Source organism: Sorex araneus, chromosome 7, assembly GCF_027595985.1.
Source record: "Sorex araneus isolate mSorAra2 chromosome 7, mSorAra2.pri, whole genome shotgun sequence".
Classification (NCBI taxonomy): domain Eukaryota; kingdom Metazoa; phylum Chordata; class Mammalia; order Eulipotyphla; family Soricidae; genus Sorex; species Sorex araneus.
The window spans coordinates 6188488-6310383 of record NC_073308.1 but is presented as its reverse complement, the minus strand read 5'-3'; the positions used below and the strand labels follow the sequence as shown (position 1 = coordinate 6310383).

Genomic DNA, 121896 nt, shown 5'->3' with positions numbered 1-121896 from the left:
GTGTGAAAACACTTTTCTGGGTGGTGTGTGTGTGTGTGTGTGTATGCATGCTTCATACTCAGTAATACCCAAGGGATACTCCCAGTAGTGCTTGGGAAACTGTTTTGCAGGGGGTTGAACCCACACCTCCCACATGAAAACTATGTGTTTTAATCTATTGTTCTATTTTCCTGGGCCCTTAAAAGCACTTTTTGAAAGTTTTCAAGCTAAGGTCCATAAGCTTACTATGTGGAAAAATATTTAAGGGCACCTGAGTGCTTTATAGATGGAAGGGTTAAGATTCAAAAAAGGCTCAGAGGTGGGGATGGTCTAAAAATCCACGAGCCCATCCATCCTTAGAAAGACTGAGTGGCAACCTCTGCTTAGAAAACCAGAAATTCTCAGGCTCTAAGCAAAACTTTCATAAGACAGTATGACTTGTACTTGCCTATAAAATTACAAAAACACATGCAATAAAAAAACTACACCTGTCCTGTGAAGAAAAGGGCACTTGAGATCTGTTGTGTATAAAATCTGTTTACAAACTGCCTTCTGTGGCTGAGCTCTCATCTGGAGGACCAGTACCTTGCCCAGAGTGTGGCCCTCATTTGTGACCATTAGTGTTAGCTCCCTTCCCCACTTCCATCCCTTTCTTCCATTCCTCTTAAGTCTTCAGGTCATGCATAGACTGCTAAGGTAATGATGTGACTGAGATTCTGACTCTTACCAAGGGAAATCGTTCTTAGAAATATAGGGAGTTGAACTCTGAATGAAAGTAATACAACTACATGATCAGTTTAAACGGACCATAAATGATTAAAATAAAAATAAAATACAAATTAAAAACCTATCAACAGGCAATTCAGATTCACTGCAGTGTGTGCTTCTGGTAAGATAGTCACTGTCACAATGTAGTTTGACTAAAGTCTTGCAGACAACCTCGATATTATGTTTAAATTGACAGAGGCAGCAAGCTAGATGGCTGGGTAAGATCCTATGAATTAAACACAGAGAATTAAGTGCAGAGTAAAGGGGCTACTTTAAATTAGTAGAAGAGGCAGCCAAAGCCACTGTGTAGCTATTCAAAATGTTCCTGAGAACCAAGGATGAGGTGCTGCTCGAACTCGGTGGTGGTGGGAACCCAACTGGGAGGTGATGCATGCAAAGCATGTACCCGAACCCCTCTACTGTCACATTAGCCCTCAGGAAATGAGTTTTGTTTTTTGGTCATATCTGGTGGTGCTCAGGGGTTGCTCTTGGCTCTCAGCTCAGGGATGATTCCTTGCAGGCCTTGGAGAACGATAGACAGTGCCAAAGACTGAAAAGGGTTAGCCACATGCAAGGCAAATACATAACTCACTATCTTATCTCTCCAGCTCCCAGATAAAGATAAAAATGCCGTGGGGAAATCTGAAAGCACTTTTCCAGACTATAAAAAAACAGCGACTAGAGTAATAGTATAGTATAGCAGGTCTGGCATTTGCTTTGAACACGGTCAACCTGGGTTTGATATCCTGCATCCATGAGACACCAAAAGTGATTCTTGAGTATCTCAATTTAAAAATAATTTTAAAAAATAAAATTACACCTCAATTAAACATAGCTTAAGAAAAATAAACAAGCAGTTCAGAGTATGGTGCCACCAGCAGGTCAATCTATACCTTCGGGGTGAGTGCAGCAGCAGCCAGATGGACCCTTCTGGCTTCCTGATAACCCCAAATTGTCGATGTACCTGTGGCCGAACCCCAACAAATTAGGGCAAGTTTACCAAGAAACTAAATAGCCAAAAGTTTGGTATGTTGGAGCCACACCCACAAACCACCTCCGGCTCAGTTATACAAGCTCATTTACCGGCCATATTTCAGAGACCCATAAATCTCAAAAGAGATCAAAAGCTGCAGATAGGGTTGGTGGTGAGGAGCCCTACGGCCAAACGGGCATACTCTGCAGGGCATATGCCTATAGTTTCTTTCTCTGGAAAAGATAGAAACAAGGGCCACAATCCAGAGACACACAAAAGAATCTCTAAACCGAGCAGCTCTCTGCGAGATGCCTCCGGACTTTAAGCCAGGCCAACTTCACTGGGGAGCCTCAGGGGCAGGCATCATCCCTCCACCTGCCCCTTAAGAAACCCAGCAGCCACCAACTTCCAGAACCCAATGAGAAGTGCAGGTGCGCGGGTTCAGTGACAGCAAACTCCAGGCCTCAAGGGATAGGGGATGGGCTGTTCCCTCTCATGCCCCTGTCTACCCGTGGGAACCTGGAGGTCATGCCCACAAACTGCCTTCAACTGCCACTTAAGGTGCTTAATGATCATGATCCAGAGATACACAAAGAATCTCTGAACTGAGCAGCTCTCTGCAGAGATTTCTCCACACCCTAATTGTCTAAACTTTTAGAATTCCAGGAGCACACAGCCACTCTTGTGGCCGTATGACATCTTATACTATTCATAACAAGCAATGCAAAAGAGAGTATGGGGGAGATTGTCTGCCAGAGGCAGGGGGAGGGGTGGAACAAGGGAGGGATACTGGGGACATTGGTGGTGGAAGATGCGCACTGGTGGAGGGTTGGGTGTCCTATTATTGTATGACTGAAACTCAAACAGGGAAACTTTGTGACTGTATGTTACGGTAATTTAAAAAAATTTTAAAAATTAAATTAAATTAACATCCTGAATAAAAAATAATAATGTGGAGTTCATGCCAAATTGAATTAGCTTAATTAGTGGCTGAATAAATAGCAGTACTCCTACATTTAAAAATAGAGAGGAAACAAAAATGAAAAGCCTTAAAAAAGCGAAGTGAAAATAAATGTCAGAAAAATCAGCTTACAGTTTTTCCAATTCAAGAGTCATCATGAGGCTGTTTTGGACTGGTCCAAGTTACACTTGTGTTGCTCCCATGTCTCTGAGGGAGAAAGCACAAGCATGATGTGAATCCAAATACAGAAACTCTAGAGTTACATTGATGAGATTAAAGAGGAATAACTTTGATTCTGACTTTGCTGTAAAGCCAGGTCAACTGTTTACTCTAGACCATAATTCCAGAGAGCTCTTACTGATAAGAGATTTCTCTATCATCAAATTAATGACACTTTGTAGACTAAATAAATTTCCTCCCTCCCTCCCTCCCTGCTTTCCTACCTTCCTTCACTTGTCTGATTCTCATTCTAAATTGCATTTACTTATTTTAATGTTTCTTTTTCATATGACCTAGAGGTGGCCTTGGATTTTGGCCACATCTGGCAGTACTTGGGAGATATGCTGGGTGCTGTACTTGTGGGTTGCTCTGAGTAGAGTTCCGGGAAACACATAAGGTGCCAGAGATCGAATCCAGGCCTCTAGCATGCAGTGCATGGGCTCCAAACACTGACCTATCTGGTCCTCTTTTCTTTACTTTCTTTTTGAAATAGTGTTTACATTATTACTCGTTACTTTCTGGAATAAATAATACTTCTACACACATCTGTATGTTTCTTATCTATATGTACTCAACATTGCTCTTGTACTCTTTTGGCTATTACCCATGTACATTCTTTCTTAATCTTTTCCTTTGACAATAAATCTCATTTCAACAATCCAGTGTTAATATTAAAAATATAACTTTTAAATTCAATGCAAGACACTTAATCTTTGACAAAAATGGAGAAAAATAAAGACAGCAAATCATAGCAGAAACCATATGACCTACAAAACTATTAAAATACTTACAGATATTTTAATGCTGGCAATTGAAAAAGATATGAATCTTCAATAGTTGTTAGAGGATTATGACCGAGAATTCTAAAAAAATACAATAAAATGAAAATTATCTGCATAATCAGTAACTAGCATTAAAGTTTATATTTATTTATTGGCATTGAACTTGAAGATGAAAAACATTATTTTCTGTGATTATCTATAATCACACTTAGAATTCATAAAGCATCCTACCCCATTTTTTTTGTTTGTTTTTTGGGTCACACCGGTGATTTACAGAGGTTACTCCTGGCTCATGCACTCAGGAATTACTCCTGGTGGTGCTTGGGGGACCATATGGGATACTGGGAATTGAATCCGGGTCGGCTATGTGCCAGGCAACCGCCCTACCTGCTGTGCTATTGCTCCAGCGCTAAGCATTCTCCCTTTGGGAAACACCCAAGTCTCAAGATGATAAAGAGAAGGGGAACGTGGTGGGGGGGGGGTGAGGGGAAACAAAACAAATGTACAGCAAAATAATATATATATGCTAACAAATTTTCCCAAGTTGAAAACCCTAGGAGTAGGGGCCAAATAGTACAGCAAGTGGGGAACTTGCTTTGCATGCAGCCGACTTCTACCTTTCATTCCTGGAATCTTATATAGGCCCCAGAACACACCAGGAGCGATCCCTGAGCACAGACTCAGGAGTAAGCCCTGGGAACCACAGGGTGTGTCTTTCCATCACCCCCAAGAAGAAAGAAAACCCAAGGAGTGATGATGTCTGCAGGAAGTCCTTGCTCTGCAGCAAATATTATTTCTTTTTCTTTTTTAAAAAAAAAATTATAATGAGGACTGGAGCGATTGCATAGCGGGTAGGGTGTTTGCCTTGCACGCGGCCAACCTGGGTTTGAATCCCAGCATCCCCTATGGTCCCCTGAACACCGCCAGGAGTAATTCTGAGTGCAAAGCCAGGAGTAACCCTGTACATCACCGGGTGTGACCCACAAAGGGAAAAAAAATTTATAATGTAGGAGCACCGCTATTTATTCAGCCATTGATTAAGCTGATTAAATTGGGCATAACTCCACATTACATTTTTTTCTTAATTTTTTAATTTTATAAGTTAGTTCACAATGTTTGATTACACTCAACATTCAAACACCAATCCCACCACCATTACAACTTCCCTCCACCAGATTCAGGATGTTTCCATCCCAAGCCCCAAGCCCTGTCACAAAACACAACCGAAGTAATATATTTCGTATTGTCTGTTATGAAGAACTGCTGAACATGCTTACAAAAAAGTATTCATATAGGAAACAGTGTAAAGATTTTTCTATTTTGGCAGGAACCATTAGACATCTGTAGGATATCACTAACTTGCTATTGAAGTTTGGGTGGTGTGAACTTTGGTATATATATCTGAAAATATGTATATATGCATATATAAATATATACATTTCCCCCTATGATTTATTGCCTACTATCTGAACTCCATCAAATGTGGTGTGGTAATTATGGAGAATGGGTAGGAAGTGTTTTATGATGTGTTGCGAGGCCACTTTTGCTGCTGCACAATCCAGGAATATGTTTGCTCATAGGTGAGGCACAGCCCGAGTGCATGGGGCCCGGCCTTGAGTATGGCAGCAGTTAGGTTGTGGAGGTTTTTGGCTGCCAGAGCTGGGTCCCTTGGGGTTGGACGGGCTCTCACCCGCACCCCTCTGGGGTGCACTGTGTGAAACAGCCTGGTGCGGAGTCCGGTGGCATGGTTATGGGGGCCTCATGTTATGCTCCCTTTTAGGAGAAGCAGCCATGTCATCTGGACAGTGGCTGATGATGAGATTATCTGGCACCAGCAGGAGGTGGCTTATGGCATGACCCCTGGGTCACCGGAGACTTGGAAAAGTGGGCAGAAGATTTCCGCTCCTGGTCCCATTGAGCCCAGAGGCTCAGGTCACAAAGTTCTGCATTACCTCGGTCCTGTAGGACTTCACTCATGTGAGGCTCGGCCAGAGCGCGTGGGGAGCAGCCTTGAGCGTGGCATGGGTTCCCGCCTACCTCTGCACTATGGGCCCTAACTGTGTCTTTTGATCTCTTTTGAGATTTATGGGCCTCTGAAATAAGGCCAATAAATGAGCTTATAAAGCTGAGCCATATGTGGTTTGTGAGTGTGACTCCCACATACCTAACTTTTGGCTATTTAAGTTCTTGGTACTTGGCCCCAAGTTGTTGGGGTCTGGCCAAAGGCACAGCAGCAATTTTGGGGTAAATGGAAATCTGAAGGCACCATCAGGCTGTTGATACATTCGCCCCAGGTACAGGTTGACCTGCTGGCGGCATCATACCCCCACAGATATTTCTAACGGATGCCACTACAATTCAAAATGTTTCTTACACCCTGAGAAATTCAAACCATTTCATGGCTTAACACAACCAGCTAAAGATAAAAGTAGGGTCAATCCTTGGTTTTGGACAAAGAAGACAGGGTCACTCTAAGAGGAGCTGGTGGAGCTGTCTTCTCACCAGTCATTCCCCAGAGATCTCTGTGCCCTGACCTTTATCACACTGTATGTGATCACTGACTCACCTGTCAGTCTCCTGGATTTTCAGCTTCTTGAATGCCAGGGCCACCCGAGTGTCACTGGTCTGACAATATCGGGTAGCTACTAGATACTTCAGAGATAACATTATGGATATATTGGTCAAATGAACCAGTTCCTTCCCTCCCTCCCTCAGTTCCTCACTACTTTCTTTCTTTCTTTGGTTTGTGGTCCACACCCAGGAATGCTCAGGTATTACTCCTGATGGTGTTTAGGAGACCATACAGAATGCCAGGCATGAACCTGGGTCAGCCACCTGCAAAGCAAGCACCTTTCCTGCTATATTATCACTCCAGTCCCAGAAGCAGTTCATTTTTGTCAAAAAATTTTGTTCCAAGGGACTGGAGCAATAGCACAGCGGGTAGGGTATTTGCCTTGCATGCGGCCAACCTGAGTTTGATTCCTAGCATCCCATATGGTTCCCTGAGCACCGCCAGGGATTATTAGTGAGTACAGAGCCAGGAGTAACCCCTGTGCATTGCCGAGTGTGACCCAAAAAGCAAAAGCAAAATGAAAAGCTCTTTATCACTAATCATCAGAGAGATGCAGATCAAAACAGCTATAAGATACCACCTCACACCACAGAGACTGACACACATCCAAAAGAACAAAAGCAACCACTGTTGGCATGGATGTGTGGAGAAAGGGACTCTCCTACACTGCTGGTGGGAATGCTGACTAGTTCAGCCCTTTTGGAAAACAGTATGGACACTTCTCAAAAAATTAGACATTGAGCTCCCATTTGACCCAGCAATACCACTCCTGGGAATATATCCCGGAGAGGCAAAAAAGTGTCATCGAAATGACATCTGCACTCAAATGTTCATTGCAGCACTGCTCACAATAGCCAGAATCTGGAAAAAACCCGAGTGCCCGAGAACAGATCACTGGTTAAAGAAACTTTGGTACATCTACACAATGAAATACTATGCAGCTGTTAGGAAAAATGAAGTCATGAACTTTGCATAGAAGTGGATCACCATGCAAAGTATCATGCTAAGGGAAATGAGTCAAAAAGAGAGAGACAGACATAGAAAGATGGCACTCATCTGTTGAATATAAAGTAAGAGAATGGGAGATTAGCACCCAAGAACAATAGAGATAAGTACCAGGAGGCTGGCTCCACAGCTTGAAAGCTGGCCTCACATGCTAGAGGAAAAGGCAGCTCAGACAGAGAAGGGAACACTAGGTAAAGTGTGGTTCGAGGATCCACTGGGGATGGGAGATACACGTTGAAAGTAGATTGTAGATCAAACACTATGGCCACTCAATACCTCTATTGCAAACCACAACACCCAAAAGGAGAGATAGAAGAAAAGGGAATGCCCTGCCACAGAGGTGGGGTGGGGTGGAGGGATGGGATAAGATGTGGAAGGGATACTGGAATTATCGGTGGTGGAGAATGGGCACTAGTGGAGGGATGGGTACTTGAGCATTGTATGACTGAAACACAGGCACGAAAAGTTGTATGTCTGTAACTGTACCTCATGGTGATTCACTAATAAAAAATTTTAGAGGGATGTAAACGAAATGCAAATATGAAAGTTCATAAGTTTGTAACTGAACCTCACGGTGATTCACCAATAAAAATTAGAAAAAAAAATTTTTTTAAATGCGCTGGCAAATTCCTGGGAAACTGGACCATGAGACACAAAGTCTATGTGACTATAGAAAAAAAGACTACTGTCATTAATAAATGAATTCCACAAGATTGTAAGATACAGGAGCAATATGACAAATTTAGCCATATTTCAAGACACTAGCTAGAAGTAATTAAAGATGAACATTTTTTCAAGTTTCAGATATAGGGGCCAGAGCTATAGTACAGCAGGTATGGTGTTTGCCTTGCATGCAGCTGATCTGGGTGTGGTCCCTGGTATCCCATATGGTCCCCCCCCCCAAGACTTCAGCAGTGATCCTTGAGTGCAGAGCCAGGAAGAAGTCCTGAGTGTCACCCAGTGTGGCCCAAAAAACAAAATAATTTTAAAAAATTTTTAACGTTTTCAAATATAATGACATAAAAATGATAAACAGGAGAAGAGATGAACAGGAACTTCCTCAAAAAAGAATAGAAATGGTCAGGGACTGAGAGATAGCATAGTGGGTAAGGTGCTTGCTTGGATGCAGCAAACCTGGGTTCAATCCCCAGCATCCCATATGGTCCCCTAAGCAGCATAAAGAGTGATTACTAAGTGCAAAGCTGGGAGTAAGCCCTGAACATTGCCAAATATTGCCCAAATCCCAGCCCAAAAGAAATACAAATGACCAAAATGCATATGGAAAAAACCGTTCTATATCACTAATCATCAGGAAATGAAGATCAAAGCAACAGTGAGATATCATCTCATACCACAGAGACTGGTACTCATCAAAGAGAACAACAATAACTAGTATTGACGAGCATTTGGGGGAACAGGGCCCCTCATTCACTGCTGTGAGAATGCTAACTGACCCAGCCTTTCTGGGAAGACAATATGGACATTCCTCAAAACTCTAGGAATTAAACTTCCATATGACTGGCAGAGGAAACCAGGTGTGCGGGACCCGGGGCCTAGATTTCCATGGTTGCTCGGATTGGAACTGGGCCTCTTCCACCCAGATTCTCCATTTCGAGTAGCTAGGCAGTCACACCCAGAAATCTCCCCCAGCCCCACCCCTCCCCACACACAAATACCATGTAATCCCTTCAACGGTCAACATCCAAAGAATATAAAACCCAGCTCCTGGAAGCATGCAGACACTATCAAACAACATCTGATAGCCTAGATATCCCTTTTGGAAAACCTGGCAAGTTACCGAGAATTTACTGCCCACAGGAGAAAGCCTGGCAAGCTCCCCGTGGCGTATTCATATGCCAAATACAGTAACAATGATGGGTCTCATTCTTCTGACCCTGAATAGCCTCTAATGAGGCACCATTAGGAAGGACAAGTAAAGAGAGGCTGCTAAAATCTCAGGACTAGGATGAATGGAGACATTGCTGGGCCCGCTAGAGCAAATCGTTGATCAACAGGATGACAGTATATACATACCTCGCAGAAAGCCCGGCAAGCTACCGAGAGTATCCTGCCCGCTAGGGCAGAGCCTGGTAAGCTACCCGTGGCGTGTTCAATATGCCCCAAACAGTAACAATAGGTCTCATTCCCCTGACCCTGAAAGAGCCTCCAATCCTTGGGAAAGACAAATAAGAAGAGACTACTAAAATGTTAGGGCTGAGAGGAATAGAGACCTTACTGGTGCCTGCTCGAGTAAATCGATGAACAATGGGATGACAGTGATACAGTGATTCCACTGATACAGTGATACAGAAATTCCACTCTTGTGAATATATCCTAAGGGCCCAAAAGCACAATGCATAATAGATGTCTGCACTTCTAGGTTCATTGCAGCACTATATATAACAGCCAAAATATGGCAACAGTCCAAATACCCACAAACAGATGACTGGATAAAGAAACTATGGTATAGATACACAATAGAATATTACCCAGCTATAAGAGGAGATAAAGTCATGCAATTTGCTGCAATATGGATAGATCTGAAGAGTATCGTGTTGAGTGAAATCAGTCAGAGGAAAAGGAACAGACTCAGAACCATCTATCTCAAACTTTGTAGGGGACCCTCAAATGTCCAATGGCAATGGAAACAAAGAACTGAACTGGTCTTCAGTAGGAACTTGCCACTGGGATAGAGGTGGGAGAGAAGTTAGTGAGGGGAACAGTAGGACAATGAGATGGGTGGACAAAGTGCCTGCTACAGGGGCAGAGGGGGCAGGGAGTGGGGGGTACCAGGGGACATGAGTTGAGAGTAGTGGACACTGGTGAAGGGACTGGTGTTAGAACAATGTATGTCTGCACCTCAATCATAAATATCTTTGAAACTTTGTAATTCACAGGGATTCAAAATAATTTTTTTAAAGGTTATAGGGACTGGAGAGAGCATACAGGGGTTAAGGTGCTTGTCTTGCGTCCACTGACCCAGGGTTGAATCCCCTGCACCCAGATGGTTCCCACCTAGGGACACTACTGAGTACAGAGAGACAGGAATGGTCCTGGGTGCTGCTGGGTGTAGTCCTCAAACGAACAAAACCCAAAAACCACACAAATTTAAAAATACCTGGGAGACATTAAAAATGGAAATAAATGGAAAGACGCGTCCTGACCAGAACCCTATTGCTGATAGTATTCATCAAATTGAGCTGTGTTTTAGTATTATCTTCGTACAAATCCCAGCTTTATTATTATTATTATTATTATTATTATTTATTTATTTATTTTTGGAGGTCAGGGATACATCTAGCAGGATTCAGGGCTTATTCCTGGCTCTGTGTTCAAGGGTCTCTCCTGGAGGTGCTAAAGGACCATCTGGTACCAGGGATAAAAACGGATTGTCCACATGCAAGGCAAGTGCCTACCCGCTGTACTATCGCTCAGCTCCCAAAGTGGGTTTTAAAATGACTATTATAAGCAGGAGAAGATAGTTAATGTCTTGCCATTATCAGAACAAAAATCCAAGTCACAATCAGATACTACTTTATACTCAGCAAGATGGCTAAAAGCAGACAATATGTGCAACCAGGGTGATGGAGAAATTGAAATCCTTATGCACTGCTGGTGAAAATATAAAAAGAGACACTGCAGAAAAGCTTGATGGTTCCTCAAAAAAGTTAGGCATATTTACCAAAGACTCAGCAATTTAATACCTGGGTATGTGCCCAAGAAAAATGGAAACATGTCTATACAAAAGTGAGTATTCATAATCAAAAAATGGAAGGGGCACCTGAGCATGTGCTTTGCATGTCAGTACTTCCTCTGGCTGACTTCTTCTGCATTTTAAAATAAATGTATGCGCATGCCTAGCTCATTCATTGCCTCTTTTATATTCATGACCTTATCTTTATGCTTTATGGAGTAAACTGTGGCAAAAGGACTAAGTAATAAGGCTCAGAGGTAAAACACTTGTCTTGCAGGTATAAAATCTGAGGTTCTATCCCCAGCCCGGCAAATAAAGGAGCAACAGTTTTTATCAATCTCAGAGAGCATGACTGAGTTGGGGAGTTTGCTCAAAGTGGCAGAGCAGATGCCTGGCATTTGCGAGGGGCTGAACTTGACTCATGGTATAATGGGATCCGTGAGTACCACCATAATTGGTTCCTAGGTCCTTTGGACGTTATTGGAGAATCCTATTTAAAAATAAAGGAAAAGAGGGTTCAAACAAACAAACCAAAAAGGGCTGGGGTAAATGCCTTGCCCAAGGGGGTGGGGTGGGCAGGTTCATGGCACTACCTGGCCCCCTCAAACACCCCCTCAAGGCCCAGCACCCCATGAGCACGGAAGGGTATAGTCCAAAAACAGTAAAAAAGACTGATCTCTTTCAGTGACCAAAAACCTTTCTTTTGGTTACTGGGCCACACCCAGCTGTGCTCAGCGCTAACTCCTGGCTGTGCACTAAGGGATCAGCCCTGGTGGTGCTCTGGGGAGCACATTCAGTGCTGGGGATTACATATGGGTCAGTGACGTGCAAGGCAAGTGCCCTCCCAACTGTACCATCTCTCTGGCCCCAGGCAGTATTACTTCAAATGCCCTTTTGAAATAGATCTTATCTGGGGACTCCGGCTTGACCCCCTCACTGCAAGCATTCAGCCTGGAATTCAATCCCCCGTGTCACCACATTGGCTGAATGAGATTCCTGTCAGCTCTGGGGTCTGTCTTGCAGCTCTGCCATTCCTTGTCCCTGGCAACTGATTTCCAGTTGCACTGCAGTCAGTCAGGAGGACGTTAACATCACAACAAAAGAGGCCAAATCCCTGGCAGGCAACACTACTAAAAGGTGTGGAAACACAGTTGAGTATGCTACCTCAGGATAGAAAAACATTCAAAAGGACACATGAACACACATTCTTCGCAGCACTCAGTGCAATAGCTAAGATACGGAATCAACGTAGGTGTCCAACGACAGGTGACTGGTTTGTAAAGATGTGGAATAGATATGCAATGAGATACAATGTAGCTGCAAGAAACGATGAAATCGTGTAATTTGCTACAACCGACTTGGAAGCAGAAGACATCATATTGAGTGAAGTCAGATGAGGATACATACAGGATGATCTCACTTCTCAGTGGTAGATAAAGTAACTAGAAGAGGGAATGCATTGAAGTAGAAAGGATGACTAGATCAGTCTTGACCCCCAAGTATAGGGAGAATGAGAGAAAAGCAAACAAATCAACATGTGGTAGAAGATAAAGGGCGGGGACAAGGGTCAGGGCTTTATTTCTCCAATGATGCGTCAAAGTGGTATAGCTCTCTAAACAAAGCACAGGCTCAACACTGAAAACATAACATTTAAAAAAACCACCACTGGGCCAGAGCAACAGCCCAACGGGTAAGGTGCTTGCCTTGCACACGACTGACCTGGGTTCAATCTCCAGCAACCCAAATGGTCTCCTGAGCCTGTAAGGAGTGTTCCCTGAGTACAGAGCCAGGAGTAATCCCTGAGCACCATTGGGTGTGCTCCCCTGCCCCCCCAAAAAACAAACCCTACAACCACTGAACCTTGAAATGTGCCTGTCAATGTAGCAGATTGGGTGTAGGAACACTGGTGAAGGGAAGTGTAAGAACGCTGGTGGTGGGATTGGTGTCAAAATATTGTATGCCTAAAACCCAATAACCATGGTGGAAATGCTGACTGGTCAGCCTTTTTGAAAAACAATATGGGCATTCCTGAAAAAACTAGAAATTGAGTTTCCATCTGACACCACAATACCACTTCTGTGAATATATTCTGAGGGTACAAAAAGCACAGTAGAAATGACATCTGCACCTGTATGTTCATTGCAGCAGTGTTCACAATAGCCAGAATCTGGAAACAACCCAAGTGCCTGAGAACAGACAACTGGTTGTTAAGGTTGAAGAGACCTCGAGCAGATCTCTACCTGGGGAGGTGCGAAGAGAGGAAGGAGACCAAGGCAACTCTTTCTGCAAATGCATGGGGTTTATTCAAGCCAACATGCCAGTACCCTACAGCTACAGAGCCGAGGGTCCCGAACCCAAAAACCAAACAGTTTTTGTACCCTTTTGGAAGAAAAAAGGGGAAATCACACATATTGGATCACAGGGAATCACACATATTGGATCAAAGGAAATCACACCTATTGGATCAAAGGAAATCACACATATTCCCTCAAAGGGAATTGCACCTATTGGATCAAAAGGGAATTACACCTATGTCACTTAATTTGCTAATCTCAACATTTGTTGACTGTTAACTGTTTCCATGCAAATGTTTGCTTACAGTTCCTAGGGCAGTTTGTTGGCCCATTTGGTGACAGTTTCCTGCCCAGCGGTAGCTCTCGAAAACATCTTTCAAAGCAGCCAAGCAGTTACAAAGGGCAAATTCAGCGGTTAGCAGAAGTTTTTAACCCTTAACCTGCCCTCCAGTTTTTAACCCTTAATCTGCCCTCCTCTTCATGGTTAAAGAAACTTTGGTACATCTACGCAATGAAATACTATGCAGCTGTTAGGAAAAATGAAGTCATAAAGTTTGCTTATGAGTGGACGATCATGGAGAATATCATGCTAAGTGAAATAAGTCAGAAAGAGAGGGATAGACAGAATGACTGCGCTCATTTGTGGAGTATAAAATAACATAATATGAGACTGATACCCAAGTAGACTAGAGACAATGGCCAGGAATATTGCTCCATAGTTGAAAGCCTACCTCATGAGCTGGGGGAGAAGCAGCTGGAATAGAAAAGGGATCACTAAGTCAATGGTGGTTCAAGGGATTGTTCGGGATGGGAGATGTGTACTCAAAGTAGATAAAAAATCAAATTTGATGGTCTCTCAGTATCTATATTGCAAATCATAATGCCCCAAAGTATAGAGAGAATATGGGGGAACATTGTCTGCCATAGAGGCGGGAGGTGGGGTTGGGATTGTGAAGAGGGGAGATACTGGGGATATTGATGGTGGAGAAAGTGCACTGGTGGAGGGATGGGTGTTTGATCATTGTATGACTGAAAGTCAAACACGAAAGCTTTGGGACTGTAACTCACAGTGATTCAATGAAAAAACAAACAAACAAAACCCCAACTCTCAATAACTTTGTAAATCGTGGTTCTTTAAACATTTTTTTTAAAAAAAGAGATGTGCACACAGTGGACTTCATGTCTGTCCCCCAACCCCCAAGTTTACCTGAACGAACATGCATACTTAGTTGGGGACAGAGCCACACTGTCCTCTTCCTAGGTACACAGGTCTTGTAGTGGCTTCCTGCCTAGGCCACTGTGGCTGAGCAGATGGCTCTATGCCAATGGGCACGGGTGGAGTTCAGTCTCAGGAAAAGCAAGACCCCAAGAAGCACATGAATCCACCTCAAAATTCAGGCAACGAAGGTCTTTGCTGATCTTTGATATAAAAGAGAAATGGTGCACAAGAACCACGCCGAGAAGTGGTGCCTCTGACAAGCACAGGTATAAGCACGGGTCTTAGAAAGTTCTTATACACGAGTAGAACAGTGATACCTGTTGGTTGTGTGTGTGAGCCTCCCATCCCCCCCAAGCATTTAGCAAACATCAGCCCAAGGGGGAAAATGCCTGGCCCTGATGTAGGATTTCCAGTGTGTAAAAAACTAAGGCTCGCCGACGGGGCGTGTGTACTCGCGGACACTCCGAGTGGCTCTGTCTCACCGCCCACGTTCAGTGCTCTGGAACCGCTGTGTGTGCTGTTGGTCAAGGGCAGGCGATGGAAGGAAGGAAGAAGGCCAGACTGGTTGCTCGATCAGTTTATTTCATTCTCTCTGCTTCTCTCCCGGTTCTGCATCTCTCCCTCTGGGTCTCTGGATCTGGCCCCCCTATCCACTCTTCCAGCCTAGTTAAATCTCCCCAGCATGAGGGGTTTGGGGCATACACATAGGTGTGGTCACCATCAATAGGATTGAGGTTCCTTTCCCTCAGGAGCTGCTTCTCCTAGGACTTACTCCCTTTCAGCAGGAGTATCCACCCAAGGGTGGAGTCCCATGAGTGTGTTTCTCCTCTCCTCAGCCAGCAAACATATAAGAATTCATAATATTAATCATTTTGTATGGACACAATAAGAAATGCATTAAAGCTTATAGAATTGCTCTCCTGGGGCCATCTCAATCTCAGACTACAGTGCTCAGGCCAGATCAGTCTTTCCTATCCCTAGCAGGGTCCTAGTCTCATCATTACTTTTGGATCATGACAGCATTTGTCTATGATCAAGCTCTTAACTTATAGTTAAGAAATAGGCACTTAGGCCAGGCCCATCTCGATGCCAGATAGCACACAACTCACCGCTTGCCCTGGATCCATCCCGTCCTTTGTTGGGACCCTGCTTTTGGGGTGCTAGAAACTGAGGGCAACTGAGGCTTAAGTGGAGAAAGCAGATGCCTGGGAGGGAATAATATTTGAAGCCAGTTAAGTCCAAGTTACAAAAACATAATATTGTCTTCTTGTGTCTATACAAAAAAAAACATTGCTTTAAAGTAAATTATTCAAAAGGCATAAAGAGGGGAGAAAGGCAATGTTATAATATTCAGTGTCCTAGGAAGGTCTGACCTTACAAATTAGCAGAGTCAGATTAGAGGGAGGAGCTGATTAACTCTTTTTGGGGAAGAGAGCATAGAGAAGTGATTACAGTTAAACAAAGGGATGGGAGAGATTCTTGATGGGTGAGACTGGGGTAAGCCTAAACTTCAGGGAAAACCGGGACAAGCTACTTGTGGCAAGGGGGGAGAGGACAAAGTAATGTCATCCTACACCAGTGAGCACCGCAACTGAATATGGGAACATCACAGCCAGGTGTGTATGACCCTCAGACATCTCGCAACAAAAAGATGAGGAGGAAAGGTAAAACCTGTTTAGGAGTGTGGGGGAAGCAGGGAGACTAAAGGGAGCAGCTAGACCACATCTGGGTGGTGCTCAGGCGCTACAGTGCTCCAGCAGCAGTACTAAGTGGAAACAGAAGATATCTCCTTATATAGATGGGAAGGAAAAGACGCACTTGGGAGAACAGACTCTTTCAGTTGCTGAATGTGATCAACTCCTCAACTTTCCAGCTATAACAAAGAAACCACCCCTAAGCCATTTCAAGATCCTGAGCGGTCTTCATCTTTATGGTAGAAGCTTTTGAACGAGGAGAAGCTGCTGCCAGGATTTCAGTACACACCCCAAAGTGATAACAATGCCTTAGAGTAAGCTCTCGTGTGGACACTCATCTAAAGACAGGCCATTATGCTATGTGGCTGGGAGAGCGTGAGGGCTTCGCTGTGACCACAGCTCCGTCTGCCTTCACAGTGCAGCTCCCCACCTCACTGACAATCTCCACAGTGGGGTCAAGCGGTCAGTAGGAACAAGGCTTGGGTTTCCTTTGTTCTCTCTTAGTCCTTATGTCTTGGCAAAATACTTAAGTTCCACAAACAAGCCAGGGTGTCCACTGCTCTGTCTGAGTAAGGCATCGCCTTTCTACTTTGTCAAGTCTTTGGTTGCTACAATCATGGAACTTGTACCGATGAAATGACTAAAAAAGTTTTTTAAACAAATCATCAGTTTAGACCTGTGTAGGTGAATGAAGAAACACTCGAAAGTCAGAGGGAAAAAAAAGATACTTGGAGCTGGAGCAATCGTACAGCAGGTACAGCAGGTAGGGCATTTGCCTTGCACACGGCTGACCTGGGTCTAACTCCTGATATCACATATGGTTCCCCAAGCACCGACAGGAGTAACTCCTGAGAGGAGAGCCAGGAACAACCTCTGAGCATGGTGGTGTGGCTCCAAAACAAAAGATAAAAAAAGATACTGAACATTTAGGATTAGCAAACACTGTTGGATTTCCATAACATACTTCATTCCTGATTTCATCTGTAAGAGATGTGATTATCACCCTTTCAAAAACAATGGCATCTTATTAATATTTTGAAAATTTATGGAAAATCTATTAATTTACAGTTGCAAATTATTATGGCATATTGTAGGTGACCTATTTTTTATTTAACTGATATGTTCACCACTCAATGTCTATTAATATTATAGATGCTTCATTCAAGAAACTCACTGAGTGATAATTACCCAGAACCCAGGAAGAATTAAGGTTTTGTGGGCCCTGAATTTCATCTAGTTTATTAAAATCCTGTTTAACAAAATAAATGAAATGCAAAATTATGAATATAAAAATTTCTGGGATCTTCCCCGAGATCTTGCAAGTAAGGTTTGGAGTTCAGCTTCTTTTAATTCCTTATCAATTCACCTCAGATTTTGTTTTGTTTGTGCTTAGGTTTGGGTTACACCTGGCATGCCTCTGCCCACTGAGCTCTCTCTCTGGCTCTCACCTTGACCTTTCCTCAGCTATATTTAATGCAGGGAGTAAATTATGATCAACCCAGCCTCTAATCAGCCCAGTCATTTGTCAGATAGGTAATAAAATGACCTATCTTTGTTGCATACGTTTAAGTGGTTTGGAACTTTGCACATGAACAGAAACCAAAGTTAGGATTTAACTGGGAATTTAAAGCCTCATTCACAGTTCAGCGCATACCAGTGACAATGCTAACAGGTGCCTTTCTGTTAGTGCTCGCGCCAATAATCAATAATAGTGAAAGCAAAGCCTGCCATGCCCCATGCAGATCTCCTGGCCTCTTTGTTCCTTAGTTTCTTCATTTGAAAAAAAGGGATTGGATCTCAGGACATACTTGTTAGAGTTCACACTGGACTTATACCAGTGAGGTAATAATAACTGTGTGATGCTTTTATGCACAGTTTCAATATATATATATATATATATACATATATATTTATCTGCTTTTTCACTTACATCTTTTGTAAAAAAACACATTCCAGGACAGGACTGAAATGTTCCAAAGCTCAGTTCGGTGATTAAATTGCAACCAAGATCCTACCAAAGAAAAAAAGAACAAAAAGATAAAAGCACCAGCAGAAGAAAAAAGAAGAAAGAAGAAAAAGGAAGGAGAAAAAGAAGAAAGATGAATAAGGAAAAAAGAAGGAAGAAGAAGGAAGACTGAAGAAAGAAGATGGAAGAAGGAAGAAGAAAAACGAGGAATAAGAAGAAGGAAGAGGAAGAAGAAAGAAGGAAGAAGGAAGAAGAAAGCGAGGAGGAGGAGGAAGAGGATGAAGACAAAAATTAAGAAGAAGAAGAGGAAGAAGGAAGATGAAGAAGGAAAAGGGAGAAGGAAGAGGAAGAAGGAAGAAGGAAGAGAGGAGGAGGAAGAGGAAGAAGGAAGAAGAAAGAGAGGAGGAGGAGGAGGAGGAAGAAGAAGAAGAAGAAGAAGAAGAAGAAGGAAGAGGAGGAGGAGCAGAAGGAGGAAGAAGAAGGAAGAGGAAGAAGGAAGAAGAGGAAGAGGAGGAGGAAGAGGAAGAAGACAAAGAAGTGAAAGGAGATGAGGAAGAGGGAGAGGAAGAAGAAGAGGAAGAGGAAGAGAAAGATGAAGAGCTAGAAGAAGAAGAGGAAGAGGAGGAAGAGGGTGAGGAGGAAGAGGAAGAGGATGAAGAGGAGAAAGAGGAGGAGGAGGAAGAAGAGGAGGAAGAGGAGGAAGAGGAGTAAGAGGAAGAGGAGAAAGAGGAAGAGGAGGGAGAGGAGGAAAAGGAGGAAGAGGAAGAGGAGGAAGAAGAGGAGGAAGAGGAGGAAGAAGAAGAGGAAGAGAAGGAAGAGGAAGAAGAAATATTCTATTTTTTTTTGGATCACACTGGGCGTTACTTTTAATTCACATAATCACAACATTTCATGCACTAAACATCACTGTGAAAGACCTAAGCTTAAGGTTTATTCTTTGATGTTTATGATGCTGTGGGGGTATTAGACACAAAATAGCAAATGCTTAACAAATACTTCACTAATGAAGTTCTCTAGAACAGGGATTCATGACTTCAGCACTACTGCCACATGGGGGCTGGATAGTTATGGGGGGGGGGGCTGTCCAGTGCATTGTAGCTATTCAGCAGTGTATCTGGAGGCCTCTGCTCACTAGGTACCAACAGCATCATTATAGATCTGACCATTAAAACAATAAAAAAAAACCCTCAAGGCACTATCAAGGGTCATGTGGGTACAAAATCATCCTGGTTGAGGGCCACGGTTCTATTGTTCACATTGCTCTGACTAGTAATTCCCATAGTAATCCTTACTTACAGGCAAAACGGATTTGCTGTACAGTTTTAGTAGCTATTTATAATGTTCTAATAATATTCAAATGAATAACAAGATGACAATTAGGTGTTCTAAAAATTCCAAAAATAATGAAGCATATTTTTAACTTACACATACTGCAGATATGGTAGTGCTTCAAATGTATGCCTTTAATAAACTGTATTTCATTGCAGGATAAATCTCTAGGAAAAGGAAAAGGAAAATATTGCTCCGATTAAATACCAAATATCTAATTTTAGGAATAACCAGTAAAGTCAAAATAATATTGAATGAGTAGATTTGAATGTTCCGGAACTCCTAAACTTGCTTTCATTTCTCTCAACCACAAATCTTCATGAATAAAATGTATGACTACTTGGTTCTTGGACTTTAACTTTTCTCAGAGCAGAGAATTGATTAGGTGATTTTTATGTTCTCAGTGATAGATGGAGTTCAATTTTTTATCTTCATGTAAAATTACTATATTTAATATAATTATTTCAAAAATTCATATGAATAATCTCATGTTTATAGACCTTCCTATTTAGCTGTTTTCTAGGCTAATAAAATGACCCATTTTCATATAATATGAAATGAAGTTACTCCCTTCATTTACAGAATAGTGATTCTTACAGCATAGTGAAGGTGCTATTGATGTTGGGCCCTGGCACAGGCACTCTACGGAGCCTCTTCTCTGGACTGAGACCAGCACAGGAGAGGATATTCTCTGTGCAGGTACAGAGCTCACATATGTTGAAGATCATGGGTACATTCTGTTCCAGTTGCTCAGGGAAATATACATGTGCCTTTTCTGAAGTAGATTGTACAGAAGGCAGGGCTGAAGAGTGAGTCGGGGAAGAATGAGCTGTCCCTGATGTTTCTGGTTGTGGAGTTTTCTCCAAAGATACAGATGTGTGTTGACCCAGATCTGTGTGCTGATCCTGACACTGTTCTGACGGCAATCCCTGTGCGGGGGTTGTCGGAGTGGTACTTGTTCAAACTGTTACCTCAGCTTTCATTGGGGCCTTTGCAGGCTGAGCTGGAGTCTCTTGCAAGTTGTAGATGTAACTGAACTGCCTTCTTAGTGACAGTAACATCCTTGTTTATAGGTGCATATGTGACTTTAGTCAGGTTTGAATGAGGACTCAGTGTGATAGGTGAAACATTCGAGTGTTCTGTAGCACTGATACTTGTCAGGGTTGTCGAGGGTTTAGTATTCAGCGTGCATACTGGAGTTACAGTCAAATATTGATTTGACCCCCAGAATGGGTAGAGCCGAAACTTTAGTTGAGCCAGATTGAATGAGTCTGCACATGCCCTGATGGTTTTGTCACTGTGTGCTCTGTGGGAGTGGTAGTCTTCTTCAGGGTCGCAGAACCTTTGCTCTTCCTACTTGGTTCTGCCGTGATAGTCGTGACATGGGCTGATGATGGATGCTGAGTTGATGCTGAAACTGTTCGTTCCAGATGCTCTGGAGCCTGAGCCAAAACAATATCAGTTGGTAGCTCTGAAAGCTGAGTGAGGGTCTCCTGCATAGCTGAAGAAATGTCCATTTCCTCAGCAGGTTCCTTGTCTGGTGAAAGCTGAGTTTGAGTCTGTCCCAAATGTAGAACTACCCTCTCACTCTGGAACATCTGTGTTTCTGAAATTGTTGAAGATAAAATCTGCCTGCCAGAAAATTCCATGTTCGCAGAGAGGCCTGGAAATGAAGCCAAGACCTCCAGAGATGGAGATATTCATCCTCATGGGGAGATCCAGGAAACAGAGTTGGGTTCTCCTGGGAGCCTGGAGATTGCGCTTGGCTCTCTTGGGGGAACAGACTGTGATGCTATCATCTCATGGTGCTTTGTAGACTGAGCTGCATTTTCCTGTTGGGATAAAAATATTTGAGAATCATTCGAAGGCTCATCTGTAGTCAAGTCCTCCTGAGAGACTGAATGTTGAGGTGGGGTCTCTTTCTGGGTTACAGATCTGGTTGTTGCAGTAGTCGTTAGAGGATGAGATGAGACTGGATCCTGAGCAAATGGTTCAATCTCAGAGTGCTCTAGTGAGTTTTTTGGGATCTCCTGAGAGACTGTGTAAGTGTCCACCTCAGGAAGATCTGGAGTCAGAGCAATGGTCTCTTGTTGACCTGGCGTAGCTTCAATCTTTTCAAGGCTGACTGCAGGGTGATCAGAGTCTTCCTCATGGACTGGAAAAGGGCCAATTTCTGTGGTGGCCCCATACCTAGAGAAACTGTCATTTTAGATAACATTGGTTGCTGAGCTTCACCCAGACCTAGAGGTGAAGTGTGACATTCTGATGTACAGATTTAGCTACAGGATCCATAGTTAACTCTGTAGACAGATCTACACTTTGTGCACTTTGGAACCCTACTGTGGGCTTTGGAGTCTTAAATTGGCCCTCCTGCTGACTTTGAGAGATACCGAAGTCCTTCAGACTGCGTTGGGACTTCTCTGATTGACTGAAGAAAGTATGAAATGACTCCCTCATCATTTCAGAGGGAGTTGAATACAGATCTGGACCATCTGTTGCAGTGCCAAAATTTCCAGCTTTCCTGGGAAACCAGGGAGTTGGCTGGGGTCGCATGTTGGGGTGATGAAGTTGTGCTAACCCTCAGAGCCTCAGATTTAACTTTGGGCAATGTCAGAGGCAGAGGTTGATCCCAACTCACAATAGAATCTGTTGACACATCAGGTTCTAGAGGATGATTATTTCATTAGAGAGCCCTAGATTTTGATTTGTGGTTTCCTTCTTGGGTAGGTAGACGGGGGCCTCATTCGGGGTTAAAGGTTCCTATTTTATAATAGGAAATAAAGCCCCCCCTTTATAGGGGGGCTGAGTGAGTTGTAGTCTGCTGCCCACTCAGAGAATGCCCTGGTACTATACTGGGGTGTACTGTTCCGAACAACCACGTTGGCAGGTTCAATCACGACACTGGGGATGTGTGAAGGTGAAGCGTGAGGGGGACCTGGTGAAACTGTCATCTTCTGATTCTCCAGGTCTAGATTGGGAATGCTTCGTGAGTCTGGAGCCTTAGGAGAGGTGACTGGCTGAGCCGAAGAAATGACTACCTCAAGATACTCAGGAATCTTAAGCATGGCATCCTCCTGGGTTGTGGAAAATAAACCAGTTTTAGTGGTTTCAGACTTGTTACTTTTAGATTTCTTATGATGAATCTGATACTGCTTTGCAGTCTGAGATAGCAACTGATAACTTTTTGAAATTTTAGGTGTTGATAAAGAAAACTTGGATGACAGGAACCCAGTTCCAGAGGGTGGAGCAGATCCCCTTGAGTGGTTATGACATAATCATGAAGGTTCTCTATAGGCTGGGACAATTCTTGCTCCACAGCAGAAAAGCTTTTCTCTGGGTGGTCTGGTCCTTGTGTCTGCACTTCCTGCAGGACTAAAGATTCCCCGCCTGCCATGAGGTTGGTGGTTTCATATGATGAAAATGTAGTCTTTGTCCTGGCTCAAAACCTGGCTCAAAACCTGATGCCCATCAGTTACAGAACTCAGCTCCGCGTGTCCCATATGCGGGATAGCTTCTTTGTTCCCTGAAGGCTCACTTGTCAGTGAGCCTCTAGATGCTCCATGAGGAATGGAGTCAGGGATCAGAGACGCCTTTACCTGCACTGTCAGGGAATCCTCCAGACAACCGTGAAAACCTGATGTGCTGCTTCTAAGGTTCACTTGAACAAGCTCCCTTTCTACCCCAAGGCTCAAATCTTGTCCCTGTACACCAGAATTTAATCTGTGGGGACTCAGGGTGGGAGAAATGGTAACTACATGAGGGCAGGGAATATCCAAGGCAGCGCTCCTTGCCGTGGCCGGTTGCAGTGAATCCAATGACTGGAGCTCTGAAGCTCCACGTAGGGGAGGAGGGTTGCAGCTGGGAATGTCCCCTGAATTTGCGGGGCCTGGGGCTGGCCCCACTGCTAGTTTCCCGAATTGGGGTCACCAGCCACGCCAAGATGGAAGGGACAATCTCTGGCCCAGTGGTTTCCCTTATGCCATTTCCCTTATGTGGATGAGGTCCAGGTGGTGTTCTCACAGTGGAAGTGTTTGGAGGTGCCCTGCAGTCCTTACGGAAGTGGCCTGATCTCCCACAATTAAAACATTTGCCCTGATCTTGCCTCTGTCTGGCATAGGCCTCAACAGCATTCATAGGTGCCTATTGTTTGATAGAACCAACATTCCCACATGCCCTCAAGTACCCCATCATGTCCCCCTCCTCCTTAATGGGGCACAGCATGGCCTGGCAATCCTCATTAGCATTTTCAAAGGCCAATTGTTTGGACAAAAGCTCCTGAGTTTACTTACCCTTCACCTGCTTTCCTATGGTTTCCATCAACCTCCCTGTGAAGTCTGCATAGGGTTCTGAGACTCTCTGAATAATCTTAGTATAGCTTCCCTTCAATTCAGCATCTGCATCGATCTTCTCCCAGGCCTACAAGGCGGCGTCACGGACATGAGTAAAAACAGCACGAGGCAAGGTGTCTTGCTGTTTAGGGTCATGCCATTTCCCTTCACCTATTAACATGTCATAAGTAAATTTACTCCCTGACAATTTTCATTCAGCATGGCCTAGGCTCTGTAGTTTTATCTTGGCCTCATCACTGAACTACGACTCCATAGCATATACTGAGAAGGGCTTAAACAAGTCTTAGCAACCACATGAAAAGCTTGAGGTACCCAATGAGTCTTTGCTTTCAGCCTGTAAGATAGTCCTTACAGTATGGAGATGTAGATCCTTATGAGTCACAGGCCTTTTTGAAATTACTGAATGAGTCCATTCTTAACCCTTCCTAAGATGGAGACTGATTTTCCCCCATCTGGATGAGAAAAAAGAGATGGAGCTCATGGGGCCTGGGTGGGATTAACTATTTACGGTCGAGAGGTCTCAGCTGTCAGCTCCTATCGGGAGCATGTCCCGAGCTACCAGGAGGTCGCTTGGTTGAAGGGCAGCGGCTCCTGTGAGAAGCCTTCTCTACCATGCCACTCTCAGACTCAGAATCTGAGCAACTGGTAGCTGGCTCATCTTACCCATCACTTCCCTCTGATTCACTGGAAATGGAGTCACACAAGGGAGGTGGTGTTCTCTCTGGCCACCAGTAGGGAATTTTAACTCATGAGGGCAGAGAGATTTTTGCTCTGAGAATGTGTTTGCACTGGAAATGCCTTGAGCTGCTTTCGTGGCTTGGGTACGGGAGTAGCCAGGCACTGAGCATCAGGCTTCTTTCTAGGCTTGGGTATGGGAGAAGCTGAGGGTAAGGCTGTCTTCGTAGTAGTAACTTTCTTTACTTCATCCTTATACTTAAGGAACTAAGGGCAAGTGAAGCTTAAGTCGAGAAAAGAGATGCCCAGGAATGAATAATATTCAAAGCCAAGTAAATCCCAAGTTGTAAAATCATATTAAAAACTGTACATACATTTTGTACACACAAAAATGACATTGCTTTAAAGTAACCTATTCAAAAGATACAAGGGAGGAGAAAGTCAATTTTAACTTACTATGCAAGTTCAGTGTCCTAGAAATATATGACCTTACAAATTAACAGAGTCTGACTGGGGGAAAAAGCCGATCAACTGGTTGCGGAAAAGAGCATAGAGAAGTGGTTACAGACAGACAAAGGAATGGGAGTGACAGGGAGCACTTTGATGGGTGTGACCCGATAAACCTATGCTCCTTGTGGCAAGGGGAACAGGACATACCAATATTGTCTTAAAATGTTTAGAGATTATTACCAGATAAACCTAAACTCGTTGTGATAAAGGAGAAAGGACAAACCAATGGTATCCTATAATTACTGCCCTCATTAATTACAGTAATAGTTACAGCCATAGGTTTAGCAGAGACATCCGGCAAATTTAAGCTTAGAGCTTCATTCTGACTTGGAGATGGAACGTTTTCTTTTGAATGCAGAAATGGTTGAGCAATAGATTCCTCAGATGGCTCAGAAGACTGTTCCAGGGCCTCTTGTGCCACTGGAGAATTTTCAATCTCATTACTAATTTTTGAAAATATGAAAAATGTCACACTCAAAGGTTTAGCAGTGACATGGGGCAAGTTTAAGTGCGGAGTTTTATTCTGACTTGAAGATGGAGGGGAATGAGCTAGAGATTCCTGCTGGACTGAAGATTCAGTCACCTCAGGGATTTCTGGAGCTTGAGCCACTGCCTCCTGCGGTATGGCACAGTAACCCTTAGGGCTCTCTAGAGGCTGAAACTGGGCCTCCTCTTGGCCTAGAGATTGTTTATTCTCTTCAAGGCTCTCTGCAGTGTGAATTAGATTTAGGGTTTCTGGCTGGCTTGATGTTTCACCCTCATTGGTGACACTTGGAGTTCCAGTATTCTGCAGATAGGCAGGTTTGATGGTGACAGAAGATATATTTGAAAGATGGGTTTCTTTCTGGATTGGAGATAGTTCATTTTGCTGATGATGCAGTAAAGACTGCACTACAAGTTTCAGGCCTGACTCTGAAGGCTGAGCTTCCACCTCCTGAGGCTCTGAAGATCCCCCTTCCTCAGCAGCCAATGTAGGCTGAACTAGGGTTTCTGGCAGGACTGAAGCAGTATCACCCTCTTCAGGGGTACTGGGCAGCAAATCTGAGTCCTGAGCTAAAGAAGATTTAGATTCTGGGAGATCCTGGAAGTGCAGCTGGGGTCTGTTGTGTGCTTGCTGAAACTTCAGCTTCCAGGGCCTTAAAGCGAAGCTGTCTATCTTCTCAGAGGGTTCTGGATGCTGGGACTGGGGTGAAAAGGATTCAATCTTGTGAGGGATCTGTGGATGTTGCTCTGAATCTCCCAGTACATCCAAAGGTTCACTCTCCTCGGGATAAAATATATCCATACCGGAATCTAAGTCATCATCCTGCATCTGCTGTGGCAGACAATGATTTCTCTTAGCTTTTCTGGGAGTTCCAACAATTTTAGCAGCATGGTGATGGCCAACTAGAACCTCCCTCCTGTTTCCACGAGAAATAATGAAGTTTAGTACTTTTGGAATCTGTCCATTAGAGGTTGAGCAGGCATTTCAGATGTCTGATCTTCAGGTTGATCTAGACCTATAGTTGGAATTGTACTTGTCCCTCTAGGAGACAAAACTAGAAGTGGACTCTGACCCTGCGTCCATCCTATTGTTGGACCAACTGGGAGCCTCTGATGTGTTGCCGACTTGTCATTCAAACCCTGGTGTGGAAGGGCAAATCGATGGGATGCAGAGGGCAACCCTTTTCCTGAATCTTCATCCAGGATGGGAATGAAACCTTTAAACTTCTGCGGCGGTAACACCATCTGGCGAACAGTCGAGGTGAAATGTTGATGAAAAAACCCAGACTTGGCCCGGGGTTGAAGGGCACAAGGCGATTCAGGTGTAAGAACACAGGAAGGTGAAATCCAGAGCTTGGGGATGGAGGGGCCAGGGATCAGCGGGACTGGGTGCAAAATCTGCTTCAGGATCGGAGCTCCCAGCAGCCATATTGGTCGCCACATGAGTACACATAAGACATATAGGAGACAAAGCTAGAGGTGGACTCTGATCTTGAGTCCATCGTATCATTGGATCAGCTGGGAGCCTCTGATGTGTTGCTGGCTTGTCACTCAAACCCTGGTGTGGAAGGGCAAATCGAGGGGACCCAGAGGGCAACTCTTTACCTGAATCCTCATCGAGGGCGGGAACCAAAGTGTTAGGGAGTTTCTGAGGTGGGATCAACAACCGGGCATCAGTCCAGGTATGCAGGTGATGGAAGTCCCCTGGCTCGGCCCAGGGTTGAAGGGCATGAGGCGAATCAGGTGGAAGATCAGGGGAATGTGAAACGCAGGGCTTGGGAGGCCCTGGGGTAAGAGAAGGCCCCTGGATTGGGTGCAGGACCCATTCGGATGGCTGAGCTCCCTGCACCAGCAGCCACATTGGTCGCCACGTGAGGAGACATAGGGCCCAGAGTAGCAGCCAAGAAGTGACATGCAGAGGCTCCGAGGTGCTGCAATTCAGGCCAGTAGGGTGTGGGCACCCCCAGCCCTTATGGTAGCACGTTTATTGCAGCCAGAGCGCCCCTCCCCTGCAGCACGTTTATGCCACCTTTAAGTCGCCTTTATTGTGTCTGAGTCAGCTAAACATAACCAGCAGGACCAGGCTTTCCTTCTTCCCTCAAAGGCACCTAAGATATACAATCAGGTCCTCTTCCCCCCTCCTGCGCCCCCAGACTCTCCTCCCAGCCCTGCCAGCCAAACAGCACTGGGACTGCCTACTACTGTGGGCCAAGTCTTGGGGAAGGGGGGAAGACCAGTGTGTCCCCGGGTTGGCACACCAAATACAACAGTACTAGTCCAATTGTGGTGGTCTTAGTGCTTCCTCCTCACTACTGAAATCCGAGACACATTCTTCCTCCCCTGGGCCATCCTGCTTCCAAGAAAGCAAGCTGACCTGCAAAAGGAGCACTACTTAGGGTGGATGGGGGTTCCCAAATGTTCTCATTTCCTTTAAACTCTCAGTATCTCTGATTATTTATCAGTCTCTGAGAGGGGATAGCATAGAATCAGTGACCCAAAATCTTCTGAAGGAGGGCTCTGGGGCCATGAACAGTTTATTCTGGGAGACTGATCTTAAACTGAATGAACAGTCATATACACTCCTTTACACCGGCCTGGGGCAAAACCCACTTTTTTGCATGGAGCTCAATATTAATTCATACAGAAAAAGTAGCAAGCCTTTTTCTAAAGGGCTGCCTGCCTTTCTAGCACTCCTGGAGAGACCACTGAAGACCTTAACATCAGAATGTAACAAGGCTCTCTTGCAGTACTTTGACTAGCACCCAATTTACTTTCTTCACAGTCCTTCTCATCAATTTCAATTCTCATTATCTCACACTTCTAGACTATAAATTCAGTGAGAAGGGGCTTCCTCCCAGTGTCTAGTTGAGTAGAGAGCTTTAAATGGAGTTGGTTCCAAGAGTGTCCTCATTTAGGGATGGATGTTGGTTTTCTGAATTCTTTGGCATTAGTACTTAATGTCTTCTCACGTTTCATAGTAAGGTGGAGGTTTTCTGTTTGTTTGGGGGCCACACCTGGAGGTGTTTGAGGTTGCACCTGGTAGTGCTCAGGAGCCCATGCAATGGCAGATATCAAACCCAGGTTTCCCTCACGCACAGTCCATGCTCCAGCCTGATGAACTTTGTCTCAGGCCCCTAAGTTAGTCTTGTTAAGACCCCATTGTAGGTGTTTGAAGTTTTCTTGGTGGGTTTAACTATTTTAAAAATTATTTTTCAAAACTAGGTCAATAGTTCAAACAATTGAGCCCTTCAGTAAGCTCCTCAAAAGGCCTATCTTCCACAGCTTCTTGACTACTTTGTGAAATAGAGTTAACAAGGATCAATTCAAAATAATTGTCTAAAATGACCTTTCTTTGAAGGTAGTACTCAATGATATTAGGTGTGTTCTTCCTTTATACATCCAATAATTTTATTTATTTTATTAATTTTTTCTTTTTGGTCACACCCAGAGATGCACAGGGGTTGTCCTGTCTCATGCACTCAGGAATTACTCTTGATGGTGCTTGGGGGACCGGACGGGATGCTGTAAATCTAACCTGGGAGGACGTGTGCAAGGCAAACACCCTGTCAGTTGTGCTATCGCTACAGCGACCCCCCCTCCAATAATTTTGTTTTGAAAGCATAAAATAAGAGCATTTTCCTTTCCAATGCAGACATTAAGTTTGGTTCTTTTTGTTTCTCTGTTTTGGGCCAGACTCAATGGTGCTCAGTAATTATACCCACTTAGTACTTTGGAGTCAATCCTGGCAATGCCGTGCTGAGCTGGAACTGAAACTATGCATCCTCCATGCCAAGACTGTACTCAGTCTTCTGAGCTATCTCTCCCACCCACTGCTTCTTTTACTTCTTTTATATTTTGGGTGTAGGGATCATATCCTCTGGTACTCAGGGGCTATTGCTGGCTCTGTGCTCCCTGGTGGTGCTAAAGGGGACCATATGCCATGCCAGGGATATGCAAGGCAGGTACCTTGGCTCTGGTACCATCTTCTTAAGCCCCCACTGGTTCTTAAAGGTTCTTATAGTTGATAGAAATTTTACTAGATGACCAATAAAGTCACTTTTACTAGAAGAATTGCCCAGACTGGAAGGCTGAAGTCTACCCAACGTCAACTCGTGTAACAATATAAGATCTCTGACAACTTAAAATTTCTGTCTCTTAGACTGCAGGGATATAGAGCAAAGAGAGCAATTCTGTTTGTGGATTCTCTACTGATTCTTCAGTTTCCTTCGAGGAAAAAATATATATAACATATATATGTATATATATATATGTATGTGTATATATTTATATAAGCAAAACAGGCTGAACCATTAACAATATGTCAGTAAGCTCTTATTGAAGGGCTTAATGGTCCCTGGGGGAAGTATAACAATCTTCACATACTTTCTCTAGGAAACTTTTTTGGAGCATATTCAACAGTTGATCCAGAACAAACAATACAAAATAAATTCTTTCGTTCTGCTTTGTGGCAGGAGTTCAGGTTCGGGATTGAAATACAGTGGTAAGAAGGTGTAATGGTGGTGGGATTGGTGTTCAAATATTAAATGTAATCAAATATTGTGAATTACTCTATAAATTAAAAAAAAAAACAGTATCTTGAGAAAGGTTTGGTAGTGGCATAGATGAGCTGGTCTCTCCCTGAGATTCATCTACTAGAGTCTGTTCCAGTTCTTTCTCTAACAGCCCGTTTTTTTGTCTGTATACCCTAGGTCTAAGTGCCACAGATTCTGGGGGGAAAGCATTTAATTAGTTTATTTCATTATCTAGATGAAGGTTTTGCTGGGAAAACAGAAGATTACACATGATCTTTATTTGAAAGATTACTTTGAAACAAAAAAGATTGTTGCCCCAAATAGGAGAAACACTGTTCCCATCCCCATACCCCTAAGATTCTTGGTAGGAAGACAGCTCTAAAATTGTGAAGTTCAAGGTTCTGTCAGAGTGATAGCACAGCAGGTAGGGCACTTGCCTTGCAAGCTAACCCAGGTTTTATCTCCAGCATCCCACAGAGTTCTCTGAGCACCGCCAGGAGTAATTTCTGAGTGCTGAGCCAGGAGCATCATTAGGTGTCCCCAGCACCTCCACTTCCCTCACCCCATCCACCAAAATTCTGTTCGTTACTACCTAAGGTTTTAACAAGTATCGTTAAAAACATCTGCATAAGGCTTTAGCAGTTTAGCAAGGAGAGGGCTGTTTCTGATGTATCTGAAAATATAATGAGGGGGGGAGAGAGAGAGAGAGAGAGAGAGAGAGAGAGAGAGAGAGAGAGAATGAATTCTTACCCACACCCCCATTCAATCCCCACAGAGACCTCCCAGTTTATCCAAAATCTCCTTGTCTATGCCAACTCAAGGGCTCTTGCAATCAAAGGGTGACAATACCACCTCTAAAGCACAGAAGATCTTCACGCTTTGCTTCTGAAGTGGTGCCACAATATCTTCATTTTCCCTTTCTTCGAGGTCAGAAAGATCCTGAAGCTGGATTTTAGATTGAAGGTGCTTCTGAACATCTCAATGTAGATTTTTAAAATGTTTAATTAAAACAAAAACTCAATTCCAGCAATCCGTGCTAACACTTGAAGTAACCTGTGACTTCAACATTAAGCCAAACTTTCCATGAACTACACCAGCCATGCACATACAGAGCACAAAAGTGCTGTAAAATATGGACACCACCATCAATTCACTGTGATCTTGTTTGATTCTGGGGTGTGACCGTTGCTCAGACACTTTCACTTAGACAACTCTCATCTGTCAGGTCTGTCGGTCCACAGGGCCCACTGGGGTCACACCCCACAGTGCTGGGGAGTCGTGCAGTTCTCAGGACAAAACCCAGGGCCTCGAACACGGTCAGAACAGGCTCTTCACTTGAACTTTCTTTCCACTTCCTACCATGACAATCCTTTTAGACCATCCATTGAAACCAAAATAGTAATTTGCCAGTTCCTGGCATTGGGAGCTGTTTAGGGCAAGGGCACGATGTTGAACTGCTTTATGTCTGCTGAGGTGAACCTAACGACATAAGAGACATACTCCAGGATAGGAACGACTTGCCACAGAGATCTAATTCAGCCGACCCAAGACTTCTCAATACAAGTTTCATAAAGTGGCTGTGAAGAGCAAATCAAACAAACTTTGTTGGTTGCTGTTGTTTCAGAGCCATACTCAGCAGTAATCAGTTACTCCTAGCTCTGTGCTCTGGGATCACTCCAGGTGGTGCTTGGGGCAATCATATGCTACTGGGTATAGAACTGGGCTGGCAGCAGCAAGGTCAGCACATTAACTCCTGGCCTATTTCTTTGGTCCTTAAACATTTTAGGCATTAAGTTCATAGTAAGGACTAATACTCATTATTTTCAAGCCATGGTACTTTTCTGCATTATTTCCATAGTCTCCCATTAATCTGAGCATTTGTTTCCCTGATTCTGGTGGTCAGTGAAAGTATAAGTCAGGAAGATCTGCAAGGCTGTAGATAAGCAAAAGAAGTAAATTGCTTCAGTGATTCTGTCTAGCAGCTCTTGTCTGAAACTATAAGCTGAAGGAGAGATAAGACAGACATGCCACCAAGGAAGGACATCCATGTGTAACACTCCCCTCTCCAAATTATTAGCCTTGCTAGAAGAGACTATGCAGCACTGTCGTAGCACTGTCATCCCCTTGCTAATAGATTTGCTCCAGTGTGCACCATAACGTCTCCATTGTGAGACTTCTTGTTACCTGTTTTGGCATATCGAATACACCACGGGTAGCTTGCCAGGCTCTGCCCTGCGGGTGTGATACTCTCGGCAGCTTGCTGGACTCTCCGAGAGGGACAGAGGAATCAAACCCGGGTCAGCTGCGTGCAAAGCAAACGCCCTATCTTCTGGGCTATAGCTCCAGTCCAGAAGCGACTACAGTATAGTTATTTTTTATAGCATTTTATGAGCAACTCTCACCTGCATAAGAGCTTTCTTATAAAATAAAAATTAGATCTGTTTTTAATTCTCTAGATACACATTATTGTGGACTTCTTACATCATTAGTTCTTAAATGTCAAATTCAACTTTCAGCCAGCATGTAGTATATGAACATATTATAAAAATTCAAATGCAAGGGTGGAGAGATAGTCCAATGGGTAAGGAATTTTTGCATTGCATATGGACAATCTGGATTCGATCCCCAGCACCCCATATGGTGTCGCCAAACCTTCCAGGAGTGATCCCTGAGAGCAGAGTCAGAAGAAAGCCCTGAGCACTGCCAAACAAAAAAGAAAAACAATTTAAATACAAATGAAAGCAAAGCAATATTAATTATTGATTTATGTGCCTATCACTATTACCAGTTTATAAGCACTTTGAGTGCTCAAAAGATCCATATTGTACCCTTTCTTATTCTTTGAAGCGAGAAAAGTTTGTTACCAAAAGTGTATCAATCGTTTGTTGGTTGAGAGAATAAATCAAGGAATGATAAAAGAGAACAAAATTAGTTTCCAAACTAATATTTGGAAATTTTACCAAGTTTTTGTAAACTTGACCCTAAGTTGTCGGGGGTCAGCCACAGGTACAGTGGCAATTTTGGTGTATCAGGAAGCCAGAAGGGTCCATCTGGCTGCTGATGCACTCGCCCCGCAGATACAGATTGACCTGCTGGTGGCACCATACCCGCTTGTTTATTTTTCTTAAGCTGTGGAAGTCGATGTGGAGGTCTCGTTCTGTTCAGCAGGGAGAACCCTTCGTAGGGCGCAGCTGAAAGAACAGACGCAGAGCCCGGAGGAGGGAGAAATGGCATTTATTCTATGGCAGTTACAGTATTTATACCTCCCTGTTGGGAGGAGGTGGTGCCAGGACCCCCAACAGAAATACAGGGTGTGGCACGGGATTTAGCTAGTAATAAACAAATGCTGATAGGATAAAATCAGTAAGATTAGGAGTGGCAACCTTTGCTAGGTGTGGCATGGGGTTAGCTAGTGATTAAACAAATAGTGACAGGATAAGATCAGTAAGGTAAAATGGCTCCCTACATTAAGCTATGTTTAACTGAGGTGTAATTTTGTTTTATTTATTTATTTTGGCTTTTTTTGGTCACACCCGGCGATGCACAGGGGTTACTCCTGCATTTGCATTTGGGAATTACTCCAGGCAGTGCTCAGGGAAGCATATAGGATGCTGTGGTCAAAACTGGGCCAACTGCGTGCAAGGCAAACGCCCTACCCGCTGTCCTATCACTCCAGCCTCCTGTATTTTTATTTTTTAAAAAAATATATTTTTAAATTGAGATACTCAAAAATCACTTTTGGTGTCTCATGGATGCTGGGAATCAAACCCAGGTCGACCATGTTCAAAGCAAATGCCAGACCTGCTATACTATACTATTACTCTAGTCGCTGTTTTTTCATAGTCTGGAAAAGTGCTTTCAGATTTCCCCAGGTTATAACTGGTATTTTTATTGTTTTTCTGGGAGCTGAAGAGATAGGATAGTGAGTTAGGTATTTGCCTTGCATGTGGCTAACCCTTGTTCAGTCTTTGGCACTGTCTATGGTTCCCCAAGGCCTGCAAAGAATGATCCCTGAGCCGAGAGCCCAGAGCAACCACTAAACACCACCAGATATGACCTGTCAGGGTCCTGGCCAGTCGACATCAACAAACTGGAAGCCGCCAGACTTACTCCCTATTGGAGAGGGAGTGGGAAGGGGAGAAGCCTCTGCCCTGACCCTCTGCTCACCGTGGCCACCCAACCGCCACCATCCAGAAAGAATCACATGGCGGGGGCGGTGGGGGTGGGGCTCGGGAGAGTGGGAGGTCAACCAACTCTCATTTTATTAGCTCCCACAGGAGATATTTGTACACAATTTCAGGGCGACTTGGATATTGTGAACACATGGTTATCAACGCTTGTCATATACACTTTGCCGGGCCCATTACAGACGTTAACTAATGACTTATGTTTCCTGCTCTCAAGGCCGGGTATGTTAGCACTGGGTGGAGTGCTGGCACAGGGCCTTAGGCCCCTGTGAAGAGAGACTGCTCCTGCTTCTAAGGGCAGGGATTTGTCCAGGGTCTCAGGCAGGCTGCTGAGACCCCAACAATGACCAAAAAACAAAACTCAATTTTCTGAGGGCTGAAGTGATAGGAGAGGGGTTAAGGTACACACTTGGCATGCATCACCTCCCAGTTGGATTCCCACCACCACAGATTTCGAGCAACGCCTCACCCATGTTTCTCAGGAACATTTTGAATAGCTGCACAGTGGCTTTGGCTGCCTCTTCTACCTGTTTAAAGCCACCCCTTTACTCTACACTTAATTCTGTGTTTCCATTCATAGGATCTTACCCAGCCATTTAGCCTGCTTCCTCAGCAATTTAAAAACAATATTGAGGGGCTGGAGCGATAGCACAGTGGGTAGGGCATTTGCTTTGCATGTGACCGACCTGGGTTTGACTCCCAGCATCCCATATGGTCCTCTGAGCACCGCCAGGGGTAATCCCTGAGTGCAAAGCCAGGAGTGACCCCTATGCATAGCTGGGTGTGACCCAAAAACCAAAAAAGTAAAAAACACACCACAATGTTGAGGTTGTCTGCAAGACTTTAGTCAAACTAAATTGTGACAGTGAATATCCTAACAATAGCAAACACTGCAGTAAGTCTGGATTGCCTGCTGATAGCTTTTTAATTATGTTTCATTTTAATTTTAATCACTGATGGTCCATTTTAAACTGATTATGTAGTTGTATTATTTTTATTCAGAGTTCAACTCCCTATATTTCTAAGGACTATTTCCCTTGGTAAAAATCAGAATCTCAGTCACATCATTACCTTAGCAGTATATGCATGACCTGAATGAAGACTTAAGAGGAATGGCAGAAAGGGATAAAAGTGGGGAATGTAGGTGACATTAATGGTCACAAATGAGTGCCACAACCTGGGCAAGGTTCTGGTCCTCCAGATGAGAGCTCAGACACAGAATGTGGTTTGTAACCAATTTTATACACAATAATTCTCAAGTGCCCTTTTCTTCATAGGACAGGCATAGCTACTTTATTGCAGGTGTTTTTGTATTTTATAGGCAAATACAAGTCATACTGTCCTATAAAAATTTTGCTTAGAGCCTGAGAATTTCTGTTTTTTTAAGCAGAGGTTGCCACTCAATCCTTCTAAGGATGGATGGGCTCCTGGATTCTTAGACCATCCCCACCTCTGAGCCTATTTTGAACTTTAAACTTTCATCTACAAAGCACTCAGGTCCTCTTAAGTATCTTTCCACATAGTAAGTTTACTGACCTTAGCTTTATAACTTCCAAAATGTGCTTTTAGGGGGTCCAGGAAAATAGATCAATAGGTTGCACTACATGCTTTTCATGTGGGCGGTGTGGGTTTAACCCCTTGCAAAACAGGTTCCCAAGCACTGCTGGGAGTATCCTTTGGGCACTACTCAGTATGGTGCAAGCACGCATGCACACGCACTTATGCACACACACACACAGACACACACACCACTCCCAAAAATGTGTTTTCACGCCAGGATAGTATGAATCTGATTTGCTAAATTCTAGGTTTGTTTTAATATTTGACTTTTATAACATTGCCCATAAGGTAAACTAAATTACTAAGTATTTTTTCAGAAAAATACAGCTTAGAAATACCATCACATCCTGTATAAAAGACCTACAGTTGCCTTTTGAAAATTTGACAGAGGGGCCAGAGTGTTATTACAGTGGGTAGGACATTTGCCCTGCATGCAACAAAACACAGGTTCAGTCCCTGGCACACCATGGGTTCCCTGAGTCCTCCTAGCAGTGGTCCCTGACCACAGAGCCAGGAGTGAGCCCTAAACATCAGCAGGTGTGGCCCAAAAACCAAGAAAAGAAAAAAGGAAAACAATGGAGAGAGCTAGTTTATAATCACTATATTATTTTGGTTTACTGATAAGCAATTGAGAAAAGAAGAATTGGATCAAATACTCTCCACAATCTAAACCATTCGACATTTATACATTTGGGGTAATATTTGCTATAATTATTTTTCACAGATTCCACAAAGAACAAATTTGAGACTACTTCTGTAAAGCATCTAGTGAATAAAAGAATAGGAAGTACTTATATTTCCACTATTTTCAATATAATTTACTTCTCAAAAACAATTTATTTGCTCTTCAAATAAGAAAACTGCAGTATTTCAAGGACAACCACAAAAAGTCTTACCTAAAACCACAATGAGCAGTTTCTGACATGCATCTCACACAGGCTTTTGAATAGTAAAATTCTGAGTTATCTTCCTATTTAACAGGATGATAGTGGTCCTAAATCCGACCAAAACAAATGAATTTACAATGCCAATCTGTATAACTGATTTTTATGAAGTCTAAAGAGAGAACTGGGAATTCAGTACGTAGGGCGTTTGCCTTGTACAAGCCCGACCCAGGTTAGACCTGTGGCATCTGATTTGGTCCCCCCAGCACTACCAGGACTAATTTCTGAGTGCAAAGCCATGAGTAATCCCTGAGCATTGCTGGGGATTACTCAAAACAGCAAAAAATAAAAATAAATTAAAATTAAATTAAAAGAGAACTACATCATGATCTTAGTAAGGGAAGGCACCACACAAGTCTATGTCTTGAAGGCTCTGTAGTAGGTATATTCTGTCAGGGCTATTACCATACATTTTTGCCATCTGATCTATTCTAGACATTCCTGAATAGGTCAACTAGAAGGGAGAAATTAGTCAAAGTCATGGCACAGAGCTCACACTGATTACATATTCCAAATGGGCAAATGGAAGCTAGACACCTATAGACTACTCTACTATAAACCAGGAACTTGACATATCTCACACCGCTAATATTCCAAGAGTACCACTTCACATTTGATGGGGTTTAAAATAGAAGGCAACCAAACTTAGGGAATATATATTCCTCGAGAACATCATGCAACTACTGGAATGGGAAGGAATGGGAGTGAATATAGATGGTTGGCAACTACACCACCTCCGCTTTACTATTGACATTGTTCTCATAACACCAAACATTAGCCAAGTGGCACAAATGCTGGCCGACCTCAACTGTGAGTACGAAAGGTCGGACTGCAGCTAAATCTCAGCAAAACAATGTTCATGAAAAACGAACTAGTCCCTAATGTTCCATTTGCTCTCAATGGAACATACATCTCCGAATGCAGCAGTTATGTGTACCTGGGTCGAGAACTTAACATGAGAAACTACTTGGTGCCCGAATTGCCCAGGAGGAAGAGAGCAGCGTGGAACGCTTTCAAGAGCTTCAAGGAAGTGGTTAAGAGGACAAAGAACCTCCAGCTGGCCACAACTTTTTGACTCCATCGTTCTTCCTGCACTAACATAGGCCTCAGAGACCTGAGCCCTACGAAAACAGGATGAGAACGCTATTCAGGTATCCCAAAGAGGAACTGAAAGAGCTATGCTTGGAGTGTTTCACTGAAGTGAAAGAAGGAATCTGGAATTCAGACCTCCATCGACGGTCAAGAATCAGGAACTCTATCTCATTTGCCAACGGGTCAAAAATCAGATGGGCCAGGGGCTGGAGTGATAGCATAGTGCGTAGGGCGTTTGCCTTGCACGCAGCCGACCCGGGTTCAAATCCCAGCATCCCATATGGTCCCCTGAGCACCGCCAGGAGTAATTCCTGAGTGCAGAGCCAGGAGTAACCCCTGTGCATCGCCAGGTGTGACCCAAAAACAAACAAACAAACAAACAAAAAAATCAGATGGGCTGGACATGTAATGCGATTCAGAGACAACCACCGGACTAGAGCTGTTACTGACTGGATTCCACGGGACGTCAAAAGACCGAGTGGCCGCCCAACAACGAGTTGGTCACACTTCTTTGTCAAAACCCTGAATGAACGGTTTGAGGCTCTTCGTGTTCCTGGAGCAAGCAGATATCATTGGGCTACACTAGCATGTGGTGACAGGGACCAAAGCAGACATTACTGGTGCTTACTCGAGCAAATCAAAGATCAACAAGATGACAAGTGATACATGTGATATACACACATACACACATATATGTATATATAAAAGCATAGCAGGCACAGCCTTTAACAACATGTCAGTAAGCTCTTATTGAAAGGCTTAATGGTCCCTGGGGGAAATACAACAATCTTCACATACTCTCCTCTAAGGAAACTTTTGGAGCATTTTCAGCAGTTGATTCAGAACAAACAATACAAAATAAATTCTTTCATTCTGCTTTGGGACTGGGGTTCGGGATCGGGATGAAAACATCCAAAATACAGTGGTAGGAAGGTGTAATGGTGGTGGAATTGGTGTTCAAATATTAAATATAATAAAATATTGTGAATTGCTCTATAAAATTAAATTAAAAATAAAAACAGAAGCTTGAGAAAGGTTTGGTACTGGCATAGATGAGCTGGTCTCTCCCTGAGATTCACCTACCAGAGACTGTTCCAGTTCTTTCACTAACATCCCTGCCTTTGACTTAATACCCTAAGCCTAAGTGCCATAGACTCTGGGGGAAAAAAAACATTAATATTAGTTTCTTTATTATCTAGGTGAAGATTTTGCTGGGATAATGGAAGATTACACATGATCTATACTTGAAAGATTACTTTGGAACAAAGAAGATTCTTAACCCAAATAGAAGGAACACTGTTCCCATCCCCATAACCCTGAGCTTCTTGGTAGGAAGATAGCTCTAAAATTGTGAAGTTCAAGGTTCTGTCAGGGTGATAGAACAGCAGGTAGGACACTTCCCTCGCATGTAGCCAACCCAGGATTGACTACAGTGTCTATATAAGGTAAGGGGAAATAAAATTTAAAAAACAAAGTTAAATTAAATTCAAAAAAAGTACACCAAACTAGGGCGAGCTGTCCCTTTTCACCAGGAGGCTGGCAGCAATGAAGGAGAGAGACAATCAAAATTGGTGATGAAGATGTGTAAAACATACTGTACCTTTTAGGTTTTTTTTTCCCCTTTTTTGGGTGACACCCGGCAATGCACAGGGGTTACTCCTGGCTTTGCACTCATGAATTACTCCTGGCTGTGCTTAGAGGACAATATGGGATGCTGGGAATAGAACCCAGGTTGGCTGTGTGAAAGGCAAATGCCCTACCCGCTGTGCTATTGCTCCAGCCCCTGTACCTTTTAGTTTTTAACAATGTGGTAGCACTCAAGAGACTAACCAGAGGGACCAGAGGGAGAGTTTAATAGTCTGGGGCACACAGTCCATGCTTGGGAGATGCACATTCCATCTCTGGCAGCAGAGGGTCTCCCCCAGCCCCCAGTCCTAGCAGCTCCAGGAGCCACCCCTGAGCACTGAGCTGGGAGTAGGCCCTGAGCACCTCTGTGTGTGCCCCCTAACCAAAACAAACAAATGAAAAAGGTTAAACCTGGAATTAAACTGGATTCCCATTCTGTAGATAGTCTTGGTATTCTGGTCACTATTTCTTTTGATGTACAGAAATTTCTTGAAGTATCGTTTTGTAGTTTTCTTTGTATAGGTCCTCTACCTCCTTCATTAAGCTGATTCCAAGGTTTCTGAGACATGATTACAAATGGGATGACCTTTTCCATATCACATTCTTCTCTCTCATTATTTGTGTATAGGAAAGCCATGGACATATGGGTATTGATTTTATAGCCTGCGACTTTACATGTTTACTGCTTCTAGGAATTTCTTGGTAGAGGCTTTAGGGTTCTCTAAATATAGTATCATGTCATCTGAAAATAGTGAGAGTTTTCTTTCTTCCTTTCCTATTTGGATACCCTTAATGTGTAGGGAGCCATTTTACAAGCCCAGCTCTTATCCTCTAGTCAAGTGGAGGCTTACTTGGGATTCCTGTAACAAGGTCACCACTGCTGACCTTACTGATCTTATCAGTTCATCATTCCTCTCTCACTAGCTAACGCCCATGCCTGATCTGCCCAATGCCCATGCCTGATCTGCATTTTACTATTGTTCCTATGGGTGTCCAAGCATGCATACCGCCCCCTCCCACCAAGAGGTATAAGTATTGTAACTGCTGTGAATAAATTCTCCTCCTCCTCCTCCTTCTGGCTCTGCGTCTCTCCGTTCGGTTGCGTCCCCTCCTTAGCCCCACGAAGGGTCCTCCCTGTGGGACAGGATGATGCCCGCAGGGGGGACCCCACATCTGGCGCCCTAGTGGGGCACTAGGGGACCACCGAACGTCCGGTCAAGTTCATGTCAGCCGACGAATTCACGGAAAAGTGAGTGTCTCTGAGGGTCGCCTCTCTCTTGGCGCACACCCTGGTATGGGACCGAGCTCGAATACAGTCTCGTGTTAAGGACGAGACGGTCACTGGCGGAAAGGCTTGAATTCCCTTGTCTTGTGTGTATGTGTGAGTGATTGTGCAGTCTTGGACGTCCTCGTCCTTGTACTGAGTCTGTGGCTCCACGACTTGGCATCCTTAAGATCCCTTTAAGGTTACAGAGTCTGATTGGGCTGTCTGCGATTCCACGAGGAACATATGGTCTAGGGTGGTGCTCGTTTAGACACCGGCCGAAAGTCACCTCTCAGGCTGATCCACTATGGCTAAGTTCCTCACCGGCCAGACATGCATCTGAGTAGTTTGTTATGAGTGTCCCCGTCCCCCCCTGCCCCCTTCTTGTGTCTTTTGTGCTTTCATTTCCATCGAGTTAGAGAAAAAGCCTGCCAGTGACCTTTTCCTTTCTGTACTTTCATTTCTGTCGAGTTGGCAGAAACAGCCTACCAGTGAAGCAGCCACTGGTGGAAGGCTTGAACCCCTTTGTCCTGTGTTTTCATTTCTGTCGAGTTGGCAGAAACAGCCTACCAGTGAAGCAGCCACTGGTGGAAGGCCTGAACCCCTTTGTCCTGTGTTTTCATTTCTGTCGAGTTGGCAGAAACAGCCTACCAGTGAAGCAGCCACTGGTGGAAGGCTTGAACCCCTTTGTCCTGTGTTTTCATTTCTGTCGAGTTGGCAGAAACTACCTCCCAGTGAAGACAGTCACTGGTGAAAGGTTGGATCCCTTTGTCCCGTGTTTCCATTTCTGTCGAGCTGGCAGAAATTACTTCCCAGTGAAGACAGTCACTGGTGGAAGGTTGGATCCCTTTGTCCTGTGTTTTCATTTCTGTTGAGTTGGCAGAAACAGCCTACCAGTGACCCTTTCTTTTCTCTTCTTGCTTTATGGCCTGCTTATCCTCTGTTTCCAAGGCTCCCTCAGTCTGTGGGGATGAGGCCACCCCCATGCACGGAACTGACTCCTCAAATTCTACTACTATAGACTCTGACCATCCTGCTTTCCTACCTGAGCCCTCCCAAGCGGAGGCGCCTCCAAGACTTTAAAAAGAAAAACGGCAGTTGGCGACTGCTACAGGATCTACGAGCAGTAAATAAAACCATAGTCATTTTTGGGGCGCTTCAACCTGGACTGCCGTCCCCAGCAGCCATTCCTTCAGAAATGTATAAGACAGTACTTGATTTAAAAGACTGCTTTTTCTCAATTCCCTTGCATCCTGATGATCACCCCCGCTTCGCCTTTAGTTTGCTAGCTTCTAATTAGAAAGAGCCCACTGTACATTGGAGCAACCCCATTGTCAGGGGGATAAGACCAAAGATAATGTGGACGTCCGTAGGGCAGGTTCAGGAATTTCAGTGTGAATGTGGTGAGTGGGTGCGCACCCTCGTGAAAGAAGGACCGGTCCGAGCGAGTGCAGGAGTGTGCTTTGTGCGTGTGCCTTTAGTGTGTGTGTAATTGTCTCATTATCTTTCTCTTAGTTCTGCTTATTATTATCAGCAGAGAAGGCAGGAAAATGCAAGATCATGTGGTTAAGTGTTTAATAATATCAGGAAATAAAAGTATATCACTAAGGTAGCCTATCCCCAAATCTGATAAGAAGTCACTAGTTCCCTGCCTCAGAACTAGTCTTGACCAAGAAAGAAAAATGCTAGCATCTGACCACCTTAGGTTTCAACAATTTTGAAAAGGTTTTGCCGGCTTATATCAACAAAAGCGCTTTCTTGACCCATTTTTAACAAGCAGGAAACGGGCTGGTCAGGCAGAGAAACGGGGAGCAATGTTCCCAATCGGCCGACAGGGCTTAACTTTGCCCTGGGGACTTGTTCCTTCCTTTCTCAGTCTATCAGTTTTTTCCTTGCCATTTCTGAAGGGCCAGATCGATAGATCAACTGCAGATGTGTGCACATGTACGTGTGGTGTTTTTAGTGAACTTATTGTCTGTCTGTTTGTTTGTCTGTCTGTCTATGTGGAACACTTGAGTGCTGGAGCCAGAGTGAAAATCAGTGGTAAAAATTAGGCCTGGGGAAAACAGGATCATCTCAAGAGATCAGAGTGATATGCAGTTCAGCAATTTAAAGGATCTATGTGATTTTGGAACCTGTTAGACCAGGTTTAAACAAAGATTTCTAATTAGAATGTGGCACCTACAACAAAATTGAAATTTTTAGTCTAAATTTCTTATTGGAAGAACATTAATAGTTATTAACAGTTGAAATTCTTTTGAATTCCAGTAGCTGTACTATCTAGAAAAAGCTACAGAGCTAGAGCCAGAGAACTAAAAGTGAAATAAGAATTCAGAGAGTGCAAGGCTTTATCTTATAAGCGTCAGCCAATTTTAATGAGGAAGTTAGCTGTTTTTCAAGCAACAGAGGTACAGAAACCCTCAAAATAAACAAAGTTTACTTGTGTTTCCATAAATATTTGACAGTCCAAATGCTTTTCTTTCTATGCTATTATCAAAGTTTGGTTAAAAAAAAAAATATATATATATATATATATATATATATATATATATATATCCAAAGGGCTTTTTCTGTGTTTGAAAGCATATTTGTATTGTGGAATTGATAAAGTTAGAAAGCTTGTGATTTGAACTAACTAAGGTACAAGAACTATTGAACTGAAGCCAAAGAAGATTTACTCATGTTTCATAAAAATTGATGGTTTAAAGGTCTTATGCTGTTGTGTAAATGTACATATGCATCTATATTGGATTATTAGAATGTGAGCTGAAATAGTTGTGGTTAAAAACAGGTTCAAAGAGTAATGGTTTAGTTAAAATATGTTTTTCTAGAGTTATAAAATTGGTTGCAAAATTTATTCTACAAGTGTTTTATTTGATCTGAGACTCGGTAACTAAAATTTCTATTGATACTTAGCAAAGAATTATAATAGATTAATCTCAGGTGTCAGCCTGATAGTCTAAAGCCACAGTATTGGGCCTTGGTTAAAGTTTGAGATGTGGGAACTTTTACTGACTATTGTTAAGTCAGTCTGTCCAGTACATGAAAATGCATGTTATTGTTCTGATAACTTTATTCATTGCAAAGCTTTGTCACCAGGTATCATACCTATCTTGGATCATCAGAGACCTTCGTACAGAAGTATGAGATCCTTAATGTTTTATGGTAGTCTATGGGTGTTTTAATCTTTATATTTGTATTTTCCTAGAACTCTAAAGTTTTTTGAATATCTATAGAACTGACAATGCTTTTAAAATGGTATGGCAGAGTAGTTTTGTCATGTTAAATGAGATGATTGATAACTAGTGTCCAAATTTGGGAAATCATGTTGTACTGAGTTCAGTAAAATAAGAGTTTAAATTTGTGGGACGACTATAAGGAATATAGATGTATGTGTTAAGTCAGAAAGATAATGGATGCAGATATCATCAGTTGGAAAAAGGAAAGGATCCTGTTAAAGTGAAGTTGATTTTGAAATGGGTTGAAGGAAAGATACAGGACAGAATGAATATAAAAGAATGTGTAGAAGGTTTGAGGTTGTGTTTGAAGGAAGGAAAGTGATCACTGTTCTAAGAAACTCTTTAAATCACATGCAAAAATTGTTCTAGTATGTTTTTTGGTAGGATCTATGGAAAAGATATTGGATGGATTGTCTGGACTCCTGTTAGAGTGCTCTTAGATAATTGAAGTCTTCAAAAGTTGCGGGAAATCAAGGGTTTTTTCAAATGGGATTAAATGAATTAGACATGTTTAATTGTACACTGGACTCCTAGTACAGTGCTCTTATTAATGGGAAGTCAACGTTTTCAACATGGGATTGAATGGGTTAAATATGATGTTAAATTGTACACTTTCTCTACGGATTTTAGATTCTTTGGCTAGGAACTACAACAAATGGGCGTGTTGCATCTCACTGTGAGTAAAGTGAAATGTTTTTCTCTTCTTTGTACCTTCGGTATGTTTTTGATGCTTCGTGGCACTATGTTGGTTTGCACAAATCCAGACAAAAGTTTTTCCTCTCTGTAATAGGGTCTACCCCTCATGCAGACAGGAAAATCAATTATGGGACCCCAAAGCCCTCTTTCAGGGAAAGAGTCAAGGGATTGGTCTAAATGACAGGAGCAGGTATTTAACAGGTACTGTTTCAAGTACCCTACAAACCTCAGGGAGACCCTAGAGGCCAGTTGGCTTAAGGAAAGAATGGAAATCATCACTGCTATGGAAAATGAGAAATCCGGGAATCTGTGTGACTGACACAATCTGGGCCTACTCAGCATCAAGAAAAACCCTGGAAACCAGGATCCCTCCCAGCCCTGAAAAAGGGAGGGGATGGACTCCTTTCTGCCAGAATGCATCTACGGAAAAGGCCACCTCCAGTTCAACCTGAAAGCTCGAGACCATCCAGTTCATCGTGGGACATTTATGGCCAGGCCTGGGTAACTCTGACGTGCCACATAAGATTAATGCCATTATTGGTGTGCCTCCTGTCTTTAGCCCAACCCCCAGGACTTCTCAGTAAATAATGGGGTACCCCAAAATGGAGAGTTCTCCAATCTTGCTGTGTTTATGCAAAAGAACAAGTCAGATTTGTTAAGCCATCAGGCAAATTTTAAAATGAAGGTGGAGAGAAAACCATGTTTCTGTAACTTGCCTTTTTAAAGAATCAGATTCAAATTCTACAGAATGATCTAGTAAATGTATTCTAATCTTGATCTAAAAGGTATTCCTTCTGGGTAATTCAGGTAAAATGTGTTTTGCTGACTGTAAAGTAAGCAGCCTAGTCTTTGGGACTCAATGTTGAACATGCTGTCACTAGTCTGACCAGGATATTGGAAGCCAGAGCTTTAGTAGGGGGAACCTCAGCTCAAAGTGCAGAATTAATTGCTTTCCCCCAACCTGTCAGTAGGCTACAGTGCCAAAAGTGGACATCTCAACTGGTTCTAAGTATTCACCTTTAGTTCTGTGAACACAGTCATTTGGAGAGAACTAGAATTTTTTAACAGCTCTTAATTCTCGTTTCATCATGGGATTAATACCCCATCCAGAGAATACTCATCTAAGATACTCCGCAAAAGAGGAGCATAGGCATTGGAACAAGGTTTTCAAAAGAAAATTGATAGATAAAGGGTTACACTAAGCTTCCAACACTAGTGAAAGCCATCTTTCATGGGAAGGAACTCAGTACTGTGCTTTCTATTTCATTAATGAACCTAGTGGAAATTCTGGGCTTCCTTTCCTAACACTTGTTCAGCATCAAGGAATTTACCAAGGAGAGGACTGGCAGTTTGACATCATGTAAATGATCAAATGCTCATATTCAAGGTATAAATATCTACTGCTTCCAAATGACAGCTTCAGTGGATAGGCAGCTTTTCCAACCTGAGAAGTGGTGTGGTGCTTCTAGGCCACTAGAAAAATCTGGACATAGGAAGTCATTTTCTATCAACCATGGGTGGAGCAGTTATTCTTTTCCATTGTTTTTATGACAGAAATGGGTATGGCATTATGTTGCTTTGGGTTCTGTTGCTTTAACTCTTACAGCAAACTATTTTGTCCTTACTAGGTCAGAAAGGACCTTCCACATCTTCAGAGTCTAATCATTTCAAAGTGCCATCCCTCAGTCTAATTGATCTGATCTTTTCTTTCAGATAACTTCAGGAACCCAACCAGTTCATTGCCTGGAGCCCACTAAAACTAAGGTAGCTTGAGGTTTCACCCCTTGTGCAGGCAGGGTCTGCGCCCCTCTGTCAGCATGAAGCAGCTTCAGAAGATGGATCACCGACCATTTTCCTCTTAAAGATTTAAGGTGGTGAAATCTCTAGGGAGGAATATGATGTAGGCAGGTAGATAGGGAAAGGCCCTTGGCAATGAAACAGATTAATAAAGTCTCTGGGAAGGAGAATCCTGAGACTGACCCACCCTGTGGATACAGAAAACAGACCTGATAAGACCTTCTAAAGAAGACCATCACCACTATTGGGCCCTGATCTAAGCTCACAAGAGCCCACACAGGGTTCTCACAGGAGCTGCCTAGGGCTGGTTCCCTTGGATGATCAACACACTGAACTGTTCCAGCGATACTCGGCCAACTGGGCTGGACGGGCCAGTGCTAGGGCTGTTAGGATGTGGTGAATGAAGCATGAGGAACCAGGACTTAAAAATGAGTCCCTGTGCATGCAAGGCATGCAACCCATGACCACAGAGCTATCTCCCCAGCTCAGGAGTAGCCGTCTATCAAGTTTCTAACCACATTATTAGGCAATGTGGTTCCTTTGTCCTTTGTACCCTACATGGCAATGCTCAGCGCTTACTTCTGACTCTGCACTCAGGAATCACTCCTGGTGGTGCTTGGGGACTATATGGGCTGTCGGGGATCAAATGTGGGTGGGCCATGTCACAAGACAAGTCCCCTCCCCACTGTACTATCACTCCAGTCCCTGAAGAGTGTGTAGTTCTAAACTTGATTCATGTCGCAGAATGAGAATTTTATGAACTGTTAATTTATTTTTTTAAATTCTTTTATTGATTCACCATGTGGAAAGTTACAAAGCTTTCAGGTTTAAGTCTCAGTTATACAATGCTCAAACACCCATCCCTTCACCAGTGCACATATTCCACCACCAAGAATCACGATATACCTCCCCCCTTCCCCCCACCTCCCCAGCCCCCCACCCCGCATGTGTAACTGATAAATTTCACTTTGCTTTCACTTTACTTTGATTACATTCAATATTTAAACAAAAAAATTCACTATTATTGATTTGGAGTTTCTCCCCCCTAAAGTCGATCTGCTGAAAAGAAAGCATTTAGTAATTTGTTTTCCATTGCTGAGAATGAAGAGATATGAGGTCAGGAGGCCGCACTAGCAGCAGCATAGTTTTGGATTTCTGAATTTTAGTATTTTAGTAACTAAATCCAGATAAATGTCTGCCAGGAATCACAACATTGTAAGCTTGTACCTCTCAGCTACTTTATATTCCACATATGAGTGCGATCTTTCTATGTCTGTCTCTTTCTTTCTGATTCATTTCACTCAGCATGATACTTTCCATGTTGATCCACTTATATGCAAATTTCATGACTTCATGTTTTCTGACAGCTACGTAGTATTCCATTGTGTAAATATACCAGAGTTTCTTTAGCCAATCATCTGTTTTCGGGCACTCTGGTTTTTTCCATATTGTGGCTATTGTAGACAGAGCAGCAATGAACATGGAAATGCAGATGTCATCTCTACTATACCTTTTTGCCTCTCTGGGATATATTCCCAGGAGTGGTATTGCTGGGTCAAATGGGAGCTCAATTTCTAACTTTTTGAGAATCGTCCATATTGTTTTCCAAAAGGGCTGAACCAGTCGGCATTCCCACCAGCAGTGAAGGAGAGTCCCTTACTCCCCACATCCACGCCAACACCGGTTGCTTTTGTTTTTTGGGATGTGGGCCAGTCTCTGTGGTGTGAGATGATATCTCATTGTTGTTTTGATCTGCATCTCCCTGATGATTAGTGATGTGGAACATTTTCTCATGTGCCTCTCAGCCATTCGGATTTCTTCTTTGGAAAAGTTTCTGTTCATTTCATCACCCCATTTTTTGATCGGGTTGGCAGTTTTCTTCTTGTGGAGTTCAACCAGTGCATTGTATATCCTTGTTATCAGCCCTTTATCGGATGGGTACTGCATAAATATCCTTTCCCATTTTGTAGATTGTCTTTGTATTTTGGTCACTGTTTCTTTTGAGTTGCAGAAGCTTCTTAGTTTGAGATAGTCCCATTTATTTATCTTTGTTTTCACTTGCTTGGCCAGTGGCGTGTCAGCTTTGAAGATACCTTTGGCTTCAATGTCGTGGAGGGTTTTGCCGACCTTATCTTCAATGTACCTTAGGGATTCTGGTCTGATGTTGAGGTCTTTAATCCATTTTGATCTGATTTTTGTACATTGTGATAGATGGAGGTCTAAGCCCATTTTTTTTCATGTAGCCATCCAGTTTTGCCAGCACAATTTGTTAAACATGCTTTCCTTGCTCCACTTCACATTTCTTGCTCCCTTATCAAAGATTAGATGATCATATATTTGGGGGTGTATGTCAGAGTATTCAACCCTATTCCATTGGTCTGCAGCTCTGCCTTTGTTCCAGTACCATGCTGTTTTAATGACTACCACTTTGTAATAGAGTTGGAAGTTGGGGAGGTTGATTCCTCCCATTTTCTTTTCCCCAAGGATTGCTTTAGCTATTCTTGGGGGCTTATTGTTCCATATGAATTTCAGGAGCGCTTGCTCCATTTCTTTGAAGAATGTCAAGGGTATCCCTATAGGGATCACATTGAATTTATACAATGCTTTGGGGAGAATTGCCATTTTGACAATATTAATTCTTCCAATCCATGAGCAGGGGATGTCTTTGCATTTCTTCGTGTCTTCTTTTATTTCCTGAAGTAGTGTTTTATAGTTTTCATTATACAAGTCCTTTACCTCCTTAGTTAACCTGATTCCGAGGTACTTGATTTTTGAGGCGCAATTGTGAATGGGATTGCTTTTCTCAGGTCACTTTCTTCTCTCTCATTATTTGCATATAGGAAAGCCATGGACTTTTGGGTATTGATTCTATAGCCTGCAACTTTACTGTACGAGTCTATTATTTCTAGGAGTTTCTTGGTAGAGGTTTTAGGGTTCTCTAGGTATAGTATCATATCATCTGCGAATAGTGAGAGCTTGATTTCTTCCTTTCGTACTGAATGCCCTTAATATCTTTTTCTTGCCTAATCGCTATTGCAAGTACTTCCAGTACTATATTGAACAGAAGTGGAGAGAGTGGGCATCCTTGTCTCGTCCCTGTTCTTAGAGGGAAGGCTCTTAGTTTTTCCCCATTGAGGATAATGCTTGCCATAGACTTGTGATAAATGGCTTTGACTATTTTGAGGAAGGTCCCTTCTATACCCATTTTGGCGAGTGTTTTCATCATAAATGGATGCTGGATCTTGTCAAATGCTTTCTCTGCATCCTATTGATATGATTATATGATTTTTATCTTTTCTTTTGTTGATATGATGGATTATGTTGATTGATTTCCGGATGTTAAACCATCCTTGCATCCCCGGGATGAATCCCACTTGGTCATGGTGTATGATCTTTTTGATGAGTTGTTGAATTCTATTTGCTAATATTTTGTTGAGGATCTTCGCATCTGTGTTCATCAGGGATATTGGCCTTTAGTTTTCTTTTTTTGTGGTGTCTTTGTTTGCTTTTGGTATTAGGGAGATATGAGCCTCATAGAAACTGTTTGGGAGCGTTTCTGTTTCTTCAATTTCCTGGAAAAGCTTGAGAAGGACTGGCAAAAGGTCCTCGTTAAATGTTTGGAAGAACTCGCTAGTGAATCTGTCTGGACCTGGGTTTTTGTTTTTGGGAAGACTTTTGATTACCATTTCAATTTCCTTGATGTTAAATGGACTATTCAGGTACTCCCAGTCTTCTTGGTTCAGCCTTGGGAGATTATAGGAGTCGAGGAATTTATCCATTTCTTCTAGGTTCTCTTGTTTCGTGGCATAGAGATTTTCAAAGTAGTCTCTGATGATCTTTTTGAATTTCATTGGTTTCTGTTGTGATGTCCCCCTTTTCATTTCTGATTCGGCTTATAAGGGTTCTCTCTCTCTCTTTCTTTGTGAGTCTTGCTAGTGGTTTATCAATCTTGTTTATTTTCTCGAAGAACCAGCTCTTGGTTTCAATTGATCTTTCGGATTATCTTTTGGGTTTCCATGTCATTAATTTCTGCTCTAAGTTTTATTATCTCTTTCCTTCTGCCTGGTTTGGGCTCCTTTTGTTGGTCCTTTTCTAAGGTCTTGAGCTGTGAAGTCAAGTTATTTATGTGGGCCCTTTCTTCCTTCCTGAGATATGCTTGCAGAGCTATAAATTTTCCCCTTAAAATGGCTTTAGCTGCGTCCCACAGGTTCTGGTAGCTCGTGTCTTCATTCTCATTTGTTTCTAGGTACCTTTTGATTTCTTCCTTGATTTCCTTCCTGACCCACTCATTGTTCAATATCGAGCTATTTAATTTCCAGGTGTTTGATTTGGTTTTCTGCATCTGTCCACGATTAAGTTTTATCTTCAGTGCATCATGGTCTGAAAAGATAGCTGGTACAATGTCAATCTTGTTGATTCTGTTGAGGTATGCTGTGTGGCCCAGCGCATGGTGTATTCTGGAAAATGTTCCATGTGCACTGGAAAAGAATGTGTATTCCTTTTTGGGGGAATATAAAGCCCTGTATAGATCTATTAGCCCTCTCTCTCTATTTCTTCCTTCAAAGCCAGTATTTCCTTGGTGAGTTTTAATCTTCTTGATCTGTCCAGAGGAGACAGTGCGGTGCTGAAGTCTCCAACTACTATTGTGTTGCTCGAGATGTCCTTCTTAAGGTCACTTAGCAGCTATTGTAGGTATTTAGCTGGTCCCTCATTGGGTGCGTAGACATTTAGGAGTGTGATTTCTTCCTAATGTACACATCCCGTGATTAATAAAAAGTGCCCTTCACTATCCCTTCTAATCTTTTTCAACCTGAAGTCTATGTTGTCCGATACTAGTAAAGCCACCCCAGCTTTCTTGAGGGAGTTGTTTGCTTGCAGGATTGTTTTCCATCCTTTGACTTTGAGTCTGTGTTTGTTCTGGCTATTCAGATGTGTTTCTTGCAGGCAGAAGAATGTTGGGTTCAATCTTTGAATCCATTTTGCCAGTCTGTGTCTCTTAATTGGTGAATTCAGACCATTGACATTAAGGGAGATTATTGTTATGGGATTTTGTGCCATCTTTGTGCAAGGGTTTGTTGTGCTTGTAGGGGTTGTTCTTGTCTTACAATAGTCCCTTTAGTGCTTCTTTTAGGTTTGGTTTTGAGTCTATGAAGTTCCTGAGCTGTTGTTTATCCCCAAAGTAGTGTATGATTCCTTCTAGTTTGAATGAGAGTTTAGCCGGATAAAGTATTCTTGGTGAAGCGTTGATTTCATTGAGTTTTTTCACTATATCCCACCATTGCCTTCGAGCTTGGAGGGTTTCCTCTGATAGATCTGCTGTGAGTCTAAGAGGTGCTCCTTTGTATGCGATTTCCTTCTTGGACCTTGCTGCTTGCAGTATTGTGTCTCTCTGGATGATGTCCATCATTGTAACTATGATATGTCTTGGGGGTTTTTCTGTTAGGATCTCTTTTAGCTGGCACTCTTCGGGCGCCTTGAATCTGGATGCCCGCATTGTCCAGCTGTGGGAAGTTTTCCACAATGATTTGTTTGACTGTGTCTTTTTCGTTGGGGTTGGTTCCCTGTAGTTCTGGTAGTCCAATGATTCTAATGTTGTTCCTCTTGAAATCATCCCCTAGGATTCTGATTCTGGCTAGAGCTATTTTGAAGTCTCTTGCCATGGTTTGTTATTGCCTATAGGCCTCTTGCAGCTCATCTTCAAGCATACTGATTCTGTCTTCGGCTGCAGTCATCCTATTGTTGAGGGCAGCCAGAGAGTTTTTGATTTCATGTACCGAATCCTTCATTTCTTTTTGAAGGTCTTTTATTTCTGCTCTCATTTCTTCCCATATTTTGTCGGCTGTCTGTTGTATTGCTTCTGCCAGGTCTTCCTTGAAGTTGTCCATCTTTGCATTGAGTTCATTGAACATGTTGAGGATTTCAACTCTGAATTCTTTATCAGAGAGGTCAAGTTTGTAGGAAACGCCCATTGAGGTTTCCGGACTCCTTTGATCGTCCTCTGCTTGCAATGGGGATTTTTGCTGTTTGTTCATGTTGTTGTGGTGGTATGAAAGAGGTCCCTTGAAGATGAGTATCCCTGTTTCCTTTTGTTGCGAAAAAGGATTGTGGATAGGCTCAATTAATAGTGGTTGCCTTTTTACTTGCCGGTTGTAGAACCTGGTCTCCTACTGAGATGTTTCCTTCAATCCTTATGTGAAGTCTTGTGTTTTATTGTCCTACTGCTTGCGAATAGCTAGGATGTTAGTCTTGGATAGGATGTTGGGGAAAGTATCTGCCACCGTGTCAGTGGTGGCTGGCCGGTATTGAGGCCACGCCCACTTTTCTTAAGCCACGCCCCTTACCCACAACCCTACAGTGGTCAACGGGCTGGGGGTGGCTGTCTGGAGGGGAGGGAAGCCTGGGGTGCTCAGGGCCGCAGAGCAGGCTGGGTCCAGAAGGGCGGGTCAAGGGAGCGTCACAGACCTTTGCCGGAAGACAGAACGGCGGCGGCTCTTGGGGTCGGCGTGCCGGCCACTTGGCCAGCAGTCCGGAGGGGAGGGAAGCCCGGGGTGCTCAGGGCCGCGGAGCAGGCTCATGAACTGTTAATTTAATATGGACTCAGGGGGAAAAAAGGCACAGTGAGCAAAGTGTCTTGCCTTAGGAAAGTGTCTTGGCACAGATGAGCCTCAGCACGGAGTCTGTGGTCAGATGAGCATTAGCTTCCCCCCAGGGCTGATATGAATTGACAGGACACACCCACAGGAAGTGTCCAGCACTGTGTCTGCCTCATCTCCTCGACTCACACACAGAAACACGGGCTCCATCATTGCCAGGCAATGAATCCCAGCACTGGGCGGGGACCCAGGGCAAATGGGGGAAAGGCAGGGACCACTCAGAGTCACTAGCTGAGACATTTCATGGGGCCCTTCCGCCTCGCCCAGAGCTTGCACGACTCACTGGGCTTGTGGGTGAGGGAACCTCTGGTTCCATCCTCCTGAGGCTCTGGCTGGCGGCTCCCCTGGCGGGCTGCGCTGGTCAGCTCGCCCACCGGACTCAAAGGCTGCTGGCATGGAGTGCTCCCTGCAGAGACAACAGGAGCAGTTCCCAGTGGTGGAAAGTCCGGGAGCCACCGTCTGGAGAAGCACGGAATTATCAAATGCTTCCTTTCCAGCAGGTCTGACATCAGGGGGCGGGGGGTCTCCAAAAAATAATAGTGAGTTTTTTGTTGAAATATTGAATGTAATCAAAGTAAAGAGAAAGTAAAGTGAAATTTATCAGCTACACAGGTGGGGTGTGGGGCTGGGGAGGCGGGAGGTGGGGTGGAGGGAAGGTTTACTGTGGTTCTTGGTGGTGGAATATGTGCACAGGTGAAGGGATGGGTGTTTGAGCATTGTTTAACTGAGATTAAGGCCTCAGTTAACTTTCTACATGGTGATTCAATAAAAAAATAAATAAATGAATTTTTTAAAAAAGAAAAGGCTGGGGCAGGCAGGACTGAACTGATGTAATGGGGTGTGGACGGGGCGGCACAGGGCTTGCTGCTTCCTGGTTTACTTGGCAGGTTGGCACAGAGTCCATCTGGGCTTTGCTGAATTCTGACAACACCTTTGGAAGTTTTAAACAAAAAAATACCCTGCGTGACAAGTTGGACTGCCCACTAGGATGCCCACCGCGGAAATCGTAAGTAGGGAGATATGCTGCTTTGTGATCTGAGCACAGAGCAAACACCTCTCTTACCCTCCCCATGGGGACAGGCCTCCTCCCCCACAGTCCCTCTGCTCCCTCAGCACAGAGGGCAGCAGGTATGAGAGCTGAGAACCTCAGGCAAAGGAAGCTGACAGAGCAGAGACAAAGGATGAGATGGGAAGGGGAAGTAAGTACCTTTGAACTCCTAAGCAGCCTAACTGTGGGCCTGCAGTTAGATCAGCCATTGATCAGAAGCCCAGGCCCCAAGACTCCTTCCTGGGACTTGGAATTTGGTCACGTGGGGACCCATTTTATTCTCAGAGCAGTGAGGTGCTGCTGGTTTACCTCTATGCTGTGGGGACAGAGTGCGTTCAATCCCTGAAGTCTCTGAGCCCATGGGCTCAAGGCTTGTCATGTGGCCACAAGTACACACATGGGGGGGGGGGCACCACTCAGTCCCCCTCAGGGGGTTTGAGCAAGGCCTGCTCTCCTCTCCGCATGCTTCTGGGGCCACAGGGAGCCAGTGTCCCTGTCTCTGTGGACACACACACTTACACATTCAGGCACACGAGTCTCCTTCTTGGCCTTCTGGAATGGGCACTAGGCTTGTGTTTTCTCCTCCCTTGTGGAGGTTTCTCTTGTTGCAGGGCCAAGAGACAGTAGCCTAACAGTGGCCCACATCTGCCCCCGTGGCTGAGAGTGCAAACGCCCAAAGGTGGGCTCATGGGAAAGAAGACTTTTATCTGATAGTCTCCTAGCTGAGCTTTACTCTGACCTACCTTCATGAATCAGATCTTTCAAAACATCCTAGTCAAGATGAGGTGACTAGAGGCTAGAGTGACAGCACAGTGAGTGGGGCATCTGCCTTGCACATGGCTGACTTGGGTTCAATTCCTGGCACCCTAAATGGTCCCTCATGTGGAGTGATTCCTGAGCACAGAGCCAGGAGTAAGCCTTGTGCATTTCTGAGTGCAGCCAAACAAAAACAAAACAAAACAAAACAAAGGTAATAGGGGATCACCTACACATTTATGGTCAGCTTTTTAATCAAGGGCACCAAAATATCTGGATGCCAATATTTTTATTGTTGTTAAAAATATTTTGGTTCTGTGCTGCTGACGTTAAACCAACAGAAGGGTTTGGAATGATAGTACAGTGGGGAGGGTGTTTGCCTTTAGTGTGGCCAACCTGGGTTTGATCCCTGGCATCCCATATGGTCCTCTGAACACTGCCTGAGTGCAGAGTCAGAAATAACCCCTGAGCACCGCTAAGTCTACCCCCACCTCCAAAATAAATAAATAAACAAATAAAACCTAAAAAAAGGGAAAGACAAAAAGGAAAATTTCAAAACAAAGTTTAAGAAAGTTCAGTTAGGGAGGGTAAGGGTGAAATGTTCCTGGGTCTATTTTTATGTTGTAGAGGAGGATTTTCAAAACATTTTCTACTTGGCCATTTTTGGCGGTTTTTTGTTAGTTTGTGGGCCACACCTTGCAGCACTCAGGGATCACTCCTGGTATGTTGAAGTTCAAGCCTGGATTGGCTGCAAGGTAAGAGCCCTACCAGCTATACTATCTTGTCAGCCCAACTTATATGTTATTAACAGAAATTATATAGTAAATGTTGATGAAAATCTTAAAACATTAAAACATATACTCCACGGGCTGGAGAGACAGTACAGGAAGGGGTTAATACACTTACCATGTATGTGGCCAATCCAGGTTTGATCCCTGGTACAACAAGGCCCCCCAATATCACTGAGGACAGAGCCAGAAATAGCCCCTGAGCAGGGGAGGGTGTGGCACAACACCCTCCCCTTCCCCTGCTGTGCATTTGTGTGAGTGCTCCCAACTTCTTAGACTGCAGCTCATGAGCCCTTAGGGTAACTCACGGAAACTGAATGTGAGAGGGTTGTGAGCATGTGGGCCACAGGAGAGTTATTATTTTGGGGGGCTCACCTGGCGATGCTCAGGGCTGACTCCGGGATCTGAGCTCAAGGATCACACCTGGCAGGGTTCGGAGGAACTGTAGAAGGTGCCAGGGATCAAACCTGGGTTGGCCATGTGCAAGGCAAGTGCTCTCCCTTGCCTTGAGAGATATTCTATCTCTCCGGCCCAGGAAAAGGTTCCTGAACTGAACACTAATTCAAAAATCAAGCTCCTCACGAACCCGAGGTGCTTCTGGCAGCACTTGCCCAGGGTGGCATCTCAGGAGCCAAGAGGGGCGGCGAGTGGAAAGAGTGTAAGAGGCCCCCTGTGTGCTCTGGAACATGGCACTGCTGGGATTTCCCCCCACAGCGATGGCCCCACCCCCACCCCATTTCTGCAGCACCTCCCCAAAGCCAAAGCTCACTTGTCGGTGACAGCTTTCAGGAGGGTCCAAAAGGCAGGCTGCGGCGAGTGCTTCCGTTGGGCACGCTTCTTCCTTTTGTCTCCCTCCTTGGCGAGGATGTGCTTGGTGTGCAGACAATGGATGAATATGGCCTCCAGGGCACTGTACACGGTGTTGGCATCAGTTTCCTCACTTGTCACCACCGCGTCCCAGGACACGTACTGCTTCTGCAAGGCCTTCATGGAGCCCACAAGCCCCTTCTTGATGACCTGGAGGGCGGCGCGGACAAACACCAAGTTGGTGGCACCCCTCGGAATGCCACTCTGTCCTCCACCAAACATGGGATGGGGCACACCAACACCAATGCTTTGTCCTGCTGAACTACCAAACTAGCACCACCTGTTCGAACTAGCTAGAGGCACAGAAGGAAAAATCACACATACACACCACTCAGAGGAAGCCGCTGTTTGTAAGGTTGTTTTTATGCAATAACATTTGCATACCTACGTATTTGGATATGGGGTGGGGGAGGCGGATTTCAGGAGGCCCAGGCGCCCCTTCAGTGATTCTCAGTAGCTGGCATGGCAGTTCAGTGTGAGGGCCAAAGGGTCTCTGCTACCTGTACTGTGCAGTGCTGGGCATTAGCTGGGTCACCCCCGGATTCTGGGGGCCATCAGAGCCATGCCCACTGATGCTGGGAGACCAAGTGGTGCTAGGGATGAAACCTAGGTCAGGTAAACACTTAGAGTGTGCCCTAACTGCTATACTCTCTCCTGGTCCCAAGTAGCAATTAAAAAGTTTTTCAGGGACTGGAGCGATAGCACTGTGGGTAGGGCGTTTGCCTTGCATGCAGCCAACCCAGGTTCAATTCCCAGCATCCCATATGGCCCCCCTAGCACCGCCATGAGTGATTCCTGAGTGCATGAGCCAGGAGTAACCCCTGTGCATCGCCGGGTGTGACCCAGAAACAAACAAAAAAAAGTTTTACAAGGGACAGGGAGCTATGCAACAGGAGGGGCATAAGCTTCACAGTAAAAGGCTTGGGTCCAGCCGAGCACCACCAGGAGTAGACCCCAACTCCCACCCCCTACACCCAGACAGGAATAGCCCTTGAGCACCACCTGTGTGGCCCCACCAAATATTACCCAACAAAATGTTTTTTATGCTTCCTCTTACCTAAGCTTCCAGAAAATGGGCTGCCAGGATTACGTCAGCACATGTAGTGGCATCAGGGTTTGGACTTGTGGCCTCAGGGGCTTGTGGCCTCATTCAGGCTTTAAGCCACTGCACCACCTATAGCCCCTGGTGTTTTTTTTTTTTTTTCTTAAACAAAGGCTATTCCTGCTATGCATCATTGGGTGGGCCTGAGAATGTTTTGGGGAAGCAGTGACTGGGCTCAAAATCAGGGCCTTAAAGACAAGAGCTTGGCCACTGGCCACCTTCTCTATTTCTGAAACATGGGCTTAGAGCCACATGGAACTGGGATTCAGAGGTGGACTCCCTCAGAGGGACTGCTCCGGAGCCTGGGGAATGCCTCTAGACAGGGCTGAGCTTCCCACCTGATGCAAGACCAAGAATGCAGAGCATCAGTAAGAGGGAAAAGTGCTGTGTTAGAGCCAGAAAACAAAGGAAAGACAGGCATTTCTTTCTATGGTAAGAAAGAGTCTAGGGACCTGATCAGTAGTAGAGCAGGGCTGGCCCTTGCCCTGCATATGGTTCCCTGAGCCCTGCAGAGTGATCCCTGAGTACCAGCCAGGGATCCTGCACACACCCCTGAGCACACACCAGATGTGGCCCCCAAACAAAATACAGGAAAGGATTCTAGGGCGTTGGAGATGCTCAAAGGGCTGAGCACATGATACCTGGCATATACAGGGCCTGGCAATCAATCCTCTACACCGCATGTAGGAACTCCGGCGCACCGCTGGTGGAGAGCAGCACAGCTGGAAGCCTCACTCCCACCCAAGAGAGAGAAAGACATGAGACTGCAGAGGCCTGAATTTAGTCCGGCTCTGTGCCTGTCACCAGTTGGAACATCTAGACACTTCAGGTTCCTGAGTCCCAATTTCTATCAGATGGAAATAAATTTCCTCATCTATAGCACTGAGATTACTATACTGAGGACAAGGCTGGATTTTTTGTTTGTTTGTTTGTTTGCATTTTGGGGTCACACCTGGTGATACACCGGGGTTACTCCTAGTCCTGCACTCAGGAATTACTCCTGGCGGTGCTCAGGGGACCAGGTGGAATGCTGGGAATTGAACCCAGGTTGGCCATGTGCAAAGCAATTGCCCTACCCGCTGAGCTATTGATCCAGCCCCATGGCTGGATTTTTAAATGTACTTTTCTGTCCCCCTCATCTGGTACAGTTCCTGGTACATGGAAGTGCTCAGTAAGTATTTGCTGAAAGAAGAAATTAAGTGGGGCAGAGGTGATGGCTCAAGGCCTTTGCATGTGGGGGACTTAGGTTTGATCCCCAGTACTGCATGAACTCTGAGCACCGCAAGTCTTATGAGTAGCTTCTGAAATTTGAGCACTGCTGAATGTGGCCTGAAAATCAAGAATAAGCAAACTTGAAGTAGGGCAGGGGAGACAGTTTAAGTAGTGACGGCACCATATGGCCCCCTCGGCATGCTGTTCTGATGGTCTGAAATCACCAAAATGTTGCCATGATGCCCTGCTAGCACCTCTGGGCTAAGCATGAAGAGCATCACAAATGGTTCCATGATGTATCAATTAATTTACAAGAGATGTCCAGAACTGGAATATCTATAGAAATAGAAAACATCTGCATGGCTGCCAGAGACTCAGAGAAAGGGGAACAGGAAGAACTGCTACTGGGTGCTACAGTACTTCTTTCACGGGGGTGCGAATATTCTAAAATTAGATTGTGGCAACAGTGGGTGGCACAGTTCTGTGAATAAATTAAAAACCACTCACCTATGTATTTCAGATGAGTACATGTCATGCCATATATGTAGTTATTGACTATTTTAATATATTACCTTGAGAAACATGTCTTTAAATCCTTTATTTTTAACTGGATCTGCTTTTTATTGCGGAAGTATAAAAGGCCTTTATATATTCTGGCTATTAGACCCTTTAAAGTTTTTAATGTTGGGCCAGAGACACAGTATGTGGGTTATGCCACTTGTCTCCCACGTGGCTGACTCCAATTCTATTTGCTAGTACCACATATGGGCTCCCAAACACTGCAAGGAATATTTATTGGGCACAGAGCCAGGAGTGAACCCTGAGCAGTGCTGGTGCCCAATACCCCACCTCCTTCCCCCCCATAAATAAAGGATTTTAAATCTTTATGGAAATTCAACTTAAAATTTTCTTTCTACATTAGATAGTATTACTATATTATATAGAAGGTCCAATCAGGGGTCAGAGTGATAATGTAGAGTGTAGTGCTTGTCTTATAAGCAACTGGCCTGGGTTTGACAACTGGTACCTTCGATGAGCTTCAGGCTGCCAGGTGATCCCTGAATGAAAAGCCAGGAGTAAGCTCAGTAAGCCCTGAGCACCACTAAGTATGGCCCCAAAACAAAAACAAAACAAAGATGCAATGCTTTCTTCAGCTGAACTTCTACGAGGTAGGGTAGGAAGAGACAACGAAGGCACATATGCACCAGAAGCCTACTGCCTAAAGACTCAGTCCTTGTCAGGATACAAAGCCAGCCAGTGGCTCTGCCCAACCTCTGAGGAGCACTGGGAAGGTGGCATAGGGAACAGCCTTCCGAGGAGAACCAGCCTATGGGACAGACGTCCCAGTGGCCAGGAGGAGAGAAGACACAACTAAAGCTCGAAGTTCTTTGCTGGCAGAAAGTTCTCAGAATAATGGAACATCAGCAAGGAGAGAAAGCAAGCTCAGCTTCTCCCAGAAAGACACCTCAGAATTTGGTTTCCAGACAATCCAAACATTGTTCTCACACCCTGCCTCTCCCAGGGAATGCAGGGCCCATGGAGAGGCCAGGAGAGCCCAGGCCCACAGCCACCAACAGGTCCCCTTGCAAGGGCCAGAAGGAGGTAGTCTTTCGACTACATGGGAAGGAATGGACATCATGTGAGAGGGGAGGCCAGGCCGAGGGATAGTTGAGCAGCAGCGGTTCCTGAGGTCTCCTTACTCCTTTAGAGCATATGACTGGGGATCAAAGGGAAATATCAGTGCTGTGGGGGCTCAGGGAGGTCCCCTGAAAGATTTCCAGTGAGCCTGCTGCCCTAGGGCTTCTTGATGGCTCTGGGCACCACAGGGTCAAAACCTATATCCTAGTCACCCATGTGGGTGGCCACTGAGGCAGTTACTGTCTTTGGACATTTACTGTTTCCTGATTTTCCCAAGTATGAGTGTTTTGGGCTCTGAGGCAGAACAATTGTTGTCCACTTTCACAGAGAAAACTGAGGTTCAGTAGGAATGGGCCCAGAGAAGGCACAGAATTCTCTGGTCTCCTCACCCCAACCCTACGCTTCTCACCAAACCACTGTCACGGGTATTAAAATAAAAGCATTAAAGGCAACTTATTAATGAGACTTTTAGGAGATAGGCAGATGCTCCAGTTGGTTGGAGAAGACCTAAACTCATGGAGAAACCACAGTGCTGAAGGGGCAGCGGCTCCAGTCAGCTCCCATGTCCCAGCACACAGCTAGGAAGGAACTGCCCTGGTTGTTTGGGTTTTCAGTTTTCATTTTCCTCTTTATATTCTTTTACCTTCTCTATACACTTCCAATTTTACTTCTCCAATTTCCATTTTCACTCTCCCCCACCCACCCTGCTGAGATCAAAGAACAAAAAGAGAAGAATGCTTTAGAAGAGGCTTACATTGAAAGAAGAAATGCAGGGGCTGACTTTCCTGCCTTCAAAACACTTCATCCAGGAGTAAAAAGCAATCTGTGCTCCTGAGAGACTTCTCAGCCATCCCTGCTGGCCAGCTTTCTGGGGCCTGACCCCAGTCCTGTACTGGGCCGCGTGGAGCAATAGACTGACTCTCAGCCATGCAGTGGCGGTGCCACCTGATGAATCGTGTTCTGCAGCTGGGGAAGCATGGCAAATTTTGCTGTTGGAAGAAGCGTGACAAGGTTATCTTCTGACTCAGAAGGGCAGCTGACTTTTCAGCCACAAGTGCTCAATGAGTAAATGGCACTGTCTTGCACTGAGCCAAGCTGGATTTCTGGACTAGTGTCTTGTGAGGGGCAGAATGGGGGTGGGTGGGAGAGGTGGGGAGAGAGAGAGGGGAAGGTCTGTGTGTGTGTGTGCAAGGGAGAGGGAGAGAAAGAGAGAGAGAGAGAGAGAGAGAGAGAGAGAGAGAGAGAGAATGGGAACTGAGCCTTTGAAGGAACCAAGTGTAGAGAGAGAAACTTCCACTGTATGATTCCCAGACTAAGCTTGGGATACAGGAGGCAAGGATAGGTTGCTGGGGGACACCGGGTGAAAACGTTCTTTCCTTCCATCCAGCCAAGAACACCCTTTTCCCCTCACACTCTTCTCTCATGTTCCCTAGGACTCTGAATAAAAACAGGAACTTCCCCGCCCCACAAGTTTATCCACCAGTGCACCTCCAGGGCCCCAAATAGTGCTTTTGGGAAAACACTTGCTGAATGAACTGATGAATAACATAAAAACAAGGGCAAGTCAAAGATAGCTCATGGTGGAGAACAGGCCTTGCCCACAGAACACGGGTTTGATCCCCAGCACCACACAAACCAACAGAGGCCTGGGGCAGGTGTCTCCAGTCACTGAGAAAGGGAAGTGAAGAGGAGAGCTCCTCCCATTAAACCCAGCTGCAGAAGGTGAAAACCAGTCCGATTTCTGGCACCTTAAGCAGGGGGATCCTGGAGGCACTTGAAGGAGTCTCAAAGGAATGAGACTCGGAGAAGCTGCACAGAGACTATGGGTTCTCCTTAGGGTCCTTATCAACAACCGTGAAATAACCAAGTCTGCTGCCCGGTCAAGAGAATGTGGAGGGAATGTGCACCCACCGTGCATGGGACAAGTGTGTGTGCTGCTCTGAGGTCATAGTTCCTTGGGTTCAGGAGTGTCCCAAATGGTCAAAGCTCAATGACCTGGCACCTGCAGAAAGAAGAAACAAACTTGACAGGCCCGGGTGGTTGTTGGGGCTGACCAGCAAACAGCTCTGGCTGGGGGAGCACAAGGTGAGGAGCCTTAACATGTGCAGGACAACTCACACACCATTCTGCCACCACACAGTGGCATCTCCACTTCCCCAGGCCAGCACTGTGAATGGAAGGGCTGGGTCCTGCAGCTGCAGTGGAGTGAGCGACTGAGGCACCAGCACTCACCTTCAGGGATTTGGCTGCTGCCTACCAGGCGGGTGGCCAGCACAGGGAGTCCAGCATCAGTGCCAGACACACAAACCCCAGGAAGCCCAGGGGAACAGAAGGTGAGGAGAAACTGGCTACGCAACAGGGGCGGCCCCCCATGCTAGCTGACCAGTGGAGCCTCTCGGGGGTCAGTCCAGCCAGTCCCCTTAACTGCCAGGCTGTCCCCCAAGTTAGCTGACCCCAGGAGACCCCTCGGGGGCAAGTCTAGCCTCCCCCTAACTGCCAGGTTGTGCGCAAGCGTCTGTATTTAGCTGCTGTGCGGCAGTGAGGGGGGTTAGCAGAGGGCTTGAACTTTCTCAGACCGCATGGGGACTGGGCCAAGGGGCCATGGGTGCAAGCTGAGGCCGCGGGCAGAGGTGCAAGGACCTTGCTGGGTTTGTCATGAGACGGATGAGGAAGCGGAGACGGGGGCCAGGGAGGACGGGAAGGACATGGAGTGAGGCGCTGAGCTCGGGCACATTTAAGGGCTGGGTCCAGGTTGTCACGAAAGCGCTGGGCTCCACCGGCCACTCGCCTTGGCTGTGCTGGTAAACGTGGGGCCAGCGGAGGTGGAGGGGGGGCTTGGAGGAGGGGCCCCTGGTTTTTGGCTTTTTTGGGGTAGACACCCGACAGTGCTCAGGGCTCAGTCCTGCGCTCCACACTCAGGAATCCCATACACGATGCCGCGGGGGATCGAACCCGGGTCCCCGGGCGGGCCTCGGGGTGCACTGCAGGGAGCTGAGGGAAACTGGGCTAAGGGAGCCGAGCCCGCGAGGGGCAGAGCGGCGAGGGCGGCCCCCGGGGTCGCGGGGCGGCGGCGGGCCGGGGTCGGGCTCGCGGGCTCGCGGGCTCGCGGGCTCGGGTGGGGAAGGGGCTGGCAGACGCCGGGCTCGGGGCGGGCGCCCGGGGGGCTCCGCGGGGGTTCCCCGCCGCCGCGACGCTTCCCCTCTGCTCGCCCCCTCAGCCGTCACTCTCCACAGGGAGCCGGGAGGCGGTGACGGGCGCTCAGGGCCGGGGCAGCCCCTCAGCTTCGCTCCAGACGCGGTGGCCGCCTCGCAGCCTCAGACAACTGGAAGCAGCGCCCGCGGCGATGACGCAAGCACGTCGTCTGGAGGTCGGGCCACGCCCCCACGCGACGGCCCAATCGCGGAGCCCCGAGGAGGTTGAGGGCGGGGCCAGTCATTAGGGGCTTCGCCCCAGATCCCGGAGGAGCCTGAAGACCTTCCCCCTAGTGGGGCTTGCCACTGTCGCAGGTGTCTTAGGCACTAGATCCTACTGGCTACCTTCCCTTGCCGGCCACCTTCTGTGTAAGGATCGTCCGTCTGGGCTTCTGTGAGTGAAGCTTGCCCACTTGTGAAGCCGCCCGTCTTTGCTTTCCCAGGCCGTTGGCGCTGGGGACCAACAGAGCTCAAGCACCTTCCTGCCCAGGGGGCTCTCAGGAAAACGTGTTTTCCCTACTCCTTATAACAGGAGCCGCCCTGAAAGCCCACCGCGATGTTTTATAGTCAACTGTTTGGCATCTGTCCCAAAGACCCAAGACATTTGCACCCTTCTGGTCTTTGCAGCACTATTCACAATGGCCAAAATCTAGAGCCGACCCAAATCTCCAAGAATAGAGGACTGGTTAAAGAACCTGTCTCTATCTTTAAAGGTACATCTAGAATGGAATACTACTCAGCTCTAAGAAAAGATGATAGCATGTAATCTGCTGCTATGTGGATAGATCTGGAGATTATCAGAACAGATGAAATTAGTCAGGAGAAGAGACCCACAATAACCTCCCTGACATATAAACGAATTACGAATAAAACATCAGTACTTTGGCTCCTTCTTTTTCCGGGTGGGATGTAGAGATCACTCTCAGGTCTGTGGTTGGGAAATGGTCACTCCTGGCAGTGCTTCTGGGACCATGAAGTGTTGTGGCTCGAACCCTGGCCTCCAGCATGCAAACTCTGTGCTCAGCCAGTGAAGGCAATCTCTGCAGCCTGTGTGACCTTTGATGGCAGCCCCAACTTATCCTTCCCTGCAGGGCATGGTGAGAGTTGGGAGGCTTTGAAGTTCAACCCCAGCTCATGGACTTGGATGTGTGAGCTTGAGCACTTGAGCACTGGCTGTCTAGAGAACAGCTATCTCTTATTCCGCATCCACAAACTGAGAGCCCTGACAAGGAAGTGACGGGCAATTCACTCAGCACACTGACCCGCAGAATGTGCTGGCCCCAGGCTCCTTGCAACACACTCATTTCATATGTCCAAAGTGTCAGCATTGATGTTGTGCTCCTTTAGGTACGTGATCAAATCTGGCTCACTGCTCATTTTCCTCACTCATGTATTTAACTTTTCCTGGCTTACAAGTGCACGGGTGATATATCAAGATGATTACTTTTCTTTTTGGGTCACACCCGGTGATGCACAGGGGATACTTCTGGCTCACACCCAGGAATTACTTCTGGTAGTGCTTGGGGGACCATATGGGATGTAGGAATCGAACCTGGGTCAGTTGTTTTCAAGGCAAATTCCCTACCCACTGTACTATTGTTTCAGACCCCAAAGATGATTATTTTGGAGTATCTAAAGGTTATGAGTATCTTCATTGTAGAGGGAGATCTGTGCTTCTTCCACTGCTACTGGGGTTCTTGCTGCCACAGATCTATCTCAGGTGGGATGGAAGGTGGGGTGCATGAGACTGGGATAAGCCCACTGGACCCAGGAGAGCCTCGGGCAGTACCTGGCTGCACCAATGTTTGGTTTGGGGGCCACACCTGGAAATGCTCAGGGGGTTCTCCTGACTGCACTCAGGAGTCACACCTGACCATGCTCGGGGACCATATGAGATGCCGGAGATCAAACCCTGTCAGCAGCATGGAAGACAACCACCTTTTCCACTGTCTCTCTGGCCCCTCTTAATTTTTTAAAAAATAGTTTGGGGCCATATCTATCCAGGTCTTACTCTTGGCTCTGTGCTCGTGGATCACTACTGGCAAGGTTCAGGGGATTATATTGTAGGGTCACGGATCAAACTCAGGTCACTTGTGTGCAAAACAAGTGCCCTACCCACTGGTCTATTACTCCCGTCCCTCCACCAATGTTTTCTGAAATCGAGGTGGAGAAATATCATCTTAGTCAACTACTGCTCACACATTCTTCTTTACTCTGTGCCTCCCAGCATCCTGCTCACTGCAGACTGAGGGGGTTGGTTTGTTTAGCTTTTTGAGAAATGGGGCTTCGTCCCAACCTAGTGGTGGTCAGGGGATACTTAATGCTCTGTATTCAGGGGTGACTCCTAATTGGGCTTGGGGAACCAGAGGTGGTGCTGGGAGTGAATTACACATTGGTCAGTAACCTGTAAGGAAAGGGCTCTCTTTCCAGCCTGGAAAACTGTGTTTTTGATTGTGTTTGTGTTTTAAAAGAATACCAAGCTCCCCCAAAAAATAAAATTTTCTGCAAGGTTTTAAGGGAGGAGAACCTTCAATACTAAGATAGGGCATGCACTTGTGAATAAGTCTGAGAGCTTGGGAAAACAGACAGGCCTTTAGCATCAACAGCAGTATAGACACTGCTGCAAAAGTTCTAACCATTTCAAGAGCCCGAGAGTGTGACCATAAGTAGGGGTAGGAATTGAATCTGCTGTCATTAACTACTTTGGCACTTGGGGAGCCCTTGGACAGAACGACAGGACTGCTTGTGATTTGCTTTAATACTCATCCCTGCTGGAGGATGATGGCTTTAATAGCTTTTCAGGAACGATTATTCTGGGGCCACAGGAGAGCCTCCCATCCTTCCATCCTCCCATTCCTCGTGGACCTCATCCCCGCCTCGGGGAGGGATTCCAGCTCACGTCCAGCATTTCCTGCCAACAGCCTTTATTGGTTACATGAACGTTGACCTTTTCGGCTTTACTTCCCAAGCCCATCGCTGGACTTATTCATGTATGCATTTTAAAGTGAGAAAATAGGTATTTTATAGGAAATGCTGAGAGGCTCTTCAGAAAATAAAATTTCCAGGTGGCGTGTTGCAGGGAGCTGCCTGCTCACATAGCCCTAGGAGCTGCCTCACACAGAGGGCCAAGAACACTTGGCGTAGCTCCCTGTACTGCCACCCCCAGTACGCAGAGAAGCTATTATATTGCCAACCCAAGCCTATAGAGATTAATACATTCCCACCCTTAGCCTGCTGAGAAGTTAACAGGATATAGATGTGTTAATAGATTAGTAATCCCATCAAGGGCCAAGATCCAGAGACAATATAAAACAAATCTCCCAGAAGCACGAGGCCGCTTTGTGGCTGCACAACCACTTATAGTCTAGCCCACTGATGTGCTTAAAGCAACACACGTGTTAGGTTTTAACAAACTTGCTTGTATTCACTGATATACAGTCTCCGTTCCTCTCGGAGAGCCTGGCAAACACCAAGAGTATGCCGCCCACATGGAAGAGCCTGGCAAGCTCCCCGTGGCATAATCGATATGCCAAATACAGTAATAGTTAAAGGTCTCATTCCCTTGACCCCGAAAAAGCCTCCAATCATTGGGAAAGACAAGCAAGGAGAGGCTACTAAAATCTCAGGGCTTGGATGAATGGAGACTTTACTGGTGCCCGCTCAAGCAAATCGATGAACAACGGGATGACAGTGATATAGTGACAGTGAATAGATTAGTAGGATACACACGTAGCTGTACGGTCTGCTAATCATTAAAAGGTTTAGGAGTGATCAGGTTGTTCCCCATTGCATTTTGTTATGATCAAAGAAATGTATGATCTTAGGAATATGCTTTTTGCCATTACAATCGATGACAATGCTTGCCAAGTTCCTGACAGAGATGTAGAAAAGGCTTCCTGAAATAAAGATCGAGGCTGCTGGTCCACGAGCACTCAGACCTCTCAACCACTAATTTGTCTCTTTAAGATCCTCACCTTCCCTTTTAGCCCATTCCTTTGACAGCCCGCATGCACTCTAAGTGGTGCCAGAACTAAGGGCAAGAGGAACTGAGGTGTGTGGCCTGGAAAAGACAAGGCAGCTGTGGAATAGGTAAGGAAGTCTGGGGCGGGACAGTTTTGGCTGAGTAAGGGGGGACAATGGAGCAACAATTAAGTAATCAAAAACTGTTTGCACAGATGCTTGCTTTAATGATTCAAAGTGGAGGTTTAAAGTAAAATAAAGTCAGATTGTAAAATTTTTGCAGCATGTACATACTGTTTCTCCTTGGTTTCCTAGCCAAGGAATTGTAAATGAGCCAACTCGGAAACAAGAGCTTGGATCAACAGCTTGGATCAAGATCTCCAGAAGCATTTTAATAATTGTGGTCCTGATAAAACTCCAGTAGATAATTTTGCTCTCTGGAAATTTATTATGGAAGGGATCTGCTCCCAGGAAGAAAAATGTGTTCCAGAACAAAAAAGGGAGAAAATAGAAACTAAGGAGGAGCCAGAACAAGGGACAGTCCCTCGGGTCCTCCCACTTCCACAGCTCCTATAGTAGCTGTTTTAGAAGAAGAAAGTACTAACAATCTTATAGCAGATCCGTTACAAAAATTAACTGTTGTTCCTATTAAACAGGATGAAAATGCTATTCGGGTATCCCAAAGAGGAATCAAAAGAGCTATGCTAGGAGTATCACGTCTCACTCAAGTGAGAAAAGGAATCCGGAGTTCAGACCTCCTCAACGGTCAAGAATCAGGGATGATGTCTCGTTTGCCAAGGCATCAAAAATCAGATGGGCCGGACATGTAATGCGATTCAGAGACTGGTCCAGAATTGTTACCGACTGGATTCCACGGGACATCAAAAGACCCCATGGCCGTCCACCAATGAGATGTTCGGACTTCATCAAAACCCTGAATGAATGGTTTGAGGCTCTCCCTGTTCCTGGAGCTAGCAGATATCATTGGGCTACACTAGAACGCAACAGGGACAAATGGAAATGTTACTGGTGCCCACTAGAGCAAATAGAAGATCAATGGGATGACAAGTGATACAAGTGATATTTCTATTAAGACTCAAGAAGGAAATACTCAGCCTCTTGAATCTTGAATCTTGGTGACCAGTTGCTGTTTATTCCAGTCTCCCCATGCACCCCGTTCCAGTCTCAAACTGACCCTCATTCCCTCATTCCTATCTCCTCCTGTCCCCTGTACCAGTCTCTCCACACACACTCCTGCAGCCTCTTCTAGAGCCCAACTTTCCAGCATTCAGGGTAGCAAGGACACCTAAGTGAGGTAGCACAATCAACATCTGAAAGCCCTTCCTTCTGGGGAAGCTCTTCTAAGACAAAGATGTCCTCCTGCTAGGAGATCAGCCCAAGGGCTTTTTTTTTAATCTAAGGACATATTTGTCCTTTTCTTAGTCCACAAACAATCATCTTAGATCTACTTACTTCTTAATAATCTTTCTAGTCATTTTGTATGGACACAGTAAGAGATATATTAATCTTATAGGGTGACTCTGCTGGGGACATCTTGCTATAGATCCCAGACTGCATTTCTCAAGCTAGATGAGCCCTTCCTAACCCTAGCAGGGTCCTTGTCCAGTCATTTCTCTTTGGGCCATGACAGAATTCACCCACAACCGTGCTCTTGAGTTATAGTTAAGTATTATGGAGCTTGGCCTGTCCTGTTTCCGTGCCAGGGTAGCTCACAGCTTGCCCTAGGTCCAGCCAGTCCTTTTGTCAGGACCCTGTTTCTGGGATGCTAGGAACTAAAGGGAAACTGAGTCTTAAGTCGAGTTATATATATGACAGACATCCAGGAGTAAATATTATTTGGAATCAATTAACTCCCAAGTTACAAAAGCATAGCATTAACTGTCTTCCTATGTTTATACAAAAAGGACATTGCTAGGAAGTAAACTGTGCAAAAGACATAAGGGAAGAAGAAAAGCAATATTTCACATAAAATACAAAATCCAGAGTCGTTAGAAGGATCTGACCTTACAAGTCACAGGGTCTGATTTAGGGATATAGGTGATTGGGGAGGAGAGCACAGAGAAGTTAAAGATAAACATAGAGGAATGGGAGTGCCTCAGGAGCACTGTGATGGGTGTAACCCAATAAACTTAAGCTCCCTGCAGCCAGGGAAAAAGGACTAACCAATGTTATCCTACATTCAGACACCTCCACCAACCTCCCCAAAACTGAGGATATAATTTTCTCTAGTGCATGTGGAATTTCTCCAGGATAGATAACATATTAGGGCATAACTCAATATATATAAATTTACAAATATAGAAATCATGCAAAGTATTCTCTCAGACCACAATAACATGAAAGTGGAAAATGATTATAAAAAAGGGGAAAACTTCAAACTTTTGGAAGCTGGACAAGTCACTGTTAAATAGCACTTGGATCAAGGAGCAAATCAAGGAAGAAATAAAAATATTTCTTGAAACTAATGAGAATGAAGGTACAAGATACCAAAATATATGAAATACAATAAAAACTGTACTAAGGGGGAAATTCAGCATAATGCAGGCCTACATTAAGAAAGAAGAAAGCACCCAAATAGATGATTTAAGCACATATCTCAAAAATCTGTAGAGAAAACAACAAATAAACATAAGATATAATCGACTGAAGGAAGTAATAAAAATTAGAACAGAAATTAATATTATAGAAAAAAAAGAGAATAAATCAAACCAGAAGTTGGTTCTTTCTTCAAAAGAATAAACAAGGGGGCTGGAGTGATAACACAGCAGGTAGGGCATTTGCCTTGCGTGCGGCCGACCCGGGTTCGATTTCCAGTATCCCATATGGTCACCTGAGCACCGCCAGGAGTAATTCCTGAGTGCAGAGCCAGGAGTAACCCCTGTGCATTGCCAGGTGTGACCCAAAAAGCAAAAAAACAAAAACAAACAAACAAAAAACAAATAGTAAACAGGATAGACAAACCCTTAGACTCATAAGGATAAGAAAGAAAATGTCCAGATGAATTGAATCAGAGATGAAAGATGAAACATTACAACATACTCCTCAAATATTCAAGATATTATGAAAGGTTACTACAAACAACTTTGTGATGTTAAGCTTGAGAACGTAGAAGAAATGAACAGATCCTTAGAAACATCTAATCTCCCATGAGGAGAAAGTAGAAAACTGAACAAGCTAATCACAAATAAGGAAATTGAAATAGTGATTAAGACCATCCAAGAATGAAATTCCCCATCAGAATTGGCTGGCTGGTGAGTTTTATCAAACCTTCAGAGAAAACTTACTGCATTTACTTTTTCAACTCTTCCAATATGTTGAAGAAGCTTCTAACTCAGCTAACATTGCATTAATACCCAAAGTAGATAGAGACACATCCAGAAATGAAAATTTAGACCAATCTCCCTGATGAACATCAATGCAAAAATCCTCAACAAAACCTTAGCAAACTGAATCCAACTGCACATCAAAAAATCATATATAATTATCAAGTGGAATTCATCCAAGATGGTTCAATATATGCAAATCAATTAACATACTATTCCACATCAGTAAAAGGCAAGGCAAACATCATATAAATATAGCAAAAGATGCTAAAATAGACTTGACAAGTTTCAATTTGAATTAATGATAACAATTCTCAATAAAATAGAAGTGGAAAGAACCTCTGTTGCGTGAAGCTATATATCAGTCGGTCAGAAGCGCAGAGGCAAGACACGCGAGAGAAATGTAGAGAGCAAGGAGGGACAAGGCATCAATCTGGCTCGAGGCGAAGAGCGACTTCTAGAGGCCTCCCTTTCTTCTAGTTTTTATCAGTTACGTCTGAATGACCTCATCACAGTGAGAGAACCACTAACGAGAGTACAGTTATAGGATAAGCATTCGTCAAAAGAACATCAGGGTATACATCGTCCTGTCAAAGCTATGCTGTCAAAGCTATGTTGCAATGATTTAAAATGTCAGAGGAAGATATGGAACTGGACACATAGGCTCTACAGATTACGTCCCCCACATTCTTGTGGTCGGTTACACATAGGGCAAAGAGAAGGCCCAGACTGATACTTGAAGGTCACAACAGATTAAGGATGTGTAAGCAGGGGGAAACTGCTGCTTTGTACTGCCAAGATGAGGTATGTCCAGGCGGGCCTATGAGAGCATGCTGTACTCCTCCAGGTCATCGGACTCACAAGCTTAGCTTGCCCACTTAATTTAAAGTGGGGCCTCGGTTCTGCTTCCTGCTTGCAGGGCAGCGTCCTAATGTCCTGGCTTAGCACCAACAAACCTCCCTCAAGAGAGTAATGGCTATCTATAACTAACCTACAAACAGTATTGCTGCAGAAATTCCCACCAGAAACCTGTGGAGAAACAAACAATCTGTACTGAGAAGTAGGAAAACGTGCCAGCAGATCCGGTGAGCTTGTGCTCCAGAACTGGCTCCAGTCCAAAGGCAAAAGCTTCGTTTGATAGCCTATCTGATGGAGGTTGGGGCATTTGCAGGCACCTGGCAGGAGAGGACAGAAGTAGAAATTCCAAAGTGTGTTATTTTGCAAAGCTGGGTCTGGATAACGTCAAGGACCTGAGCACATTTGACAGGTGACCAAGGTGACAAAGCGAGACTCAAACCATCTTATGAACATCCCAAATACACCCCATGGCTCTATGGAACAGCCCAGACTCAGTGGTTCCTTGGCAGGTCCTGCTCTTTGGGGTTAACCTCCTTGAAGTGAGACTGTTTGAAATACAGGCAGGGGGTTCTTCTCATCAGTATCACTCTTTTGTTTTGTTTTGGTGTGTGTGTGTGTGGGGAATCATACCCATGATGCTCACAATTTTCTATTGACTCTGCAAACAGAAATTACTCCTGGCAAGACTTTTTAAGACTATACAGCATACCGAGGATCAAGCCTGGGTTGGCATCATGCAAGGCAAGTCCTATCTCTCTGGTCCACATCACCAGTATCATTCTTAATGGTGAAGAACTGAAAGAATTCCCACTGAAATCAGGTACAAGGCAAGGATGTTCACTGTCTCGTTTTTCATTCAGTATAGTATTAGAAGTTCTAGCAACAGCAATCAGGCAAGGTAAGTAAATCAAAGATATTCAAATTAAAATAAAACAAAGATATTCAAATTGAAAAGGAAGTCAAATGATCACTATTTTCAGGTGGCATAATAATATACATAGAAGACCCTAAATAATTCACCAAAAACCTCCTAGAAACAATAAAGCAACACAGCAATTTGACTAGCGATAAAGTTAGCCACATAAACACAAAGCACAGAAACACATAAACATAGACAAAAAATTGGTTGTGTTTCTATATGCAAAAAAGAATCATAGAAGAAAGAGATTTAAAATAGTGTCCCAAAACATACCAGGAATGGACTTAATGAAGGACGTGGGAGATCTATATAACAAAATACATAGGGACTGGGGGCTCAGTGGCTGAGAGCCGCCTCTCCAGATCAGATGGTGGCAACAGACGGACAAAGGACCTGGGGAACGGAGAAACAGGGCCCCAGACTGTTGGGAGTCAGTTTATTTTTCTCTCCTCCCCAGCGTAGTTCGATCTCTCCCCTCACCGCACAATTGTAGTCGTGGTCGTAGTCCCAGGCATCATAGTTCCCTCATCCTAGTCCTCGTCTTGTCTTTCTAGTCATCGTTGTTACCTCGTCCCCTCTCCCCCCCTTACAGCACAGTTACAGAGACACCATGAGGGGTGGGTACTCATGGGTGGGGTTGAGTGTTGTCAGAACAACAAACAGAGGTAAAGCCACCCCTTCAGGGGAAGGTCTAGGAGATGAACTCAAGGTACAACTCTCACATGAGGGTTCTCCAGATGACTAGGAGATCTGCTCAGGGTTGTTTGCAGATTTCAGTTCTATTGAATAGTGCTGCAATGAACATAGGAATGCTGATGCCCTTTCTGTTTGTGCTTTGGGGCCCTTGGGTATGTTTCCAAGAGTGGACTTGTTGATCGTATGGGAGTTCAATTCCTAGTTTTCTGAGGAATGTTCGATTGTCTTCCCAAAAGGCTGGAGCAGTGGACATTCCCCAGCAGTGAAAGAGAGTCCTTCTTTCCCTCTGCCCATGCCAGCACAGGAGGTTGTGTTCTCCGTGATGAGTGTGACTTTGTGGTGTGAGGCGATATCTCATTGCTTTGATTTGCAGTTTTCTAATGCCTTGTGAAGTTTATTTTTCATATGAGTTTTTTGCCATTTATTTTTACTTTGAGGAATTTTCTGTTCATCTTTTCTTGCCATTTTTTGATGGGGTTGTATTTTTTTTTCCTTGTACAGTTCTACCTGGGGACTGGAGTGATAGCACAGCAGGTAGGGCATTTGCCTTGCATGTGGCCAACCCGGGTTCAATTCCTCCGTCCCTCTTGGAGAGTCCGGCAAGCTACCGAGAGTATCCCATTGTGAGATGAGTATCTCCATCTCACAATGGAGATGTTACTGGTGCATGATCGAGCAAATTGATGAACAACTGGATGACAGTGCTACAGTGGTACAGTTTTGCCAGTGCTTTGGCTCTCTTGGATATAAGCTCTTTATTAGTTTCAGGTAAGCAAATAATTTCTCTCAGTTTTTGGACTGTCTTTATATTCTGATCATTATTTTCTTTGAGGTGCAGAAGCTTCTTAATTTAATGTAGTCCCATTTGTTTGCCTTTGCTTCCACTTACTTGGTTAGTGGTATTTCACCCTTAGAGATGCCTTTAGCTTCAATGTCTTGGAGACAATGAATTATGTCTACATTTTTCTCTTTATTTTTTTTAATTAAAATGTTGAGGGCCTGTGTTCTCTGGTCTGTGTTCTCCCCTGAGCTACACTGCACTGCATTGTCGTCCCGTTGTTCATCGATTTGCTTGAGTAGGCACCAGTAATGTCTCCATTGTGAGACTTCTTGTTACTGTTTTTGGCATATCGAATATGCCACGGGTAGATTGCCAGGCTCTGCCATTAAGGCGGGAAACTCTCCATAGCTTGCTGAATTCTCTGAGAGGGATGGATGAATTGAAAGCAGGTCGGCTGCGTGCAAGGCAAACGTCCTACCCGCTGTGCTTTTGCTCCAGTCCTCTCCCCTGGACACATATCTTTATTGCTTGCCTCTATGTCTCTTTCTTTGCTTGCTTAATTGCTCTCCAAGCCTGTGTTCTCCCTTAACCATGGATCCCACTTGCTTATCTCTGAGTCTCTTTGCTTGGGCTTCTTTCCTCTCTGGAGAAGACTGTGTTCTCTCTTTAACACATGTTTCTTCTTTCTCCCTCCTTACATCTTTCTAAGTAAGTTTTGTTCAATAAAAACTATCTTTCTTTGGGGGTCAGGTGATAGTACAGCAAGTGGGGTGCACATGGCCAACACAGGTTTGATTCCCCAGCTTCCCGTATGGGCCCCCAAGCCAGACAGGAGGGAACCCTGAGTGCTGTTGTCACTCAAAACCAAAACAAAACAAGACAAACAAAAAACTTTCTGCTTCACTGAAAAAGTATTTTGTGCATATCCGTGTTCGATTCTTCCGCTCCTCTGGCAAGCTACCAAGAATATTGAGCCCGCACGGCAGAGCCTGGCAAGCTACCTATGGTGTATTCAATATGCCAAAAACAGTAACAATGAGTCTCACGATGAGAGATGTTACTTTTGCCCACTCGAACAAATCGGTGAGCAACGGGATGACTGTGACAGTGACAGTAATTTTATTTTATTCTACTTATTTTAGGTTTTATTTAGTTTAAATAGTATGGTTGTAATGGTGTTTAAGCTCATAGTATTTATAAACAAAGTTACTATGTGCTACCACCTCCAAAACGCCCTTGACCTTCCACCTCTGTCCTTTTGTTATGTCAGGAAAGAATAATATAACCGTAATATCAATGTTTCTAAAACAGCCAACTTCTCTCTACTAGCCTCCTCCTCCTCATCATCATCTTATATAAGTATATAAGCATATAACTACCTGTAAGTATTCTGCTACCTGCTTCATCAAACTGTAAGCTGTTCATTAGAGAAAAATCACTATTAAAAAAAATTTAACATTGTGGCTGGATCAATAGCACAGTGGGTAGGGCATTTGCCTTGCATGGGGTTGACCCGGATTCAATTCCCAGCATCCCATATGGTCCCCTGAGCACCACAAAGAGTGATTCCTGAATGCATGAGCCAGGAGTAACCCTTGTGCATCGCCAGGTGTGACCCAAAAAGCAATGAATAAATAAATAAATAAATAAAATAAAAATTTCAACATTTGGGCTGGAGTGATAGCACAGCAGGGAGGGCGTTTGCCTTGTTCTTTCCTGATTTGGGCTTATGAATAGTGCTGCAATGATCATAGGAGTGCCATATGTCTTTTCTGAGTAGATTTTGGGCATCTGGGGTACATACCAAGAAGCGGGATTACTGGGTCATATGTCCAGCAACAGAAGCTCAATTTCTGTTTTCTTTTGGGAAGTGTCTATATTGTTTTCCCAAAAGGTTGCACATTTTGACATCCCCTCCAGCAATGAATGATGGTCTTTTTCCCAATATCCATATCAACACCAGTCATTTTTGTTCTTTGTGATTATGATGTGTGAATTATAATAAATGTAGTTTTCTATCATTTGTTTTTAAAATTTTATGACAGGTATTCCTTGGACTTATGATTTTGCTGGTATGGGTGACCAATTTTACCTTTGAGAAAGGTCCTGACTTGCAGTTTGAATACAAACCACAAAACCCCTGGCTTCAGGAAACTCCCTTCCTTTGCTGTGAGCTGTGCTGCCTGTCTCCTGATAAGAGCCATGTTGTAACCTGCCCTGCCTTGCTGATGCGTGATAGACTGTGAAAGAATGGTGAGCTCGTACGATTACCCTATAAATGCTCTTGAGAGCCTTGATTGGCACCGAGAGCTTCAGGTGCTTTGCCTGGGTCTGGTCAGCCACAAGACTCTGTCTTAGTGAGTGTGATTAAACAAACTTTCATTTGACTATTGCAACATGATATGTGCTGGTCTTCTATGAGATGTTGTATTGCTGGTTTAATTTGCATTTACCTAATGATAAGGGGTACAGTATATTTTTTATATACCTGTTGGACATCTGCATGCCTTCTTTGAAGAAGTATTTGTAAATGACTCCACCCCATATTTTTTTTCTTTTTGGGTCACACCCAGCGATGCTCAGGGGTTACTCCTGGCTTTGCACTCAGGAATTGCTCCTGGCAGTGCTTGGGGGACCATATGGGATGCCGGGGATAGAACCCAGGTCGGCCGCGTGCAAGGCAAACGCCCTACCTGCTGTGCTATCGCTCCAGCCCCCACCCCATTTTTTGAAGTGGTTGATTATTTTCCTTCTTGTAAAGTTCTACCAGTGAGGAGGATACATATGTATGTGTGTGAATACATATATATGTGTGTATATATATGTAATGAGATGTATATATTTATATATACATATGTATGTGTACATCTTAACCATTTGTACCATGAGTGGTGGGCAACTATTTTCTCCCAGTCTGTGTAGTATCTTTATATTCTCGTCGCTTCTTTCACTGTGTAGAAACTTCTTGCTCTGATGCAGTGCCGTTTACTTATTTTTGGTTCCATTTACTTGGCCAAAGGCATTGAATCATTGAAGATATCTCTAAATCAAATGTTCAAAAGTGTTCAGACTATGTTTTCATCAATATAATTTATGGAATCCTGTATGATACCAAGATCTTCAATTTTAATTTAACTTTTATGTGTAGTGTTAGAAAGGGGTCTGAGTTTGTTCTTTAGCATGTGACCAACCAGCTTACCCAACAACAGTTGTTGAAGAGGCTTTCTGTGACCGCTTCATACTTTTTGGTCTTTTATCAAAAATAAATTGTTCATATACCTAGGATCTGTCTCTGGCCTTGGGTTCTATTCCAAGGTCTGAGTCTGTCCTTAATCCAATGTTACATGGTTTTGATTCCTGTAACTTATACTAAGGTTGGACGTTTAGGGAGAGTGAACTCTCTCATTTTATTTTATCCCTAAGATTGTTCTGGCTATTGTGAAGAGAGGGTGTTATTGCACAATATAAATTTCTAAACTGTTTGATTATATCTTTAATGAAGGTCAAGGGTTTTTTTTAAAAAAAAAAATAAGGACTACATTGAATATGCATAATGCTTTGGACTAGGTTGTCATTTGACATTATTAATCTTTCCCATCCATGTACAGGGGATATATTTTCACTTTCTCCTGTGTTTCAAAATTTATTTTAGTCGTGATTTGTATTGTCAGTAGCTTGCGGGCTCTCCAAGAGGGGCGGAGAAATCGAACCTGGGTCAGCCGCAAGCCTGGCAAGCTACCCGTGGTGTATTCTATATGCTAAAAACAGTAACAACAAGTCTCACGATGGAGACGTTACTGGTGCCCGCTCAAGCAAATCGATGAGCAACGGAGTGACAGTGACAGTGATTTGTACATTTCTTTTTTTTTTAATTACTTATTTTATTTAAAATGCAATACTCACCGCCGAGATGTGATCCTAGGGGCCGCACGCATGTGCAGCCTCTCCGCAGCTGCACAAGCGTGAATCCAGACCCAGCAAAACCTCTTTCGGCATGGGCAACTCCTCGCAGAATGTCTCCAGCCTGAGAACTAAGCCTCGGCCCCGTGCCCGCCCAGGAGGGGAAAGGTATTTCTCTCTCTCACCTCTTTCTCTCCGGGGATGAAGGGCGCGGTGTCCGCCATTTTAAGACAACCACAGATTGGGTTTTCAAGCCTGCAATGATCCAATATCTGGAAGAAATCTCCCTGGACTTAGTGTTAAAGTACAGAAATTCAAACCTTATTTGTCTTCACAGTAGGTCTGAATCTAGTGGGGTACTCCTAACAACAATAGTGAGGTTTGTATTGAAATATTGAATGTAACCAAAGTAAACAGAATGTAAAATGAAACTTATCAGTTACAAGGTGGGGGGGCGGGATGGGAGGTGTACTGTGTGGGGTTTTTTTTTTTTTTGGTGGTGGTGGAATATGGGCACTGGTGAAGGGATGGTTGTTTCAGCATTGTATAACTAAGACCTAAGCCTGAAAGCATTGTAATCTTCCACACGGTGATTTAATAAAAAAATTTTTTATTTAAAAAAAAATGCAATACTAAGCCTTCAGGAATGCCTGATGAACTCTAGTTGACTAATCTGCCAACCCCTAAAAGACACTGACTTTTCTTTCTTTTTTCTGTGTGTTTTATTTTATTGAATCACCATGTGGAAAGTTACAAAGTTCTCAGGCTTATGTCTCAGTTATACAATACTCAAACACCCATCCCTTCACCAGTGCACATATTCCACCACCAAAATCCCCAGTATATCTCCCATCCCTGCCCCCCCACCCCCACCTGCGTAACTGATGAATTTCACTTCATTTTCTCTTTACCTTGATTACATTCCATATTTCAACACAAAACTCACTATTGTTGTTGGAGTTTCCCCCCAAAAAAGACAGCCCTACTACCAAGGAAGCATTTGATAATTAGTTTTCCATTGCTGAGAATGAAGAGATATGAAGTCCCACTGCTCCAAGTACATGACTCTTTTTTTTTCCTTTTTTTTTCTCGTCCCCCTTCCCTCGCCACCCAGTTCATACCTGTTTGATAGACCTCATAATATGGTGGACGCCACGCCGCGTTTCTCCCCGAAAATGGGAAACAACTGGGAAAGAGGGAGATTTCCTATCCTCGGCCCGCGTGGGGCTATGGCTTAGTTCACAGTCTAGAGAAATGGCTGCTACTTTGATTATCTTCAATATTTCAACAAAAAACTCACTATTACTATTTGGAGTTTCCCCCCAAAGTCAGGCCTGCTAAAAAGGAACCGTTTCACATTGCTGACAATTAAGAGATGTTAAGTTGCGTGGCTGCTACCGCGGCATCGTGGATTTGGATTTCTGTATAAAGTCCAGGGAAAATTCTGTCAGAAATTGCATCCCTGCAAGCTTTTACTTCCCTTTTGTGGTGCTCATAAGATGGAAAAGCCTGGAGAGAGAACCCTTCCCCGCGGGTGCCGCATGGGGCAGCGGCTCAGTTCACAGTCCAGAGGCCTCTCTGGGAGCTGCTAGCGTCCAAAGTAGTTCAGTTGGCCTCTGGGATCATGCTCGTGCAGCAGCTGAAAGGGATTTGTACATTTCTTTCTGTGAGAATTTTATTCTTTTCTTAGGTTAATTCAGAAATACTTGTTTTATTTGAGGCAAAGTTGTGAATGGGGATGTTTAAAATTTTTTCTCTCTCTGGGTTGGAGAGAGAGTACAGCAGGTAGGGCATTTGCCTTGCATGCGGCTGACCTGGGTTCGAGCCCCAGCATCCCATATGGTTCCCAGCACCGTGAGGAGAAATTCCTGAGTGCAGAGGCAGGAGTAACCCCTGAGCATTGCTGGGGTATGACCCAAAAAGAAAAAAAAATTCTCTCTCTTCTATTTTATTACTTAGAAATAGGACCATGGTTTTGGCAAATTGATTTTTTTAGCTTGCCACTTTACTGAACAAGTTCATAGTTTCTAGCAGCTTTTTGGTATAGATTTTAGGGATTCCTAGGTATAATATCATGTCCTCTGAAACTACTGAGAGTTTTGTTACTTTTCTAGTCTGAAAGGCTTTACTATCTTTCTTGCCTAACTTTATTGAAAAGATTCATTTCAACTTCTCAGGCTATTGAGAACCTTCACTTGGATCCAAATGTCACAAGTGGAACGGCAACCACAGCAGCCAGATACCTGGCGGAGAGGACTGACATTACTAGGGAACTCTCTCTAAAAGGAATGCATGGACTACAACACCCAAAAGGAAAGAGAGAACAAAAGGGAATGCCCTGCCACAGAGGCCATGTGGGCATGGGGGAGGGGTGGTGGTGGTGGGAGGGACACTGGGATCATTGGTGGTGGAGAACGGGCACTGGTAGAGGGATGGGTACTCGATTATTGTATGACAGAAACGCAAACACGAAAGTTTGTAAGTATGTGACTGTACCCCATGGTGATTCATGAATTAAAAATTTTAAAAAACAAATAAAAAAACCAAAAGGAATGCATGGTCACAGAAATGGGACTTCTAGCAGAGCACCTGCCTGCAGTGCATGAGACTAAGAGTTCAATTCGGCACCAGCTCACATTAACTAGTGCAACACCTCACTGTGCACACTGATCTCCAGACCCCAAACTAGGTGAACCCCAGGCCAACTGGAAAACACGGCAACAGTTATGGAAATCCTGCTCATGGCCAACACAAAGGTGACAACACAGCAAAGGGAAGAGGGCAGGGGAGGTCACTGCACAAAGACAAGAGGGATGTGTGGGACATCCTAGTTTGTGGGGATCTCTGAGGTTATGATGCATTTCCTTAGTACTGATTTCAATGTCATATCTCTCATAATTCCCTTGGGTAGGAAAATGGAAAAAGCTTAATTTAGAGCTCAAGGACATGGATTAAAGGAGGATTCCAATCTAGATGTGGAAGAAAAGATCTAGTTTCAGGAGGGGAAACGGGCCTTGATAGTTCTCCCATGCTGAGTCCGTTTCCAATGGCTTCTGTCTGCTTCCTCAATCCTGATTTATATCCTGAAATATTTATCCTCATTTAGTGGTGATGTGAAAGCTAAGATTGTATGCTAGGGGAAGAAAGACTTCCGAAGTTTAGTTCAAAGAAATAGCTTCTAGAAAAAAATTCCACACCTAAAAAATAGCCAAGGAATGACAATATCCTGGGGCAGGAAGTGGTTTCAGAGCAGATCCTATTCCAGCCAATGAACACTCACGTCTGACAAGTTATAATTCAGAGGACCAGCACTGTCCGCTCTTGCTCACAGTTACTGGATGAGCAGGATAGCTGGGGCAGGGCACCCCTCAGAGGAGTGAGGCCAAGGGGAGCCCTTCTCCTCTGTCACAGACAATGAGCTGAGGCTGAAGAGTTAAGAGCCAGGAGCCAGGGAAGCAGTTGCATTTCAGTGAGCGCAGGAAGCAAGAGACCCACATATCACCACAGTCCAGGGAGTTGCAGCTTTACTCTGACCACATCCAGTCAGCGGGTGTTTCACTGAGATGAGAGCTGTCTGCCCACCAGTGGGGAGAATGTGGGGAGAACGTGGCGAGGTTGGACCTTCCCCATCATTAATGTGCCCTAGAGGCTCATTCTTAACATCTGAGCAAGAGGGGTCCCCAGAATACCCTTTGGCCCACTGTGTCATGCTGTTGTGCAATCAGCTGCACGTCCAGCCTGGACAACTCCGTCCCCTGAGGATTCTCCCTGCTGGTGACAGTTGAACTGGCAGCCTCAGCTAGCAGGGCAGGATGCAGCTGGGGGCTGAGAGGCAGCGACTGGTCTCACAGGAATCACACAGGTGGTGAAACTCCAGGTCAAGTGGAGCCACTGCTGCTGCTTCTCTTGCTCACTACGACAGCACTGACCTGACCATGACATCCAGGAAGGGGACCTGCTCCTCTCAGAAGGTGGACCCGGGGGAGCACTTCATTTCATCCCCACGTGAAGTCAGCCCGTGGCTGCAGAGAGGAGCAGGAGAGGAGAGTCCTCACCTCCCTCTAGGGAGCAGGTGACAGGAACAGAACTGACTAGAACAGCATCAAATCCAGGCCGTGTCCACAGGGAACATGTGGGCACCCCGACTATGGACCGTGGCAGGAGCACTGGGAGGGAGGGAGCTGCCCCATGAGCCCTGAGTGACCCACTACCCTGCTGTTGAGGAAGAGAGCCTGGGTGTGGGCACAGCCATCCATGAGGGGTCTTGATGGTGTGGACAGTTGAGCTGCCAGCCTGGGGCCTGAGGACAGACGCAGCTGAGGGACAGGGCAGTGCTTGGGCTCCCGCCAGCCACACAAGCAGTGTCCCTCCCACGGTCTGCCTGGCAGCTGCCCGGGGGTCCAGCAGTAGCCAGGCTAGAAGTCAGGGCTGTGGGAGCTGTGAATACTGGACTCTGTCAGGGACAGGCCCCCAGTCCTTGCCTGACCCAGAGTGTCCTCCCCTACCTGTCCTCCTCCTGAATCTGCTTCAGATCCTGGAAACAGATAATCAACCGCATCAAAAACACTGGAAAAAAAAGAAAGAAAACTTAACTTACAGACTGAGAGAACATTATTTGAACAGGGTAATTACGTGTATATTTCTGAGCATCTATATGTACATAAACAAAGGACATGAATCACTCTAACAGTTCAGCAGTCACTAGATTATTTCAGACAACAGTAATGTGCAATGCTGTGTCCAGAAACCTTATTAAAGAGTATAAGGAAGCTCCAGAGAGAACAGGCTCGGAGGGCCTGGCCCGGGCACCCCTCCGGGAGAAGCCCAGGAGCAGAGTGAGGGGGCGCGGGATTCTGGAAGGAAGACAAGGCAATCCTTGATCCCTGTTCCCTAAGGTCTCTGTCCAGCAGGTGCTGGGACTGTGGGGCCACACTTAGCATCATGACTTGAAGGTCACATGAAAGGCTCAGCCTCTGTCATGGGGTCAGGCTCAGTTTCAGTCTTGAGTGCGTCCCGCCTCCTTGACTCTGGCAGCAACTTCCTACAGGTTTCTCTCAAACAGAGCTGCCCTGCGCTGTCCCAGGGACACCCCAGCCGTGGCCTCAGAACAAGCCTAAGGAAGCAAGGGGTGGAGGAAAGGGAGGCCACTGCAGGGGTGGTGACAGAGGAAGCAGACGTGGTCCCCAGGGAGCAGCTGGGTTGCACGAGGTCACCTGCCATGGCACTCAGCATCTTTCAGGTGCAGTACAGACATGACAGTGCCTGTCAGTGAAACCCCCAAGAGGAACAGCCCAGGCCATTTTCTGTCACTTACTCCTCTGGGGACCTGAATCAAATATCAAAGGATGAAATGTCACTGTGTTCACCGTAACTGTGAACAATAGCACTACTGGAAACAGAAAAGGATGGAATGCCGTGTAAATTTTTAAAAAAGGAACAAAACTGAAAAATGAAAAGTAAAAACTAGAAAATGAAGCTTTAAGGTTTTCAATTTTAAGTCAGTGAGGACCATGGCAAACAATTGTGTGTTCCAATGTAAATATTACATTTTAAAGGTGCTTCATGGCTTACATTTTACATGTGTATCTGTCTGTATAACTAGGGTAAAACCCCAATATCACAGAAGAACCACGGCATGGGGCAGAGGACATACAGCAGAGGATGTGACACTGCCAGTGTGGACACTGGCTTCTCATAAGGGTCTTTCTGTTGGTGACAGTTGAACTGACCACCTGGGCCCTGGGTTCTATGGCCAAACAGGACATGGCTGTGGGGCAGAGGGTCAGTGGTGGGGGACCAGCAGCCACATCAATGATGTCCCTCTCAGGGTCAGTCTGGCAGCCGACCCATGTGTCCAGCAGTCGGCAGGCTGGGAAGTCTGAGCTGTCCAGGACCATGATATGTCATTGGAATCTTTCAGGGACAGGACCCATGGCCTGGCCAAGTTCAATCCTATCTTTCCTCACCTTGGCCCACGGAGAGCCCCTCCAAGTCCGAAAAGCGGGCTACAAACTGCTCTTCCTCTAGGGTGTGACTCGCTGTGGCCTCTGAGGGCAACGTGATCCCAGTCAGGAGTACATTTCCCTGGTCACATCGGGAAGGGCTGCAGAAAGGGCCTCCAGGGACGGGTGTCAGCACTCTGGGGGTGCAAGGTGAGGGAGGGGGCGAGGACTTTGCTAACAGAGGACCCTTCTTCCATCAGGCTCATGCAGCCTCCCCCGTTCTGACACGTCCAACAGCCGCTCCACCAGAACGTTCTTCAGGCACCTCCCCTTTGCCTTCCTCTCATGTTTATCTCCTTTCCCTGCAAGCAAACAACCAAGTGCATGAGAAAGGGCCCCTGGGCCTCAGAGCTCCTCTGCCCAGCCCTGCCTGCACTACGGCCCGAAGCCACAGGGGCGCCACACAGAGAGCAGCGGGACCCTGGGCCAGGCTCTGAGCATCAGGTATTAGGGTCCTGGGGTGTCAGGGACTCAAGGCCACCCGCCCTGTGCTTGGGGTGTCACTGCATACGTCTCCGAGGTGGATCCTGGGGTCCCTCTGCCTCAGGGTCTCTGAGGGAGAGAGGGCCTGAGGGGTCCTGCAGAGCGTTTCCGCACGGGGGCTCTGCTGTTTCCTGGGCCTGGGGACTCTCGGCTGCTCCTCCCTCGGGACTCAGGGGCATCCCACGAGTCCTTTCAGACTGGCGATGGCCCCGTGCTGAGACGCAGGGTGAGTGTGGGCTCCCGCTGAGCGGCTCCCCCTCCACCTCCCCCAGCGGCCCAGTGCCCGGGTCAGAGGCCACGAAATCCTCCGTTTGCGAGTGTGGGCTCTCGCTCTGCGAGGACCAGGGTTAGGATGGGACCAGCCCTTTCCCCTTTGGGCAGGACCCCCGGACAGAGTGCGCTCCGTCCTCAGAGCGCCTGCGCACACCCCGCTGGTGGCCTCTGGAGCGCATCAGCCCTGCACACCTGTCCTGAGCCCGCACTGTCCCCTCCAGCAGACCGCCCCCGCCCCATCTCCCCGACAGCACCCTCCCGATGCCTCCCCAGGGCCTGTCTTGCACGTGCAGAGAAGATGGGAGAGTCCCCCAGAAACTCCGTGAGACCCCACTGCCCGGGCTCCTCCCTCTCAGCCTCTCCGCTCAGGCCTCCACCTCCCTGCCTCCACGGGGAAGCAGCTGCTCCGCCCCGTGCTCCGGCATAGCATGTTTTGGTGCTGGCTGGCATGAAGCTGGGATCCAGAGGCCAGCGTGTGGTTGGAGGAGGGACAGAGCTGCCGGGCTAGGATCCCGCCCGCAGCACCCAGCCGGCCCCACGGTGCGGGCAGGACACCACGGAGTCACGTGGAAACAGGCAGCGCTGGACTGTCCCTCCTCACACCTGCCTCCCTGCTCTGCCTGCGGGGGCCCCACCCCGCGGCTCCGCGACCCTCCTACTCTGGGCTCCGGGGCATGAGAGGGTCAGATGGACGCCTAGGAAGTCGGGGCTCTGCTGCTCATGCCGAGCTCCCAACCCTGCTCCCTGGGGCTGGGGGCCGTTGGGGGCAGCTGTCAGCAGCTGTGCTCTGGAGCCAGAGGGTTCACTCCGGAGGGTTGGACCGGGGCAGGTGGAGTGAGAGGCAGGCAAGGGAGTTTGGGGCAGTCAGGGGCTGCTCCCTCCCAGCCTGCTCTGGTTCCTGGGCTCTCTGTGACTCAGTGACCCTGGAAGGGGGTAGGGGGGCCCTGCATTCAGAGAAATGATGTGTGAGCTCCAATTTCAACCAGTCCCCCAACAGAGCACCATGTGTCCACTCTGCCAGTGGGGACAGGAGGGCCCCTTCGAACTTCAGAGACCACTTATTGCTCCAGGAGGACCTGTGGTTTGATGTCAAGTTCAAAGCCTGAGAGGAAAATGTCCATCCTGGAGGAAGCCAAGATAGTGCCGAAGGGAATGTTCTAGACAGGATTGTTCAGGATTCCTACCCTTAGATTAGGAATGAAACTCAGGGCAACTCTCTGGTTTGTTCAGTGACGACCTTCATGTCCCATGACATGTGCATTGTAGGTGTTCACTTCATAGAGTGCCTGAATAAGCACCCTGAGACCTGGAGTTGTCTCTGTCCCACAAACACCCCTAAACTAGCCCCAGCAAAGGCAAACATGGTAGCAGACGAATGAATAAAAAGGTGCTTCTTGAAATTTTTTAGAATCTGCCTTTGCTGTGACTTAGGGATGTAGGAGTCCAATCAGCTGGGGTCCAGGGTTACACCCTAGTCTGTGCTGGGGTTGGTCCTGGTGATCCTGGGAAATGTAGAGCTCCAGGCATCGAATCAAAAGGACCTTCGTGGAGAGCCTGTGCCCAGTCAGTGAGCGACTCTCCACACCCAGATGCCTTTGTGAATTATCAAAGGTCACAGAGATTTGTGGCAGGAGGCGGGAGAGCCTTTTGGGGGAGAAATCAAGATTACCGTTAATACAGTGCTGGGGAAGTCAGGCGTCAGCAAAGCCCCTACATGACAGATCCCATGTTCTCTTCAAGAACCTTGTATGGTTCATCCTTTCCCGCCTTCCCTTCAGAGAAATCAGCTGACCCAGGAGAGGCACTGGGACCTTCCCAGGACACACAGCTAGAGGCTGGAGGAGCCCGGGAACTGGCGGGAGCACTCTCATCTGAGCACCACCTGCTCCAGGGACTGAGGGGATGGGGAAGGCCAGGTGTGGAGAAGGCTTATGGTAGAAAGCTAAGGCCAGGAATATTGGTCCATGGTTGGAAGCCTGCCTCAAGGCCGGGGGAGAGGCAGTCGGGCTAGAGAAGGGACCATGATGACAACGATGGTTGGAAGGGATGGCTCTGGATGGGGGATGTGACTGCGAGTGGGTAAAGGACCAAACATGACGGTGGCCTCTCAGTATCTGTATTGCAGCCCATAATGCCCCAAAGTAGAGAGAGAGCGAGAGGAAAGGTGCCTGCCACAGAGGCAGGCTGGGGTGGGGGGAAGGTAGTGGCAGGAGGGATATGGGGGGATATCAGTGGTGGGAAATGTACACTGGTTGAGAGATGGGTGTTGGAACATTTTATGACTGAAACTAAGTCCTGATAGCTTTATAACTGTACCTCACAATGATTCAATAAAAAAAGTGACAAAAACTTTTAACAAGTTTATGGTAAAAATTATATGGGTAGAAACAACACAGAAATTGTTTCTCCATGAGAAGTCAGGTGCCAGAAAGTCCCCCCGGGTTCCTGCCCCAGGGTCAGCATCATACAGTCCTCAACCTGAGACAGGAGGGACTCGGTTTGCATGCTAGGTGGGCGGGGAGGGACAGGGCAGTGACCTCACATGGCCTCATGAGGATTTGACCAGAATTCTCAGCCCAGCAATTTCACCTCAGGAATTTGCACAGAGGAGGAACATGAGCCCCAGCACTCAGCAGTGCTCTCGTCTGACCTTCAGGATGGCAACCTTGAGCTCCTTAGAGCCCTGGGTGTAGCTGAGGAGCTCAATCTCTGCCATCATTACAGGTGATGTGAAAAGGTGATGTGACCGAGTCTCAAACATCACCACTGCAGAGACACATCAGAGGAAGACTGACCACCCGATACCAGGGCACCAGAGACCTGAGCACCTGTGAGCCCAAGGTCCTTTCATGCATCTCCCTGAGGCCTCTTCTGCCCCCCCCCCCCAGAGAGAAGGGGCATCTCTGGGAACAAGAGTATGTGGAGGGGGCAGAATCTCCTGCCCCTGCGCCAGGCTGTCTTCACCGGGGCCCCTTGGAGGGGAGTGGGTTCAGTTTCCCTCCCTGAACCGAACAGAGCCCCAGCAGCCAAAACCCTCCAGAACCCAGCCATAGCCATGCTCAAAGCCCCTCTCCACACGCTCAGTGAGCATCACGCATGAAGGAACCGGCAGAGGAACCCAGCTGTGCGGGACCTGGGGCTGAGATCTCCAAGCCTGCTTGAATCAGGACTGGCCACCTCTCCCAGATCCCCCATGTTCCAGTAGCTTGGCACTCACACCCACAAACTGCCCCCGGCACCATGTAATCTCATCAATGGCCAAGATCCAGAGACTATAAAACAAAGCTCCCGGAAGCTGGCAGCTGCATTTGCGGCCACACAACCTCTTAGAGTCTAGCCCACTGATGTGCCTGAAGCAGCACACATGTGTTTGGTTTTAACATACTTGCTTGCATTTTCTTCTATACATTCTCCATCCCTCCCGGAGAGCCGGAAAGCTATGGAGAGTATCCCACGCACACAGCAGAGCCTGGCAAGCTCCCTGTGGTGTATTTGATATGCCAAAAGCAGTAACAATGACAGGTCTTACTCCCCTGCCCCTGAAAGAGCCTCCAATATGGCACTGTTGGGAGGATGAGTAAGGAGAGGCTGCTAAAATCTCAGGGCTGGGACTAATGGAGCCATTACTGGTGCCTGCTTGAGCAAATGGATGAACAACGGGATGACAGTGATACAGTTACCCCAGGCCTACAAATCCCAAGGAGAAGGTAAAGGCCAGTAAGACTTCAGCTTCTCCCGCACCACCAGACTCAGTGTGCAGTGCCTGGAATGTTCTTTGGCTGGGAGCTGTTCTCTGCTCTGATGGACTCGCATGAGTGGACAGAATGTCCCTTCCTTTCTGAGCTCAGGCATCACCTTTGTGCTGCAGGTTCCAAGCATAGGTGGACATTTGGTTTGAGCCCGCCAGCATCCACACCTCCAGTGCACAGCCTGGAGGACAGAGGGGCTGTGGTGTCCCGAGCACGGGGACATGTGTGTAGACACCTGCCTTTCAAGAACTGGTCACTCTCCTCATCCGTCAGCTCTGAGGGACAGACCACCCCCTGAGCCCTCCCACCCTACTAAAGGAAAGGACAGGGACACAGCTCGGACAAAGAGCAGCAGCTGAGTCGTCCCCCCACCCCGCCCCACCCTGACGCTGCCAGGCTGCAGGAGCAAAGGGCTCTGTGGGCAGTGCCCTGCCTGCCTCAGTCACACACACAATGGGCCGGCAAAACTCACAGTTGGCGCCTACTGGCTGAGCGTGCGGTGTCTGCACCCTTCACCAGGCTCCCACGGGAGGGGGTGTTGTCTCCCAGGAAGCTCCCTGAAGGCGAGCAGCTCTGGGAATCCGGTGTCCCGGCATGGCAGTGCACAGACCACCTGCTTTTCTGCTCAGCATCTTAGTGTCTGTCGCATCCTCAGGGCTGTCCGGGGACCGGGTGGCCACTGGAGTTCCAGCCAGCACCAGCCTCCACCTCTGCATGTCAGCTCAGCAGCTCACAAACCTGGGAAGAAGCCGCCTCCCCCCCTTCAGGGCGACTGTGCAGTTGCCAGAGGCTGCAGGGGGCGCCTGGTTCCCTGGAGCTCAAGGGAGATTGAGGGATTTACCTTTCAGCGTTTGATATTGGCTGACATCAAACTCTTTGCTTCTTAGAGTAAAGGGAGGAGGAAAACCATAGAGACAGCCTTTGTCACTCCCCGCAGGCCCCTGGGGAAGAGCAGACAGACAGAACAGACACTTGGACCCTGCGTACCTCCACCGTCTCTGTTCTCTAGCCTGGTTCACTCCAGAGCCATCAGGGTCTTCTTTCACGGCAGGGTTTCAGGGTGTCCCTGTCTGAGCCCACGGACCCACAGCAGCCCCGGGTGGGTGGCTCCAGCTCCCGGAGTTCGGAATGAGATGTGAGTGGAACACTGTCTCAAGGAGTGTGTCAGGGCTGAGGCTCACACAGCCTGCAAGCCTGTGTTCAGTAGGATTCAGAGATACAATTTAGAAATTTATTGAACACAAAGTTGAATTCACTGTTCTCCTTTTGGAATTTAAATACGTGTAGTCAGTAAATATTAATGTTTTTTTTACAAATGGCAGTTAGGAGCCAAATAGATAGTACAAGGGGCATGAAACTTGACTTGCATGCGGCTGACCAGGTTTGATTCACCACATTCCATAGGGTCCCCCAGGACCACCAGGAGTTATTCCTTTGCACATAGCCAGGAGTAACCCCTGAGTATCCCTGGGTATGACCAAAAACTAATAAAAAAGAAAAAATGGCAAATAGATCACAGTAAAATCAGGTGTCTTGAGCCTGAAGAGATGGTCCAGAGTATATGTTGCATCTCTTTGGTGCAGGAGAGATGGTCCAGAGCATGTGGTCCATCTCCTGTATGCAGGAGAGATGGTCCAGAGCACGTGGTACATCTCCTGTATGCAGGAGAGATGGTCCATATAAAAGATGCTCCATCTCTTATATGCTGGAATCTCCACTTCAATTTCCAGCACCAAATAGTCTCCTGAATGTTCCAGTGAGCAGCCCAGGAGGCCCTGAGCACTGCCAGATGTGGACCTGGAGGCCCCGAGCCCTATTCAGAGTCTGAGTAAATCCTGACCCCACGGGATCAACTTTACCACACCCCCCGGACCTTGCCTTGGACCATCCACCCAGTGAGCCAAAAGTCACCAGGGGGAGCCCAGAACTCCACACCACCATATGGGATATCAAGAAAACTTAGGGTTTTACATTGTGCTAACAGTTATGTCTTACTTTGCATTTTGCCATCACACATGGTCAAATGTGTCCTTTCTAAGTCTTGATGACAGGAATAATCTAGAACCTATAGCCATCCACATAAGGAAGAAATGATTCCTCTGTGACATGCAACGTCAGGTGACACCATGCACCCTTGTGAGGGGCCTGGGCACAGACATACAGGAGCTGCTCCACCATTGTCCAGTGTGTGGGGAGCAGCCTGCTGTCACATGCCCGCTGGGGAGGGACAGAGAATGATCTCACACTGACACAATCACATCTGCAAAGTGCAATGCAGGGATTCTTGGAGGCCACAGGCTCATGCCGTCAGCACTGCTGTTGATTCTGGGTCATTGGTGTCACCCCCGAGATAGCTGATGTCCCCAAGCAGTGCCTCCTGGGTCTCTCCCTTGGGCCGAGAGAACCATGACCTCTCGGGATGAGCTTTATGAGGGCCGGGCATCTCCTGACTGAAACAGAAGAATGCGACTGAACACAACACCTCTCAGTCAAGGAAAGTGACTCATTTGGACTTTATCATTTTGTGAGCCTACTGTTTTACCTGTCTTGGTTGTAGGCTTGTATGTGTATTGTTGGCACTGAAGGGTAAGCATCTAATGGATGACCTCCTGGATGTCCTCTAATTTAATGACAGTGGATTCAACCGTAATGATTATGAGAAGAATTGAAGGACCCGTGATGTTGTCACAACAAATCCCTGTAGCACACACCTTGAAAGTGTGACAGCACAAACTCTCCCATGGAGAGTATATTTCTGTCCCTGGGTGTGGTTCAGGCTGGAGTTCTCACAGCCACGGGGCATTGAAACAGGGTAGAATCAGGGAGGGGCCCGGGACAAGAGGGGCAGGTGCTGAGTGGACTCTTCTCACACAGGGACCAATTTTGATGTCTGAACACAGACTAACCCCTAAGCTCCTCCAAGAGTGATGCCGGAGATCAGAGCTGGAGAAGCACCTGAGGGGTGCTGAGCCCCACACAACGGAGGCCTCGCCTCGGTACTGGCAACACCTGCCTGCCTCTGTCTCAGGGACACCCCAGCCGCGCCCTCAGAATAGGCCTGAGGAAGTGAGGGGTGGAGGGAAGGGAAGCCTCGGCAGGGTTGGGGACTGATGAGGCAGATACTGTGCCTAGGGGGCTGTTGGGCTACACACGGTCACCGGAAACAGCCTCAGCATCTTCCAGGTGCAGTTAAGACACTTTCAGGGAAACCTTCCCACAGGGAACAGTCCAGGCCCATTTTCCTTCCTTGACTTCTCTGGGGAACTGATTCAATATGAAAGGAGGAAATAATGCCAAGTGTACACACTGGCACTACGAACAATACCACTATTGAAAACAGGAGTCCTAATGGAAAGTGATTTAATGTCAGAAAGGAAATGAAACTCACAAATCAGATTGATTGATTGATTGATTTTGCTTTTTGGGTCATGCCCAGAGATGCACAAGGGATACCCTGGCTCTGCACTCAGGAATTACTCCTGGTTGTGCTCAGGGGACCATATGGGATGCTGGGGTTCAAACCACGTGCCACGTGCAGGGAAAATGCCCTACCCATTCTGCTATCGCTCCAGCCCCCCAAAATCAGATTAAGGTATGTGTAAACCTACTTTTAATTTTTATGTCATCGAGGACCATGAAAACCAAAGTCTACATGTGCTACCATGAAGCATTCACTTAGAAGGTGCCTTATTGGATTCTATGGTACATTTCTATGCACAATTAGAGTAAAGCCCAGGACATCGCAGGAACACCCCGGGCAAGGGGGAGAGGACAAAGAGAAGAGGAGCCTGTTGGCCCTGGGAGAGGACGTCAGGCTATTGGGAAACGGGTCGACTTTCTCTAAAGAGAACCAGCAGTGGGCCACTTTGGTGGAGGTTGGTCTCTCCCCAGAGGAGATGAGCAGCACGAGGAAAGCTGTGGCAAGGGGAAATCCCCAGGGTAGCAGAAACTGGGGCATCACTAATGAGGGCCTGCAGGTCCTGCTGTCAATAGAACACAACCTGTCGTGTCTCTGGAACAACAGCTAAGCTCTTCACATCGTGGCTACCAGTAGGACAGAAACAGGGAACAGCAGCTCAGCTTCACCCAAAGGGGCTGGGAGCCACGGGAACCAGTTCTTTCCTGCTAACAACCTTCACCAGAGGATGATGCTGCAGAGACTGCATCTGCCCCGCTTGAGGGTATACCAGAAGATATCCCGCAGATACCTTGAAAAAGTGCAAGAGCTTCCCCAGCAATGAGAACAGCCCCAGTGCTCAGGGAATGCACACAGGACAAAGCAGAGCCTTCCTGACAGTGGTGTCCACCTAAGGTTCCTGTGCAGAAAGGAAGTTTCAGAAACCAAGGAGATGAAGGAAGTTTCTGGATAGTATCTGCACATCCCCCACCCCTGTGATGATGAGACGGCTGCTGCTGGTGTGGGTGCCGAGTGTGTGGGAAAGGCCAGGGAGAGACATTGTGTCACTAGGAAATTGCAATACGACACATTCTTTCAGTCAATTGTTTTAATACTATACTACATAAATGTTCATAACAAATATAAAATACTTGAGTTTCTTTAAAAACCAAAAGAAAAGGAGGATATCTCAGTTCCCGTGTGGACAGTGGATTCTGATATGTGTTCCTGGCTGTGGCGTTGGTTGGACGGCTGAGTCGGGGGCTCCCGCTGGATGGACAGGACGCAGCTGGGGACAGAGAGGCAGCACTTGGCAACCAAAGCCACACTAGCATGGTCCCTCCCAGGCTCAGGAGACCAGCAGGGCCCAGGCTGCAAATCAGTCTGGGCTGTGGGTCCATGGACACAACGCAGACTGTCTCAGGGACCGGAACCCGGGCCCTTCCCGGTCCAGGCCTGGCCCTCCCACCTTTCCTCCTCCGTGATCAGCTCCAGGTCCTGGAACCAGGTGAGAAACTGGTCGTGGGGCTGCAGGCAGTAGTTCTCCGAGGCCTCCTGGAGCAGAACAATCTCCAGGAGGATCTTATTTTCCTGGGACATTGCGAAGGAAGGAAGGGAAAGACCTGAGTGGGCTGCGGCACCAACCAGGCTAGGGCTGCCCTAGGGCGGACTAGGAGGAGAATTTCCACAGGGATCCCCCCTTCACTCTGCCCATCAGCATCTCCACTTGTCTGAGATCAGAAAACACCCCCCCACCAGGAAGTTCCCCTTGATGGATCTCTGCCCTCCCACACGCATATATAAGTTTCCATTGTTTCATTCTCCTACTGTGAGTGCCAGGCCAGAGGGACAGAGACAAGGAGGATCTGAGAGGGGGCCAGGGGACAGGGAAGTCGGGTCCCCTCCTCTATTCCCCTGCAGAGTCCCAGCTGCTCACCTTTGTGAATTTCTCCTTGTTGATCACCTCCCCCTGGAAGCAAACAGCCAAGTACATGAGAAAGGGCCTCTGGGGGACCCTGTGCCAGGCTCTGAGCTCAAAGGACGGGGCTGGGTGTCAGGGACTCAGGCCCTCCTGCCCTGTGACATACTGGAGTGTCCAGTGAGGACAAGCATCTTGTCCCTGAGGTGGATGCTGAGGTCCCTCTGCCCCACGCCTCTTGCTGAGGAAGAGGTTGGGGATGCCCTTGACCTCAGGTGGTTCTGCACCAGGGGCTCTGCTGATCCCCGGGAACTGGGTGAGGAGGCCTGAGTGCCCCGTGCAGCTCCTGCCTCAGGTGTCGGGCCCAGCGCTCGGGGAGTTTCCCTCAGGAGCTCTGCCCAGGGCTGAGGTGCAGGGGGGTGTCGGCTCCAGCCCACCCAACCCCCAGCTCACTCACCACAAAATCCTCCTTTTCTCTCTCCAGTCTCTCCAGCTCCTGGAGGAAGGGCGCCAGGAAGGGGACCACACCCTGTGCCGAAGGGGCCGTTAGAAAGGGGCCCTGCTCTGCGGGTCCCCAGGACACCCCCAAGCCTCAGCCTCCCACTGCCAGGAGCCCCTCCAGGACCTTCTAATGTCCTCCTGCCCCCACAGCTGAGAGCCCTCCCGTGGGTCCCAGGGTCCCATCCCTCTCCCGGGCTCCCCCACCCACCCTCCTAGCATGAGCTCTGCAGCCACCACTCTGCCCTGGGTCGGGACGGGGTTAGCAGGAGGCACGGTTGTGGCCGGGCCTCCTTTCTGAGGGAAGACCCCTGCGGGGGCCACCCTCAGTCCTTGGGTCCTCCACACGACCCTCACCTGCTCCAGGGGTCTCTGCTGGCACCTCCCCAGGTTCCTCAGCCAGGACACAATGCAGCAGCGCTGCTCCTCCTGGGGACAAGCACCCAACCCTGAGACTCTGTTGCCCGCATGCTCGGCCCCCACTCTCCTCCCTCAAGCCCATTCTGAGGAGAAGAGAGGCAGCTGAGCCTGCAGCCCCCACCCAGAGCAGCAGCCCCATGCAGATGCCCCCAGGGCCTCCTGCCCTCACAGCCCCAAACAGTCCCTGACCCAACCCACACACCTGCTGTGTCCATACAGAGAAGACAGGAATGTCACAGAAACCTGTCCAGCACCCGCCCCGACCTCCCCGCTGCTCCATGCAGTCCTCCAGCCTGCACACTACCTGCGGGGGCTTGCAGCGTCTATGTTTCCGGGCCTGTCTGCACAGGGCCCTCAGCTTCCTCCGGCTCCACCTAGGGAGGGAGCACATTTGAACCGAGGGAGCCGTCCCTGCATCCCTGGGGCCCTGCTCAGCTGTGGGAAGCCGGACTCCAGCTCCCTGCCCAGCGCCTGGCCCCGGGGCTGCTGTCTCCAGGGGTCTCAGCTCACTGAGGGGCTCTGCGGACAGAGCACAGAGGCCGCAGCCCTGGGGGCACCCACCAGGACACGTGGCCCCATGTCTGGCGGAGTCGGCGGATGGCGGGGCTCTGCAGGGCACAGATGATGGCATTGGTGGACGCCCAGTTGCGGAGGCGCTGGCACTCCTGGAGGCAAGAGCAGGGGACAGGGCAGCTGGAGTCTGAGCTCCCTGCCGGCCTCGGTGCAAAGCCCATATTGGGGACTCTGAGAGTCTGGGGTGCATGGGGGACACAGAGATCCCCAAGGAAACCCCGGGAGAGTGTGTGCATGGCTCACGGAAGGAGCAGGCAGGACGATGGGCCCCCACTGGGACGGCCCCAGGACACCGTCCCTGCAGGAAACTCCCGCGGTCCTCAGAACAGGAGACCATCTTCCCTCCTGAGCTTCACAGTAGAACAGGCAGCCCCAACTCCACAGGGACCCCCATCCCCCACATACCCGGCCACCAGGACCCAGTGCCCCCAACTGCAGAGGGACCCCCACCCTCAACACACCCAGGCACCAGTACCCAGTACCCTCAACTCCACAGAGACCCCTGCCCCCACATACTCGGGCCACCAGGATCCAGTACTCTAGCATCCGTGCCCTCTCGGGCAGGCTCAGGTCCCCGAGGCAGGTGGTGAGGACACAGGCGGCCACAGTGATGTACTGGCTCTCGATGGCCCGCACACTGGGGCACACGCGTCCACAGCCCGGCTTGTTCCTCTTAGACCAGAGGGCCCCCCGGCAGTGGTAGGTCACAAGCTCTAGGAACAGCTCCTGGGGAGAGGGACGGGCTCAGCCACGGCCACCCCAGGGAGACAGGACACAGACACGGTCAGTCCCAGTGTGGCCTGCGGGCTGTGCTGGGCAATGAGGGGCTCAGGACCCCGGAACCCAGACTGATGCGGGGTGCAGGCACGTGGCCCCTCTGCCTACTCCTGGGGCCCTAGCAGGCTCAGGGCCCTCCCTGTCTCCCCTCTCTGCGCCCCTCAGAGAAACGTTCCTCTGTGGCAGCTGTGCAGTCATCCCCCTTGAAGGGAACTGCCCTGAGGGGCCTAATGGAGTCCTGGCTGCTCAGACCACAGCAGACACTCGGACTCTGACACTAGTCTCAGCACCACAAAGACTCCCCACTGCTCTATTGAGCTCACAGACAGGTACCCCCTCCACGTGCCTCCCTTGACATGGGCCATCTCAGCCATCCCGGGACAGTGCGGGATCAGGGAGCCGGCACAGAGGGTGAGTGTGGGCCAGGAGGGCCGCTGCCTGCAGAGGTGCCCGGGGAGGCAGGTGTGGGCGACGCTGCCTCTCACCTTGTCCATGAGTGTCAGCTGCTCGGCCACCAGCCGGGCAGGGAACGTGCTGATGGAGACCTGCTCATTCCCCGGCTCCTCCAAGGGCCCGCTGCTGGGGCACGAAGGCTCAGGGCCGTCAGCTGCCTCGCTGGCCCGGCTGGCAGCTGCCCACAAGCTGGCATCATGCGTGTCTCCAGGCCCGGCGTCCTCCAGCTCTGCCAATTGTGCTGCAGCCACAGCTGAGGCTTCGAGAGGCTCCGGCTCTGGGGCATCCCGTGGAGGCAGGCCCAGCTCCTCAGGTGGTTCTGGGACAACTGCTGGGGCTGGAGCAACGTCTGAAGAGAATGGCCCTGCCTCAGAGTCCCGCCAAGCCACAACAAGAAACAGCAGAGCCCTGTCCCCAGACCACGACATGCAGGAGCCCGGCCACCCCAGAGGGCAGGGCCTTTACCCTGAGCCCCGATCAGTGCGGTCAGGAGAAGTTCCTTCCTCAGATGAACTTGGAGGCCACAGTCAGAGAAATGCACCAGAATGCAGCCCAGCATCGATTGCATGGGGACACACCACAGCCACTCAGCACAGCCCTCAGGCCAGGACCCCGACATGGGACTCAGGGCGCTGGGGGAGTCCATGGAGCAGAGTCAGGACCCTGGAAAGTGCCTCCCCTTCTCCCACAGAAGGTCCCCTCACGTGGAGCCCAGCTGAGCCATCATGCCACTGAGAAGATCCAACAGAGAACCTGTGAGTGGGTCCCCATGCCCTCGACTCCAATGTCGTGAGAATGACCATCCCCACCTGGGCCTGTCCTGGGCTGCTGGGAATTCTAGAGCATCTGCTGGGCACATCTGCTGCTGAGGCCCAGGGATGCTGAGCAGGACGGGGTGAGAGGAGGCCAGACGAGGGCAGTGGGGCAGGGAGTGTGGGCCACTCAGGGAGACCCCAGCCCAATCTGCTCTCTTTCCTGAGCCCTGGACCCCTCTTCAGCCCTCTGTGATGCAGGGACCCTGTCAGGGAGGTTCCCGTGTTGGGGAAATGATGCCTGAGCTCTGGCTTCTGCCCCACACACAGCACCCAACACAGCCCCAGCTGATCCCTCTGGATGGAGGACCCTGGACCACTCACTGCTTCAGTGCGTCTCCATAGCTGAGAACCTGCTCCAAGTACAGGAGGAGGCATCCAGACCTAGGGGAAGCAGGACAGTGCACATGGAGTGTTCGGGACACACGGCAGAATCCTAAGGCTCAGACCAGTGCTGAGCCCCAGGGAGTCACTCTGTTCTCGTGTGACAATATTGTGTGGAGAAATGCTGCACAACCAGGTGCTGCTTTGACATATGGAAAGACCAAACCACCAGACCCTTCTCCTGTCCCTGGGTGCTGGGACACCTGTGCCCCCCAGAGACATCTAAATGCCCACAGCAACACCAATAGGAAGACCAGGGCATGGGTGGACAGAAATGCTTTGCAGCTGGGAGGGGGATTCCTGTGCATGTACTTTGGGAGTCCCAAACCACAGGCTCTGAGTGTTGCGGCTGCTATTCCGTGGGCAGGAACAAGAATGAACAGGAAGCTCATGGCCAGGAGACCAGGCAGCAGCCCAGCACTGTCACGGCCCATCCCATGTCCTCCTCCAGGACATTGTGTGACTCTCTCCACACTGTGTTCAGGAAAACCAGCAGAAGCCCAGAGAGGCCCTGGCCCCTTCTGAGCACCCCAGGCGGGGAGGCAGGCAAGGCCCAGGGGCTGGCGGGGCGGCTCTCACCAGCGCAGCATCTGCTGCAGGATCCGCGTGGGAATGGGGAAGGCCAGGCCAGTAGGAAGGATGGTGGTAACAGAGGAGAACTTCCGCCCTGGGGAAGCTGACATCAGGGAGACCAACATCTCCACAGTTCTTTCACCGAGGGTCAGCATCGTGCAGGCCTCATCTAGAGAGCTCGGGCACACAGGCTCCTCCTGCTGGTGGGTAAGGGGTGCAATGCGGTAAGTGAGTTCCCCAGGGGGCAGGTGCTGAGAGTCTGGAGCTCGGAACTGGGGGAAAACTAGCTCCTGGGGACAGGAACAGGAGAGCCCACATGTGCGAGGAATCAGGCTGAGGACTGCCCTTCTGACCAATGAATTATGCTGTTGCCAGTTGGGAGCATCAAAAGCCAGAGGACAGACATGGCCCTGAGGGTCTTCAGGAACCCGCCCCCTGCAGGGGGACAGCAGGGGGCAGCTGGGCAGGTCCCTCCTCATCAGCAGAGAAGCTCCTGCAGCTGCTCTCAGGACCTGCCTCCTCTTCAGTTTGTTCTGCCCCTGGTGAGGGGCTGGGGAGCCCCGCTGAGGGGCTTCAGAGGTGTGGCAGATCCCTCCCCAGGTCTCCCCCCCTGCCCTCTTGGCCCCTCCTGTGAGGCCCCCCTGTGCCCAGTGGCCAGTGTCTTCCAATACTGCCCCTAGTGGAGAGAGCTGGCATGTGCCACTGAATCTCCCCTCCAGGTGGCCCTGGGAGCAGCCCACAGACTCTGTCCCTGGCCAGAAGGAGGCGGGGCCTCACCTGCCTTGGTCTTTGCTAGGGAAGCCTAGACCCAGACTATAGCTAGTGGCCACAGGAGGGCCCTGCCCTGCTGCTGAGATGCTCAGGAGCTGATGCCAGCTGAGGTCTCCCTGCTCTGTTGGCTGAGTCCTGTCCCAATGTGTCCTGAGGGAGTGTAGGGACACAGCCAACACAGCTCCGTACTTTGGGCGTCCTTCCCCAGGGGTGCATCCCAGGGATGGCAGTTTCAGGAAATGAGCACCGAAGCCTCTGCTCCTTGTCTCTCTAACCCCCAACCTGAGCTGCTTCCAGCCTGGAGAGTCAGCCAGACAGGGGAGCTGTCTGAGCCCCGTGTCCCTCAGCCATGAGGACAAGGTCAGACAGCAGCAGTGCAGACATACACTGAGACCAAGGGGAACATGAGCGTGGCCCTCTGGGTCAGCTCCATGTTCTGAAGTGGGTGGGGATGGACTTTCAGCTGATCCTGTGCCAGAGGAGCACTGGGGATTGGATCACTCTGAGATGGACCTTAGACACCCCGAGGAGTCACCATGGAAGAGTCTCAGGTGTCTTGGGCTGGGACTGGGCTCTGCACCCACCTCCCCATCTCAGACCCTGAGTGTGGGAAGCCCCTGTCACCTGCTCACCTGTGCCAGGCACTGGCTATTACTGCAGATAGGTGTTCCTGGGCTCGTGTCCTGGCAGGTAGAACAGCTGCTTCCCACCTGGGGCTCCACTGGGATGTCTCGAGCTGAGCTCTGCAACACAGAGTCTGTTACCCCCGGGAGGGACCTGAAACGGGGGCCCCCTTGAAGAATCTCTTTGGTCAACCGTGAAATATCATCTCTCACCACAGAGACTGCACACAGCGAAAGGAAGAAGAACAACCAGTGCTGGCACAGATGCAGGGAGAAAGGGGCTCTTATTCACTGTTGGTGTGAAGACCGACTGGTCAAGCCTTTTTGGAAAACAATATGGCCATCCCCCCCCCCCCAGCCCATTTTAGAAATTGAGTTTCCATAGGACCCAGCAATGTCACTTCTGGGAATATACTCCAGAATAAATAGGCACAGAGCTGAAACGTCATCTGCACTCCTATGTCCATTGCAGCACTATTCACAGTAGCCTGGATCTGGTAACAGCCCGAGTATCAAGAACAGAGGACTGAATAAGGAAATTATGGTACATCTGTGTAGTAAGGAATACTACACAGTCACCAGGAAAAGACATCATGAAATTCACTTAGTATGACACTCGTTCCCAAGGACATTGGAAACAGGGCCAGGAGGACTGGTCCACAAGTTTTGGGAGAGACAGGGAAGGCAGTTAGGATAGAGAAGAACCACTATGACAAAGGTAGTTAACCATGGATAAGAACTGCGTGCTGAAAGTAGGTAATGGAACAAACATGATAACCTCTCAGTACCTGCATTACAGTCTATAATGGTCAAAAAGAGAGAGAAGAGAGAGAAGAGAGAGAATCAGAGACAGAGAGAACACTAGAGAGAGAAAGAGACAAGAAAATTTCATGCCAAAGAGCTCGGTGTGGGATGAGGGCGGTGGGAAGAAAACTGGGAATGTTGTTGGTGGGAAATATTCACTGGTGAAGTTTCCATTTTTCAGAAACCCTGCTTTGTCAAGAAGAGTCCATGACACACACCAGCCTTCCCTCATGAGACAGCTGTTCCTTCCCGTAAGAACAGGATTCACTCTCCTCAGACACCCTTGGACCATGACCCACAACTCACACAATCAAATTTCATTCACACACGCAGACACACACACACAGACACACGCAGTAACAGGGGTGTGAATCCAGTGAGGTGTATCACAGCTGTGAACTATTGACCTTGTGGGCCCGGATTACCCTTGAGTTCCTCCTCACCTGGGACAGGTGTTGCGGGTGGGGAGGAGTCCTCCTCCACAGTCTGCAGGGACAGCGATCACCCTCACTCTGGGCTCGCCTCAGCCCAGAGCCTCTGATCTTGGGCATACAACATGAAAACATGTCTATTGCTTCTCAGTGCAAGTGAACTAGACGGTCACTTTCTCGAGAATGAGCTCACAGGGGATCCAGGGTTCTATGGCAGTTGGGGATGGTCACCAGGGAAGTGAGGTCATTTTCCAGTGTTCTATGAGCTTTTGAATTCCTTCCATCTGACCAAATGCCCTCCCCTGCTATGGCACCCACTGACTGAAACAGGGAGTTGAGAGGTTTCCCCAACTATCTGGAAATAGAACGTGGGTCCAAACTCTGAGGATTCAGTGGAACTGGATTTTTTATGTCTCCTGTGTCCAGACCCCTGGACCCTGGACTCCAGAGTTGTGTTCTCCATCCCACGGTCCCCTCCCCGGCTCTCTCCCCTCTGCAGAAGCAAATGTCACTAAAGTTTGGTACAGGCTGTCAGGCTCAAGTTGTAGGGCCGGTGCATGAGACAAGGGCCACTGGTGTCCCCCATAACCCCCAGTCAGGTCATGACTTTCTCCCTCTCTTCAGCTACAGTGGAGACAACTGTGTGTCAGAGTGTCCAAGACACCGATGTCCTTCTCGTTTCTCCTCATTCTGCTCTAGACACATCGCACTAGCACTAAATTCCACAGCAAACTGCCACCCCTGTAAGTGCCCTTCCCTCCAAAAGAAGGCCAGGATGCCCAAGGAACTTGGCCCACTGAGTGGCCATGCACAGGGCCCTGTGCCTGGGAACCACATGCAGGGGCTGCATTGCCGGATGGGCTACAGGCAGAAGAGTCTCCAGAAACCCACTCAGAGAGTGGGAGCCGAGGTCTGGCTGTCCTCTATTGGGATATGACTCAGCCATTCCTCCTTCAGGGACACCAACCTCTCCTGCCCTCAAACACCCTCCGTCCCTGCATCTTGCTTGATCAGGAGCTTCTTCTTAGGCTGAGACCCTGAGCCAACAGAGATGGCCCTGCAAGGGCACCTGCTGGGAAGCTGTTGTGCAGTCATGGGTGAGGGGCAGGTTTCCAGTGGGAGGCAGAGACTCTCACTTGCTAACTGCATCCAAAATGGGAGCCATGTTCATTGCCATTGTAATGGTGTCTGTGACAAGACCCATGATCTGGAGGCAAACATTGGCTTGTGCCCAAGTCAGTGGGAAGCTGTGGTACATACACAGTCATACCTGTCAGCTCCTAAAGAAAGGTGACTATCTACCTATCTCTAACTCTAACCCTACCCACACTCCTACCCCACCCTTAACCCTATTTACAACCCTCTCCAAACCCTACCCAAAACCTAAACCTAGACTAACCCTACCCAAACCCTATTCTTCAACTTAACCTTAATGCCTTAACCCTAACCTAATTCCAACCCCAACCTCAACTCATCCTTAACTCTAAGCACAACTGCAACCCCTACCTTCATCCTAACCTCTAACCCCAAAAATATTTCCAACCCTAACCTAACCAAATCATCACCCAAACAAAAAACCTCAATTAACTAGGAGTACCCAGAACTGAGGCAGTGGATCCCTGCTGAAGCAAAGTAAACAAAGCTCCAAGGGTGAGTTTGAGATCCAGAGAGATTGGTTAATTGGGTTAAGAATGTGGCAAAGGGGCTGTAGAGATAGCACAGTAAGCAGGGCATTTGCCTACCACATGGTCAACCTTGTTTCGATTCCTAGCATCCAATATGGCCCCCCAAACACCTCCGGGAGTAATTCCTTAGTGTGTTAAGTTGAAAGAAATTATATTGGGTTAAATGATTGGCAGCCCACTCCTGAGTATGTAACCTCACCTTGTTCTGCTTCTGTAACCATGCTTATGCCCCTGAACTGTATATAACAATGCACTGTGCCTGAGTCCTGTCACATACATCCTGACATCTGCCTGTCGGTTGGGCTGAAATTCACGTACGTGCCTAAAAGATAGAGACCCGCTCACAGAAGGAGTTGCTGACAACAAGGAGCCCAGATAGTGACTCCATTCCCACGGCCCAGCAGATAGTGACCCCGGCCCAGTAGATAATGACTCTGGCCCAGCAGATGGTGACTCCAGCCCAGCAGATAGCAACTCCGGTCCCAGGGCTCTACAGATAGTAACTCCTGATGCAGGACAAGGAGAATGAAAGAATGTCTTCAGGCACCCGAATTCCAAGATAGTGGCTCTGGACGAGGCTACGTGACAAATGTGACTGGCCCAGTGGACTCAAGCCCTATAAAAAGGCTGCCCTAGCTAGCACAAATCGCTGCATCTACTAGAGGTGCAGCCCCAGCATGTTGGTTTGAATAAACTTTTGTCTTGCAAGACTGGCCCGTCTCCGCTTCTTGCGGACCGGACCGAACAGTGCATGAGCTAGGAGTAACCCCTGTGCATCACCATTGTCACCAAAAAAGAGACAAAAAAAGAATGAGGCAAAGTACTTCTAAACATGAGGAGTATATTCAACTCCCACAAGCACTGATGCATATAATGCATATATCAGGATTAAAAATGAGAAGGAAGACTTTCCGAAATGATTCCAGGCTTTGGGCTGCATGATCCCTGGCTACCCTCCAAGGAACTTTACATTCCAAACAATGAAGAAAATGATCTGAGAACTTGTTCGATCTTAGAACTGATCTTAGAACTGAGAGAGGCTCAAAGAAAAGGGGCATCCTACCTGATTCTGGGTGGTCTTTTTGTTACTTGGTCCTAGCTGTTTTTGAATCATTCGAATTAGAAGGGCACAGAAAAAAGATGAAAGGAAAGCAAGGAAAAGAAATTAGAACAGTTCTGAGGAGAAACCATCTGAGGAGGAAGAGGAGGCTAATTGCCCTTTTCTCCTTGTTCCTGTTCAAAAGGTAAAACCTCCACTCCCCCTAACCCTTCCCAAGGATTGATTCCTTAGAAAACGGGGAAAAACCTAGTGTGAGAGAAACGAAAGAGAGTAAGGAATGGCCTTGACCTCCCAGATCACCTGCTCTCTCTCAGCTCCGTCAGAAGAACAGAGTAGTGGCAGAAGCCAGCTTGCCAATCTTATCTAGAATTCAGCAAGAAATTTGGCATTCTCACTTAGGAGGGACTATGCATGCATATTTGTACCCTGGATCTTGTCATATTCCTATAACCTCAAATGAAGAATTCCCAGAAGGGGAGGATGAATACATACATACTTCTTTCCATTTGAAATTTTTAAAGAATAAAACCAGGCTTGTATGCAGTAAGAAGCTAACTCTCTTTATATTACGGGACTTCGTGGCTTAGCTGCAACAGAATGCGATGATTCCTCAGATTTGGAACAATTGCCTTGTACCTGTCTCTCCCATGCCAAAGTTTGGCAATGGGGATATGAGCCTTGTATAGCCCCGTGGCAATTATAAATGCAAAAGCTAATCCCAAGATCAATATCTCTATGGATCAATTGACAAGAACTGACATTTGGGTAGATAGAGAACTACAATCTGCTTACGGCAGTAAGGTTAGTTCCCAAGTTAGTAGCTGTCCTCGAAAAGCTTGGGGGAAAAATCCACTCCAAGATTCACAGTTCAGGGGCTGGAATGATAGCACAGGAGGTAGGGCGTTTGACTTGGGCGTTCGATTCCGAGCATCCCATATGGTCCACAGAGCACCGCCAGGTGTGATTTCTGAGTGCAGAGCCAGAAGTCAGCCCTGAGTATTGCCAGGTGTGACCCAAAAAGGCAAAAAAAAAAAAGATTCACAGTTCATTCCTTTGTTAATGTTAAACAAGGGCCTAAGTAACCTATGTGGATGTCAACGATCATTTGACTAAGATTGTTCCCATTTCATGGAGCTCAATATATACTGCTGCATATGTTGTCCTTTGACAATGCTAAAATAGATTGCTATTGGGCTTTAGGACTGGTAAAACAAGAAGGAAAATTCAATGATTATATTAAAGCTTGCAGTAACGTAGAGCTGAAATGGCGTTGTGCCTAGCAGAAATGCATGCAGCTAAAGCACAGGGCTATTATTTATTGAGCATGGTAATATAATCTTAAATGTGAGTAATAAAGTGAACTTTACCATCAAAGTATCTGCGGTAGGTTTTTTATTTTGTTTAGTTCTGTTGTTTGTTTATTTATTTATTTATTTATTTATTGAATCACCGTGAGATACCGTCACAAAGCTTTTGTGTTTGAATTTTGGTCATACAATGATGAAATACCCATTCCTCCACCATTACACATTTTCCAACACCAAAATCCCCAGTTTTCTGCCCTTGCCCCAGCCCAATGCTTTCCCTACCTGTGTGGTGACAATTTCTCACTCTACTTTGATTACATTGAATATTTAGACACCAGTCTCCCATTATTATTTGTAATTTTCCCAACACCACTCAAACCTGCCAAAAAGGCAATGCTAGACAATTTGTTTTGTATTGCTTATTATGAATAGCATATAGTGTCATGCAGCTTCTCTCCTGGAATTCTATATTTTTAATATGTAGGTTTTAGAGAGATCTCTGCAGTGAGCTGCTCAGTTCCGAGGTTTGTTTGTGTCTCTGGATCATGGTCCTTTAGGATCTTAATAAGTAGCCGGGGGCATTTCATGGGTGTCACCTAAGAGTCCCATCGGCGGTGGGAAGGAGAGGGACCAGCTCCTCCCCTGTCCTGTGAGGCCTGGTGTTTGCTGCTACTGCTCGCTCATACCTGGGCTTTTCGTTGAGTTATGGAAGATGGCAGCCACTGGATTTCCTAGGGGGCAGGCGGAGGGACAGCACTTGCTCCCATCTGGAGTAGCCCGGTGAAAGTGGCCTACTGCAAATTCTGGAAGCATCTCTGCAGCTAGCTGATCAGTTCCAAGATTCCTTTGTGCATCTCTAGTATCTGCATAGTTAGAAAATTATAGGACTAGTATGTAACAGCAGACTGCACCATTCAGATAGATAGTTTTCTAAGTAAACATAGAATTCAGAGAGGCAATGAATGCTACAAAAGGATTGCAAGTATCAACCATAGTCTCAGAAGAGCAACTTGACCGTCATACAACTTCAAAGTAAGTCAATGAATGACAAATATTGGTAACAGTGACTGTTTCGTTTCATTTCTTTGTGACACACCAGGCAGCACTCAGGGACTACTCCTGGCTCAGGGCTCAGGAACCACTATAGCATGGCTTAGGGGACCCTATGGAGAGCCAGGGATCAAGCTTATTATGGGCTTCTGAAAGGAAAGTGTCTTAGCTGCTATAACCTTGATCCTGGATGGAAGCATACTTCAAGAATATGAAATGATGCACAGTTCTTCAAAAACTAGAAATTGAGTTTCCATATGCCCCTGCAATACCACTTCTGGGAATATATCCTGAGGATGCAAAAAAGCACAATAGAAATGACCTCTGTACCTATATATTCATTGCAGCACTGATTACCATAGCCAAAATCTGGAAACAACCCGAGCGCTCTAAAACAGATGATTGGTTAATGAAACTTTGGTACATCTACACAATGGAATACCATGCAGCTGTTAGGAGAGATGAAGTCATGAAATTTGCTTGTAAATGGATAGACATGGACAGTATCATGCTAAGTGAAATGAGTGAGAAAGAGAGGGATAGACATAGAAGGACTAACTCATGTGCAGTGTAGAATAACATCACATAAGACTGACACCCAAGGACAGTAGAACCAAGGGCCAGGAGGATTGCCCCCTAGCTGGAAGCCTGCTACATGAGCAGAGAGGAAAATAGAGATGAAATAGAGAGGGTATCACTAAGAAAATGATGGCTGGAGGACTCAGTCGGGATGGGAGATGTGTGCCGAAAGTAGATAATGGACCAAACATGATGACCTCTCAGTGTCTGTGTTGCAAGCCATAATGCCCAAAAGTAGAGAGAGAGTATGGGGAATATTGTCCGCCATGGACACAGGGTGAAGGTGGGAAAGGGGGGGTATACATGGGATATCGGTGGTGGGGAATGTGCACTGGTGGAGGGATGGGAGTTCGATCATTGTGAGATTGTAACCCAACCATGAAAGCTTTGAACTATCTCACAGTGATTTAATAACATTTTAAAAACAAAGAATATGAAATGAAATTAATATTTCCCTGTGCTCTGTAGAAACACTTGGCAGGCAAAGAGAACAGAAGGATGTGGCCGAGATGTGATCCTGGGGGCTGCACGTGTGTGGCCTCTCTGCAGCTGCACGAGCATGACTCCAGAGACCAACTAAACTACTTTTGGTATGGGCAGCTCCTTGCAGATTGTCTCCAGACTGAGAACTGAGCCACGGCTTCATGCTGCCCAGGAGGGGAAAGGTATTTCTCTCTCTCGCCTTTTTCCTTCCCAGGAGTGACTGGCGTGGCGACCACCATATTATGAGGACCGAAGATGAGAGTTACAAGCTTGCAATGATCCCATATCTGGAAGAAATTTCCCTGGACTTAGTTGCTAAAATACAGAAGTCCAAAACCGCATGGCCGTTATTGTGGCTGCATGACCTCATATCTCTTCACAACAGGTGTGACTCTAGTGGGGAACTCCTAACAGTAATAGTGAGGTTTTTGTTGAAATATTGAATGTAACCAAAGTAAAGAGAAATTAAAGTGAAATTTATTAGTTCGAGGGGGGTCGGTATGGGAGGTATACTGAGTTTTTGGTGGTTTTTGAATTTTTTGGTGGTGGAATATGCACACTGGTGAAGGGATGGTTGTTTCAGCATTGTATAACTGAGACTTAAACCTGATAGCATTGTAATTTTCCACATGGTGATTCAATAAAATAAAAAAAATAAAAAAAGAACAGAAGGATGCATAAAGCAACAGGTGTGCAAAGGAATGAAAATGGCCAAGAGTAACGTCAGGTCATGCTCATTCAAGTGAGGCGTGTGACACTAAGTGAGAATAAAAACACATTCTAAAAACACTAGAATGGTGCAGTGGCTTATCATTCCAAGCAAGTGAAGTGAGTGTAGCACCTGACCAGTTAGTAGATCCAAAGAAATCTGCAGGGAATGATTAAAGATGCACATACCTTTCTAGAGCAGGAACCCCAAAGACCCAGTGCTGAATACCAATGTACATTCACACTTCCTACTAACCACAAACAGCACTTACTCTCCTCCCCACTCCACCCCCTAAACGGCCATCCTGAACCACAACTAAGGGGTCCTTGAACAACACATACGCTCTGAATCTAGTAGATTACATATGTTCCTCCATATAAAAACTGAGAGTTCATTCATGACTCATAGAGTTACCCATTGTAAAAACTGAAAAGTCAGAACACAGTTGAAAGCAACAAACCCTTTTCCGCTAATTGTGAATAAATGTGCATGTGATATGACACACTTCTGAATACCAATGTACATACACACTTCTTCCTAAGTACAAACAGCACATACTCCACTCCCCAGACCCTGTGTGTGGGTGACTCACCTCTGCACAGCACCTCCCTCTCAGGCACCACCATCTCAGCGGGAAGCGAACAGTGTTGTGGCAGGAGTAGGAGCGGTCTCGGGGTTCTCTGTTGGATCACGGTGAGCACCAAGCCAGGCATGCTTGTCAGGGTTCTGGAGGTTGACAGGAAAACCTAGAAAACAGGCATGTAATGGTTGCCAAAACCCCAAGCACATGGTCAGAGACATGACACGAGTTAAAGAGCTCAAGGGTTGGCTCTAAGGGGTCACTGGCATGATGTCCAGCACGGTCCATTTCAATGGATTTCCCCTTTAGATCTTTCTGTGGGTGGTGTTCACCAGTGCTCTCAGATCTGTACGCTCCCACTACTACATCAATTGCTGTGCAGAGGCAAAGAGCTGTGTGAGGACACCACACCCTCCATCTGACGATGAGCACTAGTCATTACTTCATAGAGTGGGAAGCAATATGTAAATCTACAATTCCCTAGGCTGTCACACAGGGCCTCAGACATGTTAAGTTTATAGCCTTTCCACTGCACATGAACAACTGTGAATTCTTAGCTCACTCACACTACAAAATGAATGCAGTATTAGAAGTAGTGTTCCACTGAGCACTTCATGATCTTTTAGAACTGCTCCCTTCAGACAGTCCCTAAGAAAGGGAAGTCATGATCTTCTTATAGTAACACTCTATTATAGTAACTACCCTAAGTGTGTAGTGCACCCTGAGTGTATAGCTACGCTAAGTGTATAGGGTATAGTAACTACCTAAGTGTAGCAGTAGCAAGGCAGAGGTCCTACCTCTAATTAGAGCTCAGATGTTCTGATCTGGTGCTCATCAGGTGCCCATCCATCACTCCAAAGAGAACCTAATGGCAGAAAGAGTCAGGACGGCACATTTCTGGTGAACACAAGGGTGCCCGGCACTGAAAGCATCTGAACACTGCTAGGCATCACTGGCCTGCACACAAACGGGAACAGATGTTTCACACATATCGAAATCTATATTCAGTCCTTGCAGCTCAGTGCCCTTCCCACAGAAATGGATGAATCCTGCTGTCTCCAAGCATCACAGGACCTGAGGAGCATTCGGGCCACTGTCCCAACTGAGCACCACACCGTTCAACCATTCAGACAAACATCACGTGCAGCAGCCACCATGTCCCCAAAGATCACTAAAAAAAAAAAAAACAGAAAAAACAAAGACATTTAAAAAACTCTGACAGTGATAACAATTGGGACTATTAGACAAATCTCACCTGCATGCTTTGTGTATCACCACCAAATAGGAAGAAGGAAAAAAGAAAGTTGTGAATATTAAGACCTGGACAAGAAGCAAACCAACCACAGCATGACATCTGCCTGGTGCAGGCATCAGAATCTGATTCACTCACAAGGACGAATCAAACCTCACCTCACAGAACAGGTGGGTATGCCCCATACCAGCTGGCCTAAAGAGCATGACATGAATCACCAAGCCCAGTCACTGAACTCCTCAGGCACGTGGATAATTAGAAATGACCAGCAAGTCCTGTGATCACCAGGTGGGAGACCACCCATCAAAAAGAACGTTCAAAGTGTCATTTGGGTGCCACCCCCAGCAATGCTCAGGAATCCAACAAACACCATGTGGTTCCGGGATGAGAAGCACGAGGATCATTCTGGGAAATGATTTCTCAGAGCCCAAAACCAAAGGCAGAAACCGAGTACACAATGGGGTGCCCGAGAGCATTTTCAAGAGAAGCAGAGGGTCTCTCACTCCCTCCCTCCTGTTCACATCTCCAAATCTCTCTCAGAAAATGCACTTTGCCTCAGAGAGGGTAAAAGCACAGCGTCTGTCGGGCACAATGGGTCCATCTGTGGGCCCAGCTGAGCACTGTGCGGGGAGGGCCAGCGCTCCCGGGGGCGTCACTGCAGGGTAACCGGTCCGGAGAGGCGGTGAGCAGGACTCAAAGCCCAGGGCCTGTGAGCATGCAGAGGCGTGAGGCATCCCGGGTGGACCTCGGCCTGTGGAGTCTGAGGGGACCCGACATTCTGACCACTCGGAGGAGTGGGCAGGGCAGACAGATCTGGAGCCCTCCAGAGAAAATAGGGACCAAACCACACTAGGAGGTCGGCCTAGGACAGCAGCCCCTCAGTCACAGCCGCTCCATCCCCACCCCCAGGCACAGGTCTGTGAGGGGGTTCTGGCAGGAAGGAGGCCCCCCGAAGCATTACACAGGGGTGGCCACACCCCCAAGCGACAGGGAAGAAAAGCCAAATCCCCCTGAGATAGAGAAGTGAGGCCACACCTCTAGTCTTTACAGGGGCGAGGCCACACTCTCAGGTATCACACAAGTTAGGACACCCTCCCAGTTGTCACACAGTGCAGTCTACCCCCTCAGCAGTCACACAGGGGAGGCCACACCCCCAGGCAACTGGAATGGGAGGCTACAGCCCTCAGTCCTCAAGAGTACAGGTAAGTGGAAGAGCAGCTTCTCCATACAAATTGTCTGAATGGGGAAAAAAGAAAAAGAAGAGGCCATACAGACAGTACAGAGGGTAGGGTGATTGCCTGATTCAGGGACGACCCAGGTTCAAACTCCAGTACCCCAAGCACCACCAGGATGGATCCCTGAGTACTGAGTCAGGCATCAGCCCTGAGCACAGACGGGTGTAAAAAAAAAGTTTGCTATTTCTTCATTTCCCTGACACTGCATACTGTCCACCACCAGGGGGAAAAAGGAGCAAGACCTAGTGATCTGCTGGAAGCAGGAAAGAGTGACGAAGCATGCCTTCCTTGTGTATAAGGAAGTGTGCGTCCATGTGAGCCTAGTAGGCAGCTTGACCAGGACCTTGACAAAGAATCTTGGCAACGGGGGTATGATGCCACAAACAGGTCAACCTGTAGCTGCAGGGCGAGAGCATCAGCAGCCTGTGCCTTCAGGCTTCCTGACACCTCACAATTGCTGCTGTGCCTTTGGGCAGACCCCAGCACATTGGAACCAAGTTTCCTAAGAAATTAAACAGCCAAAAGCTAGGTGTGTGAATGCCATGCCCAAAAACCACATCTGGCTCCGCTAGACAAGCTCATTTATTGACCATATTTCAGAGACCCATAGATAAATCTCAAAAGAGATCAAAAGCCAGAGACACAGCAGTGAGTCCCGGAAGACACCACAGAACTGGAGATCACTCCAGGCCCCAGACTGAGCCACTTTCACTGGTGCATGCCAGGTGGAGCAGGTGCCGTCTCTCACTTACTCCAATGGAATCCTGGCGACTAAGAGCTTCCACAAGCAAGGCCCAGTATTTGGTTTCCAGGACAAAATCTCCATGCCATAAGACAGCAGAGGTGCAGCTGTTAGAAAAGATGAAATCATGAAATTTGCAGGATCAACATGGAGAGTATCCTGCTAAGTGAAATGAGTCAGAAAGAGAGGAACAGACATAGAAGGACTGCACTCATTTGTGGAATATAAAGTCACAGAATGGGAGATAACGCCCAAGGATAGTAGAGATTAGGGCCAGGAGGATCACTCCCCAGCTTGGAAGCCTATCTTATGTGCTGGGGGAAAAGGCAGGTGGGATGGAGAAGAGACCACTAAGTAAATGATGGTTGGAGAAATCGCTCAGGCTGGTAGATGCATGCTGAAAGTAGACTATGGACCAAACATAATAGCCGCTTAGTGCCTATATTGGAAACCATGACACCCAAAAGGAGAGAGAAAGAGGGAATGTGTCTGCCACAGAGGAAAGGGTAGGAAAGGGTGAGGGTGGTGGAGGGACACTGGGAACATTAGAGAATGGGCACTGGTGGAGGGATGGGTACTCCAACATTGATTGAAGCGTAATCACAAATGCTTGTAAGTTTGTAACTCTACAGTTACAAAAGAAAAGGAACGGAAGAGATAGTACAGTGGGTGGGCACATTCCTTGCATGCAGCCAAGCCGAGTTCAACCCCCAGTACCCCACAGGGTTCCTGAGCCAACCAGGGGCGACCCGTGCATGAAGTGCAGTAAGCCCTGGGCTCCTGAGGATGTGCCCCACCCCAAATTAATGAAAATAAATCTGCCCGACCTATTCAAGCCTGAACAGCGAGGAATCCTCACAGCACTTTGGGGATCAGATTTTTGTGCAACAGAAGACAGCACCATCAAAGCTACATGACCACAGAACAGGGAGATAGCTCCACGAGCTGAACACTGCATGTTCCCAGAGCAATGCCTGGGGTGACCACTCACCCACACCCCCCACCTCCCTAACATCTCCCACATACTCCACACACCCACACCCACACAGAACCACACCCCATACAGAGCCAGTTGTGAGTAATCCCTGAGAAGTGCTGTGTGTGACCCCCAACCAAAATAAATAAATCCAACAAAGTGAAACAAAACTGAAAGACTGCAGTGACTGACATTAGGGATTTTGTGTTAGTAACGGCTCTACATTGAATGGCATAGTGAACCGGATATCCGGGTTTATCTTTAATCTAGCTGAGTCCATCACTGGCATAAGTCCTAGGAAGGCATGCAAAATCAGAAGAATAAGCAACAGTCCAAGACCATAAAAGGCAAAACACCCAACAGCAGAGGGTGAGGAGAAAGGAAGTCAGGTAGAGTTACCTGAGTTTTAGGGCCAGGGTATCAAGGAAGGAATAAGCCAATCAGGCAAAAACACCACCCTGAGTACTGGGAGGGAGCCAGTCCAAGGAAGGCAGGTGCAAACCCGAGAGAGGGCATAAAAGGGGATGCTTACAGCAAGGCAGTGTTGCCCTCTGTGCAGGGGACCCTGGTCGACCTGTCACATATGATTGGCTCACAATTTTTATTCTGTCTTGTTCCTCGAATCACGGACCCTAACAAAACCCAACAACAAAGAAAGCTCCATGAGACAGGTGGAGGGTAGTGGATGGTTCACAATGTTTTGCAAGCAGGGAAATCAGCTCGGGATTCTGGAACATCTAACGAAGCAGATTCCTGGCTGACAGGGCAGACTTGGAATACCAAGTCAGAGCAGAGATATGAGTATAGAAACAATTCTTTAGATGTTCTGCTAAATTCTGAACCCGGAAGACAGAAGGGATTAGTTAAAGGATGGAGGTACTATGCTGTGATGTGGTGGCAAGGTTGTGTATGAGGCTGGGGAGAATCAAACCCAAAGGAAGAAGAGTCCAAATTCAGAGGAATGAGGAAAGGACGGGAGGGAGAAGGAGAGAAAGGGGAGGGAGGGAGAAAAGGGAGGGACAGAGAGAACAGGAGAGACAGGAGGCAGGTGGGATATGGAGGAGGATGAAGGGGAATGAAGGGAATGGAGGGAATGCAAGGAGAGGGAGGGGATGGAGGAGACTGTGACAGGAGGGGGCGGGTGGTACGAAGCCCTAAGCACTGGTCTTTTTCTTTTTAAATAAGTCATTTATTTTATTGAATCACCATGTGGAAACTTACAAAGCTTTCAGGCTTATGTCTCAGTTATACAATGCTGAGGTGGGAACAATGCACCCAGTATCTCCACCTATTGCCACTCCTGGAAGCCCAGCCAGGCGTGCAGCAGGACCAGTGCTCCCTGGGCAGCACGAGTCATATGGGCTAAGTGACAAGAAATTAATCGTTTCTGTTTGCAGTTCCCACAGCCCCTCTCTGAGTCTCTAAGTCCCTTCTTCAGCTCCTCAGCTCCATTCAGCCAAGTGTCTCAGCACCAGACCCTGGAAGGCTGCTTGGAGGAGGGTAATGCTGTGAGTCCTGAAGACAAGTACGTGGTCACAAGGTCTGTGTCCTCCAGGAAAACTGAGCATCTGAACCACAGTTTACTTTAAAATTAGAAGGAGGAGTGGTCAGAGCGGTCATTCGAAGGCCAAGGTGATCGCCTTGCTCACAGCCGACCCATTCAATCCCTGTTACCCCAGATGATCCCCGGAACCAGGAGTGATCCTGTAGTGCAAAGCCTGGAGGAAGCCCTGATCACAGCCAGGTGTGTCCTAAAAAACAGAATGAATGAGATCAGAAGGCAAAAAAGATGGTAACTATTATTGAATCATAAATCAGATTGGCCTACACTCGTCATTATACCAGTATGGTAAAAACCTAATGTGAGGGCTGGAGAGATAGGACAGCAAGTCGGATGCTTGCCTTGCACGCGATTGAGCCCTGGCTCCTCCTAGGATCCCTTATGTCCTGCCATGAATGGTCCCTGAGCACAGAGCACCGAATAGCCAGAGGCTCGGTGTGTGCCATCAGGAGCAGGGCCTCTCTGGGGGGCAGCCCCGCATCCACAGCACAGACAAGATGACTCAGGGATGCCAGCAGCACAAGGCAGAGGGGCAGAAGGAGTCCACACAGTCGCCAGGCACCTTGGCCCAAACCGCACACCGCGCAGTATAACCTCTCACCCTCATGCACACAGACCTGCAAAGGGACAGCGGTGCGTGGCCCCTGCCACCCAGCGGAGGCGACCCAGTGCCAGACTTGAGCCAGCCCCACGTGGGGTCCGGGACTGGACCCAAATAGAGACTCCCCTAATAGCAGTCCCCGCACGCACATCCCACCGGGCTCGCTCACAGCAGCCCCTTCCAGCCACTCCTGCGCTTGCCCCTTCGGACTGGGGCAGTGGTTGTTACCCCCCCCCGGCCCTTTGGAGCTAGAGCCTGGGCCCTTTACAGGGGCCAAATGACAGCAGTGGTGGGGGCTGGTGCGTGGGGCCCGGGCCATGGCCAGGGCCAGGGATGGGCACAGGGCTTGAGACATCCTGGCTGCCCGATAGGGGACCGCACCCAGGTGGTGGGGCTCGGAACCCCAGGGCTGCGGCTCTAGGCTGGCGGGTCGGGGGTCAGTAACCTCGCGGCCACCGCGCCCCACCCTCCAAACCCAAGGGCAGCCCTGGCGGGACAGGATGCATGAGGCGACAGCTGGGCTGTAGGGCCGCTGGCCACCCTGCCTGCGCTCTCCAGGAGCCGTCCTGTGGCCACGCGCTGGCCCCAGCTCTGGCCACCTTGCACTGAACCTGGCCACGCTGCCCTGTCCTGCCGCTCAGGAGGGAGCCTGAGGCCGCGCACACTGCCCCCTGCCCGGGACCCGCCCGCCCTCGGGCGCTTCTGGACACTGGCGAGCCTTGGGCTTCGGGGGTGCGAGCAGCCTGGACGACCACCCGGCCCATGCCAGAGGCCCATACGCGGCGCCTTCCAGACCGTGGGTGGCCGCTGCCCCCGGGAGAGCCCCAAGGACGCCCTCTCGGCACGAGTCTGGAGAGCACCCAGGCCTGGGTCTGGGGGAAGTTTCTGGGACTGGAAAGGGCAGGCGGGAGACAGGTGCCCGGCCTGGGCGCCAGGGAGAGGAGGGGTTCGGGAGGGGACTTTGAGCCGATTTGAACACAGCTTGGGGGTCAGTGCTCAGCTGGGGCTACCCCAGAGAGAGGAGGCGCGGTGGGAGGGCGCTCCCGGTATCCGTGAAAGCAGGTGCTTGGCAGCGTGGGGCCGCGGATGGGGAAGTTGGAGGCTGTGGGTGCTCATGCAGCTGCCAGGACAGGTACCACCAGCCTTGCAGCGGCGGCTCCCCGAAGCGCGCCCGTCTGCACTGGTCTTGCGTGTGGGCCTGGCCCGTCACTGGTTCTGCTCGGTCTACTCGCAGGGAAAAGTCTGAAGACGTTTATGCCCAAGGAGATTCTGCAGTGCACCCTCCCATCTGCGACTGAGCGGGCTGTCCAATATCTGTCCAGGTGGTGAGCTTGGGGAGAAAAGTGGGAACTTTGGGCTTCTTTCTCCTCTGCAGAGCCTCTGCCTGTGTTTGCTCAACCCTGTTTGTGTGCAACGGGTTCCCCAAAGGGGAATCAAGGGAGATGCTTTGGGTGGGACCGTGCAGTGCCTGGACGGCCCTCTGCTATGGAAGCAGAGTCACTCTTGCCCATGCGGTCTTGGCAGCTGCAATGACTTAAACTGGGCACAGCCAGGTTTGTGTGTGGGGGGGGTCGGGTGGAGGGGGTGGAAGATGGGGGAAGCTGTCCATGGACAATGCCTCTCCCAGGGCACGGACCCAGCCTGGAGGTGCCATGACTGGGTGATACTTGCCCTGGGCTGTGACTGTGCTGGCTGACCTGGCTGAGAATGTGGGGTGCTGAAGCCTGGAAGGCTGCCTGTGGTTGAACACAGGCCAGATGGGGCAGGACCTGTGTCCTGTGACCTTTCGGTAGCAAAAGAACTAAGTTGGAAGCTGTATAGGGTGGCCACCCACCCTTGCGTCACTAGCCAAGTGGGACAGAAACAATTGTTGGGGGGGGGGGAGTGCGCTGTGCCTTCCTCAGAAGCGCTATCTCGCCTCCTGATATCCTCAGGCAGCGGGGCTGAGGGATTGAGTCTTTTTAAAAATGGATTTGTTTGAGATGGACAGAGCCCAGGAAGACCCGGCTTCTAGAGCCAAAAGTGTGGCGTGAGAGGAAATAGGGCAGCCACCGTCCAAGGTGGGGACAGTACCCTGTGCTCCTGGCGAGGTAGCCAGCTGGGACTCCATGGACACAACTGTGGGGACAAATGTGAGGTCAGGGGAGGGTTCTGCAGCTTCATCTTACCTTTGTGCATGCCACAGAGAGCTGACAGTTACACACACACACTCACACATACTCACACACACAACACGCACACACACTCGCACACACACCACCTGCCACTCAACCAACCTTCACCAAAACGCCCAGCTCCTGCTCCAGCAGCTGGAGCCTCAAAGGGAGCTTCTGGGACCCAGCTAGGCCTGGGGCTTCTGCGCAGGAGGCAGGAGCCTTGCCTCTCCCACGCTGCTGTTGAGGGGACACTTCCATCGAGAGGCTGCCCCAGGCCAGCACCGAGCCCTAGGTAAGACCAGGCTCAGAGGGAGAGGAGCGGTCCAAGCACAGAGCTGTCTCGTGTGTGGATCCCAGGTACATGCTGTGCATGAGGGAAAGCTCAGACCTGGGCTTAGTTCCACAGGCCAGCTCCTGAACTGTCCTGAACAGTCCCCTCTCTGGGGCCCCTGCAATGAACCCCCATAGCTTGCAGACTCACTTCCTCACAAAGACTGTCTCTACCCCTCTCAACCTGGTGCACAGGTATGTGCACACCTCACAGCCACACACACAAACACAGACCAGCTGTGTGCTCATCTCAACCGCCAGACACACAGACTTGCCAGGTATGTGTACACCGCACAGTCACACACACACAGATATAAGTACACCTCACAACAAGCAGACACATACCAGGTATGTACATACCTAACAGCAATACACACCACGTATGTGCACACCTGAAACACACACACACACACACACACACACACACACACACACATACCACACACACATAACTCCTCAATCTTTTCACCAGGAATTGCCTCACCAGTCAAGTCTTGGTTTGCCTGTCAATTCCCAAGATATTCTTTTGGGCCACACCTTGGGAGACCCACGGTGGTGGCGGGAACTGAGGCGGGGCTTGCAAGGCAGCTGGCCCACCTGCTGTGCTGCTGCTCCAGCCCCTCCCCATACCCTCTTCCTGGCCTGCTAGGTCCAAATGCACCTGGGTTCTTGAAACGCTTCTCCCGGCCTGTTGGCGTAATGCCAGCGGTGGCCACTAGAGGGCAGTGGAGAAGCCGTGCGGGAGAAGGAGGCGCCTTCCCAGGGGTCCTGGCCGCGGGGGGCTGCTGCGGGCCTGAGCTCTCTCCGCAGGGTCGTCGGGGACTGCTCCGCTGAGCCGTCTCGGGTCGGGGGCTTTCCCAGGAGCCCAGGGGGAGTCGGGTGGTGCTCAGGAGACTCGGCGGTGTCTCCTGGCGGTACCTGGTGAGCGCAGAGAGGCGCGTCCTGCGGGGTCTGCAGGACTCGGCAGCAGCGGCCCGGCCTGGCGGGGCCCAGGGGTCCAGGGCCACATGCGGCGCTTCGGGCCGAGCCTTTCTGGGCATGGACACCGGGCCCGCTGTGCGCCACCTCCCGCCCCGAGCCTCGGCCCGCGACCCGCGGGTCACCAACAGTCGAAGTTCCGAAGGCGCGACCAGGGCTCGGTCACATCAGATCAGGGACGCGAAGGTGCCCGGGTTCCTGGCGACCCCCAGGAGCTGCGTCCGTCTCTCCTGGAAAGGGCAGAGCCGGGAGGAGGGCTCAGTGCTCGGGCACATCCCGGCAAGCCCACCCCGCCCGCCCCCAGCACGGAGGCTTGACCCCCCAGGCCACAGCTGCATCCCCCCGCAGGCGGCCACAGCTCGGCCTGGGGGTCTTCCTTGGGGCCCTCCAGCTGGTTCTTCTCTGTAGCCGTTTCTACCTGCTGTGTCTGTCCTATTCCTGGTCCTTTATGTGTGTGATTTGTTTATTCCTTTTTTCTGCTTCACATCTACTTTTTTAAAACTATTTTTAAAATACGGGTCATTCTTTTTTTGCTTTTTTGCGTCAGACCCGGTGTTGCTCAGGGGTTAGTCCTGGCTCATGCAGTCGGGAATTACTCATGGCAGTGCTCGGAGGACCATATGGGATCCTGGGAGTCAAACCTGGTTGGCTGCATGCACAGCCTTACTCTTTGTGCTATGGCTCCAGCCCCAATAGGGGTCATTCTTAAGACACTCAGGAGGGGTATCTTTATTAAGATATCTGGGTCCCCCTTATGCCCCCTTCGGGTCAGGGTGCTCAGTGGCCAGGCCTGGCATTGGGGGCCACCAAGGCTACATCCTGTGCTGCTAAGGCCCAAGCACAGAACACAGGTGCTATGGATGCTATGCATTCGCTCTAAGATGAATGCTCTAAGATGAATGATCCTGGTTTTATTGAAGAATTTCATTTATATGTATCATTTATAAACATAGCACATGTGTTGAGTGTTTGCCTTGCATGCAGCCGACCTTCTTTTTATTCCTTCATCCCTCTCAGAGAGCCCGGCAAACAACCAAGAGTATCTTGCCCAAACGGCAGAGCCTAGCAAGCTACCTGTGGCCTATATGATTTGCCAAAAACACTAACAGGAAGTCTCACAGTGGAGACGTTACTGGTGCCCACTCGAGCAAATTGATGAGCAATGGGATGACAGTGACAGTGACATATTTACATAAACACACACACTGACCGTTAGAGAGTGAAACTATCCATTGATAACTACACACAAAAACAGGATTCTAAATTCTTAATATCAAGCAAAGTGTTTTTATTCCATGGGTCAAAGAGAGAAATTTTATTTTAAAAGGTATATATTCTGAGGCTGGGGCCATGCACAGTGGTTAGGGCACTTGCCTTCCATGCAGCCGACCCAGGTTTCATTCCCAGCATCCTATATGGTCCCCTGAGCAGTGCAAGGAGTAATTCCTGAGTGCAAAGCCAGGAATAAACTCTGTGCATTGCGGGTGTGACCCCAAAAGCAAACACAAACAAAGGGGCTGGAGCGATAGCACAGGGGGTAGGGCATTTGCCTTGCACTCGGCCAACCCGGATTCGGGTTCGATCCCAGCATCCCATATGGTCCCCTGAGCACCGCCAGGGATAATTCCTGAGTGCAGAGCCAGGAGTGACCCCTGTGCAGAGCCAGGTGTGACCCAAAAAGCAAAAAAAAAAAAAACCAAAAACCAAAAACAAACAAAACAATTATAAATTCTACAGAAATATTTTGAAATAAAATTGGAGAGTGAAACTCAAAGTATTAAGTGTTCATATTATTTAAAAACAGATCATTCTAAAATCAGTAATCTAAGTTTCCTCTGCAAGATCTAGAAAAGGGAATAAATAGTACATATTATTTAAGCAGAAAAATATAGATAAGGAAATTTAAGAGCATTATTTTTCTGAAAACAAAAAAATGGAGAAACTGATTAAAATGCTAAAGTGTTTTGAAAGGCCAGTAAAATAAATCTCCAACAAGAATGAAAGAGAAAAGAAGAGAAATGGAAGCCATTATCAATATGTGGAGAAAAAATAATCTACCCAAAAGGATACAAAATAAAATAAGTCACACATGAAGGATCCAAAAATGTTTTTTAGGGGCTGGAGCGATAGCACAGCGGGTAGGGCGTTTGCCTTGCACTCGGCCTACCCCGGTTCGAATCCCAGCATCCCATATGGTCCCCTGAGCACCGCCAGGGGTGATTCCTGAGTGCGTGAGCCAGGAGTGACCCCTGTGCATCGCTGGGTGTGACCCAAAAAGCAAAAATAAATAAATAAATAAATAATTTTTTTACTGAAATAATATCTATTTTATTTATTTTTGTTTGGGGACTACCTGTGGGACTCAGGGATCTCTTGGGGGTGGTCAGGGGACCCTAGAAGGTCTATGTGAAGAGGAGGGCAAGTTAAGAGTCAAGAACTGAAGGGCAGGTTAAAGGTTAACCGCTGAAGTTGCCCTTTGTAACTACTTGACTGCTTTGAAAAATGTCTTCAGGACCTTCCACTGGGCAGGACTCTGTCACCAAATGGGCCAACAAACTGCCCTAGGAACTATAGGCAAACATTTGCAGGGAAATAGTTAACAGTCAACAAATGTTTAGATATGCAAATCAAGTGACCTATGTGTGATCCCCTTTGATATATAGATGTGATTCCCTTTGATATGTGAGATTTTCATTTGTCAACAAATGTTTAGATATGCAAATCAAGTGACCTATGTGATTCCCTTTGATAAGTGAGATTTTCATTTCTCCCCCAAAAGGGTATAAAAACAGCTAGCTTTTTGAGTTTGGGGCCTTCGGTTATGCCACGCTATTGTGGCACAATTGAAGGTCCCAATATAGCTATATTGGCTTAAATAAACCCCATGCATTTGCAGAAAGAGTTGTCTTGGTTTTGTTCTTTTATCTCTCCGAGCCTCCCCCGGGCAGAGATCTGCCGACCCTAACATATGGATTCAACCCTGATTAGCCACTTTCAAGGCAAGCATCCTTCCCACTGCACTAACACTCTGGCACCCAGAAAGAAGATGAACTTTAAAAGAATAAGTATAACTTTTAGAACTGAGAAATATGTTATCTCAAATTTAAAATTAAGGGCCATGTGCAATAGTCCAGCAGGTAGGGCATTTGCCTTTCACGCAGCCAACCCAGATTTGGTCCCTGGCATCCCATATCATCCCCCCAGCACTGCCTGGAGTGATTCCTGAGTGCAGAGCCAGGAGTAACCCCTGAGCATTTCTGGATGTGACCCCCATAAAAAATAAATTATTAAAATTTAAAATAGACTAAGTAGCATAAAGAATCAGCACAAGAACCATCAAACTTAAAAGCAATGTGTCTGAGGCTGGAGTGATAGCAGAGCAGGTAGGGTATTTGCCTTGCACACGGCAACCAGGCTTCAATTCCCAGCATCCCATGTGGTTCCCTGAGCATTGCCAGGAATAATTCCTGAGTGCAGAGCAAGGAGTGACCCCTGTATATCTCTGGGTGTGACCCAAAAAGCAAAAAACAAACCACCTAAACCAAAACA

The 121896-nt window shown here is 47.3% G+C and overlaps 1 protein-coding gene across 2 annotated transcripts; it reads right to left on the bottom strand.

Annotated features, from left to right (window-relative positions):
- Positions 1 to 2606: 2606 nt before the first annotated feature.
- Positions 2607 to 61636, bottom strand: LOC129406605 (pleckstrin homology domain-containing family M member 1-like). Of its 2 annotated transcripts, XM_055144949.1 has the most exons (4): positions 61228 to 61636; positions 56424 to 56671; positions 3692 to 3763; positions 2607 to 2888 (listed from the first exon to the last, which is right to left on the bottom strand). In XM_055144949.1, exons 1-4 carry the CDS (start codon positions 61276 to 61278, stop codon positions 2864 to 2866), a joined length of 396 nt encoding a protein of 131 aa, XP_055000924.1. In that variant the 5' UTR covers positions 61279 to 61636; the 3' UTR covers positions 2607 to 2863. The 2 variants fall into 2 exon arrangements, with proteins under 2 accessions (XP_055000924.1, XP_055000925.1); XM_055144950.1 differs by lacking the exons at positions 2607 to 2888; positions 3692 to 3763 and adding an exon at positions 50450 to 52492.
- Between the last annotated feature and the right edge of the window lie 60260 nt (positions 61637 to 121896).

Coding starts and splice junctions, on each gene's coding strand:
- LOC129406605 (XM_055144949.1), bottom strand. CDS start 61,278: ATGAAGTGTTTTGAAGGCAGGAAAGTCAGCCCCTGCATTTCTTCTTTC. Junction 3,764..56,423: donor CTGAAAGCTGTCACCGACAA/GTGAGCTTTGGC, acceptor GTATTTTTTTAG/AATTCTCGGTCATAATCCTC. Junction 2,889..3,691: donor TTGCCAGCATTAAAATATCT/GTAAGTATTTTA, acceptor TTTCTCCCTCAG/AGACATGGGAGCAACACAAG.